General features: G+C 42.4%; 4 protein-coding genes and 1 long non-coding RNA gene across 10 annotated transcripts; 2 read left to right on the forward strand and 3 right to left on the reverse strand.

Annotated features, from left to right (window-relative positions):
- Window positions 1-36,644: 36,644 nt before the first annotated feature.
- NDFIP1 (Nedd4 family interacting protein 1) lies at window positions 36,645-65,686 on the reverse strand. Its single transcript, XM_081852187.1, has 8 exons — window positions 65,361-65,686; window positions 54,663-54,750; window positions 53,504-53,634; window positions 53,227-53,314; window positions 52,624-52,748; window positions 44,776-44,842; window positions 41,767-41,872; window positions 36,645-37,600 (listed from the first exon to the last, which is right to left on the reverse strand). Exons 1-7 carry the CDS (start codon window positions 65,436-65,438, stop codon window positions 41,769-41,771), a joined length of 681 nt encoding a protein of 226 aa, XP_081708313.1. The 5' UTR covers window positions 65,439-65,686; the 3' UTR covers window positions 36,645-37,600; window positions 41,767-41,768.
- A 5,918-nt stretch (window positions 65,687-71,604) lies between these two features.
- Window positions 71,605-79,654, forward strand: GNPDA1 (glucosamine-6-phosphate deaminase 1). Of its 2 annotated transcripts, none has more exons than XM_081851095.1 (7): window positions 71,605-71,757; window positions 74,244-74,373; window positions 75,344-75,445; window positions 77,118-77,300; window positions 77,838-78,022; window positions 78,446-78,620; window positions 79,144-79,654. In XM_081851095.1, exons 2-7 carry the CDS (start codon window positions 74,250-74,252, stop codon window positions 79,239-79,241), a joined length of 867 nt encoding a protein of 288 aa, XP_081707221.1. In that variant the 5' UTR covers window positions 71,605-71,757; window positions 74,244-74,249; the 3' UTR covers window positions 79,242-79,654. The 2 variants fall into 2 exon arrangements, with proteins under 2 accessions (XP_081707221.1, XP_081707220.1); XM_081851094.1 differs by lacking the exon at window positions 71,605-71,757 and adding an exon at window positions 72,478-72,500.
- On the reverse strand, window positions 79,641-94,050 carry RNF14 (ring finger protein 14). Of its 5 annotated transcripts, none has more exons than XM_081851078.1 (9): window positions 93,565-94,050; window positions 91,580-91,731; window positions 89,708-89,870; window positions 86,859-87,010; window positions 84,824-85,330; window positions 83,875-84,103; window positions 82,821-82,993; window positions 81,768-81,898; window positions 79,641-81,409 (listed from the first exon to the last, which is right to left on the reverse strand). In XM_081851078.1, the coding sequence occupies exons 3-9, from the start codon at window positions 89,859-89,861 to the stop codon at window positions 81,358-81,360; spliced, it is 1,398 nt and encodes a 465-aa protein (XP_081707204.1). In that variant the 5' UTR covers window positions 89,862-89,870; window positions 91,580-91,731; window positions 93,565-94,050; the 3' UTR covers window positions 79,641-81,357. The 5 variants fall into 5 exon arrangements, with proteins under 5 accessions (XP_081707204.1, XP_081707203.1, XP_081707205.1 ...); XM_081851077.1 differs by having other exon boundaries at window positions 93,541-93,668; XM_081851079.1 differs by lacking the exon at window positions 93,565-94,050 and adding an exon at window positions 93,338-93,518.
- Window positions 94,051-94,166: 116 nt separating this feature from the next.
- LOC309335829 lies at window positions 94,167-96,498 on the forward strand. Its single transcript, XR_014153758.1, has 2 exons — window positions 94,167-94,516; window positions 95,550-96,498. It is a non-coding gene; the product is annotated as an uncharacterized lncRNA (long non-coding RNA).
- Window positions 96,171-121,532, reverse strand: HSPA4 (heat shock protein family A (Hsp70) member 4). The gene is made up of 19 exons (XM_081851056.1): window positions 121,034-121,532; window positions 113,038-113,095; window positions 111,948-112,088; window positions 111,581-111,703; window positions 110,128-110,227; window positions 109,132-109,265; window positions 106,961-107,205; window positions 105,499-105,575; window positions 104,741-104,892; window positions 104,142-104,248; window positions 103,703-103,836; window positions 103,119-103,300; window positions 101,980-102,084; window positions 101,514-101,666; window positions 101,243-101,368; window positions 100,817-100,924; window positions 99,756-99,875; window positions 99,202-99,363; window positions 96,171-98,158 (listed from the first exon to the last, which is right to left on the reverse strand). The coding sequence occupies exons 1-19, from the start codon at window positions 121,138-121,140 to the stop codon at window positions 97,952-97,954; spliced, it is 2,541 nt and encodes an 846-aa protein (XP_081707182.1). The 5' UTR covers window positions 121,141-121,532; the 3' UTR covers window positions 96,171-97,951.
- Between the last annotated feature and the right edge of the window lie 364 nt (window positions 121,533-121,896).

The following is a 121,896-nucleotide window of genomic DNA, read 5'->3' on the forward strand; positions in this document are numbered from 1 at the left end:
CGTTCCTTGCCCCAGATGTAAGAAGGAGCCTAGAATGTGTGCTCAGAGACACATGATTAGAAGTAACGATCATGAAAAAAAAGGAATGACGGGGTGTTTCCTGGTGTCGCTCATTACCATCATTCCAAGCAGAGGCTCCGAGGTACTTGGTTCTAACGGAGCTTTAAAATAAGAGTTGAAAAAGCAAGCAGCACCGTCCATCTCATGTCACTATCTGCATAAGCCTTCATGTAAGGAGGTGATGGTTGACGGCAGCCTAGCAGTGCTCCTTATAAAAATTCCAACTGTGCAGAGCAGCAGCCAAAACCAAATGCTATTTAGAATGAGAAAAATGTTTGCTTTGTTTTACTGGGATTCAGGCTACTTTCCCCAAACCTTCAGCTGGAAAGGAATGGAGAGGGTCGTGTTTTTCATGCAAACAGAATCTCCCTATCTATGTTTATCTATCCAGAATCATAGACTTGGAGAGTTGGAACCTGCTGCAATGCAGGAAAATAACCAGAGACACATTTGAAAACTTGTTTTATTGTTAGCTTTTTGGTTTCTTTAAGTTTATTATTGTTATTCCTTATAAAAGCATCTATAGAGCGCCCCCACCAAACTAACTCCAGGCAGGTTACAGGAAGTAAAAATTGGCTTCTGTTCTGTAACACAGAAGAAGCCAGTAGCTCAGCTTTAAACCACTTCCTTTACCTAGTCACAATGCTCCAAGGAATTTCCACACTCTGGCATGACTTCCATTTCTAATCTTGGGGGGAAAGAAATATTATCAGAACATTCTGCTGTCGTCTCAGCCTCACGGACTGTTTGGTCTGGCGTTCTTCAACTAAGCTAAAGGATCTTGGTTTCCCCAGGGCAGGGATGGGGGAAACCCTTAACCAACCTACCCACCACCAAAAAAACCTAAACAAAACAGAAGAACAGAGGAAAGGTTAATGGCACTTTACAAGTGGCCTGAGCTGCAGCTGTAAATTTATACCAGCTCCTTAGGGCTGCCACTTTTCTCCTCTCTCTGTGCCATTAATCTCAGCATTCTGGCCCTACATGTATCTGCATTTTGTAGAGCCAGGGAAGGAGCTGGAAAGGGCATCCAAAGTGATCCGAGGGCTGGAGTCACTCTCCAATGAGAAAAGGTTGCAGTGTTTGGGGATAGCAAATTTAGAAGAAAAAATGTGAGTAAGGGGGGGACATGGTAGAGGTTCATAGAAATATGTTATGTGGATAAAGTTGGATAGAGATCTATTTGTCTCCCTCTCTCAAGAATCCAGTGAAGCTGACTGACAGCCAATTCAAGACAGACAAACGTTAATATTTATTTACGGAAGGCAGTTTATCAATTCTACAGGATAGTGCAATGGCCACTAGCTGTGATGTTTTTGTCTCATGGAGGACTACCAGTATTACAGCTATATGCAAGCTCCAAGTTTAGAGGCTTTTTGACTCTGAATACCAGATGTGGTATCTCCCACAATGGTGGGAGAGGGCTATTATCCTCCCATCTAGTTTGTGGATTTCCCAGGTGTATCTGGCTGAGAGCTGTGTGAGCAGGATGGTGGAATGAATAGGCGTTCTTATGTACTTATCCCTGACAGTCACCTTATCCTATAATTTCTTGGTGTCAAGAGCAGAGACTTATATAATATGGCAAGCCTATGGCCAGAATATTGTTTCCTGTTCGCTCTCTAGCATCTCCAGGGAGTAAAGGCACCAATCTGTCACTCTGGAGAGCCACTGCTGCCAGTCAAAGGAGACAGGACTGAGCAGGATGGACCAGTGGTTTCATTTGGCCCAAGGTATCCTATGCTTCCCTCTGGTTTCAGGTGCACATACATTAGCATTCCACCTTGGCCACTAGTACCCTTCTCTCATCAAGGGCACCAACTGCTGCTTGCCTGCACAGGCTACTGACACACCTTTAGGAGGTTGTCAACACCTTGTCTCATAGTCTGTTTCTCTGGTGCCTTGTTCATTTTTTCCATGGTAAGGAAATATTTTGCAGGTGGGACTTCTCTTAACAATGATGGGATCACTGGGATGAGCGAAGGCACACCTGCCCAAACCTTCTTTGGTAAGAAGTTGGCAACCACTGCCCTACGCCCCTGTTTTCCAGGTGTAAGGCTAAGAAAGCGGACGTGTTTTCAAGCAACAGTCATCTCCTGCTGCGCACAGATGCTAAAACATTCCTCATTCACCGAAATGATCCCTATGCATGGCCAACTACCTCAGTGAGATCATGGGTGAAATTGGAGGATGCTGCTTCTGAGGACATGATTGATACATAAATGGAAAACAGGTAAAGGGAGTAAAATCTAATCCAAATATTTACATCCTTCTGTATTAATAATTAGCCAAATGAAGCAAATGTCATATGAATTGATTGCCCAGCATGCCTGCTGAACTATTCAGCATGCACATTCCTGTTTAAGTCTGAGTTCAGTCTCGAGTGATGTATAGGATCATAGAATTGCAAGGGACCATGAGTGTCATCTAGTCCAACCTACATGGGACTCAAACCCATGACCCTGAAATTAAGAGTTTCATGGTTTATCTCATGCTTCTAGAGGGGATACTGATTTTGTAGTCAGTCTGCCCCTTGCATTAGGTAAGATTGCACAACATAATTTGCTTTCCTGGCTATGACCTCCTTTGGCCAGGAACACACACACATTTCTCCTCAAGCACATTATTGAAACTGGGCCTACATTCGAGTAGTGTCACTCAGATGGGGAAACTGGGACATCCATCCTGGGCAAAGAATGAGGGATCATGTAATCCACTGACAATTATTAAAGAAGCAATGTTTGCTTTCAGCTTGTAATCATTTGGCATGTTGTCCAGGGGACTGGTGGAAAGCCATCTATGATGAGCAGATCAGACACATTGGTGCCCAACTGCACATTATGCACAGAACCTATTATGCATAGGTTGGAAATGGGACACATCATGGGCCTAGTCGGGGGGGCAGGAAGGGGCAACTGCCCCCCTAAATCAATAAAAATACAGAGCAAACTGAGGTTTTGCCCCCCCCCCAACAAAAGGCTACGCTCATGGGACACGTGATTCTGACTAGCTAGTGCTGATTCAACATTGCATATGAATGTATTGGAGATTATTCCACTTTGTCTGAGTTCACTGAGATTTTTCTCCACCAGCAGAGTGTTGTGACAGTGACCTGTTCCCCACTGTCAGTAATTATGCTGCCATGACTAGATACCATGATTATATTGAGATCATAATGCACTCTTTCCACTAACTTTGTCCACTTTGGGAAACAGCACAGGCCTCCTCCAGAATGGTGCTTTTTTGCAGGTGTATTCTGCAATGTGAATGTATTCTAGACTGCACATCATTTTGCTTTACTAGTTGTTCTGCTATGTTCTCCAGCATCACCTCTTTATTGCCATCCAGAGGATCCCTCTTGTGCTCTAGTGCAACTAAAGCAGGCTAAAAGCAAACAAACCAGGACATTTGTGGTATAAAAAGTTATAGGATTTCAGCAGTAAGTTGTGGGACACACACTGATTAGAAATGAAGCAGCATACTTGCCCTGAAACCTTTGCAGATGCAAATGGTATTGAAAGTCCCATATACCACCAGGAGCACAAATCATCATGAATGTACCATATATCTGGAGAAGCCCACAGACAAGGTTTCCTGGATTCTCACTTCCTGCCACTAGCTTGATGACCTGCTTATTCCTTCTCTCTCCCCACTCCATCTCCTACCTCTTTTATCTTTTTACAAGTAATAACATACATTCCAAGACCCTCCCTGTGATGGGCCACTATAATGGAGAATGAACATACTCTTCCTTTTGACAATTCCTTTTGAGATGAGAAATGGCGGGGAAACACAGCTCCGCGGCAACTTTCCCAGTCCCGCTGATGGCTCCCCAGTGTATTGGATCTCCTGTTTTTTTGGTAACAATACGCAGTTCTATTAGCCAGGGATTCTTTGGGCTGTTTATTTTCCATCTGCCCTTATGTTCCCCCACAAAATCCAGGCCGGCCTCTGTTTTAAGTTTAGGCTTCGAAGATGTAAGCGCAGCAGATGAGCAAGCGCATGAAGCCAAGCGGAAACAACACAAGTGAAAACAAACACCATATGTTTGGGGGGGTGCCTTCTTTCCTCCCAAGAAGTGGAAGGCTAGGACTGGTTCAGACAAACGCCTGGGGATGCCACGGGATGATTGCACGAAGTAACAAAAGCAGCATGTCTGAATCGACCACTGGGTGATGGGAGAGTTCCAGCTGCAAAGGCGCAAGATGGCACATGATGCTGCCTTTACTGAGCAATGAGCAACCCTCACATGAACCAGCCATGTGCAACAGTCTGATGTTTTGATTGTGTTGACAAGGCTTCACAGAAATCTCGCAGAAGCTGGCAAGAAAGATGCCTGCTTCTAACAGTTCAGAAATAAGGGATTGGCTCTGCTGTTGGGCAGACTGAGGCTCAGATGCTTGGGTGGGGGTAGGGGTGGCACCCATTAGTCATTCCACCTGAGCCCTCTCCCCATACCATTGTATGGCCTGTCCTAGGCCGCCCTCCCACCTCATAACTAGACCTCTCCCCATTGCTAGTATTGAAGTAAGATTCTGCTGTGAAGTAAGATTCTGCAGATGAAGGGGTAAGAGAGCCTTCACCTCAGGCAATATAATGTCTTGGACCAGCCCTGATGTCTCTTAGTCACATATTGTCAGAAGCAGGTGCCAGGAGCAGGTCAGCAATAACTCACACGGCTTCAGTGAAGTTAACTCTTTAGTCAAACAAACAAGATAGCTCAGGAGGCCAGGCCTAGAGAACACATCAACTTTTCCTGGTAGAACCTGCCCCTATGAGACAGTTGCAAGGACTGAAGGTCCCCACATTCCCACAGCTCCCTAAGTCTCCTCCTCCCCTGGTCCCTTCCCCAGCAATCTGAGGCTCCTTGTCTGTCTTAGCTCCTCCCTCTTCATACCTCTTTGGGTTCTGGGAGACCAGGGGGAAGGGTAGCTGGTAGGAGCAGAAGCAGGAGACAGCCAGGCTTTCTCTCTAGTCTGATGTATCTCTGCCTCTTGCCCACCCCACTTCTCTCCATCCTCCTCTTTTGCCTCTGCTTCTGCCACAGACTCTTCCTGCTCACCAAACTTTGTTACGTTTCAGCTTCCAACCCCTCCTCCTCATCCTCCCAGTCTGCTCCCTCTTCTCCCTCTGACTACTTGTCATCATCCTACTACCAACCCCCTGGCATGAGCCTTCTTCCCTTGAGGGTTCCCCAGCTGATGCCTCCTACCACTCCTCTGGATCCAGCCAGTCCATGACAGCTATGCAGCAATGCTGCTCCCAGGACCCCATCATATGCATTTCCCACAATCCCCTAAAGTGAGATTCCATCAGAGACATGGTGGGATATTAGAACAGTGCCTGGTTCTAATCAGAGCACTGCAGCCGGGTGAACCACAGTGGACCCACCAGTGCAGGAAGGGCCTCACTGGAGGGCAATTGGCCAGTGGCTCATTCAGACCTGAAGCCAGGTGGCTGGCTGCTTGCTCAAAGGCAACCAGAGAGGTTGTGGCCAATGTGGGGTTTCAGAATCAGGCCTTTGCTGTCTGCGATGGGTGACATTTCATTCACCAGACCCAACTGCAACTGTGTGCAGAAATGCAGACAATCACTTTCTGGGGGAGGGCGGTGATGCACAAGAAACACAAAACAGCCCCGAGGTTGAGAGAATTTCTGTGTCAAACTAGTGTAGGGAAAATATTGCTATAAAATTAGTGAACACTTCTGGACACATGCTGTTCTTCCCATCTGGTGGTTATTCACGCCAAAATGGAAAGAAAGACGGAAATAATGCTTCCCCCCCCCATTTAAAAATCCCAATTTAATTCCAGCGATAGCTTGCATAAATGCACCATAACAGCTGCATGCGGTCTATGTTGCTAAATAATGCTTAATGGCTTCCATATTTGCTTACAGTTTCCATGTTCCCCACGGTCAGCAGTTTGTATCCATTATTCACATGCGGAGAGGAAAGGGGGAAATAGAGAACTCTAATGCTTCTGCAAACGCTTTTGTCTCTCAGGGTATATTGCAGTTACAATGTACAGGTAGAGCTTCTTGTAGCCAAGTGCTGGTCTGGGTAATAGCTCTAGGCAAGAGAACAGAAAGGAAATGCAATTTTTCTTTTGCTTGGAGCAATACTGTAACCTGGAAATGCAGACAACCTTCCAATTTTAGGACTGAGTGCCATAAAGCCAACTCGGTCCTGTGCTGCCTGCTCACGGGGGGAAGCATAACACATGGCCCATCATGTTGGATGAGATCATTTGCAGAAGCTCTGCTTCAGGTCCCCAAGTACCAGGGAAGTCTGCTGAAGGGGGATTGGAGTCAAACATTTCTTGGATGTTGTGCTGCAGCTGTGGAATGCCCTCCCTGGAGGAGCCCAGTTTATGACATCATAAACCACTGTAGAGAAATGGGAAATGACACATTATTTCTATATTTACAAGCTGAGCCTAGGGTATTGTGGTAGGTATCAATCCAAACTGATATGCCTTCCAGTTCAGGGTTCCTCAAAGGTTATCCACAGCCACTGAAAGCCAAAAGTCCTATCAGCACTTCCTGGTCATAGCCAGCTTGGACTCTGGAGAGTTTCCAAGAAGGAAGGGAAAAATAAGGCCACTCTTGGAGCAGTGTGAACTCTGGCATACAGGTGAGATACCTGAGAAAGTCAATCTGGGACACTGTTCAGAGTATTCTCATAGTACCAGTTTGGGCCAACCAGCCAGTCTCTGCCACTCTAAAGTGCTACAGATCTTCACATAGTTTTAATTTGCACAGAATTGGGACTGAATGGATCAGCACTAAAATATGTTGAACACTGTGAGTGCCAGTGCTACTGTATGTTAGACTTCTGGGAGCAAGACAGGAGCAGTGGCATACAGATATTAAATCAAGCCAACACCATTGGAAAAGTATTGTGCATGAAAATTCTGTCTGTGATAGAAGGTGGCTCTTTCCAACATGCAAATCACCATCACTTGATTTTACAGTCATCAAGTGATAGCAACAGAGACAAAATGGGTTGTGTGCAATGAAGTCTGCCTGCGCAATGGGAATTCCTTTTCCCTCGCCTTGCACCCCTCTCCCAATTTGTTCTGGAGGAGATTTGGAGGGATGCAGGAGGCACACAAGGACAGAAGAGGGAGAGGGAGACCCACTGAGCAGGCGGAAGTCCTTGTGCTAACAGGGCAGCTTCACTGGCTCCAACCCAATGTAAATACATTGATGCTTTTATCTATCCACTTTCACACACAGGCGAAAGGTAAGAAATGTTGCAGTGACCTGATTCTATTTTACTGCTTGCTCGTTTCACACACAGATTTGTACCCCTCAGTTTCCAGCACATGCATAACAATGTTTTAATGAGATTGTTCTGTTGCAAGGGTTCTCAAACTCTGATCCGTAGATCACCAGTGGTCTGCAAGCTCCATTCAGGGGTCTACTGTGTGTTTGTGAATTTGTGGCTGAAGAAGGAGATGGCACATCCACCCCATTAAATGTTGGTATTGATTTTTACTTCCATTTTTATTACCTCTTTTATTTCTTATATTGCATTTAACTATATTACAATTTGAATTTCATTGAATTCAAGTTACTGTACAATAAAATACAATATAGAAGAAATACAAGAAGAAATAAAAAGACAAGTAGAAGTCATATGGCATCTAACATAGCACATTGCTATCGCTATAACATGCAGAAAAATCATCGTGTTCCACCAAGGCCCTCATTTTTAGGGGGTTGGGAGGGGGGAAGTTTGAGAACCACTGTTCTAGTGTGCAGTTTATTTGTAGATGCTCATATTTTAAGGCATATATAATTGGTTTTTATACTTGTAAGCCACTTAGAAACCTAGTTTGGCATTAAGCGATATAGAGAGAGAGAGAGAAATGGCTGAGGAACATTCTGTTGGTTAGGAGGAGAATATGCATTTGTTTTATGGTTTTATTCCTTTGTTCAATTTGCTGTAAAAGAGATAATGCCTAGATGAATGAGGAGTGAATCTGGCCACCACAAGAATGACTCATGCTGGACTGTTTTTAAATTTAAACCTGGAACAGCAATTTTCTGTTGGGACAGATTTCAACTGTCATATTGTTGAGACGCTGTCTAAATGCTACATTTGCTAAGTTATTTTTCTGAAGGATAATGGTTGGCATGTTGCCATGTGTAAATGTAGTCGGTCACATGCCATATGATGTGTGATATGGTAGCTATTTTTTCCCAGGACGTTTTAAAGAAAGAACAGCCTATGGCCATTTTGCAATGTCCTTTCTTTCACCAAGAACTCAGGTTTTAACATTCTAGATGAAACCTCTGAAGCTGTTTCATCCTTAACCTAAGGTTACCAGATTTTTTCCAGTGAATCCGGGGACACTTTTCAAGTCCAATGGATTTTGTATGGGGACTGATGTGTAATTCCGGAGACTGTCCCCGGGAAACAGGGACGTCTGGTAACCTTACCTTAACCGATATGCCACCATTACAAGTTTAAAATCCAATCTTCGGTTCCTTACTATGTGACACGTGGTTTGCTGTTTGGGGGTTTGTTTTGCTTCAAATGCATTAAGGTAATCAGTGTTCTCCTGTGGTTACAATGCAATATTTTAAATATATCCTTACATTGGTGGGTGCCTTGAATGATGGTCAGGGGTGCAACACTGGCCTCTGTCCCTCTTTCCTTCCCTCCCTCCGCTGATGCCCTCTTGCCTCTCTGCCTCCCAAAGGCTTGCACAGCTGTTTATTGCAGCAGCCCTGGCTACAAGCTCCCCAGGAAAATGGTCCTCTTGGGCTGTGTTTCCCAGGTCCCTGTGGGGCAGTGTGAGAAGGCAGCTCTCTTTGGGGCAGAAGGGCAGCTCAGAGACCAGGGGCGGCAGCTGTGGCTGCCCAGAGGACTCCCAAGGAGAGGGGAGAGGAGAGGAGGCTGAGGGAACACTCCACAAGGGAGGGTGTTCAAAAAAGGGTGAGAGGCTGCCAGCTCTGCAGACAAGGGGTGACATAACTGGGCTCCTGAGCCCCACAGGGCTGCCGCAGAAAGAATGTAATTGGTCAAGGGAGCCATGGACTCAAAAAGATTGAAAATCTCTGCCTTACATTATTTCATTTGGGGGGGGAGGGGAATAAGACAACAAATCAGGCACAGGCAAAAAAATTCAAATGCCCAGATCAGCTGTGAAATTCCATGTTAGGGATAATTAGGAAAGGGGTTGAAAACAGAACTTGCAATGGCATAGTTTATGGTGCGACTCTGTATTGTTCTGGCTCCCTCACCTAAAGAAAGGATATTGCGCTTTTGGAAAAGGTTTCACAAAGAGCAACCAAAATGAATAAGGTTCAGGGAATGCAGCAACTCCCATAATAACATATTCCAACATGCTGATATTTTTTGTTTAGGAAAATAAAGCATGGGACGTAAGAAAGGGGGCATGACAGAAATGTATATGTTTTTTGCATGGTATGGAAGAAGTGGATTGCTCTCCCATAATCCTAGAACCTGGAACCATCCAATGAAACAGAATATTGGAAGATTCAGAACAGACAAATGAAAGTACTTCTTCACAGTTCATATTTAAGCTCTGGAACCCACTCCCAGAATATGTAGTGATGGGCACCAACTTGGAGGGTTTTGAAAGAGGAACCTCGGCAATCTGCCTTGCAAAAATCTATGATGATTTTATATGGTATTTGGAAATATTTGGTATTTGGAAAATGCTTGAAAGGTGTTTGTGTGGGATGCAGCTTCAAGTCACGTTAGGTGTGCACCTGAACAGTTGCTATGGGTGCCAGAGTGGTGTTCAGTTTCAGAATTTGTGGCTGACAGTACTGACAGGAAGGATTATCATGCTTTTCATGAAGAGGAGGCTCCAACTGTATTGCAAATGGCTGTTTAAAGTCCCTTCAGCTTAACGTACAAACATAAGAAAAGACTGGCTGAATCAGGCCAAAAGCCCACCTAGACCAGCATCCTGTTCTCACAGTGATGCCTTTCGGAAGCTGGCAAACAGGATGTGAGTGCAACAGCTCTCTCTTCATCTGTGATCCCCAGGAAATGGTATTAAGAGGCATACTGCTAATGATGGAGACAGAACATAGCCATTATGACTGTTAGCCATTGATAGATTGGTCCTCCATTAACTTGTCCAATTCTCTTTTAAAGCCACCCAACTTGGTTTCTCTCACTGCCTCGTGTGGGAGTTTATTCCTATGCAGTATGCACTATGCAGTATGTGGCATATATCTGTACAGTGGTATCTCGGGTTAAGTACTTAAATCATTCCGGAGGTCCGTTCTTAACCTGAAGCTGTTCTTAACCTGAAGCACCACTTTAGCTAATGGGGCCTCCCACTGCCGCCGCGCCGGAGCACGATTTCTGTTCTCATCCTGAAGCAAAGTTATTAACCCGACGTATGTAACCCGAGTTATCACTGTATAGAGATAAGAACATAAGACCTGCAGGATCAAACCAAAGGCCCATCTAGTCCAAAGAATGGCAAAGAATGCTCATGAGAAGTCCACAAGCAGGATATGTGCACAGTTTCATTGCTCAATCAATATATAGCCATCATTGCTAGTAGCCATTGATGGCCTCATCCTCAATGAATTCATCTAATGTTCTTTTAAAACCACCCAAGCTGGTGCCCGTATCTATGCACAGTGTGTAAGAGTATCTTTTATCCATCCTGAAACCTCCAATATTCAATTTTCCTGCTTGGCAGGGGGTTGGACTCGATGATTCTATGATTCTATGCTTCTATTCTAATTGTGTTGGATGACCCTGAGTTCTAATATCATGGGAGGTGGGGGGGGGGACTTTCCCCACACTGTGCATAATTTGATAGGCCTCTGTTTTATACACTGTGATGGGACAGTGTGGGTGTATGAAACAAGTGCACTTGTCCTTACCTTCCCCATTGCTGGTAGGGCATAATGCCTGAAGTATGTGTGTGTCCCCTTCCATTAGGCAAAGTTGGACAATGGTCTCAGGTAGATGCTGGGGTCCACTACTTTAGAGCCCCTTCCCTGTGCCCTTCTGTTGGAGGACAGAACTGGCTGTATCAAATGGGCTATCCTGCACCCCCATAACCAGTGTAAGGTTAACTGGTGTAAGGCTTAGGTACCTCCAGTGCTGCTCTGATGTGCATCAGCTGTCATATCTTTGGGTACCACCACCAATCCTATCCTTGCCCAATGGACGTAAGTTGAGGATAGGATTGCATTGTGAGTTATTCATTAACACTTTATTTTTATAGAGAGATGGTTAAATGTCTTCCCTGACAGAGCACTACAGCATTGCTGAGTGCAAGCAATATAATTACTGTAAAAGCAGGGATGAATGATTACCGGTACATCCCTGTCAAAACCAAAGACGAAAGAAAGAAAATCACGTTCTTTTGTGTGTGTGTCACACTGTGAGGAGATTTATTTACCCTTCTGAAATACTGATATGACAGTTAGAAAAAGTTAGCTTGCTTGTTTTGTGTTTTGAGACTGTAAACTTTATGAATTGGAAGCTAACGATTAGAATAATGATCTCATGGGCCTGTTTGTTTTGTCCTGCAATCTTGATCACCCCTGTGGTCTTGCACATTAGATATGTACCCACCACAGCACACAGATGACTCCATGCTCTATATCTAGCTGTTTCAACTGGCAGCGATATTTTCAAATAACACAAGGAGGAAATTTGTGAATGGGACCCGTAGAACATTCTTTTCTCATGTGGTTGCTCAACAGTTCTGCTTTCAAGTGGGAGGTTGGATTCGTGACAGCTTTCAATGGGGTGGGGAGGGGGGGAGAGAAAGATTGTGCAATGTTGTGCAAGCCTTTGTGAACTCAAATGTCCTACCAAAACAAATTTCAAAGGACTGCATTCATAACAAAAATGGCTTTAGATCTAACAGGTACATTCACACTGGCTCCTGCACTCCAGTTTACTGCCTCTCATTTCAAAGATGGGCCAACTCTGTTAATAAATCATTCAAGAACTGCAGCCGTAGCAATGTAAAGCCTGGGATATTGTGCCATACCTTCCAGTGTTACCAATCTTAACACCCAAGAGGGTCTGTAGGGAAGGAGGAGGTTTTGTGGATCTTGGGGGGCTGGAGCTACTTAACCATTAATGTGAGCACCTTGAATTGGACCCAGAAATGAACTGGTGACTGGGGAAGCTGTTTTAACACAGGGATTATAAGCGATCTACAAGGAACCCCAGGCAGTAACCTCTCTGTTATATTTTGGATCAACTGAAGTTTCTGAGTCGTCCTCAGCTGCCCTAAATAAAAGTTCAGCATGAACTTTGCCTAAGTGTAGTATGTGAAATGGCAAGCTGCACATATAGGTACGTAGCCTGCTTGATTCCCATGGAGGCCAGCCATGAGCAGAATTACACCCTTGGTGTAGTGCAGTCAGAAAGTATCCCACTCCTACTCCGACGTGCAGGGTTAAACTAAATGAGATGCCATTGCCACAATTAGCAATTGCATGGTGGTTTTCCAAAAGTAAATAGCAGACACAGCCCCACCAGTCCTGATCAGGATTTTGTGATCCTTCTTTGCCTCTCGCGGTGGACTTGATCCAGACTGGGGACCCACACCAGCTGCTACTTGCAGAAGTTAAGTGCCCATTTGTGCCACTGACAGTTTTTTCTTTCATTAGCACCACCCCACAGCAGGGAATGGACGATTAAAGCCCCCTCCCTTCCTCCAGGATCCAGATTTTGATCACACACATACACCTGCTATTAACATTTTTAAAGCCTTTTAATTCTATTTGCTTTAATTCCATTTATTATTTATTTTACTCTGAACATTTCTGCACCATCTATTTCTCCAAGGAGACCCAAGGCAGCTGACAGTAATAAAAACAGAGCCTGTGACATAAGTTAACAATATCCAATCTGTTTAACAAATTCCAGAAGCACAAAAATAACACAGAACTGAGCCAGCAAAATTACATAATTTAATTTGTTTCAATTAAATTAAAAAATAAATCGCTTGTTGTGTGAAAGGCGTCTCATGGCATTTGGTTTGGGGCTTTTTAGAAACCTGAAGGGAATGAGCTGAAACCTGAAGAAAGACAACTTTAGCAACGAACAAAATAGTGGAAAGGCAGCCCCAAACTCTTCCCAAAAGGGGAAAAAAACAACAAAGAAAAGAAACTCAGTTTAACAGGGGCATCTACTTAAAAAATGGGGGTGGTAACTAGGGACCATTGGTGTGAATGTGATGTCACTGCTAAAGAATTTCTCTTCAGAACTGGAAAAAGAAATTCCGCTTAGAGTTACGGATGTTCCCCCCTTCATTGTTTTTGTTCTCATTCTGTTGTCGTCGTTTTCCTCCAGTGCACACATGCCTGGATCCATCTGCGTTCATTTCCATGTGCCTCCTTTTTCCTGAGTACGGTCTGCTGAGGAAGAAGTATCTAAATAATTGCTCCCACGGAGCAGGAATGAGCAAGTAGTGCCCATTTTGGATTTATTTGGTTTTCAAAACACGCTTGCTGTTGACTCATAGCTGAGATTCTGGCAAAGTAAGGTGACACAAAGCGCACACGGACATGTCATTCACAACTGGGTTTTGCTCGTCTTCTTGTTTTGGCAGCCCGCATTGTCCTTGCTTGTTGTGTAGCAGAGATATTTATCAGACAAGAACAATTCATTACCCAATCCCTATCCAGCTGCCGGAGATCTAGAGGAAGGAGTGCTTTATGGCCACAAACTTCCTGAATTTACTATGAATTACCTCATGTATATTTGAAACAATAAGCATGTACAGCCAAGAATATTTGGCTGGGTGCGTTAGGATGTTCCAGGAGAGGAAAATGAACTTCCTGCAAGATGCCTCCTTCCCTCTTTTTAAGATTTGTGTTCCTTTGTGTTTGAAGCAATTTGTGCCACTACCCAAAGGAGCGCTTGGCAATTCTAATGCCAGAATAAGGTATCTTCAGTAGTTGGTTTTATGCAGAAGGAGAACCGAAGCAGGGCCAAATGAAAACACCTATGTGAGGCTGCCCGTGGCAGGGATGTCAAGAGGGTTTCCTGGGCATGGCACACTTTGTGTGGCTTGGGCCCCCTGTCTCCTCTCCTCAAGCAATTTACTGACAGGAACTGCTGCTCTTATGTACATATATTAACTTAACACAGCCTACCTCACAGGTCTGTTTCAAATATGAAGGGGAGAAAATGTGTACGAGCTTGAGCTCCTGGTTGGAAAATCAAGATACAGTGGTACCTCAGTCAAAACAAAATTAAAAAATTCCTTCCAGTAGCACCTTAAAGACCAACTAAGTTAGTTCTTGGTATGAGCTTTCGTGTGCATGCACACTTCTTCAGATACACTGAAACAGAAGTCACCAGACCCTTCTATATAGTGAGAAGGTGGGGAGGGGTATTACTCAGAAGGGTGGTGGGATAGCTGTGATGAGCCTGTTGACGACTCTTAACGACTGCAATAGGTCTTACAGGAAAAAGCAAGGGGTGAAAAGGTGAAAAATGGCTGGTACCTCAGGTTACATACTCTTCAGGTTACATACGCTTCAGGTTACAGACTCCGCTAACCCAAAAATAGTGCTTCAGGTTAAGAACTTTGCTTCAGGATGAGAACAGAAATCGTGCTCCAGCGGCACGGCAGCAGCGGGAGGCCCCATTAGCTAAAGTGGTGCTTCAGGTTAAGAACAGTTTCAGGTTAAGAACGGACCTCGGGAACAAATTAAGTTCTTAACCCGAGGTACCACTGCATTACACCAATTATCTCTGTGCTAGCAGTGAAACCTCATAGCTGGGTTGTGATGCCCTTCCATAGAAAGTGATAGGATTATCAATGTATGCAATGCCTTGGTTACAATGAAATTTAGTCATGACTAACTTTAGCTAGATTGGCCCAAATACTAGCATAGTTTGAGCCATTTCAGATGTGTTCCTTGAGTGTAAAATTTGCATACCAATTTTGATTTTTGAGAAATGATGACCCAGTGACAACTCACCTTTTACTGGGAACCCAACCATTCCCTGCTAAGGCTGTTCCTCCATTGCAGGAATACAAATATACTGGATTCCATTCAACTCAAAGGACATCAATTAATTCTAACGCAATAGGAATTCTAGTTTCCAAGTGTCTCTCGGCATTTAAAAGTGCATCCCATTGCTATCCTCAGATGTAGGTACTTTCTTTATCTGTGGTTACCATGAAACCTTCCATGCACCTGTCCCTGAGAGGTTTTAGAAACTTCTGAAATACATTAATGATAACAACCTCGTTGGCAAATATGCCCAGTCACTTTGCATGGTCAATGTGAAAGTACATCACTCACCTTTCGAGGGATCATTTGATGTGGTTTCTGCCTTCCATGCTGTGTCCAAGCAACCACAGAATGCCTATGTCGTTGCCACAAAAATGGACTTTCTATACAAATGGATAATGCTTGAATGCTCCCTGTGGTTGTAAGGTTGTGTAGACTCATTTCTCGTCATCTGAAAGCAGAGGACCCTCAACTCAGTGATGATTTTCACACAAAGGTCTTTTTTGCATGCTATTTTGTGAGGAAATAGTGTGTGACAACCATTACAGGTTGCCTCAAGTTGGCTTAACACATAAAGAAAAATTACTGGATCATCACAGAACTGTGATGGTGCACAGTAATGCACCAAAACAAAGGAGAGCACTCTCTTTTCTCCTCCCAGCTGACATTATGAGCAATTAATTGAAGGCATGGAAGGACTTGACTTGTGGTTCTCACCCTTGAATGGTCAAAGAGAATAGGGTCTCCATAGGTGCCTAATGAAGATGGCATAAAGTGTTCTGCAAGGGATTCCCTTTATGTTATGTTTGACCCAGGAAGACTGGGGAATGCAGGCTGTGTGCTAATTGTTATGGGATAAAAAGGAAGCTGTAAGAAAATATTCTCATTTTTTAACAGCAGGATGGACTTGCCAAGCTGCAAAGAGCTAGTATGCTTTCTAGAAATGTACGATGCAGGGCCAATTTTTCTAACCTTCTAGTATTCCATGGTACCTGGGGAAAGACAACAGGAGCATTTGGTCTAGAAGCTAAATTGCTGGGTGTAACCTAAAGCAGTTCTCAGATCATTCTGAAACAAACAGAAGATAAGATAACATTTTTATTCTGTAGCGTGCCACCCTTTTACAGTGGGTTATGAAAGCAAGTCTAGGCTATATGTCATCCCTTTGTACGCTTTCTTTCAATGCATACAAAGCTTACCAAACAGACTCTGCAAGGCAATAATCAAAATACTGTAATGGTTTCTCAGTCTATGAGAGCTGAGCTACCTTTGTTGTCAACACCCTTCAGTAACACAGAATCTAAGGCAACAAGTATTCATATAATGATATCTGATGGATGGCTGAGCAGTTAAGAGAAATAGATTGCATATACGGCTATCACATCTGGTGTGTTTCTGCAATAGTGTTACAGAAGCACAGGATTCAATACACAGAACAGAATTCAACATCCTGAGAATTTCAACTTCATTTTTAAAAATGCAAGTTTCTAGTGCTTCAATCCAATGAAAGGACTGTAAACATACAAGAAGAATCTGATGATATCTCAGAAACAGAGGAAAGACAACCAGGACTTTCAGAAACCAGTAAGAGAGAGATTTCAGCACCCCACACAGCTCCTTGCCCTTCACCATACACACAGAAGAAACAACAATATGCACATTTGCTTAATGTGCATAATTTTTCATGCTGCTTCCCAGTGGCATAGCGTGGGGGGTGCAGGGGAGGCCGGCCGCACCGGGCGCAACATCTGGGGGTTAGGGTTAGGGGGCGCAAATCCACAGGTTAGGGGGCGCAAATTACTTACCTTCCCCCGGATGCTGACAACCCACGCTACGCCACTGCTGCTTCCAAGGAATCCATGGTACTGGTATTCTGTGCCATAATGCCTCTAAATATGGAGCCTCCGTATAGCCTTCATAAATGATATCAATTCCCATACTGTACATACTTAATTGATGGGATTTGCTGCCACAAGATGTGATGAGGATTAGTAGGTAGACCACTCCATGAAGCAGAAACTCAGGGTTGACCAACCTGTGACTTGCCCCAGCAGGACTCCTCTTATGTGAGGGTGGTGTTGCTTTAAATTGTTTTTAAATGTTAGGTTTTAATTTGGATTTTTGTATTTGTTATGTGTTAATTTAGATTTTTGTATTTGTATTTGTGGGCTGGGGGATTGTTTAGGGACTTAGTTCATATAAATTAGTACAGTATTGTTAAATGTTTTAATTGTTTTTATTATTTGTTTTGTTTTTTAATATTGTAACTTTGTTTTGTGAGAGCTACGGTTAATATTTATTTATTTATTTATTTATACATACATACATACATACATACATACATACCTGGCCCTCCCCTTCACTAAATATGAATTACAATAAAATGTAATAGGAAAACAACAACAACAAAAACCAGTTAATTAAAATACGGCTTAAAATACAGCTTAAAATGCAGCCTCATTTTAGTAGTAGCCCATAAATCAAGACCATAAAGGGAGGAAACATCAGATATTCACCCAAGCCAGCTATCCATGCTGGTCCTACATGGGCCAGCAAAAAAGCCAAGGGATTTTTTTTTTACCAAATCCCACATAAGGGGTCAGAGTGAGTCTAAGCCGAAGGCCAGGCGGAACAGCTCCATCTTGCAGGCCCTGTAGAAAGATGTCAAATCCCTCAGGGTCCTAGTCTCTTGTGACAGAGCGTTCCACCACATTGGGGCCAGTGCTGAAAAGGCCCTGGCCCTAGTTGAAACCAATCTAACCTCCTTGAGACTTGGGACCTCCCAAGTGTTGTTATTTATGGACCTTAAGGTCCTCCGTAGGGAATACCAGGAGAGGCGATCCCATAGGTACGAGGGTCCTAGGCCGCATAGGGCTTTAAAGGTCAAAACCAGCACCTTAAGCCTGACCCTGTACTCCACCAGGAGCCAGTGCAGCTGGTAAAGCACTGGATGAACGTGATCCCGCGGCAAGGACCCCGTAAGGAGCCTCACCGCAGCATTCTGCACCCGCTGGAGTTTCTGGGTCAGCTTCAAGGACAGCCCCACTTAGAGCAAGGTTATAGGGCAGTATGAAAATTTTAACAACACCAACACCTTTATAGCTCAATATATATATTTTAAAATAATTTTTATTAAGTTTCACATTTTTATCATAATAACATCATATCAACTAACAACAAATTCAATTCCCGGATTCCACCCCCCCCCCACGCGACTTCCTTCAACTTCCCCTTCTGATTTTTTGCATAGTAACTTCTCCTGCTTGCTTTATTATATCTTAATATTATATTCTTTAAATTAAATATTGTTCTTATCATTTTATCATCATTTCTGTAATTTCTATATTTGTTTTTGTTAATTGTAAGTGTTTACTCGAATCCAGCTAGTGAGTCCATTTCTTTACGTTGTTTCTGTAAGTACAACATAAATGGTTCCCAGTCCTTTTTAAATACTCTATTATCTATATCTCTAAGTCTTTCAGTTAGCTTCGCCATTTCAGCGTATTTCATCAATTTTTCTTGCCATTCTTCTTTCTTGCCATTCATCACTTTTCCATCTTTGGATGGATTTCATCGCTTTTCCATCCTAGCCGCAGTCATAAAGGTAAAGCTAAAGGGACCCCTGACCATTAGGTCCAGTCATGGCTGACTCTGGGGTTGCGGCGCTCATCTCGCTTTATTGGCTGAGGGAGCCAGTGTACCACTTCCGGGTCATGTGGCCAGCATGACTAAGCCAATTCTGGCGAACCAGAGCAGCGCACGGAAACGCTGTTTACCTTCCCGCCGGAAGCGGGAAACGCTTAGCCGCAGTCATAGCATACATTAAAAGTTTCTTTTTCTCTTTTGGCAAATCTTGACCTGAAATGCCTAGTAAAAAAGCTTCTGGTCTTTTAACAAAGGTTATCAGTTACGTTTTTTTCATTTCATTATAAATCATTTCCCAGTATTTTTTAATTATTTTACAATTCGACCACATATGAAAAAAAATGCCTTCTTTTTCTTTACACTTCCAACACTTATTGGAGCCTGTTCTATACATTTCTGCAGGTGTAATGTACCACCAATACATCATTTTCATATAATTCTCTTTTAACAATATACAATTGGTGAATTTAAAATTCACTTTCCATAGTTTTCCCCAGTCTTCCATTTGTATATTATGTCCTAGATATTGTGCCCACTTAATCATTATGCATTTAACCTCTTCATCTTTAGCCTCCCATTCAATATAACTATGTGAGAAAGGCATCACTAGCAGAAGCCACATTGCATTTGAGATTAAGAGAAAGGCAGGGTTTTTAAGTTTTGGGGGGGTTTTAAACCTTTTATGATGAGATGACTAAACTGTGGTCTTCCAGATGTTGTTGGACTCCAAATGGACAGCATCAGCCCCAGTCATCCTGGCCAACAGTAAGGGATGATGAGAGTTGTAGTCCATCAACATCTGGAGGGCAACACTTGTTTTATACACTCAGAAAGAACATGTGCCTCAGTCAACCTCATCTCCAAGTGTCAATCCATGCAAGAAGAGAGGATGTGGCTTTATCCTCCTGGCACCATCCGAGGAACCCATGATCAGGCAACCCTCTTTGCAGATGCAACACAACCCCCTGCTTTAGTGAACGCTCTCCGTGCTTGCAGAAGATGGCAAATTTTTCATTTTTAAATAAGGTTTGGTCCATTTCCACGTAATGCAAACAATACTCGCATGTAAAGGCCTGCAACATTTGGTAAATCTAAACAGCAGATCTGAGCAAAGTACAGTGTGTTTTGTAGCACAAGACTGTACATGATTCCCCCCCCCCCCTTTACTGCTCTTTACAATGCTAACATCAGGAAATCATTAACTTTATCACAGGCACAGCCAGTCTTTCTTTTGGCCCTTTAACAGACACAACAAGGCCTGACTGCCAGAAGAATACACTGTACCTGTAAATACCACCATTTGTTCAATTCTGTTACTGCGTGTGTGTGTGTGTGTGTGTGTGTGTGTGTGCGTGTGCGTGTGCGTAAAATTTGCATGGGACATTTCCTCTATCTGCCCCTCTACTTCTGCAACAAACATGGCAATTTGAAAACACAATGCAATGCCAAGCTGTGGGCTTCAATAGGACCTGTTCTGCCCCATGTTACACTATTGTGAGCTGCTCAAGATCACAGCATTCTGCTCCACTCCCACCAAAAGAGACAGTAGCTATGAAACTATTTTCGGGGGAAGGACGGAAGGAAGGAAGGAAGGAAGGAAGGAAGGAAGGAAGGAAGGAAGGAAGGAAGGAATAGGGATAAGGAAGGTAATGTTTTAAAGCTCCCTTGAGGATACTTGTGAAGGTTGGCAATTGGGCCGGATTTTTAATAAACAGGGCCAAAAAACACCATGTCCTGCTTGTGAACATCACCAATACTTGTGTAGCTTGCTCTTAGGAATAGCCATAGCATGCCATACCATGGAACTGGCAAACCCAGTCTGAAATAATATATGATTAGCATCACCAATCAGCATCTGGAGGATGCAACACTGGCAAAAGCTGGTCTATTGTGACTAGCTAGGGCTCTCTAAGGTGGGAGGCAGAGGTTGCTTCCACCCCAGCCCTCAAAAAGGCACCCTCTTCATGGCAATCAGAGACACTATGTGCCATCCAGTCCAATAAAGTCTACTCCTGAGGCAGCGGCTCTCAGGCAAAGAGAGACCCATTTCTCTGAGATCCTTTAAACTGAGATTGAAACTGTGATGTTTTTCTGGATGGAAAGCATGCCCTTTGCTTTCTGGACCCACCAATGAGCAATTAGTATCAACTCTTTTTTTCTGGTAGAGCTCCTGAACTGTTGCTTAGCAGGCAGAAATTCAAGAGGTGAGGCTTTTTTCAGGTGCTGACTGTCTGCTTCCCATGCAGCTGTGAAAGGCACAGAGCTCATGTTTAAAAAGGAAAACTGACATCCTTGCACCTAGAATGCTGTTTGTATCTGCAGACGTTTGATCCTATAGTACTAAAATGCAGCAGAACTGAAATCAGACACATTTTCTACTGAGGTTTACTATGTTTCCATTTTCCATTTGGTTATTTATACTTATTTATTTTATATGTTACATTTATATCCCATCTTTCCTCCAAGTATATCAAGGTCGTGTACTGTGCAGGCAGTAAAACTTAGTTTCAGCGGTGAAGGTTCCTAAAGTATTGGTAAAGAAACTCAAGAAAGGCTTGTTAGAGCCATGTGGTCTCTAATCATGTGGTTAGAGCTTGGAGCAACTACCTCAGACCTCTTTACATGCTGAGCTTCTCAGGTAGACTGGGGTACAACAATAGGCTTGATTACCTTCCTCCAGGGTGAGGGGAAGTGACCTAGCGATGGCTGGAAAGACAGCTTACTCTATGGCATTAACCCCTTCATGCTTTAATTAGACTTAAGCAAGTTGGTTATGGGAAGCTGGTTATCCTACCTTGCCAGAGGGTTCTATGTAAACCTGCATAGCATCTCATGCCAAAATGATTAGACCCCCTCCTTCCCCATTTAGCGTAGCCCTTCCTGATTCAGGGAGGCATGTGCACCAGAATCTCGGGATAAAATGGAGGTGCAATTGCCCTCATTTTACCAGGTACTCCCTGCAAACCTGCATATGTATTCTATATTGCCTAGGATTTCTGACAACATATTTATAAAAGAAAGGCAAGTACACCTACAGAGGTTTCAGCTTGCAATGGAAATGAGCTTTCCATATACAGGAACTTACTGGTAGAAGTGAGCAACCACAGCTTCCAAGCTGAAACACAGATATGTTCCTCTTCAGAGAGATGCTCTGCAATTAGCCCGAAGGCTTTCAACATAGCTATTCCAACTGCATGTGTTTTGTTTTGTTTTTCCACAGACCTCTTTCCAGCTACGAGAAGGACTGGGGTCAAATAACAGCACTCTCTGTTGCTGCCTGTTACCACTGCAAGATTAGATCCAGCTGAGGTTCCTTACTCAACGTATTCTAAGCCCTAAAGCAGCCTTCACCAACTTGGCGCCCTTGAGATATTATGGGATATAATCAGTGCTATATTTCCAGAAAAAAGAGGCGCCAGAACTCACAATGAACACCTCCCTCGTTCTCTTAGAATGGCAATGCCGTCCATCTGAGAGGTGCCAGGACTGAGTTCCAGCAAGTTCCGGCTGAAAGAAAGCCCTGACTATAATCCCCAAGAGCCCCAGCCAACAGGGACTGGTGAGAATTGTAGTACAAAATACCTGGAGGTCACCAGGTTGGAAAAAGCCACCCTAGAGAATGTTTGGGTATAGATGATCTGGCCTCGGTGTGGCTGGTGACTTTCATGTTCCCTGGGGGTCTGATTCCAAATGCTTTGCTGCAAAGTCAGATAACAGCACAATTACTATGTTTCTAAGCCTGCTTAGCCCAGTAGCTCTGTATGTGACCAGTAGGTCTCAGAACTACAGCTTGGAAGCTTTGCTCATCTGGCTGCAGCTTCACAAATGTACAGACTTGTCCCCTTTAATTTCAATGTATGCAAGTCCAGAAACAACACAAATGAGCTGAGGAATTGTCAGAAGGCCAAACTACACATTATATTGATATCACGTGCTTTTGTAAAATGCAGGTGTTTTTGTTTTTTAATTTTAAAAATGCCAGTTGTATCCGTTGTGTAGGTGGGTGAGAAGTAACAAGTCTAGGACAGACAGAAATAGGAGATTTGACTGTTTTCCCTCCCTTGCTACAGTAAGGGAGAGAAAAGAGTCAAATCCTGAGGAAAATGCTGCTCCTGAGGAAAATGCTGTAGATGGTATTTGCTTTTTGGGTGGGAGCAGGGGGATAGTAGCAAACAGCAGCTTCAGAAAAGACTTTTCCTCAGGATCACAGTAATGAGGAAGCACAGGGTTATATCCCATCTCCATGCTTGCTCTGACCCTGTTCTTTTCTCTCTCTTTTTTTACTCATCTCCCAACTAATGCTATTTGGATTTTTTTTAAGGGCATATAGAATGTTGTGTAGTTAGGCCCTCAGTTTCCCAGACCTGTTGACTAAAGCCAGCGCTCTGCTAATCTTGTTGACTGTAGCAATGTTTGTTTGATGCCAGTGCCCAGGCCCAACCAAGCTTCCACTGCTTCTCTGCTAGCACCAGAACATTCTAGAATCGTATCTCCTCAGGGATAGGTGTTGTCTTCGCAACTATTCCAAGATCCCATACATTCATCTGGTGCAGATTTTATCAAGTGGTTAGAGAACACATAGCTGATCCTACTAGGAGCAGAGGATTCTGGTCAGCCTTCCAAGACCTATTTTCCTTGAGGGGACTAATAGATCTATTACCAAACAGGTGGCAAAATATTTGAATGTTATCCTATCTCTCGGACCTGCTATGAATGTTAGTTCCTAACTTGCCAGAGTTAATAATTAATATTTAGCTCCCCTGAGGCTGCGGTTTTTATATTTTGTACCGTGTTAACTGGTCAGTCAGCCATAATAAACACTCGACTGATTATAGTTGTCATCTTCTGATCAGCAAACAGTGGCAGATTAGCACAAAAAGATAAGTGACGTTAAATGTTATGACTGTGGAACCAACTACTAAGGTGCCCTGAGTCCACTATGTGTACCAACCCTAATAAGGAGGGGGGGGATCCATTGTTCTCTTGGTTGTGTGGCCATCTCAGTTAGCAGTGATCAGAGGAAGAGCTTTCTCTGTGGCAGCCCCCTTTGTATGGAATCACCTCTCCTTGGAGCTCTAGCAAGCATCATCACATTTTGGCACTATGGAATATGTACCACCTAATATAATAATAATAATAAATAATAAATTTTATTTATATCCCGCCCTCCCCAGCCGAAGCCGGGCTCAGGGCGGCTAACAACACTAAAACAGTACAACATTATAAAACATTATAAAAATGGATTAAAATGAATTAAAATCAAAATTGATGGCAACCATAAACTAAAGTTTTGTAAAGATTGCCAGAGGAGGGAGTCAGGCTGCGCCCTGACCAAAGGCCAGGTGGAACAGCTCTGTCTTGCAGGCCCTGCGGAAAGATGTCAAGTCCTGCAGGGCCCTTGTCTCTTGTGAGAGAGCGTTCCACCAGGTTGGAGCCGCAGCCGAAAAAGCCCTGGCTCTAGTTGAGGCCAGCCTAACCTCTCTGTGGCTTGGGACCTTCAAGATGTTTTTATTTGAAGATCGTAAGTTCCTCTGTGGGGCATATAATCTGTCTCAAGACTGTGTACAAGCTGAAATTATAAAACAATATTTTTTAAAATTAAATTTGCATACTGCCCTTCATCTGTTGATCTCAGGGCAGTTCGCAGAATGAAAATGCTAGTTAAAAGCACAACATTGATAACAAAGACAAAACAAACCAATAGCCACCCCCCCTCTCTCCCACACCAAAACAATAAAACAGCAAAGAGCCCAAATGGCAGTGTTACTTGTCCACACTATAAGACAGAGTGAGGCTTGAAGAATCTCAGACAGTAGACTCTGGATGTCATTAAAGAGTAGCAAGCTGGAACTTTATTTTTAACCAATGAATTGAATTAGCCAGCAAGAGGGGAGCAGATGAGCAATGGTGAGGGAAAGCAGGTCCACAAGGCTCTACATCAGGGGTCAGCAACCTTTTTCAGTCGTGGGCCGGTCCACCATCCCTCAGACCATGTGGTGGGCCAGACTATATTTTGGGGGGAAATATGAACAAATTCCTATGCCCCACAAATAACCCAGAGATGCATTTTAAATAAAAGCACACATTCTACTCATGTAAAAACACGCTGATTCCTGGACCGTCCGCGGGCCGGATTGAGAAGGCGATTGGGCCGGATCCAGCCCACGGGCCTTAGGTTGCCTACCCCTGCTCTACATGGAAGACCCCATCCTGCTGGGGTGTGAGCCCTGGCACATGGCCAGCTGTGCTGACTGACCCCCTGATCCAACTCCCTTGGTCTACAATGGCTTTCTGTTCCCCAGCCAGAGGAAGAGGATAGGCAATCCTTTTGCCACAAGGAGAGCTGGCAGGCCCAGGTGAAGGGAGAGACATCCTGAAGACGAGTCCTTTTGGCCCCTGACCATTTTGGCCTGGTTTTTAACTGTTTTGGCCAGCGCTTAACATCTTAAAATGAAAAGTGCTAAAGCTCGAGCCAGGAAACTGTAGCTTCTGAACTGTAACAGCTGTCCCCAAATGGGCGAGAGGTTCAGATTTTGGCTGTCGTTAGTCAGCTGAGGGAGTGAAGATCACTGCAAATGACATTTGCCAAATGCTCAGAGGAACTCTCTTTCCTGTAATTGCTTCATGTGTTCTGAGGTTGAACCGAGCATTCAAAATGGGTTCTGAAATGGAGCCCTGAGGAACTGCAGCTCATTTTAACCCCCTAAAGATATCTCAAAAGTATGATGTTCTAACCAGACATTAGAAGGGTTTTAAAGTCAGCTCCAGTGCTATACTCATTGCTGGCAGGGCCAGACCAAGATATTTTGCAGCCTGAGATAGAAAAGCAAATGGAACCCCTTCCCACCAAGGCAACATCCATAGTATCTGTGGCAGTCAAATTATTGCCTTCTGTTAGATTCTGGCAGTGGATACGTTAGCCTGACTTCTGTCATCTATGCTCCACTAACCTCTGGGTTAGATTACTGCAATGTGTTATCCATGGAGCTCCCTCTGAAGACGGTTCAGAAACTTCAGCTGATGCAGAATTCAGCAGTCAGGTTGCTCACTGGGGCAAGATAATTTGAGAATATTACACCAATCCTGGGCCAACTGCACAGTCAATTAGTTTCTGGACCTAATTCAAAGTGCTGGTTTTGACCTATAAAGCTTTAAACAGCCCAGGACTGTAATGTCTCAAGGACTGCCACTCCCCATATGAACCGACTCAGATCCCATGATCTTCATCTGAGGCCCTTCCTCATGTGCTTCGTCCGCCAGAGGTCTGGAGGGTGGCAACAGGAGAACCGGCCTTTTCTGTGGTGGCTCCGTTTGTGGAATGCTAGCCTCAGGGCAGTTCACCTGGCACCTTCGTTGCATATCTTTAGGTGCCAGGCAAAAACATTGCTCTTCTCCTAGGCCTTTGGCTAATTAATCAATGGTCTTTTAAACTGTGGGGGGAGCATTGTTTCTGTTTGCTACTATGGTATTTATTTTTGTGTTTTTATTTTGTAAAGCACCCTGTGATCCTCGAATGAAAGGTGATATAGGAATTATTATTATTATTATTATTATTATTATTACATTAAACTAAATAACTACCAATTTGCTTCCATTTCAAGACACCCCATTTCAACTGCCTGAGGCTGCCCTGTCACTCTGCCTAATGGTAGGGCTTTGGCCTCCTCATAGTCACAGTACTTACACAGGGCCAGCTGAGGCAAGGTTCCTAATCACTGCCCCTGGTCAATGAGCTGTTTTCCAGCTTTTGACACACATTCAACCCTGTGTGTGTGTTTGTGTAGTGATGTTGCTTGGGTTTGCTTTCCTTTCTTGCCTCTGCTGCAACCTTTTGCTAGTTATAGATTTAGCAGCTGGAGCCAATTGGATTTGTTTGATTTTTCTGTTGATGGTTATTAGGCACAGGAAGTGCCAGAAGGGATTTGCCTTGAGTTCAGAAATCCATTCCCATTACAGCTGCCGAGTCTTTAATTATAGATTGTGTGCTGCTTCTGGTTTTTTGTGCTTTGTTGTTGTTGGGTTTCAAACGGTCAGTTGTGTGCACTTTTGGTGCACAGAGCTTCAGCAACAACGGGGGAGGGGGGCTGTGCTTTATGGCCCATTTTAAGAGGAGGCTCTGGCAGATTCCACAGCTTGCCGAAAGGGGTGGCACCCTTGGGAAAGAGTTGTAAGGCTCAAAATTAGGTGTTTACTAAAAATCAAACTTCATGGGAGGCCAGCAGATGATGCAGATGATATTTCCAGAAACAGCCTGGTCCTTGGGGTGCACTTGGCTGAGTAACAGGAGTCATCTGAAGATTGTCTTTTTGGTGCAGTTTTGTTCCCCCACCAACACATGCATACCTTCTGCACCCTCACAATGGTTTTCTGGCTTTCTCACAGTAGAAACACTGATGGGACAGCAGAGCAAGATACTCCATACTTCTCAGTGTTTTGTGGGAGGGATTCAGAGGCAAACGAGAAAATTATCTTGGTTGAATTCAAGTGCTCTGTCACCCTGTAGTTTGGTTTTTTTGGCAGTTAAGAAAGTGAGGGGACAATGCACTGAGAAGTATGGGATGGACAAATGATTGACAACGAGACCTATCACCACTGCACCTGAGGTGAAATACAAAATGGCACTCCCCTCCTCACCATGAGTGAGTGAAGATCTACACCAGGAAGAATGAGGGAACCAAGATCTACATTGGGATGTATGACAGCAGTGGATCCTGTCCCCTGAGGCAGCTGCCTCACCTTGCCTCCCTGCCACTGCACAAGCAGATCAGGATCGATGTCATATAACCTTTTCAGAAGGAAGGTTCAATAAAAACCAGACACAGTCTAACCTCCCCGTGAGCTTTATGCAAGCACATCAAGATGAATGCTCAGCCCTGAAGCCACCAGGAGGAACTTTTAGTTATAAAAGGACTCAGGTAGGGCGCTAACTGTAACCCAAGTGCCTGCATGCCTTGAGTGCCTGATGCGACCACCACCACCTATGCAATTGACCGTTCATGATTTGGTGCTGGGTGCAAAACAGGCAGCTCCTTTTTCTTTCCCTTATTCACATTAAATTCTTGGAAGCCCATTACAGAGGAGCTGATTCGAGTTGCCTCGCCACCTCCTTTATCTGACTCTATGCCTCTCCTAGTTTCTCCTTCCTCCTGGCCTCATCCTACCCTAACCAAGGTTTTCACTCTGCCTGATCCCATCCACCAGCACCCCAGCCTTCAGCCAGCCTTTCTCCCAATATTCCTGATTCTCACCAGACAGGTCCTGTCTCTTTGCCCATTTCTTTGCATCAGGATATATATCTATAAATATTTCCTCCCCGCTGCATTGATTTGCTGCTTCTGTTTGCTGTTCTCTTCTTGCTCCCCTGTGCCTCTTTCAGGTGACCCTGCCCCACATGGTGAGAAGCGCAGCGCTGGATTCATGCTAGCCCTCTTGCAAAGGGGAATATACAAGGCACAGCACTCTGCTCTCCTGAGCGGAACTGCTGTTTCCAAAACACATTCTCATTAGTTCGTTTCCGAAGAGAGGGAACACATGCAGGCTTCAGGCACATCTGGAGAGCAGAGGCCCTTTCCCTCGCCTCAGACCCCTCCTTCCTGACCTCAGCAGTGAAACCAGAGGTTCTTCCGCTTCTCCGACCCCAGCTTGAACAATATCCACACACAGGCATAAATAACATGACAACGATATTGCCAGCTGTCTCGGCCAGCTGTCACTGACGTTGGAGGAGCCTCTCAACTTATTTTCACAGCTAAATAACGTGCAAAGTATACAGAGTTGATATACACAAGTAGAGCTCTTGTGTTGGATCAGGCCCAAGGCCTACCTGGTCCAGCATCCTGCCTCCAGGGTGGCCAACCAGATGCTGGAGGGAAGCCCACAGGCAAGGCAGCTGTTGTTCCCTAGCAGCTGGCGTGTACGGGTATGGTGAGTCCAGTCCTGGAGGTATACCAAGCTGGTATATCCAGCTGTAATTGTGGTCAAACTACTAACACAGAACAGTTGACAGCCCAGAATGCAGCTCCCCATGTGCATCGAAATGCACTTCCACCCAGTTCATTAGGCATCAAAATTCTGAAAATAAAGGACTGCTAATGTGGGTGATTCTCTTTTGCTGGATGATGGTGATGATGATGATTTATTTATACCTTCCCCATCTGACTGAGTTGCCCCAGCCACTCTGGGTGACTTCCAACAAATTATAAAACAACAGTAAAACATCAAACATTAAAAACTTCCTTGTACAGGGCTGCCTTCAGATAATAATAATAATATAATAATAATTTATTACTTATACCCCACCCATCCGGCTGGATTTCCCCAGCCACTCTGGGCAGCTTCCAACAGGAGATTAAAAATACATTAAAATATCAGTCATTTTTTTAAAAAAAAAAAACTTCGCTAAACAGGGCTGCCTTCAGATGTCTTCTAAACGTCAGGTAGTCATTTATTCCTTTGACATCTGATGGGAGAGCGTTCCACAGGGCAGGCGCCACTACTGAAAAGGTCCTCTGCCTTGTTCCCTGTAACTTGGCTTCTTTCAGTGAGGGAACCGCCAGAGGGCCCTCATTGCTGGACCCTCAGTGTCTGGGCTGAACGATGGGGGTGGAGACGCTCCTTCAGGTATACTGGACCGAAGCCATTTAGAGCTTTAAAGGTCTGCACCAACACTTTGAATTGTGCTCAGAAACGTACTGGGAGCCAATGTAGGTGTTGCAAGATGTCTTCTAAAAGTCAGATAGTTGTTTATTTCCTTGAGATCAGATGGGAGGGCATTCCACAGGGCAGATGCCACTACTGAGAAGGGCGTCTACCTGGTTCCCTGTAACCTCACTTCTTGCAGTGAGGAAACTCCCAGAAGGCCCTTGAAGCTGGACCTCAGTGTTCAGGTTGAACGATGGGGCTGGAGACGCTCCTTCAGGCATACAGGGATCAGGCTGATTTGCAGGTCTGGGTCATTGGAACCTAAAAAATTATGTTATTTAGTCATTATCAAATTTATAACCCACACCTCCCTCCAAAAGAGCCCAGGACAGCGGACATGTCAGTACTAAAACAGCACAATTTAAAACTTCTAAAACAGTTTTTTAAAAAAATATCTTAAAAACAATGAAAACTCCTAAAAGCAACCAGCTATTGCCAAACTAATAATTTCAGGGTTGCCAGGGACAGAATTTCCAACCCTAAAATGCACTGGCAAACAGGAATGGTTTTTAATTTCTCCTAAGAGTTAATGGTGAGGGAGACTGGTACACCTCACCAGGGAGGGCATTTCACAAAGGGGCATGGTGTGGGGAGGAGTACCGCCAGAATGGTCATAGCAAAAAACAGGCTTTTAGTTGGTGATAGAAGAAAGAAGAAAAACAAAGCTAGAAATCCCAAGGTTATCAAACACCAGTAGAAACAGCATGGAATGGCATGTTGACAGCTCAGCAGCGTCAGAACAGGAAGTTATGTCCACAGCAAGAGATAATCTAGAGTTGGTCAATATCTATCCACAGCTGAGCCAAAGTTATTTTGTCAAGCCAAGGTCAATGATATGGGAGAAAGTTAAGGTCAGAATTCATTACAAAGCAACAGTTAAGCAAACAAAAAACAAAAAACCCAGGACTCTGGGATACTGAGAACCACCCAAGCATCAACATGCGGTGCAACCTTATACATGCCTACTCATAAGTAAGCTATCTGGTGCTGCAGGTATCAGGTTATGCCTAGGATTCAGAGGTAAAGAAGCAACGGCTGAAACATAAAACACAGCTGTTACCCAAATCTGCCTCTTCTGAAAATAATGAGATTAACTGTCCTCCAACCTGATCTTGGTAAGAGGAAAAGGAAGGAAGGAAAGAAAGAAAGAAAAACAGGATTTTCCAGATGGCATAAGTCTATATTCAAGGATAGTGGTTGCTGCCACACACATCCACACACACATCCACACACAGACACAGCTGAGACTGGTCCATTAGGCCGACAGGGCAGCTCCCCAGTAACCTCAGCCAGAGAATCAGGGGTGGGGGTGGCTCTGCCTGCCATTTCTTCTGACTCCACCTACTGTTGGTCTCCCTACCTGCCTCTTTACCAGTCCTAGTGCAGAGCTTTTGGTACGGTGGGGCTAGCCAGGTTTTTTGCCCCGGGTGAAGCTTCCAGAGGGGTGCCACTGAAGCTCCCAGCCTGTGTGTGTATGTACTCAAATACATGGGGGGTGAGTTTGCCATACTGGGTCTTTGACCCTGATGAAATAAAGCCTAGTTTCATCCCTGCCTAGCTGCCACTGCTCAGGAAAAAAAACTTTTGCTTGCTCCCAATTGAATGTTTGAATGCTCAGTCAGGATCTCAGGATAGTTCTTAGGTTTAGGTACCTTTCCTCCTGGACGCTGTGGGTTAAACCACAGAGCCTAGGACTTGCAGTTCAGAAGGTTGGCGGTTCGAATCCCTGCGACGGGGTGAGCTCCCATTGCTCAGTCCCTGCTCTTGCCAACCTAGCAGTTCGAAAGCACGTCAAAGTGCAAGTAGATAAATAGGTACCGCTCCGGCGGGAATGTAAACGGCGTTTCTGTGCGCTGCTCTGGTTCGCCAGAAGCAGCTTAGTCATGCTGGCCACATGACCCGGAAGCTGTACGCTGGCTCCCTCGGCCAATAAAGCGAGATGAGCGCCGCAACCCCAGAGTCGGCCACGACTGGACCTAATGGTCAGGGGTCCCTTTACCTTTACTTTACCTTTCCTCCTATGTCACTACTGCACTACAGAAAGGAAGTGATGGGACCAGCAGTGAAGCCTAAATTGGCTGATCAACCCACTTCCTTGGATTTTGAAATCGAGGGTGTTCCCACTCCCACCACCCCCACAAAAACCCAGTGATTTGACTTAGAGGGGGAGAGAAACAGAAAGTGAGATGCTACCAAAGGAAGGGAGATTTTTTTTAAAAACTTACTGACAAATCCCAAGCTCCTCTGCACATTTAAAATAGCTCTTTGGGTTCCATTGGTAACGAGATGGAGACAGAGGTACTCGCCATGAAGCCTATACATTCGTACCTTGGTTTTCAAACAGCTTCGTTCCCAAATGTTTTGGATCCCGAAGGTCACAAACTGGGAAGTGACTGTTCCGGTTTGTGAACTATTTTTGGAAGCCGAACATCCAACAGTGCTTCCGTGGCTTCCGATTGGCTGCAGGAATCCTGCAGCCAACCAGAAGCCACGCTTTGGTTTTCGAATGTTTTGGAAGTCGAAAGGACTTCCGGAACGGATTCCGTTCAACTTCCAAGGTACAACTGTACTCTATTTCCACAGTCAGAAGTAGCAATGCTTCTGAATACCAGTTGCTGGAAACCACAGAGAGGAGAGTACTTGTCAGGGGCTCAGGAGCAGAGGCACAGGAGAGGGAGGAAATGGAGAGCGAGGGGGAGGAATCCGAGGGGAGCGTAGGCGGTGACAGTGGTCAGAGTGATTCCATGAGCCTCTCCAGCGAATCGGAAGATTCACAGAAGGGAGCGCCGATGGCCAGGGCAAGGGGGGTGCCAAGGGGGAAACACCAGAAGGAAGGGGCCAGCGGGGACTCCCAGAGCAGCAGTTGGAAATCAGGACCAGCTTCCCCACCAGAGCGCAGTGGCGGGGAGGAGTCCCAGGCATCGGGACCAGTGTTCTCACCACCAGCGAGAGGAGATGAGTCAGGATTGACCACGCCTCCATTGGAGAGTGGGGAAACGGTCAAGAGGAAAGTTACCGGCTGGGCGCGCGCGCCAAGTTCAAAGGTACAGGCGAGCGGCACAGCAGGTAGCCCGGATAGGGAGCCAGGTCCTAAAGCCCGCCGGAAGGAGAGGCAAGACTCAGGGGGGTCAGCGTCAGAAGAGTCCAGAAAGGAGGAAACCCCAGGGGGCAGAAGGACCCAGAGGAGGAAAGAACAACGGAAGAGGTGGAGTAAGGCTAGAGTCTTAAACTGGTGTCTAGGAGGCGGAGACTCAGATGGAGCTTCGCCGGTCTAGCTTCTAAGACGTAGAGTTGCACGCTGCGGTTTGGAAATGGAAACTAATCTTCAATAAAGACTTTTATAAGTTATTACTGACTAGCGTTTTATAAGTTATTACTGACTAGCGTTGGTCCTCTGTGAGCTGGGACCTAGAGGCAACTCTGACAGTACTCTTCTGCTCAGGTCCCGCTTTTGGGTTTCCCACCGGCATCTGGTTGCAGTGGTGTAGTGTGGGTTGCCAGAGCTTGGGGGTGCGTGGAGGGGGGGAATGAGTGGAATACACATGTGCATTCAACTGCCTAATGGTGTCTGCATCACTCAAGAGATTGCAGCCGCAGAGATAAGAAAAGAAGAGTGGTTCTGTTGTCTGGAAAGGTCACTTCCTGGTTCGCATGGAGAAGCCATTTTTAACAGAGCCCAGCGATGAACACATGCAGCTATATAATGCAGCACCGGGTGTTGAAATTTTGTGCCCCTAACAATTTTGCACCGCTGTGTCTCCCACCACTACACCACTGTCTGGTTGGCCACTGTGAGAACAGGATACTGAATTAGAAGGGCCTTTGGCCTGATCCAGAAGGGCCCTTCTTATGTTCTGGTGCCAACATGGCAAAGAAGCACAGCAGGCCTTGCCCAGCTTGCATTTTGTTCTAGGTGCCGTGAATAGCACTGTCAATCGTAGTGTCTTTCTGCACTTTTCTACATAAACCATTCAAGCCAAGCAGATCCAGGGAAATGGTAAACAAAAAGTTCATGAGAAAGCCACGCCTCTCCAGTTACACAAAAACATCCTTCCCTCCCTCCCCCCAACCTACCCCGCCTCACCTCACGTGGAAGCCCTAGAGGACAAGCCAAGTTGCCCCACGGTGACCCAAATGAAATTCTAAACTTTGCACCATCAAGGCAAGGTAAACATGTGGCTGATTGCTAGGTGCAAATAAACACAGTGGGAGATAAGGTGCTGATACTCTGTTCCTGGTGCTTCCGGCAGGTCTATTTGAACACTTTCAGAGTAACACACAAAACGTTCCTTTGTCTACTCTGCATCCATGGCTATTCCCTCTGCCCCATTTCTGCTGTCAATATTGCCTGAGCGGCACATAGGTTATTATGACAGCATGCACTTTTGTGTTCTTCATGTTGTTAAGACTTGGCGCTTCTTTTCATTTGGCATAGCCAAGCAGACTCCACGCCAGTGTTTGTTGAGGTAAACACCTGGAGTCTGAAGGAGAGTCATGTATTCTCCAAAAGCCCAAAGAGTTGTTTTTCATTGCCAGAAAACCAGCAGAAAATCAGGATGCTGCATTTCTCCCAGATGCTAGATTTATGCTAGTCGCCTGTTAAAAGCAGGTAAAGGTACCCCTGACCGTTAGGTCCAGTCGCGAATGACGCTGAATTATGTTGCTGTGTTTGTTTCTGGACCAAAGAAAGGCAGCATTTAAAAATGCATTTCACTAAAGATCACTCAGGATGAACTTAATGACATTTCCTCATTCCTTAATATGCTCTGTGTTGTTGTAAGAGGAGTAATAAGTGTTATCCATAAAGCGCACCCTGTGAACCCACCCCCAGCACACTCCACCTCAAAATGTTTTAATTTAAGATTACTGACTGCTAATAGAGTGAATATACAGAGAACAGATTTGCCAAGTCAGCAGTCTCTCTCTTCATCCACACAAGCACAATAAAAACAAGGGCACCTTCTATTAAAAGATAGTTAAAGATGTAATTGCATGGCAGGTTTGTCTCTGGATAGGATTGTAACATGTAACTGTGAGCTGGTCACCATGAAAGTAGCACAACCAGGCAATTCTCAGATATGGGCTCTGGTGCCTCGTACTCATTGAGCGGGATTAGGCAGTCGTGGGATAAGGCTAATCTAAGGTGAAAACTATGGGACACGGGTGGCGCTGTGGTCTAAACCACTGAGCCTAGGGCTTGCCCAGTGAAAGGTTGGCAGTTCAAATCCCCACGATGGGGTGAGCTACCGTTGTTCAATCCCAGCTCCTGCTCATCTAGCAGTTCAAAAGCACGTCAAAGTGCAAGTAGATAAATAGGTACTGCTCCGTCGGGAAGGTAAACGGCGTTTCTGTGCGCTGCTCTGGTTCGCCAGAAGCGGCTTAGTCATGCTGGCCACATGACCCGGAAAACTGTCTGTGGACAAACATCGGCTCCCGAGTCGTTCGCAACTGGACTTAACTGTCAGGGGTCCTTTATTTTACTAAGGTGAAAACTGCCATGCACCAAATAAATGTGAGAGGCAGTTCTCCTTGAGATAGTGACATTTAAAATTAGTCTGCTTCTCTGGAGCCAAGTGAGAATGAGTAAGTTTAACTGATACAGACTGCACAATAGCTCAGTTGCAGTAAGGTGTACCTAAATTATCAGGGCACTTAGTGGCACTGTAGGGTTTATTTTTAAAATTCCAAATGCATGCACATTTTTCAAAGCCGAAGTTGTAAATGATTGGTTTCTCTTTGCAAATGAAAGGATTTGTGTTCACCAAGTGCCCTGCCAGGACAGTCAAATTACCTATTACCAGGTATGCTTCCTTAAACCTCTTAGGAAATGACCAGAGGAAGAGGGAATGTGACACCTCTTTAGCAAAAACAATGAATATCTATTGAAGGTGACAACAGTGAATACTCAGGATCATTTTACAATTAAGAATGCTGGAAGTTATACACTGCAGAGGATTATTTTCTTTTAATAAAAAAAATTAAATATAATAAATTTAAAGTTCTTACAAGGGTCAGAATATGTTAATGGTGTTTTGGTGGGAGGGAAATAATCCTGATCTAAATAAGCCACTATGAGCCAATGCATTAAAATTATCAACAAAAATCCCTTGAAAGGTTGAAACTCATTAAGCTTCTTGTTCCAATAGCAAGCAAAAGGTTTAAGAGCACTGCAGAACGAGGGGTAACAATATTGAGTGAGCGAGCCATGAAGCTATGCCACCCCAGTTTTAAAACTTTCATCACCAAGTCTCCTGTACATATTGCATCATCCAGAATGTAAAATCTACCACTGTGCTGCAAGTTTAACACTTTGTCACAGGTCAATACGGAGAACAGATTTTCCATGTCAGCAGATACGGAGGCAGAGTTTAGATAACACCTCATTTCAAGAAAGACATTGCCATGTGATAGACTGATATGCCTTAGAAAATGGAAAAAAGCTTCTAAATTGCGGTGTTCACGAGCATTTATATGTAAAAAAGGAAGAAAAAAGAAGCAGCGCACTGGGTGTCCCATAATCCTGATGAAATGCTCCTATTGTGTGTGGGTGGTGCAGTTTTGGCTACATAACAGTACTCTTGTACTGAACTGTGGAAGTAAGATTGAAACAAGGGGGACCTGAACAAAATGTTCCAGTGTGGAATGCTCCTGTTCATAATTCCAGATGCTCATATTTTATACCCCCACCCTGGTTGGATGGTGCCATTTTGGCTACATAAGGACTGACATTTTGAGGAGTGAGAAAACTACCAACATGCTTTCAAGTTTCCGAATTAATGGCAATGGAAGCAACAGGTTTATGGAAAATAAACTCTATGGATCCACCAATATTGTAATATTAAGAGCTGATTTTGCTCCAGATTTGATTCAGCAACACACAGACAAACTTGCCTGGGATTAGTCAGGAAACGTTTGTGTCTTCTTTGGCAACTTCTCCCTAGAAAGACCCAATGTTCCCAAATAGAAGGATCCACAAAGGAAGTCAAAGTGTTTAGGGCAATGAAATACAAATAACTAAGAATGGAGTGACTTCAAAGACAGTAGTGTGGAATGCCAGACAGAAAAAATGAGCTCCTTTAGTAACCCCACTTAGTAAGAAAAATAATAGCAAAATAGTTATTATTTGGCTGCTACCATCATGTCTATGTAACTCAGTTGCCATGAATTTACGGAGATGGGAATGGGGGGAAAAAAGGCACCCATGTAAACACTGATGTACAGCAAAAAGAAAGCCCTAGTAATATAAGTGACATTTATTAACATTCTGCTATATTTACAGTTTTAACATAATAAAACTCTGAATTACTGCTTTGCAGAAATCACACAAGTGCACATTAATCTATATTTAAATGCACCAGAAATTTAAAAAGAAAGTACAGCTATGTTAGGAACCATTTCAAGTTCTAAAGTCAACAAAAATGGCGATGTGCTTTCTGATTTTATGCACTGCATTATCAAATTATTTTAGGTGCTTTCTGATTTTATACACCACATTATCAAATTCTTTGAATTTGATGCCACCAACATATACTATGAGAGTTCCTACCCCAAAAGTGTGCAGTACAACAGTAAGAAATACTGAATACATACTACCAAGAGTTAATACTTGTACCAGCTTCTTAATGCTCTTTCACTACTATGCCTTAAAAACATCCACATGGTACATGTAGATTTTATTTCCAGGTTGTTTTCATTTTATTTTAACAACAGATACATACTATGTGCAGAAATACAGTCAAAACAAATTTCTAAAGTTCCAAGAACACCCCTTCACAATGGCCAGCATTATTACTTATCTTACACTAAGAAAACATATTCAAAGTTCAATTTTAAGGAGAACAAAAAGCAAGACTGACCCCTTCTGGCTGCAGGGCAATAGCTCATGCTATTTAAAGAACTACAAATACTATATAAGGCATTATTAGTAACATCACAGACTTGATTGCAAGAGCCGTTTCAAACATTAGCCACTAATGATTCAATGATTACAGGAGTTCTGCATTAAACTATTAAAATTTTACATCTAGAAACAAATAGAAAGAAATGCTTCTTTTTTTCCAACAGTACTTTATTCATTTTAAAGCGGGTGATTATTTTTTTTCCTTCTGTGTTGAGAGTCTTGATTTATTTCCTGCAGGTGTCCACTTAAGGGAGAACTCATCAATGCAGGAAAATGTTGCCAGAAAACATCAGTCTGAAAAGAGCAAAAGCACAGTTACTATTTTAGCTAAGAGAAGGATGTTTACAATCTTGGAATACATTTTTCATACGCAAATGCACAACTGTTCACTAGTTTTTGAATCCTTTGTTTCTATTTCCCACCTTGCCCATTACATTTAATTCTGACCTCATTCCTGTGCCTCTGTGACTGATGAACAAAATGTACATGGTCAAACTTTATTTCTGGTATGGCACAGGAACAGAGGCACAATAAATTCCAACCCTATTCCTCCCACCCACAAAAAAAAAACCCTAAACAGGGATGGAGGTGGGGGAGAGAAATCTTCTTGATTACATGAGTTTAAGTTTAGATTTAAAATATTTTAAACTAGCAGAATCACCCAGAATCTGGACCACATCAAAAGCATACGCCCGTGTGTGTGTGTCTGTGTGTGTTTCTGTCAGAGTTTGTGTCTCTAAGAGCTACATAATTAGGGCTGAAGAGCAAAAAAAGAGGACAGGCCAAGCTGCTGCCAGTCCGAGCTGGGGAAAGAGGTTGGTGGGTGCAGGTGGGCGTGGTCACTGTGCCCACATGCCTCTTTCCCGGCTTGGGCTGGCAGCAGCCGCGGCTGTCCTCCAACTCGGAGTCCAAACAACCCCCCCAACATTTCCTTTGAAATGTAAAAGTCCACTTGGATGGGCATGTTGCCCCCCCCCAAAAAAGAGGACATGTCCAGGTTTTCCCAGACATATGGTATCCCTAGCATAATGGGAGAGAGAATAGTAAATTTTAATTATCAAGCAATTTTTATACCTTTTCAAAAGATTAAGATTGGTAATGATATACTGGATTTTACCATCCAGTTTAAGTAGCTCCAAAAGGAACCGTTTGCAGGCAAAGGGCTGCACTGTTGTTCATACGTGGCTGCTCACTGTTCCCCCTCCTGCGCCAGGCTGGGTAACTTTTATACAAATTAAAGCTAAACACACCTCTTAGCAGTGTTCTTTCTTAGGCTGCAGGGGGATGTGGGCAGAGTAACCAACTATTACAAGAAACAACTTTTTCTTGTCATCAGGCTACTGGCCTTTTAAAGTTCTCAGGGAATTTCAGAAGATTAAAGAAGAAGAACCCCCAAGAGTGTAAATGGTGAAAACAAGGACAAGTGCTGACCTGGTGTTTTGTTCACAAATTACAGTAGCAGTACATTTATTTCCAATAGACAGGAATCTGAAAGCCCTGCTGATCTTATGGATATGAAACAAAAAATATGAAAAATGGCTTTTGCCAACAGGCTTTTGGGAACGGAGTGCTCCTAATGAGAGGGCTGGCACAGTGCTGTTTTTATTATAATTATTTGTATGGTTTTAATAGATTTTATATGTGTGTGTTTTTGTGTGTAGAGAGAGAGAATGAACGAGTTTTAATTCTATCAATGTTTAATTGTTTTTTTTTTATTATTATTATTTCTATGTTTTTAGTTTTCTTTTTATCTGTAAGCCACCTTGAAACCCTGTCAGGGAAAAAGGTGAGGAGGGGTATAAATAATATATGGGGCGGGGGAGTTATTAGAATACACTGCTAAGTGCTGTTAAGCAAGAATTAAGAGGCTGGGTGATTTTGTGTATGAACAAGGACAGACTAGACATAGGAAGCATGCAATCCTGTGGTTGGCTCCTAAGCCCTTAACTATGGTTACATATGCACCAGCCAATGGCCTCCCACATGAGCACAAGGTCAAGCCTCCCATTCTACTTAAGATTACTTTCAAGTAAGCTCCATGGAACTGAGTCAGGCTTACTTCAGGGTAAACATGCCTAGGATTATACTACACTTCAAATAACTAGTCATCTTTCTAGTCCTATGAAATTTGTTATAAAGAACCAAGCAGCTTCAATGTATTATTTCTTATTACCTTTCTCTCCCTTTCCTTGAAGGAGCTCAAAGATCTGTACATGGCTCTCCCAATTGTATTCTGTACTTACAACAGCCCCGTGAGGTAGGTTAGGCTAAGAAGATAACAATTCCCCTTCTTTGCCCCCCCCAAAAAGTAGCTTGAAAAAGCTACATTCAGATAAAAATTGTATTTAATGGTTCCCGCAAGAGCAAAAGAACAAGAGTGGCCTACTAGTTAATGGTGTTTCTAACATTGGAACTGAGAGAAAAAAACATAGGAGCAGGGAAGTTTGTAATTCAGTGTGAATTTCAGATCCAAAAGGACTACAGAGGACACCACAAACCTTACTAAGGAAGTAAAGAAACCCTAACCACAGAGTATTTCTCTTTTTTTAAATAGCTTTTTCCAGCTCAAATGTTCTAATGTGGTGGGTGCCAACTGCGTTTCTTATATGGCCCATGTCATGATGGTGGTTGGGTTTGGTTTTTTTAAGTGTCCCACCACTGCTAAAGAAATCTTCTTTCTGTGTGTGGTCTAGCCATGTATCTCATTAACTACTGGAAAGAAAGGCAAACCTTTTACAGCTTGTGCGGTTGCTGGCCAGCTAAAAAGAAAAGTGGAAAGGGAAAACTAAGGTTCCGTTTTATAGGATGAATGCTTAATAACATCCAGTTGAAACTTTCATTTTTCCACTACTGTCCTGGACAGAATAGCTCCAGGTTTCTCTGGGGTAACAGTTTCTATGGAATGGCAAGGGCATGTCTTTCAACTATTTTTAACTAAGTGCTCTTTTCTCAGCTTCTAGGCCCTTCTAACCCAGCACATCTGCTTGGCAGGTGCATATAGAGATTCCCACGTCAAATTTTGTGGTGTCTAGGGCAGGGCAATAGCTGCTTTTCAATATTGCGATATATCACCAGTTAAACATTGTGATATATCACAATATCTGAAATAAGGAAGGAACTACGCAGAGGCATACAGGATAATGTCCTGGCAACTGCTACTACTCAAGGGTCTGAAACTGATAAATGATGATATTATCAATCACCTCATGGCCACTTTCAGCAGCAGGCAAGCCGAAATGCATCCAAATGAGACTTTTGGTTTTGGGCTTGGCTACTGAATGGTGGTATCCAGGAGAATCCAAAGGACGGTGATGAGTCATAGTGAATACAAATAATCTGGAATCTATTGTGGCATAAGCTTTCATGGACTAGAATCCACTGTATCCCATGCCTTTCTTGGGTTTTGCTCCACCATTTAAGATCCTAGACTCTAAAAAGGCTACCTCTCCAGCAATTCTTGATCTGGGAGACTAGGGCTCGAATCCCCACTCACCCATGATGCCCACTGGGAGACCTTGGGCCAGTTCTTAAACATAACTCACAGGTTTGTTGTGTGGTTGAAATGGGGAGGAGAACCATGTAAAGCGACTTGAGGAACTTGGAAGAAAAGGTGATACATAAATGTAACAAAATAAATAAACCGCAGGTTTCTCGGTAAGACACTACCCAGATTCCAGCAAAAAGGAAATAAAAGTGATGTGATAATGATGATGATGATAATAATAATAATAATAATAATAATAATAATAATAATAATAAATTATTTATACCTCGCCCATCTGGCTGGGTTTCCCCAGCCACTCTGGGCAGCTTCCAAAAGAATATTGAAATACTGTGATACATTAAACATTAAAAGCTTCCCTAAACAGGGCTGCCTTCAGATGTCTTCTAAAAGTCTGGTAGTTGTTGTTCTCTTTGACATCTGGTGGGAGGGCGTTCCACAGGGAGGGCGCCACTACCGAGAAGGCCCTCTGCTTGGTTCCCTGTAACTTGGCTTCTCGCAGTGAGGGAACCGCCAGAAGGTCCTCGGCGCTGGACCTCAGTGTCCGGGTAGAACGATGGGGGTGGAGGCGCTCCTTCAGGTATACTGGACCGAGGTCGTTTAGAGCTTTAAAAGTCAACACCAACACTTTGAATTGTGCTCGGAAACATACTGGGAGCCAATGTAGGTTTTTCAAGACCGGTGTTATATGTTATCATATTTGTCTTTTCAAATTGGTATAATTTAGTGTAAATACTAGTGCACATTAGAAGTTGGAGGAAGTGGCTTCTACTGAAATCAATGGGACTTCAAAATGTGTCTAGGATCATAACAGCAAATGGTGCTCTACAAATACAATAAATCAGTCACTCTTATTTGGTGAACAACACTGAAGATGGTATATAGGATATGGGATGACCTGCTTTTTAAATCAAGCAGAGAAACACGAAGAATTAAAGCAGATTCCCCAGAGAATTACCTTTAGTAAATAAAGAGAACTCTAGTCCTGGGAAGAGTGGAAAATGTATCTGGCATCTTCCGAACCTTTGCATAATTGATAAATCCTCTGAGGAACAGGAGAAACCCTAACAAAAAATAACAGAGTTATATTTCACATACACATCTTCCATTCTTCTGAAAGGCAAGGTTCATTCCTACAATTGGTTCCCTCTTGTTTAACCAGTTATTGATCCACAGGATTACCCATTCTCTTATTCAATCACTGCTACACTTACCCAGGAACCTGCAGTGAAGGACTTTCTCAAAATGTTTTTGGATGTCCAACCATATATCTTCTGAACCACTTACATGTTTGTTGATACAGTGGTGCCTCGCAAGATGAAATTAATCCGTTCCGCGAGTCTCTTCGTCTAGCGGTTTTTTCGTCTTGCGAAGCACCCCTATTAGCGGCTTAGAAAAAGGGGGGGAGGGAAAAAACTCGCAAGACGTTTTCGTCTTGCGAAGCAAGCCCATAGGGAAATTCGTTTTGCGAAGCACCTCAAAAGACGGAAAACTCTTTCGTCTAGCGAGTTTTTCGTCTTGCGAGGCATTCGTCTTGCGGGGCACCACTGTACTCTCAAAGAATTGAAAAGTTGGTGAGCTGGACTTCCCTTTATAGAAGCCATGCTGACTGAAAAACTTGCTCTTTTATTTGCTTAATAATTCCAGCTTCAAAATGACTTTTAACCAACTTTAGAAAAAAGGTTAGCCTGACAGGGTCTGTTATTTCTTCAGTTCCCCTTCCCTCCGAGTCCCCCTTTTTTTGGCGGGGGGGGGGGGAGATCTCATATTGGTTACCTTCCAATCCTCTGATAAGGATCAGGTTTGGGCCTGGGAGTGTCTTTGGATTTGTTTCTGCTCCTGGAGGAGCAGGTTGTGGCCATGATCAGAAGAACATTTGTACATCTTTCGCTAATGTACCTTTCAATCCTCTCATCAGGAGGTTGAGTTTAATGATGTGGTATACTGTCATTGAAAATTCAGCAGGTTCAATTTTGAGCAAAAGCTCTTGGGTTCACACTATCTGGACCTACTATGGCTTATGGTTATGAACCTTGCATGCTCCACATGCTGTTTTGAGTGAGAGAATATACTGAAAGTTTCCATGCCCTGTTTAGAAGAAAGTGCATCCAAACCTGGCAAAGGGTGGTTTGTTCAAACCATGGTTTGTCAATGAGTCACAAGCAACCCAGGTTTTAATGCAATGACAAACAACAGTTTCTTACAAATCAGAAAAGGAAGTTTTAAATCTCACCACTTCATGCATAGTGGGGAAGGGAAAGTGAACCTGAGGCTCATGTTTGTACCCATGGGAGCATCTCTGCGTCCCCCTTTAATTTTCCTTTCACAACTCTGATGTCCAAAGTTCCTATTGCTTCCCCGGCTAGTTCCTGATGTAGTTGAAGAAATATTTGTTTTCATGCCTTTACCAACTTTCTCCTCATTTTTTCCTTTTCTTGCTTGACACATTTATTTGCTGGAATTAGGAATCATTTTTGTTCTCATTTTGGCAAGACTTCTTCTTTTTAAGGGAAGCTTTCTTGCCTTTTATGGTTTTCTTCACACTATTATTTAACCACACAGCTATCATCATGAACTTGTTTCTAAATCTGTGGTGTTCATTTTTCTGAGCCTGTTATAAGTACATCCTCCCAGCTTCCCGAGAGGATCTGACCCACCACTGACAGTTTTACTCCGTTTTGAAAAAGACTCTCTTTCTAAATAGAAAACATCTAAACATCACTAATGTTTTTTCCAAGTCAATGAGGGCTAAACTGCGACCCAACAGACCTGTGGAACAAATTTCCCACTTTTTTTCTTCTTTATTTCAAAATGTCAGGTGTGGATGCCAATTTGATCACAGAACAGAGGGTATTTAATTCTTTCCTCCTGTGTTGTTTTAAGAACTTAAGGAAAGCCCTGCTGGATCAAACGAAAGGCCCATCTGTCCTCATAGTACCCAGATGCCTATGGGAAGCTTGTAAGCAGGATCTGAGCACTACATTATCCCCCATCCCCCCCCCCCGATCACCATGACTCCCAGAGTTGCTATTATCCCTCAGGGGTGAGGAGAGACAGATACAGCACTGTGCCTGTCATTTTCCACAGTAAAACAAGGTTATGGGTTTCTTACTGCAAAGAATGAAATGCCCACTAGATGGCAGGATTCCTTGAAAGGAACATCTCAAAAATCTGCCAAAGTTCTCTAAAGTGGCCAGCATAGGAACCATAGCTGTCAAGTGTCCCTTATTTGAAGGGACAGTCCCTTATTCCAGCTCCATGTCCCACTGCTGTCCCTTATTGATGGATGTCCCTTAAATGTCCCTTAAATGATGTCCCTTAAATTTCAAAGGAAGAAGCTCCTCTCCTCCCTCCCTGCCGGCCAGGGAGGAGGGAGGCTCCAACTGTGTTGCTTGGCTGTGTTGCTCACCCAATAAGAAGTCTAAGAACGACTGGGAGGTGGAGCTTGCATGTCTTGTGTGTGGCTAGTTAATGAAAGCTGAGGGGGTTTTTGAATGCTGGACGCCATTTTGTTGCACGTGCTGCTGCAAACTTTGCAGTGCAAAGCCAGGCTGGGGAGCCATCTTAAGTTGAGGCTGCATAGGCCTTGTGGTGCATGTGATTCAGATTCTAGTCAGTTGAACCTCTGGTTACAAAGTTGGTTGGACAGTGTTCTCAAAGCTACCAACATGAGTTTGACCAGACTGCAGGAGGACAGGAAGACTGGAGTGCCTGGAACAGGTGAGGCTGCAGATCCCTTATTTTGGCTGCTGGTCCCTTATTTTCAAGGCTGCTGGTCCCTTATTTTCAAATCTGTAAGTTGACAGCTATGATAGGAACTAACCTAAAATACTGGCAAAAAAGCCCTTTTCTGAAATCATTAAAAATACACTACAATCATTATTACAAGTAAGGAATAACAACTAGATATGAGCAGGTTCAGGCACAATTCCTAAAGCAAAAACTGAAATGAACGTTTAACACTTACCTAACACAAGGAACACCCACCACAACCAGTACTGACCATCAAAGTAACCAGGGAAATAGGTGGAGAACTATAAAAAAAAAAGTGGAGGGAGAATAAGGTCAATCAGTATGTAGTTACAGGATTTTTGCACTGGCATTTTGTTACTAGCAGCAGTTATTGCTGGATAAATTACTGCTATCACACACATTTCTTCTGTAAACTGTTTAGTATAATAATTAAGCAGTATATAAATTTTGTAAAATTATACACATACTCCACCAGTAACTCAGGGTTAAGCTCCTAAATCTCTGCAAAAATTAATACTGCATGGTGAAAGGACATGATCCGAAAAATCTCTATGTGAAGAGGTAACTCTCCAGATACACACAAGCACTTCTTGTTGCAATAGTCTGGGATGTATGCTAACATGGTCAGACTTAATCCAGACAAGATAGAGTCCTTTTGGCCAGTAGGAAAGCTAATCTCAGAACCTGTTCTGGATGAGGAATTCTAAGGTGGCAGGTGATGTGAAAGAGCTTCTCTGCCTGAGATCCATAAGAGTGGCTGTAAATCAAGAATCCACAATACTGTGCTTAATGGCCAAAAACAGAAAGCTCCTGCATGTGCAAAATGCAACTACTGAAATACAAAAGATTGTACAATTAAGGACCAAACATGAGTTCTCTGGGACTTCCGGAGGCGGCGCGAAGGGTAATGGCTGCCCTTTCCTAACGGGAAGGGAAGCTCCGCGCGAGAAAGGGTCGTCCGCTACGGCGCAGCGGAGACCCAGAAACGGAAAACCGCAGGCAGCAGAAGCCTGCGGTCCTGGGACCCGGCGGGTGCCAGAAGCGGCCACCGAAACGTTGAGGGAGCCTCGTAAGGGGCTCCGGATCGCGGAGGAGGCTGCGGCGCTGTGGGTCGTTCCGCAATCGGCGGAGTGAAGCCGCGTAGCTGTTGCCAGTGAGCGCTGACCTTTCTTCCTGAAATTTATGCTTTAAAAACAACAACCCGTGAGTAAACAACGGACTGTATGTAATTCGGGACTTTAAAACATTAAATTTGGCTGAAAGCGGATTGACGAAAAACAGGAAGTCCGTCTTCCGCTCCCATTGAACTTGAACGCAAAGAGCGTGGAAGAGTGGAGGCAAAGAGAGACCTTTTAAACTATTCGATCTGAGCACCCATTGAACTTTATTTTAAGTGGAATAAATAACCTCATGTGCTGGACTTTTATGAATTTTAGTTATATTTTAATCTTTCTCCCTTTGGAGCTATATTTTAACTAAAAACCCCAGGCGCTGGAACTGCCTGAGAAACTGAGCTGTCAGCTTGCAGTTTGCAGCTTGGATACTTTGAATCTGAACTTTGAAACAATCTGAGAGAGTCTGAACTTGTAACTTTGAAGCATTTGGATTACCAGCTTACACCATCAGAAATACTGTTGTTGCACTAAACCTTAACTCTGCTGAAAAATCTTTTTATTGAAGGTTCTTGGACTTAGAAATTTGACTTTATTTTAACTGAAATTGATTTCTTCCCTGAAATATTTTAAACTCCCCCTAGAGGATCTGGGACTTATAACAGTGACTTTTACTTTACTTTCTTTTTCCCGGCCCCTTATTGACTGTGACCATCTGTGCTGGGGCTTTCTCATGGGAACAACTCAGCTTGACCTTGAATTTTAGATAACTTTGGAATGAGTGGTACAAGAAGGAGAGGAAGAACTAAACAAACAACTTTGACAACTTTAACCGCAGCCTCACAGGCACGTAGATCATCTGTGCCTACTTTGCCCTCTGAGGTCGAAACTGTTTCTCTGCCACGGGCAGGGGAGGGAGAAACTGAGGAATTACAACTGGAAGATATGGCCTCAGGGGCAAGCACTACTATTTTAGAGAAAATTTTTGAAAAATTAGAATCTTTGGATAAGAAAGTAGAATCTCTGGACAAGAAAGCTGATGAGCAAACATACAAAATTGAGCAGAACATAGAATGTTTAAATAAATTATCTGGACAAGTCGCACAGAATACTCAAGCAATCGGAGAATTGAAGGAGGCTGCAGGGGAAAATCGGAAATTGGCTGAAGATACCAGCCAAAAACTTGAAAATTTAGAACAAGAGGTAAGACCACTCTGCAAGCAAGTAGGCGAACATCAGACCTATTTGTCCATGCTTGAACTGCGGAACAGGGAGAGCAATTTAAGGATAAGAGCAATACCAGAAGTGGAAGAAGGCAACCTAGCTGAGTTTCTGACTAAAGAATTCTCCAAATTTTGGAGTTTAGAGGAAAAGGACTTTAAAATTGTTTCAGCTTTTAGGCTCGGAAGACTTCTAAAGAAAGAGAAGCCCAGAGATTGTTTGATAATATTGAGGTCAAAGGAGGAAAGGGATAAGATTTTGGGCCTACACTACGGAAAGTCACTGGACATTTTGGACAAAAGAATTGAGATCTACAAGGATATTCCTAAACAACTGCTAGATCTTAGATCTGACTATTTGGAGTTGACAAGACTACTAAGGAAGAATTCAATCATCTTTAGGTGGGAATTTCCTCAAGGACTATCTTTTACCTTTAGAGGGAAGAAGATCAAAATCAGAACATCGGAAGACAGAGATAAATTTCTGAACGTATACGGAGAGGACCTTCACAAAGGAATTGATCAACTTCCAGGGCCTGAAACACCAGAGGCATCTGCACCCTTGGACTCTGAAGATTCTCTGAACAAGATACCACCCCTTGAAAAATAACCAGATTTATTCAGGATGTCTCTGCAACTTTTGAGTTGGAACATTAATGGCTGCAATATCCCGGAAAAAAGGAGGAAAATTTTTCATATATTAAAAAAAGAACAATTGGATATTATCTGCTTACAAGAAACACACGTGACTAGGCTCCATAGAAAGGTGTTAATAAACAAAAGACTTGGCCAAGAATTTATATCTTCGGACAGAGTAAAGAAGCGAGGAGTGGTGATATATGCAAAAGAGAGCCTGTCACCTAAATTCTTATTCAAAGATGAACATGGAAGAATATTAGGAATTGAGATACAACACCAAGGAGAAAAGATTCTGATATTAGGAATTTATGCACCAAATGACGGGAAATCGGAATTTTACAAGAAGTTGCATGAGACTATGCTGGACTATCTGGACTACAACAACATCATTATGATGGGAGATATGAATGGGGTCGTATCGACAAACATGGATAAGTCACAAAATCAAAACGTTACAAAAGACGGCAGACTACCAAAGACCTTTTTTGAAATGGCTGACAATATGGACTGGATTGATATTTGGAGAACTAAGAACCCCCTGGGAAGAGAGGGAACATTCTTCTCTGAAGCCCAACTGACTTGGACAAGAATCGACCAAATATGGATATCTAGAGGTCTGGCACCCAAGGTCAGAAAAGTGGAAATCTGCCCAAAGACCTGCTCCGACCATAATGCGCTGAAGATGGATATGACACTATTGCCAACCGGCTCCTTTAGATGGAAGATGAATGATAGCTTGTTTAGAGATCAGGAGATTCTCAAGAAGGCCCAAAAAACCTTGAAGGATTATTTTGAAATAAATATGAACACTACGGTGGAAAAAAGAACTATCTGGGACGCAAGCAAAGCTGTGATGAGGGGGTTCTTGATACAACAGAACACTGTAAAGAAAAGAACACAAAATGAAAGGAAAGATAAGATTTTGCAGAAAATTAAAGAATTGGAGAAGAAATTAAGATCAAACCCGAAGTCACAGCCGATTCTGAGAGAAATTAAACTATATCAAGCCCAATATTCTAAATTGATAAACCAAGAAATAGAATGGAAGATTAAATTAATGAAACAAAAAACTTTTGAATCGGCAAATAAATGTGGAAAACTGCTAGCTTGGCAGTTGAAGAAGAGACAGAAATTAAATACAGTTACAAACCTAGAAATTGAAGGAAGAAATATCCAGAACCCCATGGAAATTAGAAAGTGCTTCCAGAGATACTTTAAAAAATTATACACTCAAGGGCCGCAAGATGAGGTTGAGATTAAACAATTTCTGGAAAGAAATGGATTAACAAAGTTGTCACAAAAAAACAGATTAATCCTGAACAACAAAATAACACAACAAGAGATTGAACAAGCTATCCAGAACATGCAACTGGGCAAATCTCCAGGGCCAGACGGTTTGACCTCCAAGTATTATAAGACATTAAAAGACTATCTGACCCAACCAATGATGGAGGTCTGTAATGAAATTATGGAAGGGAAGAAGGCGCCGGAATCGTGGAAGGAAGCCTTTATCACATTGATACCAAAATCTGAAGCTGAAAAGACACAACTCAAAAACTATCGTCCCATCTCCCTTTTGAATGTGGATTACAAAATATTTGCAGACATTTTGGCAAGTAGATTCAAAAGAGTGCTTAATGAAGTAATTCATAAAGACCAGGCAGGCTTTCTCCCAGGTAGACATATGTTTGCAAATACTAGGAACATTATTGACGTTTTGGAACTTTTGCAAACAGACATAAATACAAAAGCAGTGTTAATTTTCATAGATGCGGAGAAGGCCTTTGACAATATTTCTTGGAAATTTATGAAGGGAAATTTGAATGAAATGGGAGTGGGACGGGGGTTTGAGAATGGGATTGACGCAATATATTCAGAACAAAAGGCCAAACTGATAGTTAACAATGTGGTTACAGAAGAGTTCAAAATTGAAAAAGGAACACGACAAGGCTGCCCGATTTCCCCTTTGTTATTCATTTCGGTTCTGGAGGTGCTCTTGAACTTGATCAGAGGGGACCGGTTGGTGGAAGGGATTCAGGTCGGAGCGAAACAATACAAATTGAAAGCTTTTGCAGATGACCTAGTTTTGACTCTGCAGGAGCCAGAATCTAGTACGAAAAGAGTATTACAACTGATACAGGATTTTGGTCGGGTGGCAGGATTTAAATTAAATAAACAGAAAACTAAAGTGTTGGGGAAAAATTTGACAGATACAGAGTCGGAAAGGTTTCAGAGAGAAACAGAACTAACTATGGTTAAAAAAGTAAAATACCTAGGGGTAAACATAACAGCAAAAAACCTGAGTCTATTTAAGGACAATTATGAAAAATGTTGGTCTGAAATTAAGAGAGACTTGGATAGTTGGACAAAATTGAAGCTTTCTTTGTTAGGCCGAATTGCTGCTATTAAGATGAATGTATTGCCAAAAATGTTGTTTTTGTTTCAAACATTACAGATTGTGGACAAAACGGAGTGCTTCCGGAAGTGGCAGAAAGATATATCTAAATTTGTCTGGCAGGGCAAAAAGCCCAGAATTAAGTTTAAGATATTAACAGATGCGAAAGAAAGAGGTGGCTTTGCCCTGCCAGACTTAAAGTTGTACTATGAAGCCGCAGCTTTCTGTTGGCTAAAAGATTGGCTACTTCTCGAAGACACTGACGTGCTGGACTTGGAAGGTTTTAACAATGCTTTTGGTTGGCATGCATACTTATGGTATGACAAAGTTAAGATCAATAAGGCCTTTAAGAACCATATTGTCAGGAAAGCACTGTTCAATGTCTGGACGAAATATAAAGACTTATTGGAAAACAAAACTCCAAGGTGGCTCTCACCTCTGGAGGCTAAGGCCCTAAAAAGACCCAATATGGAGGCCAAATGGCCAAAATATTGGGAATTATTAGAAAAAGATGGAGACAATTGGAAATTGCAGAGTTTGGAGAAAATGAAGGATAAGGTGCGAGACTGGTTACATTATGCTCAGATTAAAGAAGTTTTTAAAAATGATAAAAAGTTAGGGTTCCAGGTGGAGAAATCGAAGTTAGAAACAGAATTGTTAGAACCCAAAACCAAGGTACTATCTAGAATGTATAACTTGCTGCTAAAATGGAACACACAAGACGAAATGGTTAAATCGGCTATGATAAAATGGGCACAGGATATTGGGCATAACATTATGTTTGAGGACTGGGAAAGGTTGTGGACCACTGGGTTGAACTTCACTGCATGTAATGCTCTGAAGGAAAATGTTATGAAAATGATATACAGATGGTACATGACCCCAGTTAAACTTGCCAAAATATACCATTCGTCTGACAATAAATGTTGGAAATGTAAAGAAAATGAAGGAACATTCTTCCACCTCTGGTGGACATGCCCTAAGGTGAAGGCCTTCTGGGAAATGATATACAATGAGCTGAAAAAGGTATTTAAGTATACCTTCACCAAGAAACCAGAGGCCTTCCTTCTGGGTATTGTCGGCCAGAAGGTGTTAAAGAAGGATCGAACATTTTTCATGTATGCAACAACGGCAGCAAGGATTCTCATCGCAAAAAATTGGAAAACTCAAGATTTACCCACACTGGAAGAGTGGCAGATGCAGCTGATGGACTATATGCAACTGGCCGAGATGACTGGCAGAATCCGAGACCTGGGAGAAGAAAAGATGGAGGAAGACTGGGAGAAATTCAAGATGTATCTACAAAAACATTGTAATTTGTTTGAATGTTAAGAAGGATGCTAGATTATAAAAAACTGGCCACCACTAAACTAGATTTAAATTTGATGATAAGTGAGACTAAAGAAAATATAAAAACTTTATTGGAAAAAGTGTTAAATTATATTGGAATGTGTGGACATGAGATTGTAAACAAGTTGATAATTTGTTTGGAAAAATTCTTTTTTTTTAATGATGTAAATGGGAGAGGGGGACGTGAGGGAGTCCAAAGAAGTGAAGAATTTGTTGTTATAAAAGTAAGATTGTTTGATGTGTGCATTTATATTTTAAAAAACCTTAATAAATATTTATAAAAAAAAAAAAAACAAACATGAGTTCTCTGGCTTCTAAAATCTAAAATCAATTCAATCACATTTTTTTCTTGCACATCCTCAAACTATCGTCACCCTGACACAAACCAGTCCATGAACTGCATACAGAATGTGTTGGGTGACTCCAATGCAACACCAATAACTTCCAGCAGGGGATATAAGCTTTGCAGACAGCAAATCCTTTCAGCCACTCAAATCATTGCTTCTACATAGGCATTTTCTCTTCTATCTCCACTTCAGAAATTAAAAGGTACAAGGCCAGTGAAATTCTAAATAAGCACCACTTAACAAACAGCTACATTATACACATGTAGTTTTATCTATCCAACAACAGGCAAGTCTGGCTTTATTAAGCCATGCTGTGATGCAAGAAACCTACACACACAGAGACAAAAATTTTTAACTGGTTCTCAAACCGTGCCAGTAACTTTTATTGCAGTTTTGAATAAAATCTAATCAATAAAATGGGCAGGTAAACTTGGCATACCGTAGCCAGTACTCCGAAGGGCATCTAGTCTCGCCTTAGTTTTACATACATCAAAAATGAAAAGTTTACATCACAGCATTTGTTTGCTCCTCTGCATCAACCTATCTAACCAATCTGTTCCCGCTATTTGTGGGAATACATTACACCAAACACGAGTGTTTTTAGTATCCATGCCCTTTGAGACAACATTCACCTCACATAATTACACAGCGAAGTATTTCAGATATCTTTTTTTTCAATTACTCTTCAATGGAGCTGCCTTTTGATAATCTGAAGCTATGCAAATTAGCTGAAACAAGCACACTGTGCAAATCTGCATAATTTCCATTTCAAAAATCATGTTTGGTGGTTGCAAAGATCATGGTGTTCAGAATTTCAGAATGCTTACACAGTGTTAGTAACTCAATCAAGCTGCATTTTCTTAATATAATAAAGACATATGTTTTGTCTTTAGGACTTTCACAAAGGGAAGACTCACTAGGGAATTATTTGTTGCCATGCCTATCATACACAGAGCACTTGCCTTTTATTCAGCCTTCTTTTTCCACTCCTCAACTTACCCTGACAATCAAGATCCACTTAATGAGAGACAGACCAAATCCAGAAATGGCCCCATATCTTCCTGCTGCTGAGGTAGTCAGGCAGAAAGACAGAAAGAATCCAATCCAGTTGAAAAGGAATGCCACTAAGGGAAAAAAATAGAGAGAATACAGCAATCACAATTGATTTCAATTTGTGCCAATTGAGGGTATCACAGAGGCATCTCACTGGAAAACAGGGTGCTGAACTAGAGGGATCTTTGATCTGAACCAGCAATGCACTTCATATTGTTTTAAGCAGAAATGGTCACTCCACCCTTCCATTTTTCTGAAAGTTTCATTCCTAACCTTCCAATATAAAATGCATCTCAAGTAACAACAAATCCCTTCTCTGCCCAGAAACGGCTGGCTTGGTCATAAAAGTTGCCCATCTGCACTAGCAAGGACAGCAACCACACCCCAAGCAGGCATGTAGCACACAATCAACATGGAGAATCAATATTCAGGTGAGACAGTCTACTATATGGATGAACCACCTCTTCGAAAAAAGAAAGTAAAGCGCTAGTTCAATCATGTTAACAGTTCTGTCACAAAGATTCAGGTTGGTTTTTTTAGTGTACTTACTGAAGAAAGTCAGCATGAAAATGCCGTCATTTCCTATCCTCAGCTGGTCAGTATCGTCAAAGTCATCCCGTGCCACAAAGTCCTCCTCCTAAGACAGAAATCATTCAAGGTGGCGAGCAAATGTCAGACAAACTAATTTACCGGCATTAGGCTTACAATACTTTCCCCCCAAAGAAAGCTAAAGTGCAGCTACCGTCATTGCTTACTCTTCCTTGAAAATCGCGTGGTTGAGATACCATAACTAAAAGCACATGACACAAAATCGTATCACACTTACCCTCCCAGGAACTAAAGGTATGGTAGCTTCCGCCTTGGTTCTCTCTGCTTCATCGTAAGTAGGCAGAGTTGTGGCTACATTGTAAGATGGGGGATTAGGAAACCCAGCCTCATCTTTATAATCAAAATACACTGCGGGGGAAATAGATGGGGGAGAGAAAGGTTAATTATCAGAATACCTACATACTAAAAATTACAACCTAATTTTTCTTCCTGATAATAAAAAAATAAGGATAGGTGAAATGATTATAGTGAAAGTATTGTGTACATGGCAGCAACCCAGCTTTATGGCACATAATGTGGCTAATTTGTGACCTTTCAGATGCCACTGGACTACAGCTGCCATCATTCCTGACCCCTCGCTAGGTTGGCTGGGGCAGATGGGAGTTGTAGTCCAACAGCATCTGGAAAGTCACTGAACAGCCACCCCTGCTCTATGGTCTTTTGTTCAGATATAGAAATGGATAAAGCAGGATTCCTTGTGCACAACCTCGTCAGACAAATCAGTGTTAATGTGCTTTCCAAAATGCAAGGTTGTCAAGGCTAAGCTGATGTAAATGATGAACATAATCATATAATGAGTGTCACTTAGAAGTAGATTATGGTGTTTTGATTCATCTTATTAATTCTACACTGCATGCAAATATATTCCCAGGTGCCAATTTGAAACCCAGATGGCTTGGAACTTTGCAGGATGATCATAGCCTGTCATAACAGCTGAGCACAACCGAAGCATGTCTGCAGAATCTTCACAGATATAATGAAGACTTGGAGAAAGATGCACTCTGCAAGCAGCAAGGAATAATTATCCATGGTTTCAAAGTATGTTCAGAGGTGGCAACAGAATTTTTGGGTCCACAACACTACGTAAATAAGACCAGTCACCCAGCTGCAAAAAAACTCTCCCTCTCCCTTTCCTGATACACACACCATTAGCATCAAGTTTTACAGCCACAAATGCAGTATAATATAAATTGGCAACAGAATGAAATGCTACCTTCCTCTCTGTGCTAAGACAGAGCAATCAGGAACGTAAGATGAGCCAAGAAAGGTTTCTCCATGAACTTATGTTGCCTGCACATAACTTGCTATCCTTCCAACCATTAGCAATGATACTCGACTAACGAAAATCAGTGAGCATTTAAAAAATAAATAAATACCTGCGTTCTCCCCAGAAATGCTGCTGTACGGTGGTGGGAAATCATTTACAATCTGCAGGTTCTCACAAGGCTCCTCCTCATTCTGCAACTAAACAGAGACATTTTTGGTTTTAAAATGGCAAGGACAAGATGAAGAGTGCACATTCTTTATCTTAAAGGCATAGATAAAAAGAAGTCAGATTAATTTCAAGTGTGGCTGCAGAAATTAGATGCCAACGGAGTATTCTTCCTATTAATAAACATACTTTAAAATGTTTTAGGTGGTGTATAGATGTTTCATAAATTAAGAACATTTAATTAATGATTTAAATCATGATTTAACTCCCCAGTTCCCCTCCCAGAAAATTTAAATAACTGAGTCAAGTTTCCAATTTTAAAATTATACTTTTCCTAAACAAGAATGCATACTTTCTGGCTACTGTAGCAATTAAATGTACTAATTTGCAACTCAACTGAGTCTTTATATAATGTGGGAGCATAATCCAGAACATTTGACCAAACAGATCGTGCATCTTTGTGCAACAGAATTGTGACTACTTAGAAAAAGGAGTATGGTTAGTTCTCTTTGTACATTTGCAACGATACTGAGCAAGATCATATACTTGAAGGCTAAGTTTACAATCCTATGCATATTTATTTGAAAGTTAAGTTCCACTGAATAAACTGGGACTTAGTAACATGCATAGAATGGAGCTGTACAAAAACTCTGAGGTAAAAGAACAATAGCAAAACAATGTTTCTCCATGAGATAGAAAGCAAATGCCCATACTGCTTGGTTGGTAAGGGTCACAAATATTCTACAACGCTGCCGAACTCAGATAGCTGGAGTAAAAGGTCATCCACACATTTGTTTAAACAAATAAATATTGCCTCTATGGATCTGGGGAGTTACAATACTGTATCTCCTGGACTAGCAGTCAGTGTTGACAATACTGAGCTATGCTGACCAGCTCTGACTCAGTAGAAAGCAACTTCCTGAGTGCCCAAGTGCAGGTTTTAACTGCTGATTCAGATATAATTTCTGTTATGAAGAAGAGCCTGTGTGAACTTTAATCCTGGGCACTCTCTCCCCTCTTCCTCCATAAATGGAAGAAGGAGAACAAAAGCTTCCACTTTCATTTTAGAACTTTCCACAGCTCCCTGTTACATTCTAACTCAGGGAAGTGTTGTCTGTTCTAACTACAACCTATATTGACTGCAGTATTTAACAAAGGATCCAACATTTAGCGAGTAAGCAATTAAGGAGAAATAGAAATATAACTAGGACTCAATTCTCCTTGTGACTTGGTTAAAAGGTTAGGAGGGGACAGAAAATGATGTATATAAGTAAAACTAGAGAATAGTAAGGGAGAGAGCGGAAGAGCTATGGTTGAAGAATTGAAGAGAAAGAGCGAAGAGACCTAGATAGCTTTAAAGGATGCCAAGAGACCTAGAAACTCAACTATAGAGTATAAATTGTTAAGTATTGGCTTGGTTAGAAAAACAGTCTCTAGAATAGTTGGATGTGTTTACGTGTTTCTTTTTATTTGCTCTTATAGGTAACTAAGCAAAATGCTAAGCCAGTTTTCTTTTCTCTAAAATAGTTTTCCAAAAAATTATTTGTCTGATGCTTTACAAAAACTCTGAGGTAAAAGAACAGTTTGTTTTGGTTGAGAACTTGTTATTCACCTCACACTTAAGTGCCATATGACTCTTCTCAATAAAGGAAGTATACTGGCCCAATTAAAGAAAAATAGGAACTGCTTGGTGACAGTGGTGAAGGAGGGATGAGTTTGGTTGCCTCCCTTCCTTCTCAAGATGCACATCAAAGCCTGTGACACCACAGGAGCAGAGAGCAGTCTGAGTCAACCATTCCTGGCATAAAGCAATTGTTTGCAGCAAGAATTGTGGAATGACTAGGCTGAAGTGGAAGGCCATGCCTCTCAAACTGCAAGCCTAGGGATGGTGTTTCCTTCCTCCTCTCGGCTTCCAGTTAACCCAGAAGAACATGGAAGACTACTGCTAAGCTGGAAGTCATCTCTACTTCCTGCACCACCCAAAAAGAGCAACGATGGTGTGGCAGAAAAGTAAGGGAGGGGCGAGAGGGGAAGGTGGTTGCAGATGGGAAATGGCAGACCAGGACTTGGCTTGCAGACCACCAGTTGCAATCATTAACTTTAGTCTATGGCTCTGATAGATAGCTATGAGGGAAAGAAGTTATGGTACTGGAGCAGCTACATTTGCAAAAAAAATGGACAGCCATTAGATAAATGAGAAGTGATTACTTTGGATATATTTCTGTGAACAGGAAGAAACAGTCAGAAGAACCTGTGAAAGAAGTGAGAATGAAATCTGAGGCCTTGTATGCAATGAAAGAAGAAATGCCACAAACATTTCCCCTAGAGAAATGAGAGAACTGCTGCTTTTGCATTCTAGATGCAAGAAGGAAAGGCATGCTGGAGGTGAGCGGGGTGGGGGTGGGGGGAGACCATTTAAGATTTAAGTGTCAACCCTGGGAAACCATTGAAAAGGTGACATAATAATATCAGATAGAATGACAGAATGAAGGTGGAGGAAAGGTGGAGATTAACAACCAAGAAAACATGCTGACAATTCTGTTATGAAGGGTAAAAGAATTTTTTCTTCTTTTTTATTCAAGCAAATTCCAGTGATGCTGATAGTTATACAGTGGTACCTCGGATTAAGTACTTAATTCGTTCTGGAGGTCCATACTTAACCTGAAACTGTTCTTAACCTGAAGCACCACTTTAGCTAATGGGGCCTCCTGCTGCTGCTGCGCCGCCGGAGCACGATTTCTGTTCTCATCCTGAAGCAAAATTCTTAACCTGAAGCACTATTTCTGGGTTAGCAGAGTCCGTAACCTGAAGCGTATGTAACCCGAGGTACCACTGTATGTGTGCATATGCGCACACACACACAAGGAGAAAATGAGAGTAAAATAATAGTGGTGTTGAATTATTCTGTTAATATGCTGAAATTTTGTTATTTTGCCATGATATTTATAATGCACCAAAGTCTAGGTCATTTAGATGCAATACATTTTTCAAAGTCCAGAAAGTTACATGGGATCTCCTTACAGGCCCCTTCCTTCCTTCCTATTCAGTTGTTCTATTAAGAGGCAAGCTATAAATTCCAAGACTCAACATTACATCTTGCCAGCAACATGAAAATGATCCTCCTCTTAATGGACAAAGCACACAGCCTCTTTTTCAACAATGCCAGCCATCTAAAATCAGCTAAGTGCTTATTAGCACAGTAAAGATTCACATAGTAGGAAGATCATATCATACACTTTTACATGAACAAATGCTGCTCTAATAGCATAAAACTGGCCAGTTGTCACTTGCAATACAGTTTTATTTTTTGAGAATTAGCAACTGGGTGGTGAGAAAGGTAGAAAATAAGGCCTGCTCAAAGTTTGGGGTAACCAGGATAATAACTGTTTTGTGTTTTTGCAACTGGTGAAGTGGGTTTACTTTAAAATGGAGGCAGCTAACCTTTTCTGCCCAAGGGTCAAGGCAACCCTTTCCAGAATCACATGCCAGTGGTGATTGTGGCAAAATATCAGCACAGCACTCTCCTCCCACAGCATAATTTGTATGTAAAAGTGCCCAATTACAAGAGATTCAAAAACTAAACTGGCTCTCTCTTTGTTCTTGTTATTTCTGTCAGTTAATAATGGCATGACTAGAATCCACTTCTGATCTATACTACTGCAATATATTCTCCTATCAGGTCTTCCCTTTCCATCTTTCTCCTCTAACTTCTGATCAAAATCTGACCACCTGGTTAATGTAATGCCCATGTCACTCTGATCACATTTCCTCATTGTAATATTTTATTCATTGGCTCCAGGCAGCATTCAGTTTGACTTGCTACTTTTAAATGCTCCACCTTACCTTTCTTTTCTTATCTCACATTAGTCCTGCTTTTTTCATTTGTTGCACACTCTTCTTTTTTCCATCTGCTTTATCTTTGCATGGGTTCTTTCTCAAACCCTGCTCATCCTCTCTTCTTCGCCATCACTGAGAGCAGCTCAGAGTGCTCCAGAAAAAGGAAGAAGCACTCCAATTTGCTATAATGTTTCCCAAGTGCAGGTGATGACAAAAGGGCCTGGAAACATTCAAAGAGTTCCTTCCTGTTTCTGGAGTGCTCTTATCTGGTAGTTAAAATAACATCATAAAAGGGAAGGGTGCTTTGCTGTTGAGCACCCACAGAAAATTGTATTCAGGGCAGAAAGGCTGTCAAAAACATTATGACGGGTCAGATCAGGCACATGGGCCAGTAGTTAATTACTCTTCCTTTAAAACATGGAGATAGGGCAAAACAGACCAATCCTAATCCCCATGTCTACTGAATCTAAGGGATTAGGATTGGTTCAAAGTGCTCCATCGGCCAGTGGAGAGGAGCACCACCAAAGGTAGGCACCTCCATTCACAGAAGCTCTGCAGGCATAAATTTACCACTGGCAGTACTTCTGCCAGAAGCAGGCCCTGAAACAAGGCATTCCAGCAGTAGAGGACGTCAGAAGTCAAATGAATCTGAAGGCCCACTGCTTCTTCAAGAGGCTGCAAGATCCAGGCCCATCAACTATACCAATCTGGACCTGGTATAGTACCCCCACAAGCAAACAAAGAACCAATAAAAAAATCTCAATATAAAATAAACCAATGCAGGGAATTAAAAACAAGAAGAAGAAAAACTACCAGAATGAAGAGAACACCCACCCAATCTCATTCCTTGGCCAGGACAAGTCACCAGGGCCTGGGAGGTGCTGGAATATCTGCAACTTCACTTTCCACTCACCTTGTTCTTAGGACTGCTCTATAATCCTTCTACTTCAATATGAAAATGCGTAAATTTCTGAGTACATTTTTTTGCTAGGTACTCCTTAATTCTGATACTATTCATGACATTTTTAAATGATGTGGCCTTTTCATTAGGTATTTGCGCCTCTCACTCTCATTCAAATTACTCAGATTAGAATGTGTAAACAAACCTGTGATTGGTTTATTCTATTTTAATGGAAAATGGGTACTTGGTTCACTAGCCATTAGGATGCTTCATTTGAAAAGAAAAAGGTCAGGCCATTACAATTTTCATATTCACATTCACAAAGCAATGTAGAAAGGGAAAACAAAACAAAACACAAACAACTGGCATTTAAACTCCAATTAAATTAGAAGAATGGTCAATATTTCCTAGCCTATGTTTTTCTTTTGTTCCTTCTAGTAAAAGCTAATCCATTATTCCTCAAGAGTTTTAACACAACAAACCTCTCATGCGCATGCAACAGCAGAACCAATACAGGCATTACTTTACAACTGCTTATGTACATATCTAGAAAAATGCAAGCCTTCATACCAAAACTATCAAAGAAAGCTGGAATATTAAACATAGGCTTCTATTTCTGAATTCTATTGCCTTAACTTGTGTACAAAAATTAATTATTGGTCCCAGAATGACAACTCATGAGAGCCTCTAGATTGCAGAGATACTACTCCTCAAATCTCATCCTGTTGCTATGGCAACATAAGGGAGTTCTTAAAAGATCTCTACTAGGCATGTTTAAAATACACAATTAGCACTTCACAACAAAGCATGTAAAATACAACCCATGTAGCTCAATCCATATGAAGGTAATGTATTATTACATCTGAGGATTACTGCCAGTCATTTCTTTATTAGCTCTAGCTTTCTGAACCATATATCCTCATCAATGTGCCTCTTTACTTTATGTCATAGCTGTATATGACTACATTTAGAAACATACCTGCTGAAGAGCAAGGTGATTTGCTCCAGTTTATGGAAGCCACCTCCTGTAGGTGAGGCAGTATACATGATGCTGCCAATTAAGGATTATTAAATGACACAACAGGAAGACACACACATCGAACAGAGGCAGAAGTCACCTAGATTGTCATTTGTTCAATGCTGAAAGAAATGGAGGGTCACACCCACATGGTAAAAGCCTCATTTCACCAGTCCTACCCGCATCTTTTGTCATTTTCTAGCCGATGCCTTTCATTTTTCAACATACATTTATTCAGCCATTTTGAAACATCTAGGTACCTCATCCCCAGATGTTGCCTCTACACTATTTTAAATCATTCCACATTATTACCTTCCAAATGATCTGTAAAGATCAGTTGCTTTTATATGTACTAAAACTGTTATGAAGTTTAAATGTGTACTATGCCAGTCACTGACAATAAGGAATTACATCCAAGCAAGTGAGTGGCAGAAGAGTGATGGCTTCCAGTGGGCAGCCCACTGCCATGTTCAGGATCCCAGTGTTGCCTGAGGAGACCTCAGATTCAGACACCTCATGAGTCAGTATACTCTGTGAGGATATCTCAGCACACCCTTCTATGCTGCCTCAGCCTGAGGATGTGGGCCTCACATCGGTCCTGCACTCATTCTAGTTCTTTACACTTGCTCCAACTTGAACTTATCATTGACGAATCAAATTGGATAGAATATTTCAATTATATTATTATTATTGCCATTGATATTGTTGTTATTTTAATTTCTATACCACCTTTCACCTGAGGATCACAGGGCAGTTTACAATATAAAAACACAAAAATATGTAACATAGTAACAAATAAAACAATACCCCCACCCCCCCAGTTTAAAAGGCCATTCCTGCTAGTATATTAACATATTAAATATCTACTACATTTTGAACGACAATCCTATGCATACTTACTTCAGAGTAAGTCACATGGGCCACAAGCATTCACAGGATTGTGGTGTAAGAACAGCATGTGTCTTCTTTGCGAGTACATCATTTTGGCAGGACTTGGTCATCTTGCAATCAAATGAGATCTAATTGCTCTACTCTGCTTGTAGTACACTATATTCTGGAATCACAAAATTCTGTAGAACTGGTTGATACTGAAATCTGAATTGTGAACATTGATGTTTAATTCCAGGGATGGGGGAACCTGCGGCTCTTCAGGAGTTGTTGGACTACAGTTCCCATCATTCCTGACTATTGGCCATGCTAGCTGGTGCTGATGGGAGTTGGAGTCCAACAACCTCTGGAGGGCCACACATTTACAAAATCGCATTTGTGTTTTGTCCTCTCTTTCCTTTTCCTTCATTTCTCTCTCTCTCTTTTCAATGCAAGCTTTTATCAAGGCTCTGGTGGTTGGTAATTTTGATTGTATGATCTTTTAAAACACCATGGAAATTTGACTGTGCGACATTAAAAGGTTAAAATGGAAACTTACCATCATCACACTGCAAGTTTTTTATAAAATAACTGAATTCAGTGTGGCTAACTCTATAATATGTTTAAGACTTCAGAATAATCCTACCTGGTCTGGGGAGGGGCAATCAAGGCTGGGTGAACTGCCAAATCCCAAACCTTGCCAGGCTGATGCTGTGAAGGGCACACGACATTTTACCACCCCCCCACCTACTGTCAACAGCTTTCTTTATTCAAGTTTTTTCATCCCACTGCATACAACAGGAGAGAAAATAAAGATCCAAAACCTCCTCTAATCCATCCCAACATGTCTCCTTTTTGTCCTTTCTGCCACTGGAGAGAGACAGCTGCAGTTTTCTCCAGTTACAATGAATAGGCCTTCTACTCTTCCCACAGAGGAGATTTCCAAAATCCCATTGCCCGCCCCCAGGACACTCTGTGAGGGACCATAGGACTGCACCCTATATCACATTTACTTGGGCTTTTCATGCACCAGCAGCAAGTCCTTACTACACTCACATTAAATTCTCCAGAAATTTTAGTAGGGTACATTTTACAACTGTTTTAAAAATTGTAATAAATTCAGCAGGTAAGCATGGTAATAAAACAACTACTGTATAAGCAGTCCTATTTTTTCAAGCTTTGCTAAGTACCACTACTGAAAGAAGATAACACCCAATCAATTTTACTGTTATTGATTGTACAAATTGTAGAGCTTTGTTAACAGCCACAGAATATGAAATGTATAACCTGTTGGATCATTTTTAACAATAAAACTATATAATGTTATACATTGGATACTCTTGGATCTTTTTTAACAACAATACAGTATGAAATGTATAGCTGCAGATAAGTCAAACATCTTATTTCCACTTGAGAGGGCCAAATCTGAGGTACAACAGGGAAGTTGAAGAAATAGCTATACAAAATCAAAATCTGAAATATGTACTATGTGGTGCTGCATGATTTGGTAGATCTAGTGTAATGTAGTAGACATTGCTGGGAATTGGACCTAGGTTCAAATTCCCATACAACCATAACACTCACTTGGTGACCTTGGTGACCTTAGTATCTTAGATCAGTAACTTGCTCTCGGCATAACCTACATCACACAGTTATTGTAAGAAAAAATTAAGAGGAAACTCCATGTATATTGCCAAGTTCCTTGAACAGAATATGCAAGTAACTAAGAAACAAAGTAGTCCAGAATGTTCAGGTTCGCTGATACTTGTTATTGTTAGTAACTAATATTCCGTCTAGAAAATTTTAATATGTTTCCCTCACAAAGTGTAATTTTAGGACCATCATTTATGCTGGTGGTGGGCAATATGTAGTCTGGAGACTGTTCTCAGAGTTCTAACAAATAAAATTTATAAATTCAAACTCAAATCCTTATCTGGTGAAGCATGGCTGAAAATATGGGGTGTGGGGACCTGTTTACAGAATTTGCAGAAATAAAATAAAAAGTAGTATACATTAATTAAATCTGAAAAATTCCATAATTTTGAGCATAGGGTGCTAACACAGCTAGAGCTCATATTAGGAGGGAAGAGCGCTTATCTCTCTATCCAACAATGTCATCTAAGTGCCAACAATCATGTGCTCTAACAAAATACCACACAACTAACAGAGTTAAAAGGCAATGTGCTATCACAGAAATGCATGTCTTCTAGAGCTAATCATCAATCACTCATCAGACACATCTAAATTTTATGTCGCTGCAAGGAAGACAGAGTCATTTTCAGGCCTAGCATACTGTATGTTAAACTACGTATACAAGCATTAATTCCAAATAAAATAAATTTTCTCCCTCTAACCTGAGAAATCTAGCTTTGCTTGCAAGACTCCCTTCAATAGGGATCTGAAACTGCTGAGTAAGCAAATTGTGAGAGTAATTATTTGTTCAGCCCCCAAAAAATGTCCTCAAAAAGGCACTAATAGACGACTATTTGTTGCCTTGAAATTTTCAGTCCAGGAAAAAAACAGGGACAGGGCCAACTCAAAACACAAAACCAACTGATTAAAACAAGAGTAAAGTAAAAACAAAAAGCTGCATTGTTATTTTTATATGTGGTTGTTAGTGGGAAGATACCCACTTATAGAAATCTCCCTGCTTCCATATATTTAGGTTGCAAACAAAGACTAACAACTATCATTTCTCCTTGGCTCCCACCCACTGCACTCAGGAAAGCATAAACAAAGGCATCCCAGAGACAGTTTGGGCCTTTTCAGAGCACTAAATTTACTGAAGCACTGGAAAATCTGTAATTCCCATTAAGAGGAAATATGTTGCAAAGGATAACTATCCACGGAATGCCACCACACCACCAATTCTTTTCTGCAAATGTCAACTTTTGCTTTTGCAAATTTAATCAAAATAGGAAGCTACTGTGTACTGATTCCATTGGTCAAGCTAGTTTAGTATTGTCTTCAGAGATTTGGACAGAAGAGACCTTGGAATTACAAAACACAATCCCAAATGGTGGAATTCAAGAGTGTTTTGGGGTTTCCCAAACCTGGGCCTCGAGCTGTTTTTGGACTACGACTCCCATGATCCCTTGCTAGTAAGACCAGTGGTCAGAGATGTCGGGAACTGTAGTCCAAAACCAGCTGGAGGCCCAAGTTTGGAAAACCCTGTTACAAGGTGGGCTGGGAGGCTGTGTTTACATCTCAACATTGTGAACATTTAAGGATCATAGGAATGTATAACGCCCCTTAAGTTAAAAACAACAAACACACGCAAACTGGTGCTGCTGGATTTTTACTGCTTACATTGGAAAACTCGGGGTTGGCGAGGATCGAATTGCTTTCGGGATCTTTTCATGGTACTCGATGTCAATTAATGCGGGATAACTACCAAGCCAGCTCCACATCACTGGCAATCAAGGCTGGTTAAAATCCCCGTATAATAAGCAAGTACGCACTGAAAGGCCGGGGGGGGGGCATTTATACCCCCTGCTACTCTGCCTTGAATGACCCGACTGTCGAGGGTGGGAATGCCAAGGCAGCCGGGCAACTCGTTGATCTTAAAAGCACCGTCCCTCCCCAGCAAAGCGAAGGGAGGCTTAACTTAGGGCCTCGTATCCCCGCCGTCTTCTCATCGGGGCGGCTTCCGCTTCTGGCCTTCAGAAGCAAGGGGAGGGGGAACTGGGGTGGGCGATCCGAAGCAAGGGGGCGGGAAGACAGATGAAACGGCCCCACAAATAAAGGGCCAAAGCAACAGCTGGAGGGGGGGGAACGCTGTTTTGGAGTAGATAGGGAAAAAAGCAAGATTAGGCCCATGACGGGGGGGGGAGAGAGAGCGCGATTCCCCCGCTCCTTCCGGGCTCGGCTTCCACGTCTTCAATGTGGGTCGTAGACAAGCAGCCTCTCCCCCCCCCCCGCCACCCCCAGTTCCCCACAAGCTCCTTCTTCGTTTCGCTTCCCGCGGCCTAAGAAGCCTCGGCGCTGCCGTGCTCCGTCTTGCCCAGCGCATTCCTCACCTGCTGGTATCGGGCGCCGCCGCTGCTAGGCTCGCCGCCTGCTGCTGCTGCTGCTGCTGCCGCCGCCGCCGCCGCCATGGCGCTGGGCAAGAAGCGAGCGTGCTGAGTGAGGCGGGAGAGAATTAGCCTGGAGTGCCGGGCGCAGAGAGAGGGAGAAAGAGACCGGGCGGGGGCCCCGCTGGGGACGGTGCACGCGAACTCCCGTCCCCGAATGGGCGCTGCCGGGGCTGGTCTTGGCCGAGGAGGAGGAGGAGGGCGGCAGCCAGCCAGCTAGGTCACTTGCTGCTGCTGCTGCTGCTGCTGCCTGCTGAAGCGCCAACCCCTTCTGGTCGCCGTCCTCCTCTCCTTCCTCCGTCACACTCCTCCTCCTCCTCCTCCTCCAGGCAGCCGCTCTCGTGCTGCTGCCCCCTCGCCATCGCCGGCGCAGTAGCGCCTCTGACGGCCCTCGCGCCCGCTCTTTCCCCAGGCCGCGGTGCGAACCTTCCACACAAGAATCCCTCGCGGCTTCGTTTCTCCTCCTGGTTTCATTTGGTCCGCAAGGACCGCGCAAAATCTCTCGCGGCTTTTCACATCCCGTGAACTGATCTGATGCCAGGGTTCCTCCCTTGAGCTCGTTTTATCATAGCCATGAGGCGTGAGGAGAGTGTTTCGCCGCTGATCTTGAAATGCGATAACGACGACACCCTTCCTTGGGTTCAAGCAGTGCCGGATTTACGTATAAGCTAAACAAACTATAGCTTAGGGCCCCACTCTCTTGGGGGCCCCCCCAAAAAAATTTTAAGAGAAAAAACTGGATGTACATTTCCAAAATATAAGATAAAAAACTCCATAAATTACCATATAGCATATATTCAACACAAAAAAGCAACAATTTGTTGTTGACAAAGGACAGCTGGACATATAAAGGGCCCCGCTACCTTCAGTAGCTTAGGGTCTCATCAAACCTAAATCCAGCCCTGTGTTCAAGTGATGGCCCCAGTGATGGAGCTTGCAGGAAACAGGCCCTTTAACTGAGGTGCACGGCAGCCACATTTGCTTGTCAGCACCCTGTCACCAAGTGGTGCCATCATCTGAACACCCCCACCTCACCCAGTGATTATAATTTATAACTACATCATTCGGACTGTGCCAGAATCCGAAAACCAGTTAGCTCACTCGAAGAGCAGATAAGAGAGTAAGACAAGCCACACCAGCCTGCTTGCTCAAGTCCCACATTGGATGGCCAAGGCATTAAGCATCTAGAAAACAGTCACCCATTTTACGGATGGAGGAAGGGAGCTAAGGTTATCCTAAGGACAATCGGCATCAACAGTCATTAGGCAGCTCAGACTGATTACACAATACATTGTAATTACAGTGCCCATAGCCAGTTCAGAGCCTGGCTTGACTTCGTTTGATCCTGTGAATCCTTCCAAGTTTCCGGTTTATATAAAGTCAGGCCGTGGGAGCTCATGGCGCAATTTTAAAAGTTGTAAGGTGGGAGTGAGGTACCATTCTGAACCTCTGATATCACATCCGCCCCTCCTTTAGATCACAGGACCTGCTGCAATCCAGGTTGGTGTGCTCCCAGCTCACAATTTGCCATCCCTTCTGCAAGAGCATACTCAGAAAGTAACATAAAAGTGAAGCCTTCAGTGTGGGTCATTCCAGCTTTCTTCACCCATATCAACATTTTTGTGCTGGGGTTTGTACAAGTGGAAATTTGTTAAGAAATCTACCGTAAGTCATTGTTTTCTGTGAAAGTAAAACTCTCCCCTCCCCCATATTGAAACATCATAAAATGCCCATAGGTACTGAAATACAAACCAAATTGAAAATGTTATTAAAAGCATTTACTTTACAAATCAGATTCAAGTATTCTAGTATAAAATATTTCTGATATTTTCAGATTCCTCTTCACCTGCTAGTTGTTGGCTTTTTTATGAGTTGCTGTTGTTTTATTAAAAAGAACTATGAAAAGAATAAATGATCTTTTCGTTGATCCTAATAAAACAGCCTTTGCCAATCCAATGCACTCTAAATGTTCACCTGCTAGCTGTTGATTCTACCTTGCCAAGTGGTCAGCTAAACTAGCTGATAGATGAGGAATTATACCTTTGATTTGTCACTTTTCATACCAAGAAACTGGAAAAAGGGGAGCTCAAGAGAGAACAAATGAAAAACACTAATGAAGTCAAAGACATTGGAACTTGTTCACTATATCAAATGGCTGTCTAATAAATTAGTGACACTGACATACAGCATACACCTCTGTGGTTATTTTTAGCCATGCATTTTCAATTGTGTTCTAGGGAACTCTGGGGTTCCTCCCAAACATATCATGGGTTCTTCAATGGAAGGATGACAAGCGTTGCAGAAAGTCAAGGGGTCCACTTCTGATCTTCCTCTGCAATGCACAGCTCCAGGGAAATATTGGTTATACAGTGGTACCTCGGTTTATGAACTTAATTGTTCTAGAAGTCCGTTCTTAAACTGAAACCATTCTTAAACCGAGGCACGCTTTCCCTAATGAGGCCTCCCGCCGCGGTGCCCTTCCACCATTCGGTTTCCGTTTGTAGACCGAGGTAAAGTTCGCAAACCGAACACTACTTCCAGTTTTGCAGAGTTTGTAAACCGAATCGTTCATAAACAGGACTGTTCTTAAACCGAGGGACCAGTGTACTAGGATGCACACTCAGTACCTGCTCCAGTTCTTGCATCTTCTGAAGGAATTCTTCATCTTCTTTATTCACAATTCATTGTATAAAGAGATCAATGACAATAAATAGAAATCAACAGGACCGAAAAATGGTTAACTTTGGCTAGGTTGCTCTTCAGCTATTTAGTAAATTATCAGATATGGCAGATTCAATACAGCCAAAGTCATGTGTTTCTTATTCCTGTTGATACTAATAGAAGATTTGCAGCCCCTTCCTATGCATGTTAACTGCAAAGTCTAGTGAATTCAATGATACTTACTCCCATATAAATGTGTATAGGATTGCAACCATATGCAACTATTCAGCTCCCTCAGTGTAACCAATAGAATGTAGCTGCACTTAGCTTTGTCTGGATCATAGGATTTAAAATTACTTTTTAAAAATCTGACCCCATTGGAGCTCTTTTTCTTGATGTTTTGGTAATTTGAAAGAAAGTTGGTAAAAGGCTGCCTTGGTTGAAACATCAGGGATGAAAGAAACTATGACGTTGGAAACATCTCTTGAATAAAGACTGTCTCTAGTCATTTGCTTTCCAAATATGGTATGAATTATCCAGGAGCTGTATAACCAAACCTGATGATAAAGGCAGCAGTGATGTATTGTGAACCTAGTAACATGATTTTATACCTGTTAAATTTCAGCAATTAGTAACAAATGGGTTTCTGACTTGATAAGAGCAAAATGCCTGGATGTTGTCATCTGTAACTGCTATGGAAGAGAATTATATTGTGTCTGTTATTTCCTGCAGTTAGGAACATCACATGTAAAACAGCTTTCAAAGTACCGTTAGTCTGTACCTTCCTATTTCTATGTTTTATTTAACTGAATTTTATCTTTATTGTTTGCTTAGCAAGTATATGATAGCTTGCAGAGCAAAGGAAGGCTGGCGTACAGCTATAACATCAGTCATAAAATACCATAAAAGCAAAAGAGAAACCATCACAAAACCAAAACATAAGCCATCATAAAAGAAGGATCAAAATACAATAGCTAAAAACAAAATGTAGCCCCTTTAAAATGACTTGGCAAACAAGAAAGACTTGACCTGCTTTCAAAAATATTGTAATGTCAGTGCCAGTCAAGTCTATCTAAGGAGGGCTTTCCAAAATTAGAGTGCCACCAGGAAATGGCTGTCTCCTTCATGCAAGTACACTACACAAAGAGACAGCACTTGGAGAAGGGTCTTAGTTGAAGATCTTAAATGCATGAGCAGGACAGTATAGGAAGAAGCACTCCTTCAGGATATTAACGGTAAGGACAAAAAAGCTCCTTGCTTAATAGGCCCAAACCCAAGAAGGGCACCCTATTATTGTAATGCTGACTTGATAAGATCACAGCCTATGTGTATGTGACTTGCAGCTTTTTCTTCATTGAGGTAATCAGTATAACCTATCAGATGCCTTTTTCATCCTCCCTAATTTTCCTGCAGAGGTGAACAAACTGAAGCTGTATTAAAGTATCATACTAGGGTTGAATGTATTTACAGCAGGGCATTGACGAAAGTAACCTGCCAACACCCAGACATCTTCCTCATCATTTAAAGTCTCCTTGCATATATTCCTACATTTCAGGTGGTGCTGGTCATTCCAGAATGACATGTGACTCTTTTATAAAACATCACCCAAATAGAACTTATTTGCATATTTATCCATATAAACCTGTATAAGAAGTTTTCTTTCATAAGGAAATGCGATGGCAGCATCTTACTTTATTTTCCTCAGTAAGCCTATTAAAATTCAATGAATGGCACAAGAATTACAGTAGGAAGTGCCCACCTGAGAGGTGCCGGAACTGAGTTTCTGTGAGTTCCGAATGAAAAAAATCCCTGCCTGTGGTGATGTTTTTCTGGGTGCTGTCTCCCTCCATGCCCCCTACTTCCATTTTGTTTCCATCAGCCCAAAGGAAAGGCTGCAGTCTGCCTTTCCCCACAACCAACTGCTGAAGGCACATTTATGGTATTTCTATTTTTACAATTAAAACGGCTCTTTTGCACAGAAATGCATTCGCACAAAAGAGCAGTGTTAAAAATCAAGAGTTTCCCTTGCAGGTGGTAGCTTTTATATGAGAGCAAGTCCATTGTACAGCGTCAGAACATCTGCTTGGGATGTCTAAGACTCAGATTCTGTCCCTAGCATCTCCAGGTAGGGCTGGGAAAGCTTCCTGTCTAAAACTCTACACTGTCCATCAGTTTAGTACAAAGCTGAGCTGGATGGCCCGATGCTTTGACACAGATAAAGTAGCTTCCTCTGCTCCTGTGACTGATCTGCTTTCTCCAAGAGCTATTGCTGGAAGAAGCCACTGCTGTCTTCCTGGTAACCCATTCCTATGCTGGCCATTAGTGATGTATGGAAGTGAGAGCTGGACCACAAAGAAGGCTGATCGCCAAAGAATTGATGCTTTTGAATTATGGTGCTGGAGGAGACTCTTGAGAGTCCCATGGACTGCAAGAAGAACAAACCTATCCATTCTTAAGGAAATCAGCCCTGTGTGCTCACTGGAAGGACAGATTGTGAAGCTGAGGCTCCAATACTTTGGCCACCTCATGAGAAGAGAAGACTCCCTGGAAAAGACCCTGATGCTGGGAAAGATGGAGGGCACAAGGAGAAGGGGACAACAGAGGGTGAGATGGTTGGATGGTGTTCTCGAAGCTACCAGCATGAGTTTGACCAAACTGCGGGAGGCAGTGGAAGACAGAAGTGCCTGGTGTGCTCTGGTCCATGGGGTCACGAAGAGTCGGACAAGACTAAACAACAACATGCTGGCCATTGAAGTTTGTCTACTTTGTACCAACTGCTTACAAAGGCAAAGTCCAGACTGGTTGTAGATACTGTCAAGAGCTTTGCCTGTTTGCACCCCATTAAGACTGTTTAACAATCTTGACTGTGCCAAATTACAGAAACTGCTGCACTAAGTGTGTCTGTTTCATATTGATGAGGAGGATGGACAGACTCGGCAGGTTTTCAGAATTCATATAATTTTGTAAAACTGCTTTGGACCAAAGATTTAATTATGAACAAACAGTCTGAGCTTGTATCAATCAGACTCCTAGATACAGCAGTAGTAATCAGTGGTTAAAGGGCTAGACTAGGGCCTTGGGAGACCAGGGTTCAATTCCCCCCCAGTCATGAAATGCACTCGGTGGCCTTGGGCAAGTTACCGCCTCTCAATCTAACCTACTTACCTCGCTGGGTTCTTGCGAGGAAAGAAATTGGGGAGGGAATTTGTTTCATTAGTATTATCTGACAAGATTTACAAACCAGCCTCAACTGATGAAAACCTCTAAGCAGTTTCCACCACCTTTGAGGAAATAAACAATGAAAACTTAGAAAAGTGGGATGGTAGGGCAAACAGAATGGAGTGTCCTGGAAAAGGTCGTGGCTGGCTGGCACCTTGGAGCAGAGTGCTCGACACACGACACCGCCAGCCTGGCCCCCCTTGCAAAGCAGAAGTGCCTTCGGGTTTTTCCCCCCCAGAAGAGCTGAGCTAAGCGGAAGGGAGGAAGAAGTGCGAAGCTCAGCAGTTCCTGGCTGCACGGCGGCCGCAGCCGAGCGAGCGAAGGGGAGGGGGCCGGGGGCGGAGCTTCTGCCCTTGGCTCGGCTCGTCTCTCCACGTGACCCACCGCCGTTCACATGACCGCCTAGACTCAACGAGGAGGCGGGTCAGGAGTAAACTGGAGAAGTCGGGGTTGTAGCGGAACGGTAAGTGGGAGGAAATATGCCCGGCGTTCGGTGTGGGCAGCGATCCAGGATGCCGATCCTGGGTGTCGCCTGTTCCTGCATGTGTGGACGCGCTGAATGACGTGTCGAGGCGTGTTCTGCACCGGAGGATCGGGACCTGTTGCAGGACCTGGGTCTCTTGCCGGACGCGGCTGCCTTGCGGGGCTGATACAGAGGGGTCCTTTTGCGTGTCTGTCTCCCTCCTCGTCGTCTCTTCTCCATCTAGTGCTCTAAAATAAAGTTCCCTTTCCCGTGGTTTGGTCTCTGAGCCCTTGGCATACAGGTAGGAGTTAAAGGTTACTTCCCTCCTGCAGTGGCTTCCGCTATGTCTCCTAGCAACATTCCTTTTAAACAGCTCATCCGCCTCGCGATCGGGGGGCGGGGGGTTGAAGAGAGAAAGGGGAAAGAGGGCTTTCTAAGTTTGACACGCTTACACGGGTTGATGGCTATGAATCAGCAACTAAGACTTGGCCGTGTTTCTGATCAATCTATATAATGTGGGGGACAGATATGTACTCTTCCCTAGGTGGTGTTAGCTGCTTTTGTTGCTTAGTTGATCTAAAAGTGCCCATGCAACCTGTTGCTTACTGCCTTCTGCTCAATGCACTGGAGGGTATATGAATGTGTGTGTGTTATGTAAACACACTCACAACATCAGGTGGGAATTGTACTGGGAAAATATCCAGGTCCGGGTCTTTGCTCATGGTGCCTACTGTTTACGCTGGGTATGTTCTATCTCCACGGTTGGAGGCCTATGCCTCTGAATACCAGTTGCTGAGAATCACAAGTAGGGAGGGGGCTTTGTACTTGGGTTTGGCTTTCAGGCTTCCCACTGGCATCCAGTTAGCCACTGTGAAAACAGGATGGCCTGATTCAGCAGGCTCTTCTTATGCTCATATATCAATGTTCTTGATAAAAGTTTGGAACACCTTTGTTTCACTTGCCCTTCTCATTGGGTTATTTGGAGATCCTTTCATCATCTAGCAAACCACTTTCCCCTTTCAGATCATCCCTCTGGTGCTATTTATTATGTTTTTATATATGCTGGATGCTGCCCAGAGTGGGGCAACCCAGTCAGATGGGCGAGGTACAAACAAATAATAATTGCTGCTGCTGCTGCTGCTGCTGCTGCTGCTGCTGCTGCTGCTGCTGTTGTTGTTGTTTCAAAAACCTACTTCTTCTGCAAAGCTTTTCTTGGACCATCACAGTCTATGCCCTATGGGATTTTTTTTACCAGTGAACTTTGCATGTACATTGTTTCTTTCATGCCCTCTTCTGCCTCCACTTCTCTTCTGTTGATCTAATCTACTCAACACTTGACATAGTACACAAATGAATCTCAAAAGAGCAAACCCTGTGCGCTGGCTTACAACCCACCCAACTTGTGCCAAACATGTATGTTACAGTAGCAGGGGAGAAACACAGAAGGAGAAGAGGCAGAAATCGGAGCTAAAAGATGAGTGTAGATGTTGTTTAAACACTTGGCAACAAGGAAGAAATGCAGGTGTCTGAGGCATCACAGGACTAGAGTCTAGGGGAAAAGGGGAGGAAGTGAGTGGAGTGAGGCATGAAATGAAATAACCCAAGGCTTTGATGAAAGAAGAGCATCAGCTGAGTAGATTAATCCACTGCTGCTCTTGCAGTATATGCTGTGCTGTCATGTGCACTGGCAATGACAGCTCTGCAGGATCTGGAGCAGAGGTTTTTCCAGCCCTGTTACTTGAGTGCCTTTACTGGAGACGCCAGGGATTGAACCAGGGACCGTTTGCATATATGTTCTCAGCCAGTGTGGGATGCAGGTGGTGCTGTGGGTTAAACCACAGAGCCTAGGACTTGCCGATCGGAAGGTTGGCGGTTCGAATCCCCGCAACGGGGTGAGCTCCCGTTGCTCGGTCCCTGCTCCTGCCAACCTAGCAGTTCGAAAGTACGTCAAAGTGCAAGTAGATAAATAGGTACCGCTCTGGCGGGAAGGTAAATGGTGTTTCTGTGTGCTGCTCTGGTTCGCCAGAAGCGGCTTAGTCATGCTGGCCACATGACCCGGAAGCTGTATGCCGGCTCCCTCAGCCAATAAAGCGAGATGAGCACTGCAACCCCAGAGTCGGCCACGACTGGACCTAATCGTCAGGGGTCCCTTTACCTTTACCTCAGCCAGTGAGCTACAGCCCCTCACCGTGTACTGTTGTTGACCTGTAGGAGAGAAACCACTTTTGTGTTTGATCCTTCAGGATCACTGCTCCAAGCTGATCTCATTTGCCCTCCTTTGAGAGACTCTGTATAAGTTGCATTTTCTTTCCTAAAAATACCCTTATTAATGTTTTTACCTGGGAGCAGTTTTAGGCTTGCAGGCCAAATGCATCCAAGCAGAAGATGTGCTGTTGGCTTTAGGAGGGAATGGTGGGTAATGATGCTGTTGATAGCTTGCCACCTGTTAGCAATCTGTTAATCAAACCTTTCTTTCAAATTCGCAGGTTAGCATGAAACTCATCATTCTAGAGAACTATGCTCAAGCCAGTGAATGGGCAGCAAAGTATATTAGGAATCGGATCATCCAGTTTAGTCCTGGTCCAAGCAAATATTTCACTCTTGGACTTCCCACTGGTAAGTGACAAGGCTGGCTTTGTGATGGAAGGGCTCTTAACTGAGTTTTCAACCCCTAATTTACTTTGCTCTTAGTCAGCTGGAGAACTGGGTGTGGCTGGAATGTGGTTTGTTTGGTTGTTGTTGTTGTTGTTTTGCTTTTGTTGTTTTTAAGGGATGGCATCCAATTTCGTTGCACTTGTGCAATGTTGCACTTGTGTAATGACAATAAAGAATCTATCTATCTATCTATCTATCTAACTCAGCCTATATAATAGGCATTCTTCTTTATATAGGGTATTTGCCATTCTTTATGAGAAGTGACTATTCTGAGGGCATCTCTATTTTGGGAAACTACTTTTAAAACAAGATCCATGTAAACTTCTTTTTTAAACACTTTTCTGTTGTGCAACTGCTCCACTACCCTCACATGCAACACATATTATTCCCAGTTTTACATAACCCCAAATCAGCCTCAAAATCTTATGGGCTATGTAGAACTGGAAGATGGGGTGCAATGATGGTGGGGGATAGCATCTTCCTTGGAATGTACAGACTATGGACTCTGTTAGATCACGAGATGAGGATTCTGTCACTTAATTGGCTTATTTGTGTTGCCTCATACACCGTCCCCAAATTCCTGATTCACGTACTACCCCACTGTATATGCACAGATTGGAATCATTTTCTCTGCATGCCAGCACTTAAGAGACTCTTCCAGTACTATTGACAGAAAACACTTTCAAGAAAATGTGTTTTGGAGCTAGGGTGCCAATATGGTCTTGGAGACCTTGATGGAAGTACTGATTAGAATGAATCTAAACAGGTGGAGCTAGAACTGAGCATCTGAGCTGTTGTTCTGTAGTAGCACACACAGTGATTTCTAGTCAAATGCATGCTGCTTACCATTTCTGTGGTCCAGATTTAGATCTCCCTGACTGTGCAAGGCTTTCTTCTTCTTCTTCTTCTTCTTCTTCTTTTGAATCTCCAGGAAGTACTCCGTTAGGATGCTACAGAAAACTGATAGAATATTGCAAGAATGGAGATCTTTCTTTCAAGTATGTGAAAACTTTCAATATGGATGAGTATGTGGGTGAGTCACCTTTTTGTTGAGAACTGCAGGGGGGAGAAATAATTGCTATTCTTTGCCCACAGCATTTATTTACTGTGATCAACTCAATAAAGGTTTATTTCTATACAGTATTGCAGTGATTCAGGAACCGAGCTTATGAACCAGGAAATGGCTGGTTCGCATCTCGCCTCGTAGCAGCAAGTCACTCTCTCTCAGCCCTTTTTCCCCTATCTGCAATACGAGGACAATAATAACGGCCCACCTTGCAAGGATGGTTGTGAGGATTACTGAGATAATGTATGAATGCTGAAAACCTAAAAACTGCCTTTCAGAAACGAAGAGTGGACTATCAAATAGCATACTCTAGTAGCAAAGAATGAAGCACAGCAAAACAGGAGAGGGCAGACTTTGGGCTTGCAGGATCTGTTTTGTTGTTGTTGTTTTACTAAAACCTCAAGATCCACCAATCTGAGCTACTGTAGGTGTAAAAGACATACAGTGGTACCTCTGGTTACGAATGCTTCAGGTTATGAGCTCCGCTAACCCAGAAGTAGCTGCTCCTGGTTGCAAACTTTGCCCCAGGAAGCGAACGGAAATCCCGCGCCAGAGGCACACATGCAGTGGGAGGCCCTATTAGCGAAAGCATGCCTCAGGATAAGAACAGTTTCAGCTTAAGAACGGACCTCCAGAACAAATTGTTCGTAACCAGAGGTACCACTGTAAAGTTCCATACATACATGTCCAGTTAAAGATTCAGGTGCCTCTGAGTAGCTACTGAGCAAAGGGCTTTGTTTTTAGTACCAGGGCTCATGGTCCTTTCATTCAAAAATCCATTCCTGCTTATCTCCAAACATTGTTAGTTCAGCAGTCTGTTTTTTTGTGGGCAGGTCTGTTTCACATTGCTGTTGCTTTCAGTCAAGCTGACAAAGCACCCAAAATAAATACAGTGGTGCCCCGCAAGACGAATGCCTCGCAAGACGGAAAACCTGCTAGACGAAAGGGTTTTCCGTTTTGGAGGTGCTTCGCAAAACAAATTTCCTATGGGCTTGCTTCGCAAGACGAAAATGTCTTGCGAGTTCCTGCAGGTTTTTTTCCCTCCCCCCCCCTTTTTCTAAGCCGCTAAGCCGCTTATCTGCTTATCCGATAAGCCGATAAGCCACTAAAAGCCGCTAATAGCGCTAATCCGCTAAGCCGTCAATGGGCTTGCTTCACAAGACAAAAAAACCGCTAGACGAAGAGACTCGCGGAACGGATTAATTTCGTCTTGCGGGGCACCACTGTATAAAAGGAATATTCATTAAATTGCTTCTCCATGTTTTTAAACTTAGCCTTTGGGGGAGGAAGCAAGAATTTAGCGTGTGTAATGTAGACAAACACTTCCCCACGATCCCTGCTTGCTGTGAATTAGAAAACAAGCTCCAAAGATTTGTTCTTTCTTATCATGGGTCCATAGAGAGTGAACTTTAGACTGCTGTGTAACGGGCGAGGAGGAGCGTGGGTCGTCAAGTAGTGACATAATATCTGTGGAGTGTGAAACTCACCTGGAGAGAAACTCATCTGCAAAACCAACAATAAAATATGCAACTTTCTCCCCTGCTGGATACTACAGGAGAACATTGGGCTGTTGCCGCTGCATTCATTTCACAGAAATGCAGGAATATATCGCCCTGAGCTAACCTTGTGTTCTTGTCAGGTCTTCCAAGGGATCACCCAGAAAGCTACCACTCCTTCATGTGGAACAACTTCTTCAAGCACATTGACATCTCCTCTGAAAACACACACATTCTGGATGGAAATGCAGCTAACCTAGAAGCAGAGTGTGAGGCTTTTGAAAGAAAAATCAAAGAGGCTGGAGGAATCGAACTCTTTGTTGGAGGTGAACATTGAGAGGGGGCAAGGTCTGAACATGCGTGGCCATCCCTCAGTGACTTGCAGGTGGTGAAATGACCTTCATAGATCAGCAAATTGCCACAACGGCTTTTTGTGTCTACCTCAGAGCATGTGCTTTGTAGCGAAAGCAGTTCATTTTATGCTGCAAACCAGAGTGATGAACCATCAAGGGATAAGATACCAAGTGGTGTACACACATGTACGGAAGAGGCAGATAGTGTCACGTTAACTGAAGACTGCTGTAGCAGTCTAGTTTCATTATTTCTGCTTACCCTGTAGATAAAGCCATTCCTTTTTTTAGTGACTTTGTCAGGTCCTGGGATATTGGAGAAGATGCTTTTCCTAAATGTTTATCAGGGGCAAGTAAATTTTCACAGGATGGTTTATGAGCTAAAGCAGACTTGCAACTTCCATGTTAAGTTTTCTTGAGCCCAATAAGCACCTAATCCTGAATCACTTTCTTGTATTCTTGATGTTTCCTTTCTTTTCGCTAGATTCTAAACGTGTACTGTCTCCATTACAGGTATTGGCCCAGATGGTCATATTGCCTTCAATGAGCCAGGCTCAAGCCTGGTGTCCAGAACCAGAGTCAAGACCTTAGCTATGGACACAATATTGGCTAATGCCAGATTCTTTGATGGAGACCTCTCCAAAGTGCCCACAATGGCACTTACAGTTGGAGTGGGTACAGTCATGGATGCCAGAGAGGTTAGCACAACAGTACCTTAATTTCAGGGATAGGGAACCTGTGGCCTCTGGAAGTTGCTGGACTACCAGCTTCTATCATCCCTATTAGCAATACTGACGGGGGCTGATGGTAGTTGGAATCTTAGAGTGGAAATCAACGTCACACTGACTATGACAAATATTCCAATGTTGATAGCTCTAGTTGCTACTTTGCTCTCTCTGCCCCTTTCTGGCAGACACTCTCAAATATTGGTAGTATCCTCTAACTTTTGTCTCTTACTTTATTTGTAAAATGTTGGTTTTCTAAATCACGTCCCTCTCTCATCTCCTTCTCCACCCTAAAATCTGTACATATTAGAGAGTAGCAAGGAACATTTTTCTTATCTCGGAAGGTGACAAAAGCCCTAAGCCTAACCGTGTTCCCTGTTGTGTCTTACAATTCAGGTTATGATTCTAATCACAGGAGCCCATAAGGCATTTGCTTTGTACAAGGCTATTGAGGAAGGAGTAAATCACATGTGGACAGTGTCTGCCTTTCAGCAACATCCCCGCACTGTCTTTGTATGCGATGAAGATGCCACGCTGGAACTTAAAGTAAAAACTGTGAAGTACTTTCAAGGTAAGAAGCTTGGTAATGAGGACGAAAGATGGTCACCTTGTGTGTAAACAGCCATTAAAACACGGAAGTGAAATATGGTAACTCAAAAGGACTTTACAAGAACTCCCCCTGGGTTGCTAAGTACTGCTCACTGCTCACCTGTTTTATCTTTTGGGAGCCTTAAATACAAGAAGAATCTTCTGAGTCCATAACATGCAATGCAGGTTTGGGTCCATTCTCCAATTTGCAAAGCTATTACCTCACTGGGGAGTCACTAATTATTTTCCCTTTACTTGCTGCTACTCCTTTTTAGAAATGTTGAGGAGTGCAGCTTATAGTTTTTAAAGCTCTAAGTGGTGTACAGTATACTACTCTGAACTGAAAACATTTCAACTGGTAACCACACCAAGCTATTTTAGTAGTGACTGTAAGTTTAGGCAGAATGTGAAATATTTCCTTTGAAGCTACTGCCAGTTTTATTGAGGGACTCCTCTAATATCTGCATTAGAACTAAGTGTCTGCTGTTTTGTATGAATTAATTCAGGTTTGATGCTTGTTCACAACAAACTTGTGGATCCACTATACAGTATGAAAGAAATGGGAGGAGAAAAAAGGCAGTCCAAGAAGCCATATAGTGACTAGCCTCTTACGATTTGGAGCAACTGGTTATGCAGTCCTTAAACTCACATGGAGCTGGTTGAAAGCACCCTGCCTTTGTATCTTGGGAACGGTCCACAGCAAAACACATTATTGGAAAATATCATTTTCTCAATGGTGAGGTAGTAGCAACGGATGCAGCTACACCAAGCATTGTTCAGCTGCAAAGCTAACTGTCATTTTGCCCCCTTTTTAAAGACCAAATGAGAAAACAGAGGCTGTCTATTCTCCTTAACAGAGCACTGTATAACTTAAGGGTTACCGAGAAGGAAATCTGAACATGTTTATCTGTTTGCATAACAAAAAGATGATCTGTAACCAAGAATGGAACGTGAAAATGTGGAGCTTTTGCTACTAATTTTTTTTTACATTAAAATCCGTACATTTTCCCAAAACAATCAAGTTGTATTTATTCTGTGGGATTTGGAAAGATGGATTGAAACATTGTTGGGGGCTGACTGGGAACTAAGGAAACATAATCAGAGAAAGCAAGAATTGCAAGCCATCCAGAGAACACAATTTTTTAAAGTTTCCACAATTCTGTAGTGCATCATATACAATGACTATATAATTCCCCCACTTCTAAGTCCTCCATGGTGCCAAAACATTGCCCATGCCAGTGACCAGCCTGCTCTTGAACTCTCCTTACTATTACTGCCTGGAGTAGTCTTCCCCAACCTGGCCTCCAATGTTTTGAACTAAAACCCATCAGCCCCAGCCAGAACTGAGTAATAATCCAAAACAGCTGGAGGGCACCTGCATGGGGAAGACAAACTACAGCTTCTGGGGGTGCAGGATAGTAAATAGTTTTTGTTTGTTTTCTGTTTTGGTTCCTTTTTTTATTACATCAAATACCATACTAGCAGCATATAGCCTGCGTGAAAATTAAGGTTGCACACCAAAATTATTTAAATGTATAGTGCACTTATTTAGTCTCTTCACAATGGAACCGTTTCTTCTTTAATTCCATCTTTTGGGATAATGCAGATTTTTAGTGCATCTCCAGGGTATACATCTCTCTCTGCAGCAGAAATAAACACCTCCTTGACTAACTGCAAAGCCTTCTCCAGAGACAAGGACACTTGTTCCCCATTTTGCAAGTTCTTGAGGCAACCTGGTTGTCCGGCAGAGGCTGCTGCCACTCTCACACAATCCTAAAACTAGCATGCTGGCAATAGTTTGAGGACTTATTGTGCCAGTGCATCATTTAGCCGTAAACTATATTATCTAGAGGCAGGTGTGATGGTGAAGGTGAGTTTGTATGTAATTTTAATATTTATATGAAGCTATTTTATAGCACCTGTTTACCTTCAGTAGGGTGAGCTAGTAGGATGGCAAATATCTATATGCTGTGTGGAAGGCCAGCTTCAGAAATGAATATGGGAAGAGTCCCAAAAGTTCAAATAACCTCAGTATTGGAAAGTGCTTCAGGAGGTGATGAATGAAAGGTAAAAATCAAAGAAATCATGCTCTCAGGTTCATAAGCCAGAGAGGATCTCCACTCCTGCTGGAATAGATTCTAGCATGAATGAGTTGCTGTTCTAGCATAAGAACCATTAAGGAATCCCTGATTTTATAGCAATGCACATTTATAATGCCACTTTCTCCTTAGTATGGGTAAATAACAATAATCACTTTCCACTTGTTTCAGTGGCAGCAGAGACATTTGCAAGAACTGGCATTCTAGTGAGTTTGCTCTAATTTTTCAAGGTGCATGGATCTGAAAATTACGTAGGATTTCAAATCAGCTTGTGAATTTAAAGTGGAATAGATTACCTCTGGCCTACAGGCCATTCCCCCCCCCCCCCAGTCACACCCACCTGCACCACACTTGATGCCAGTTGAGTGACAGGCGGGCAGCCCTGCCCACCTATCAAAGTGGCCTGTGGGGTAAGTTCCAGCCCCCTTCCTGGAAATGGTTCCCCAGCCCCAGTTTGAAGACTTTTAGTGATGACCAAAAAAAAAGTTCTATAAGCATACACTTTCAGTGCATATGCATACTGTTCTCAGGTGCCAATGTTTAAGTACAATCTTGAACACAGCATGGGTGGCACAACTTCATTTTTCTTTGATTTCTTTCGCTTTGGGATCTGGGTACAGACTAGCCCTCCTCCTCCCAGAAGTTGCCATCATCTTCCCCACCTCGAAATAGCCTGAAACACACAAGAATGCAACTCTTGAATCAGGAAACCATCCAAACGGACCTATACGTAACAAGACATGCACTCTGAGGTTCAACTTCCTTCAGCTCCTACTGAAGGACCCATTCATACAGATGTGCTGAAAAAGCACATCTTTGGATTCCAACACTTCAGGCAGCATGTTCTCAGCACAAACAAAACTCGTATATAAAGCCTGGTCACCGAAAGAGAGCATGTCAGGTAGAAGGCTGACTAGATGATAATCTGCACTGAAATCCTTCTAGGTTTCAGCTCCTGCTGATCGAAATAAACTGGCCCCAAATGCAGTTGATGTAACTTTACAGTTTCAGCATTGCAGAAGTATACATACCGGTTAAAACAGGGAGATGCTGGATCATTAAAGTGCATATATGGATTTCCTCTTGGCAGAGAACCCATACAAAGCCAACAGAAGTACTGTGTACAAGCAGTACATGTCATCTTGTTGCAGCCATCCAACTTCTGATAGTGGAGGGAAAGAAAGACACAAAGGCAAACAACTTCAAGTATCAATTATGTCTTATGCCACAGTCATCAGTGCTGTAATCAGAGCACATTCAAAAATATGAAACTTGCTGATTCCTTTCTAGGGAAAAGGAGTTAACTCTGCTCTCTCTCACACACAATCACACAGGATTTCAGTTTAAGATCTTTCCACAGGGGGTGGCTGTGTTAGTATATTGCACAGAGAGAAAAACACATGTACTAACAGCTTGCAATTCTTCTCGCCCCAGATGTACACACACACACACACAACTTAGAAGACCACACCATGCATCTGACAAAGCAGGGTCTATTCTATACTTATGCTGTTTAAATTTGTCTAGGTTGAATCCAGACTTGGGCATGCTTAGAGTAGACCCATGGAAATCAGTGGGATTCAAATTAGTCATAACTAGCCTAACCCCCACTGATTCCAATGAGCCTACTCTAAACATGACTCAGTCTGAATTCAGGCCTTAGGGCAGATCTACACCACATGTTTAAAATACACCCAACACACATTTGAAGTGCATGGCTTCCCGCATAATGGGAATTATAGTTTCCCTTCAGAGTTACACTTCCAAGCGCCCTTGTCCTAATGCCAATAGAAGGGGACATCCTTCCTCTCCTTCTGCCTTCCTGGGTACATCATGTCCCTTAAAAACTACAAAAGCCAATTTTCTAAGTGTGTGTGTGTTCCAGCTTTTGAACCCCAGTACCAAAGCTTCAAGGGAAATCTGGCTTTGGTTTAGTCTTTTACCCACAAAACAGACTGTGCATGGGTGCTAAAGAAGGAAACACTCAAGGTTCTAAGTTACTTGCCTATAAGAATCTGTGTTAATATCCTTAAAATAAATGCCCTTGATTCTCTGAAGCATTTCCCCCTCTGTCCTGTTCTCACCTCTATAGGAGTCCCACAGCAAGGACAAGATTTGGAATTCTTTTCCAGCCACTCTTTGCTGTCCATTTCCTCCAGTGTCTTTTGAATCACCCTTTTTCCGTAGCGCTGCTCTAAAAACTTCTGCGTGGCCTCGTCTGCTTCAAGGTACTCCTTGCGCAGGTCTGCTAACTTCTCTGAGGGAAACAATAGAATGAACAGAAGGCGCTGGTCAAGTCTGGCAAAACCGTACTTCACAAACGTGCCCAACTCCACTTCTCAAGCAAAACAAATGCCATTACCGGTCAGCTTAATCCATATGGAACAATCAACAAGGGTTGTGAAGCAGCTGAATCACGGGCAATCAATGGGTTCTGAATCAATTCCACCACTAGAAATTGATTTCCAAAACTATTGATGTACATAATTAGTTCAGGGTTTATGAAGAGCACTGAGTTAATTGGGGAGTTGATTACAGCCCTTCAGCCCTCTCTGTCTGGCTATCAGGGCTCTCCCCAAGCTTCGCCCTCTTTCTCCAGGCAATGCCCCTGTTTTGCACCCCGACCATTTTTACCTGGATCAAGTGTGTCTGAAAACGCTTCTGGCTTACCTGGGTAGAAGATAAAGAGGAGTGTGTGGTGTGTGTAGAAAGTTGCTCTACTGTACAAAGGTAAAATGTACATTTCTCGCTCCACCTTCTTCTGCCTCTAGCCCTGTCAACCACTCTCATGTGGCCTTTGGAGGGTTGGAAATGGAGCCTTCAGGCCGGAAAGTGTTTCCCCACCCCAGTCTGGTGCACATCTGACTGTACACAACAGAATCTCAAAACTAGAGGCAGTACTTCTTCTTCTAATGGGGTGAAGAGGCCAGTGGAATGGAGAGACAGCAGAAACAGTGGGATGAACATGTTATGCAGAAGACAACAGAATAAACTACATCCTTCAGAGAACTCCACTTAAATGATCCTATGGAAATAATATCATCAAAAAGGTGTCTACCTCAAAAGGCGAACAGTACATACATTTAACATCCAAACATTTCACAGTTAAAAAGACTACTTTTGTTGAGTTCAACTCACCTGCAGTGACTTTACACCGGGAGACGCCATGGTAAGTCATCTTACACAACGTACAGAAGGCATAATTGCACCTGGAACAGATGCCCATCGTGCCAGATGGTTCCTGCATTACAGGTGTTTGGCAACATGGTCGTGGGCAATATACCACATCGGCCATCATATCCAAGCTCGACTGGAGCAGCAGGCGGTCGTAACGTGCAAAGAGTTCCTCTTCCACCAACTCTTTTACCTAAAATGATGGTGATCAATAAAATTTAGGGTTGGATCCAACTACATTCTAGTCAAGAGTAGATCCACTGAAATGAATGAACCCAAGTTAGTCATGTCCATTCATTTCAATGGGTCTATGCTGAGTTTGACTGCCACTGGATACAACTCATAGTGTTGGTGAGTTTCAACTATTGGAAAAAGGAGGAGCCTGCAATGGCTTTATTAGCCTAGCAAGATTCAGTCATGGCTTTGCTAAGAGAAGCAAAAGACACACTGCTGAGGTAGTCATCAGCTACTTTCTAGTTAGACCTGTTGCCTTTTCATAGGAACTTCAGCTAGCAGATCATAGGAGAGAGCAGTCAGTGCCCAAGACAGCATATCTACATGTGTTCCAGTTATTCCAGTACCAGACCAAGTCAAATTCCAGACAGCATCAAATATTCGCAAAAAGCTCTAGGTAGCACACCCATTCCAAATTACCGTGGCCATCTACCTAATAACTCACTGCAGAAAACTAGAAACGTGGATTTAAGCTTGTGCTTAGTCTAAGTGCAAATCTATTTCACAAAACTACCGTCCTAGTCCTTTACAGCCACAAATCTTTTGCACTGAAGTCCAGGCTTTTCTCTTTGGGTTTAATGCCTATCTATTGTGGGGCTGAGAACAGGGTTGCACTTAAAAACAAAAAAACAAAAACTCTTTTTTTTTAATGGACTGCCATAGAAATGATTGTTGTTACCTGCCCAGGAGTAGCAACGGAAGGACATTTCGGTTCTGGACAATTCAAGTAGTGGACCTCACCATCTTTGATTTTAATTTCAAAATAGTCCTTCAAGCAAGCCCTGCAGTACACATGCCTGCATTCCATAAAGTACATACATTCACTTCCCAGCTTTTCAGAAAAGCAGACATTGCACGTGTACATTTTACTGTTGAAGCACTTTTGCCTTTGGGCCTGATCAAAGTCCAGAATCTCTCTAATCAGGCTGGACAGAGACTCAACATCCTGCACGGCTCTTGCATCGAGGGCTTCTTCATGTGCGGCTGCAGCTGCGGCACCTGCCCCATCCTCTTTGCCTTTCCGGCTTTGCTCTTGTCCTTGGTCACATATCTTTGGCTCATAGGGCGAGCTGATGTTCAGATATGTAAGTGTTTCTTCCTTGAGAAACTGCATCCAGGCAAACAGGATCACACAGCCTCTGTTTTCTTCCCATAAGTTGTCCAAATGCTTACAAAGCGCAGAGAGCTAGAAGAAAAACAAACAGCAGGGACGTGAGAGCATCTTCTACACTTCCCGAGATCTGTATCGTACTTTATCTTTTAAGAAAGCATACCATTTCAAGATTAGGGGTTGGATTCAAGTAACGGGTCCCACTAGCAGAAGCCCACACAAGGAATTCCACTAGCGAAACAGGGCTTTTCTCTCTCTCCCACCCCCAATTAGCTGGGGGGTGGGAGTCAGAAGAACCCCCGGAATAGCAAAAAGGGGGAGGAGACAGCAGATTGTTCTATCTGGAAAGCTGAAATGCTTGCACTGACAGAATGGTTACCATAGCACCATGCTGAATTCCTTCCTGGGGTTGGAACTCAATGTAGTGCAAGGGAGCATTCTGTTGAATAAAAGCTCCTAGCTTAGCTCTACAGCCTTAATAATATAGTAAGAATTTAGAAGTCTTCCTGAGAGCAGCCACAGCACAGGATGTAAAATACGTGCAATTCCAGAAGCAATTAAGTGTCCTTTGTACTTATATTTTATTTATAAAATGCCAGATGTTATAAATACCAGGGCAGTGTACAATGTTAAAACATAAAACTTCATTCCAATAGCATGTTACATTGGTAAAATGTAAGCTGGAAACCTAGAGAGAATTTGGCAAGACTTCTAGTAAAGAAGGAAGGAGTCTCATTTGGCAATCCACTATTGTTTCTGCAATAATTAATGGAGCTAAGTTCCACTGATTTCAATGTCTACTCTGATCCTGACTCACATTGGATATCACCCACACACTTTTCTCATGATAGAATAAACTAAACCAAAATGTACATACCTCTCTCACTCTTTCATAAACAACCATAGATCTAAAATAAAAGCTATTTCTTTAATGTAAGGCAACAGCATCTAACTCTCACTTTCGTGAAGCATTTTTAGTGTTATTGATGTCAAATGTTGAAACCCCTTTATTTCCTGACATAGGTCCTAAATACAGAGTAAGAAAACCTTTGGAAAATCCAGTGTTCTGATAAACTGGATTACTATTTACTTAGAACTAAGCATGGGGCACAAAGTGAGTTTGGATAACTAGAAGGCTGGGGACTTTGCTGTACTCACACCATGTTTAGGAGAGCACAGTTGCTCATCATGTGCAGCATTCATACTGCATGTCCCACATCACACAACAACCCTTTGTGTGCACGATATTATGGATGCACATATATAGATGACGTAGAAGGGAAAAGGAAAACCACAATTTATGGTAGGATTTTTCAAAAGAAGAAGCAATGCTAATCATGCCAAAGTTCATTGGACATGAAGGATTTAAAGCAGCTTTAAGAACAACTAAAAACATTTTAAACTCACACCATCTGACTTTAGGTATGACAGTGATACATCTAAGAAGTATTAATACATTATTCTTCCTAGCTAGCTCTTAAGCTTCTTCTAAGTAGTTTTTTGTTGCTGCATCCAGATTAATAACCAACCACAATATTAATCATTAACAAGAAATTTTACCATTCTGGTGAACTACATGAATTGTTAAAGATCTGTATCAAACCTGTGCCTGAGAAAGCCACTTGCTACTGAGGGTGAAGACAGGTGGGGAACTCGATGGGTAGTCTGGTGGGAATTCAAAATGCAGCACAATCGGAGGCAAAAAACAAACTCTGCATTCAAACTTGCTGTTCTGGAGATTCTCTGTCAGGTTGCCTAAAAGAATAAAAATCTGATAGTGTCAGGAAGAGGCAACAAGCTGTGCTACTACCTAACAGAATTGTTTGATATGGTTTCATAAAGTTTCCCTTCATCTGAAATATTTCTGTTATAAAAGTAGTTCACACAGACTCTACTGAGATGTGTTTGGATTGCATGGTCCCTCCTTCCAACATGTTTTTTAATTCTCTCTTCCACTTTCTGGTTCACAGTAACCATTGCTTGCTGTGATGTTAAGCAAAAATCATGGTTATCACTAACCATGTTTTGTCTCCAAAGAATGAGACACCCACTCAGTAAGTTCTAGCTTCCAATAGTGGTTCTGAGACAAGCTGTAGTTAGTAGTAACAGTCATTGGCCCAATGCAGACATCACAAGAAACTATGTCTGAGGATGTGAGCCTGCAATTGTTGCAATGTCTGAACCAGGCCTTAGCTAAATAATATGTCTCTAAACCAGTGACAGGGAAACTCTTGTCTTGTGGGCCAAATTAAGCCCAGCAGGTGGTTTTGGCCAAACCATACCTAACATTGTATGGTGTCAGCTGTTAGGCTGGCCACTCCCAGATCTGGATTCTGTTCCCCATCCCTGCTCTAAGCAATAGTTGAAGCCTCTTAATTCTTCTACCACTGTGATTAGAGCAGGGGTAGCTAATGTGGTACCCTGTGGATGTTGTGGACGTTATCATCCCTGACAACTGGCAGCGCTGGATGAGGGGGATGGAGGGCTCCATGTTGGCTACCCCAGGCTTAGGGGAAAAGCCCATTCCTTTCTCTGAATTCCCCAAAGGGAGAACGGTTTAGATCAGGCTTTCTCAAACTCTGCTCTCCAGATATTTTTGAGACTACAATTCCCATCATCCCTGACCACTGGTCCTGCTAGCTAGGGATCATGGGAGTTGTGGGCCAAAAACATCTGGAGGGCAGAGTTTGAGGAGGCCTGGTTTAGATGCTCATGACCAAACAGAAAAGCCAGACAAGCAAATTCAGCCTAAGTAACACTGTCATCCCATACAGTTAGGTATGGTGGGACAATTTAGTTGTGCACATGATTTCAAACTAAATGAATGTATGTATGCATAAAATATTTCAGATGGGAACAACATGACACCAACCATATCTTGTAATCCACAAAGCTTTCAAAATAAGGTAATGGAAAACTTAAAACTAGGAGCTTAAGTTCAGTGTCTATCTTCTATATCTTATTAGGAAATTGTTCCTCCCTCTTTTGCTCTGTAAAAAGAACATTGCAAATGAAGAGAACGGTAGGAAAAAGTTGTTGAGCTCACAATCTTAAAAATAGCATGGTTCTGTCAGCGGCAGCTGTTTTATAAACATAAGCATCATTTCCAATGCTTATACACAGTATTAGACAGGAGAGTTGCTTCAACAGCTCCCTTTCTACCAATTAATATTTCAAGAACTTTTCTAAGAAGCTCTGATGAAAGATACTACACAAATGAAAAATTAATAGAAAAGCACATTGGTTTTTTAAAAGAAGTGTGAGGTTCAGTTCTTTAGGTGTAAGTAAGCTTCAGTCCTCTAAGTTGCCATGCCAGCTAAGATACAGGCAGGGTGAAACACAATATTGTGTCAATGCAACATCTCATTCTGTGCTGGCATCACACCAGCACAACCATATTCAGTAAAAAACAAGGGTGGGATTCAACTAATGAGTTCTATCAACAGAAGCCTTCTGCAAGGACTTCTGCTTGTGCAAGGGGCTTCCCCTCCATTCCCCCTCCCAAAAAACCTGAAATGGGGGAGGGGATTTCAGGAGAATCCCTAGAACAGTGTGCAGGAGGAGGATTGATCCGTCTGGCAAGTCAAAATGCTTGCCCTGATGGAGCGACTGCCTTAGCCCAATGTTGATTTCGTCCCCAAATAATCCCACTCTACGGAGGTCATTTTATTTTGAAGACCGAGCTCTGTGATTATGTGTGATACAAGCAGACTGGGATCTCACATAACCTGAACAGCTTTCTTGGCAAACATTCAACGCACCTACCCCTTATAGAATTTACAGTTAGCTAAATGTTTTAGGGCTGGTTCACCTTCAGGCCCAACACTCACAGAACCTATATCACACAACCTATAGGGGTCAGCAAACTTTTTCCGCAGGGGGCCGGTCCACTGTCCCTCAGACCTTGTGGGGGCAAGACTATATTTTGAAAAAAAATATGAATGAATTCCTATGCCCCACAAATAACCCAGAGATGTGTTTTAAATAAAAGCACACATTCTACTCATGTAAAAACACCAGGCAGGCCCCACAAATAACCCAGAGATGCATTTTAAATAAAAGGAAACATTCTACTCATGTAAAAACACACTGATTCCTGGACCATCCGCAGGCCCGATTTAGAAGGCGATTGGGCCTTAGTTTGCCTACCCATGACCTATACCAACAAAATGTGCTGTATGATCTAACCTGTATTACACATACTTGCCCCCATCTATCATATATCCATGGATGTGGCATAGCCATCTGCTCACACCATATATTCGCCAGTATGGGGGTGGAGGTAGGGAGAGCAGGTGATCCCAAGGCTTGGTCCTGTGCAATACCATGTGAAGAATGAACATATCAGGCCACTGTGCAAATCAGTCCCTACTTCTTGAATAATGCACTTGGAACATATGATAGTATTGCAATAAACTCAAAGAAGGTAAGTATCCACGGAAATGGACTCACCACTCATATATATGGTGAAGCCTGGTGGCAATTCCACAGAGATTCTAGTTTCTCCTCCCTGTACAGACTGCGCTCTCTTGAATTCATCTTCATCATAGATACTTGCCAAAGCAAGTAGCTCATCTTCCTGAGCTTCTTTGTCCTCTGAAGACATTTACAGTTCCTGTGAATGATGAACATATCCCAAGTATAAATTAAGCAGACTCCTGTAACAAGAATGGTCTATTACAGCATTAATTCAGATCACGCTTAGGGCAATCTGAGGGTGATTGGAGCCGAGAAAGAATGAGCCGTCACTGATAATCCTGGCTTCTGGAGGGATTGGCCATAGGAAACAAGTACATGTAACCAACAAAGCAGGACTGAATGGGCAAGGGGGTTAAATACGGATTTCTGCGCTGTACCCATCAAACCTGCCCAGCAGCAGATGTCACCCACCCATTAAGGTGATGTCATCTGATTGATAGGTGGGCATGGTTCACGAAAATTGTCTTAGGGACAAAACTGGAACCCATGCTGCGTCAAGACTGGCCTGAGGGCTGAAGGCTCCCCAACCCAGTGCTAAGGCATGCTGCGTTCAGCCATGTAAAACTTCACTGCTTCCACAAAATTAGGGATGGCTCTTTAAAATTTATGGATGCTGTATGCTGACAAAGATGTTTTCCTCCTGTTACACAGTTGTTTTACTGTGAGCTTTAGCCTGTTGGATTACTATAGCCAGCTTAGATGTTCTCCCTTCAGCTAATTGGTCAAGCAACCTCTTTCTCAAAATTCACTTTCCATATGAGGAATTGAACTTCATGTCAAATGTTCCATCAGTGCAAGCATTCAGCTTGCCAAATGAACAACCCCCCTCACCTCCACCAGCACACTTTGTGTGTGGGGGGGAGGGTTCTCACTCCACCCAAGAATCAAAATCGGGGGGGGGGTGCATGAAGGGGTGCACAAGTAGAAGTCCTTCTGTGGGCTTCCACTGACAGGTCTCATGAGTGGAATCCTCCCTCCTGACCACTATGTTCAGTTACCTCTTCTGAACTTCAACTGCCTTCCTACTGTCTTTTCTCCTCTCTCCTGTATACTGAACCTAATGGCATGAAATAAGTGGTAGAACAGCAATAAGGTAAAAAGATAAAGGTAAAGGACCCCTGGACGGTTAAGTTCAGTCAAAGGTGACTATGGGGTTGCGGCACTCATCTCGCTTTCAGGCTGAGGGAGCCAGAGTTTGTTCACAGACAATTTTCCGGGTCATGTGGCCAGCATGACTAAGCCACTTCTGGCGCACGGAGGACCATGACGAGTGCCAGAGCACATGGAAACACCGTTTACCTTCCCGCTGGAGCGGTACCTATTTATCCATTTGCACTTTGATGTGCTTTGGAACAGCTAGGTTGGCAGGAGCTGGGACAGAGCAACGGGACCTCACTCTGTCGCAGGGATTCGAACCGTGACCTTCTGATCAGCAAGCCCAAGAGGCCACAGCACCACCCGTGTCCCTTACAACAATAGTAGGGACGAAGAAAGCAAGACTAGAAAGCAATGGTTTTCTAAGTCTAAGCACATGTAACTTATATAGCCTCCTATTACTTCCCTGTTTATACCTGCCTCTACTTCTCTCTTCCTCTGTTGTGACTCTTGTGTCAGATTTTAAATTTCTAAGTTCCTTGGGGCTTACATATCCCCTCATACTTGATAACGTGAAATATGCACTGGTGACAGCACAGCAATCTTTTCTTAAAGGTACATGGAAAATGCATTTTATTCCATTAAAATAATTGTTCTTTCTTAAGCTACACACAATAATACAAAAGCAACCCCAATGTGTAACGTTGCCAATTTTCATTTTAGCAGAGGAATGTCATAAGAAATTGGTACCTTTCTAGTTAGTCACATCAGTAAGACCTGATCATCAAACTTGTTTATCCACTGAATATCTAGGGCAACAAGAATATAACTTCTTGCTGAAGACAATGGCATTGGTGTCGTAAGTGGTCTACAGAGGGTCAATGATGCTTAGTGCTTATTTTCTGCAGAAAAAGAAATAAAAGGTAAGATTCCTGAATTTCAGGGGGTTGGACTATTTGACACACATGGTCCCTTCCAACTATACAATTCTATGATTCTAACATTACTTCTACTCTGCTAAAATATAAAATTCCTGGTGGGTGCTTTCAGTCCCACAACAAATTAACTGAATTTAGAAAGGCTCCACCCTACTAAACCAGCAAACTCATTTAGTAGGAGTAATTCCCATTGCAGTTAAAGGGACTTATTTCTGAGCAGGTTCATATAAAACTGCACTGTAAATCTGTCTAGTTTGTAACTCTGCAGCACGTCCCAGAGCATATACTGATGTTAAAAGATGGGATTGTATCAAATGAAGTTGTTCCATTTGCACAATGACTTTGGCTTGTGCAACAAACCTTGCTGTCCCTTTCCTTGCCCCCTACCCAAAAAATACAGTACAATCTGGAGGATTGAGGCGAACCCCAGAGCAGATTTGAGGAGCACATGAGGGGTTTTGCTCTGTTGTGCAAGCAGAAGTCCTTGCCCAAATGGGATGACATCATTGGATATAACCCTTAATGTGTAGACAAAAATCAAAGTCATAGTGGTGTAACAGAAGGCAACAACAAAAATCTACTACAAACTCCTGCTCCGTGACAGAAGAAAATGGAGAACAAGGCATTCCTGACAAATGCCTACTCAGTGTCTAAAAACCCTTAGCTTCCCTTAGTTACTGCGTAGGGCTGGGAGTTACCTGGTTTTCAACATTGTGCTATATCAATTTTGTGATATACTGATCTATCACAATGTCTGAAATGATGAAAATCTGTAGAGGCCAGTGGAGTCATGTCCTGGCAACTGCTACTACTTAGCAGTCTAAAACTGATACATTTTTAACTACCTTTACCATATTGATAAAACTGTTATTTTATGGAACAGCAACAGGGGTAGCAGGAATCAGGAGAGAAGCGATGACCAGCTTCAGTTTTCCCCACATCGTGATTTTTTACATAGCACACACAAAACACAGTGATTCGGGATATATTATGAAACGCTTATTACAATGTTGACTACTAACTGGTTTGGGACAATATATCGCCAAACCCTACTCTCGCATAATCCTGCAAAGTGTTCCCTTGACTGCAATGGCTCTCAAGAGCTAGATGCCCCGTGTCCTTAAAGCATTAAGGGAGAAGTAAACAAAAATAGCACAAATGCAGAGAAAGGGGCGAGGAAACTGCATCCTTTTGGTGTCAGTGACACTCAAAATGCCAGCATGTAGGACTTTCAGCTATAGTAGCTGGGGACAAAAGAAGGAGGTGTGCAAATCATTAGACTTTACTGTTGGTGGGGAGGGGGGACTGCATTTTCCTACAACAGAAGCACCGTGTTCAGGAAACCTACCTAGAGAATCCCCCCAAGAGGCTGCAAATTTGTGGCGCGATTATTATTTTAATTTGGGGGGGGGGGGAGGCTCTAAACTTCCCTCCCCGTCCTTAAAGTGAAAATACACCAATAGTTCCCTGTTGTGGGGCGGCGGGGGACGGGGACTACCATCTACTCCAGATTAGTTTCCTAATACAGACTGCGCTTAGCTTCCGGCCAGACCCCGAAGAGTCACGAAACCTGGGCGTGGCAGACCCCGCCGGTGCACAAGGAAACGCCGGAGCCGCGCCAGCGTGCCTCTCCTATCGGCAAATCCCCCTGCCAGCTCCCGTGGCCGCTCCAGCCTCGCCAGAAGCCCCCAGAAGGCGCCGCCAGGAGCAGAGCACGGGCGTCGCTCGCCTCGCAGGCGCGCGCGGGGACCCCGGCCCCGACCCGTCACTCACCAGCCGATGCGGCCCCTCCCTCACCTAAGTCTCCGGCCCTCGGCTTCCGGGTGCGACTCCTAGAGCGGCAAGGAGAGGGAGAGGAGAAGGGTAGAGAAGCCGCAGGGTTGGCGGCCTACGGGTCATGCGCGCCCCTCGGCTTCCGGTTTGACTGGAGGTCTCCATCTTAACGTTCTTGGAGGGGTTGGAAGTTAATGGAGCGGCAGCCGCGTTCGTGTTCGGCTGAGCGGGGAGGCGGGGGGGGGGGAGAGGGAGGGATCGCCCTCCCGACCCCAGTGAGAACTTTTTGGCCGCTTTGGAACGTGGGTGGATTGCAAATGTGTTGGGCAAGACGCCCTTTTTCGCCGAAATCAGTTTAACTTGTAAATAACCTGTGTATCTTTTTGGGTGTGTAGTTTGACTCTGCTGCATCTTGGCAGCAGTGTGTGATTACAGCGCGACATGGAGATCCGGGTCTGTGACGTTGCGTTTCGCCAAGAAAACAGTTGAATAGGCGAGAGTTTGCTGAAAGGTGCGATCGTGGCATCGTAAGCACCTTTAAGTAATTTCGTTGTCCCCGAGAGGGGGCAATGACAATAAAGATGATATTATTATTATTATTATTATTATTATTATTATTATTAAGTCATTCCCTTTGAATTCGGTACGGCTTACACCCTACTAGCAAGTGGGGTTAGCATTGCAGTCTACACTGTTATTAATCTCAGGGCGATACCACGTACCCTCCCAACATTTCTCTGATGAAAATAGGGACATCCTATTCTCCATCAGGAAGCTTCTCGTGCGTTTGATCGCCTGCACACATAAGACGTCATATGCACATTGACATTGGTGGCTCTGCCTCACCTACCTCACAGGGTTGTTGTAAAGAAAACAATGTGCGAGGGAAGGGATCGTGTGCAACATCTTCACAGATGAATGGAATGAAATAAAACTTTTAGCAGTAAGCTGCCTTGAGTCCCTGACAGGGGAAGAGGTGAGATATACTGTAATTATTATTAATAATAGTAATAATAGAAACTGTGAGACTGATCAGAAAGTAAATCCGATTGAACTTAGTGTGACTTAGTTCTAAGTAAAAATGCTTCAGAGTGCAGTGTAAGGTTGCCTGGTCTTGACCCAGTTACCTGTGAATAAGCTCCATTGAAAACAGTGGCACTTATTTCTGAGTATAGACAGTATAAGACTCCATTTACAGTAAAGGAATAAACACTCCGTGTGTTTCCAGAGAAATAGCTGGCTGAAGCATTGCAATTAAAGAATTTAAAGTGGATTGGTAACCTTTTCCTCAAAATTATAGGAAGGCTTTGTATGCCAGCTTCACAATTTATTTAATTTGGCACAGGGATTTTATTTTCAGGATAAACAGGACCTAGTTTTGCACCTACACACTTTTAATTGTTCTCCCGATATATGAAGGAGGAAAAAGGAAAACACCAGACATTCTGGGATCACATCAGAAACAGAGACAGCTTCTATAATTCTGAGACAGTCCCTGGAAAGATATGCTGATATTATAGATCTATTGAAATGGTCCACTGATTTCAGTGGCTTCTGTCCATTAGCCTTACTCAGAGAATATTCAATGATATTAATGGACATGACTAACAGGTCTGTTAATTTCAGTGGGAATAGTCTGCTTATAATGTAATAGGTGTACTCAGAGTATTAGGCATGTATCAACCTCAACGCACAAACATCTTTAGAAGGCTAGTTAGTATAAAACATGGTGCAACATTCACACAGCTGTCCTGCTTCTCTGCAAAATGTGACATATAATATTGGTCAGGTTTTATCTAGTGCAGGATACAACTGCATCGTAGTTTTCGTTGTTGTTCAAGATTAACATTTTTCTCCACAGATGATTATAAGGGTATCAAAACACCAGATGCATACAGTAGTTGTAATGAAATGAATACTACTGAAAAGGTGGAAATAATGAATTGGACTTCATTGCAAAAGGATCTGTGAAAATAGATGTAATTTCAGTTAGTACTATTTCTCCATAGGAGAAGCAGCTGACTGCAGGAAACTTTTGCCATTGGATTACTGTAAACCTCGTGACCTCAGGATTCTCACCACCAGAATTTTACTGGATCACGGAGAAAAAATATTAACCCTGCACCTAAAAACATTTCTGAAATAAAGAGGAACCCCCCTTTTTTGCTCCTTTTGCCTTCTTAAACAACATGCTGAAAGCAGCATACTGTTCCCAAGCAAACCTTTAGACCTTAAGATGCTTTATTCTATTGCTGCAACCTTGTATATCAGCTATTTCCCCATGACTTCCCATTCCTTTTACCAGCACCTTCTATGTTTATACTCCCACCTTTTTCTTCCCTTGCATGTGTTGTCTTTTCCCACATTAAATATTCCCCTTCATTCCAGTTTGGTTCTACCTCTCTCACCCTTTCCAAATTTCTGAAATACTTGGGAAGAACACACCCTATTTAGCTCTAACATTACATACAAGCCCATATGGTAAGATTAAATATTTGTATAGATGTACAGCAGTACTGATTTCATCGTTTCATGCACAGTGAAAAGCAAATGGTTTTTTTTTTCAGATTTAAGGAAACTTGCACTATTCCCCACCCCCCGATGAAATAAAAGCTGACAAAACAATGGGGCATCATAGACCTAAATCTTTTATTTCAGTAGAAGGGTTGCCCAGTCAATTTTACAGGCAGCGGTTGATGAACAGGTAGAAAAAAAACAGCAATAATATTCTGAGTTGCCATTTAGACTCAAGGTGATCTCTGGAGTCTTCTCTAAGCCCATAATCAATGATTTTTGTTTTAACTAAAAGTTGGATATTTCCAGAGGTAAAAAATGGACTTCTGCATGTTAAAGAACCACTCTGATACTAGCACACAATACTTTGCTGTAGCAGAGTACCAGTTTAGTCTAAACTAACGGAACCGATTGTTTGATCCATGTGTGATTTTAAGGTATGACTTAACTGATGAAAGAACGTTACTTTCTTAAAACAATCCACCTCAGTTGTGTGGTAGTGTTTTCTTGCTTTACAAGAAGCTATTTGCAAAAAGACTGGACTCAACTCATAGATTTCTTGAGATTAAAAAAAAAAGAGATTTGGCAATAGAGGGAGGCAAGCAGAAGCTGACATTTCTTCCCCTGCCTCCTGTTGCCAGTCCCTACAGCTTACCAAAATTATCTCCCCCTCCTAGAAGACCAAAGGACCCTGCACCTGCTCACTTTTCTGCAATACCCCCTACACCACTTATCAGGATTCTCCAAACTTCAGGGGAACAGAAAAGTGGGCTTCCGCTCACCCCCTTTTGTTGGCAGATTGCTGAATCCAACCTGTGTCTTTCACCAATAAATGGGTTTTAAAAAATCCAGTACAATCCAGTGCATTTATTTCTTGCAGTGTGTATGGATGTATCAATTCCTATTTCAACACATACAAGTTTATATGACAATTATCAATACTAGAAGCAAAACAGCCAAAGTGTAGAGGAGCACATGAGAGAAACTGTCAGACTTCTTGTTTTGCCCAGAAGATAAAGCTAAGCACTTCCAAAATGAAGGAAGCAAATATCCTCTTCAGGGTTAACAATCAGAATTATCCAGAAGTGTGGACAGCAAGCAGTATCGTCTTTCCCCCCGCATAAGCAACTACTTCAACTAGAGACAGAAATTTATACAGCATTTCATATAGCTGGGGCGACTTTACCATGAGTATACATTTTTGCATATCTAATAGCAGGTTTAGGTATATATTTGCTACTCTGCGTATCAGATAAACAATCCGATACAATGCCCAGGACAACAATAATGGAGTGCAGACATGAACTGGAAAAAACACTCCAGCCTTTTCAATTCTTTGAATTTAGCACAAACATGTAATCTGATCCATGGCGCCATATACCTCACATAACTTATCAATGGCACAATGTGAAATGAATTATACTTCCAGCTAGGAAACATGCCATTATTGCCTCTGTAATTGTAGACAGATCACAAACTTGTATTTTGCTATATTACTCTTGTGCAATAAAACCAGAACTGCAAACACTCCTGGAACTTGTCTATCAATACTTATAAATGCGGCTGCTGCAATTCACAATAGAAACCTAGTGGCAGATTAGAACAAAATTATCTTCCTGTTATCCTCACGTTTTTTAAATGATCACCTGTGACTGTTTTTGCAAATCTAAGTGGTTACTGGTGGGCTTTTAAAGACATGGCAAAAGAAAGAACCTATCTGACCGAATAATTAAGCTACCCAAGAGTCAAGATGCTTTATACTGACCAATCTGATCTAAAAAGAGTTAGTGTGAGAAGCTGCAGCTCTCACTTGGCTCCCCGTTTATACTCAGAACATAATAAAGTTGACAAACTTAAAGCTTTATTGTAGTTTCTAATATAAACAAGGAACTGCGATTCAATCAATGTCCATTTCAGGAAGTTTCTTTTCTGTAGATGTTTGGGCTGTTGAATCAGTACTCTGTTCTGTAGTCTGAGACGCTCCGAAGCCATCCCCCTGGCCTTCGACTGGACCATTCTGTTCTGCTGGCTTTTGATCCTCTTTTGGAAGTTCCACCTTGGGTTTAGGTTTGTTGATTATAGGATTACACATACTGATCAGTTCCTAAAATGAAAGAACCAGAGCACATCACACCAGGAAATTAAGTAAAGTTATGTTAAGGTTGCTCTCCAAAATGTAGCAGTAGCAGGACCATGGCTGGCAGCTAGATACCAACATTAACTTCCCTAGCCTCTTTCTGCAGGACCTGGAGAAAAACAGCCTGAAGTGGCTGGAAGGTTTTGCCAGCAAACTGCCAGTGATACCCAACAACTTTCCACAGCAATACATCCTTTTTTTTGGGGGGGGGAGCAGGAAGGCAGGGAAGCCTAGTTTTTGGAGGTCACAATTGGCAGCTGGTCACCACCAGCTTTGGGTGCCTCCTTTGGGGTGGGAGAAGTGTGAGGGAGCCATGTGGGTGAGTGGTTTCTTTTACAGATTATTAATTGTATGTCTGCAGAGATAGTTTTATTGTTTTTAGATCGTTATACTTTTTATTGCTTTCAGAGCTTGTGGTTTTGTGCTTTGTTCCATTTTTATCTTCTACACTGATGACTTCATGCTCTGAAGCAGTTTATGAATTTGTTAAATAATAACATAGTTGTGTGTCGGCTTGCTCCTAGGTGAGAAGCTGGAGCAGCTGTATGTTTGCAGTGGGCAGGATATGAATTAATACATTGTTCACCGCTTTGGAGGCCTTTGGGACAAAAAGTGGTCAATAAATAAACCATAACATAAGGTTAAGAAAACAGTTGGAAAATATATGTGAATGGACCAACTGAATCAGAATGTACAATAACTTATGCAATTCTCTCAGTTGTAGAAAATTCAAGAATATTAATATACTAATTAAAGGCACTGTGCAACACTAGTTTAACTCAATTTATGGGGAGTGATTGTAGCTCAGTGGTAAAGAACCTGCTTTGCATATCAAATGCTCCAGCTTCTCCAGGTAAAGTTGGGAAATACTGCTGTCCAAAATGCTTGAGAGAATCTGTGTACAGACAGTTCTGAGCTAAACGGGACCAATGATCTGATTTCATATAAGACGGCAGCTCCATAGGTTCTTAACTTCATCATTCCCCTGCAGTTTCAAAATTATTACTTACTTTTGTTTTTGCTTCAATTTCCTTAGCTGTGATAACAGGGTCCAAAGACAGGCTTCGCTTGTTCTGAAGATTGAGTTTGTTGTTCATCCATTCCATTGCATCATTTGCACTCTTCTCCACTTTGGCCACTTCTGCAGGATCTAAGTGGTCGTACTGTTCATCCTAAAATTTTTAGTAGTGAAATGTGACTTTGTAGAGTAATGCTATTCTACACTTCCTCCTTTTGGTAAATCATAAAAGAACTTTAGCCTCAGTCTGACGAAATAATCTGAATGAATGAAGCCTGGTGGTCTACTAAACAAATAAACTTAACAGAAGAGCACTATATCATGCTCTACTGATTAAAACATATCAAGTTAAGAGGGAGGATAAGCAGTAAAATCTGCTTGTTTGCTATGGGAAGAGACTACAATTTCCAAGCATAGCAACCATCACCTGAAAATTTATCCTGTAAGGCCCTGAAAAGGAAAAAGGATTTCTGCCTTAAAGTTTACTACTGCAAATATTTAAGACAATTTTGAAATACTAACTTGTCATATAAAAGATAAAGATACCTTTGCTTTAAAAGCAAGAACAGCTTTCATGTAGAGTTGGATTTGTTTTCCAAGTTCTTCAAAGGCTTTTGGTCTTTCTTCAGATTCTTGAAATCGTGCCTGAATAGGCTGTCCCACAGCCTGAATTGAAGAGAAGTTTACCAAGACAGTTATTGATCTGAACCGCACTTGTAAGATGAGTTACACTTGGACTGAAGACAAAGCACATTAATTTCAAAAGCAACTTATGTCTTGACTGCAGAGAACTGTAGTAGCAACACAGAAAATGCTCTAAATATAATATCTTGTAAGGAAAGCTGGTGATTCAAGATGCTTGTTGTGATTGCTTTACAAGTGTATAATTTACATGTTAAAGTTAACATTTATACAGTAAGCCTGCAACTTACCCAGGGGTTATGTTCTGCAGATTGTGCTTAAAGCCAAAATCGCATATAGACAAAACACATTGGGTTCAATTGTGGGTAGGATTGCTAATGTCATTTCCCCCAAAACTCCACTCACTGAATCCAACCTTGTGTCTTTCACCATGCACACAAAGCTGAATGCACACATGTTAAATGTGTGTAAGTTGCAGGTTTACTGTATCAGACCCCTCAAGTGTCCCAATTTATTTGGCACATGACAGATTGGCAGAAGCCGCCCTGGCTTCTGTTCCCAATCCCAAGATGGGTGCTTGGATCTGCGTCGTATCAAGAGATGCAGTGCAGGCTGGGTGTGGCCTGCCGGAAGGTCGGCCAGGTCTGCAGTGCTTCTGCCAACATGGCACAGGATGGGTGCTGCAGAGGATGACGACTGGAGAAAGGTAGGTGGGGTTGGAGCAGGGGAGGAAGGGGTATCCTGAACTGCCCTCCTAAAATGCTGGGAGGGATGCTGTATACAATCTGGCCAACCTGGATGAGCCTGTATAATCCTAGCACAGCTAGTTCACTCTCCACCCCAGCTGCCAGAATGTTTTCCCATGGTAATTACAATGCACAAGCAACGTTCATGTATTGCAGATAGACCCTTGTATGTCAGGTTTCAGCTAAGTAAAGTTTGACAGTTTTTGAAGTCCCACTTACTTTCAATTCTGTCAATTTATCAATGTAAACCTGTTTTGACTGGTCTTCACCCTCTTCATATAGCCAGTTTTCTGTGTCTTCCAACTTGAGAGTGAAACTATTACGATCCTAGGAAAAAAATGTAAATAAAGCAAATTGTGGGTACTTTTTTTTTAACGAACAATGCATTTCAGCTTAACTAAAGTGACATGAATCTTCAGCTCACATGACATCCTGTATGTAGCAGGTAGGCATAACTTGGTGGAACCACCTCATAGGCCAAATTAGGAGCTATGCTGGGGGAAACTAAGCCAATATGGCAGAGGTTGCCCATCAATGATTTAGAGAAATTTCTCTGATTAGTGGACTATGTAAGCCACCAATGCTGATACTGCATGAACAGGTCAGATCCTAACTTTCATAGCACTTGTTTTTAGAAGCACTTACCTCTTCACTAACGAATTTCTCATACACGCCACAGAGTTTGTCTCTCATTTCATAAACATATTCCTCCACAGCATTCTTGGCATCATTCCGTTCCTTCTCCAGTTTATCTTGCATGATCATTTTGCCCTGTCATAAACATATTTATTACATTTTCGTTTCAATTAAAATAAGGTTACTTTGTGCCTTTGTGATTTATTACATGATCCCCTCACCTCAGCATCAACCACCAGTAATTTGTAAAAAACCTTTCTCCACTGACATTAGTGCTTACCTCATTCTCAATAAATAAGTTCAACATATCCTTTCCTATCTGCCACACCAACTGATTCTCAATAGGAAGGTCAACGGTCGTAGTCTTTACTTTGGCTTTTTTAGCCTGAGGAGGTTGATCTGTTTTCTTCTCTTTTGATCCAGTTTGAGTTGTCTGCATTAAAACAGAATTCAAAACAGAAAAAGAAACTGAGAAATCAATTGTGGCTTCTAGACATTTGTTTCAAGTTCTATTTATTGAAGCTTTTCTATGTTGGGCACCAGCATTCTCACTAACAACTCGACACTAAAACAAATCACTGTTAATCAAGTCCCACTGGCTACCCGTGTCCTGTTAAGTATTTTTATAATTGAAGTAATATGTAAAGAGAGAAAAATGCCTGTTTAGTCTAGCATATGTTCTAACTTTCTCACAAAGATAGGGAGGCTATTGGTCAACACATTTTAGTTTAACACACAATTTTTACCTCCATTTCTTCAGCCTCAGTCTTGTTTTCAGCTTGTGCTTGTTGCTGGTGTTCCTCAGTCTTCTGTTGCTCCTTCTGTTGTTCTTCCTGGTCTACTTGCATCTTCTGAAATTAGTGAATAAAGCTTTGAATATAGATCAAGGAAACAGATCTTACTAAATTTGACTGACAGAAAGTCAATTGAATTTCTTTTATGTCCTTGTAGTGCATTTCTTTCTACACTTCCACTACTAAAGGAAGGCAGAAAAGCTCTCAATTTCGGAGCAAAGTGAGGAACTCACTTCTCATACTGCAAAGGCTCTCTCACTTGTCAAAGTCCTCTCTCAGCAAATTCTCTAAGCGCTTTAAAGTTCAGAGGCAGCACATACCTCTAACAGTAATGTTCAGCAAGAGCACAATACGTTTGAGAATAACATATGTTCTTCTGGCTTTTAAAGACTATTGGAGCTGGAGGAAGGGAGACATGCCAAAGAGGAGGCTATGACTATAGAAATCCAGATTGCTGCTTAGCTTAAAAGGTTCAAAAGCCTGTTTTCTATTTACAAGTAACTTGAGGGTGTGTTTTTTTTTAAAAAAAGTACATCAGGGATAGGGAGAACATGGGCCTTTACTGGACTCCAAGTCCCATCAGCGCCAATGGTTAGAGATGATTAGAGCTGCACTCCAGCAACATCTGGAAGGCCACAGGTTCCTCATCCCTGTGGGTACATTCTAGTTGCCTATATATTTACCGAAATGTATTTATGTTGTTGGGACAGCTACATTGAAGAATTTTTTTGCATAGTCTATTTCACTCAACATGTGAAGATGCAGTCAAAGTTAATTGTCAGCAACTTCAGCGTTCCTTGTTAAAGGAATGTTTCAAGTCCTGTGTTTGCAAAGTTCATTATTCTGGACAACCCATATCAGTGGTAAGATAAAGTGGTACCTTCAGTTGCGGACAGGATCCGTTCTGGAGCTCTGGTTGGATCCCGAGGTTTCCACAACTGGAGGGACTGCTTCTTCTTCTGCGCCAAAAACCTGGGTTTGCCGCTTACGTATTCCAAAGTTTATGTAAGCAGAGGGATACGTAAGCAGAGGTACGACTGTACTGCTAAAAGCTAGGCTAACAAGGGCATATGACAATGAAGAGAAGTTACCTCTTCCTCTTTTGCATGCTGATCTGTTTCCATAGGCTCTTCGCTTTCTTCAGATTTATGAACTTCTACAAGTGATGCACTTGAAACACTGAAAATGCCATGGATGTTTACTCGGACTTTAACTTTAACTTTTGAACTGGTTCCATCCTTCTGGGGAATTACCTTCTGAACTAAAAATTGAGCTAAACAGGAAAATAAGACAGTAACTTTACTATAAGTAAATTCAGTAATTTTAAGGTGGTTCTTAACAGCAAGCATTTGGTTCTATTATAATAGTAGCAAAACATTTTGTGATTTGAGTGAGAAGCTTGGCATGCACTCAACACCTACCCATCCCCAACAGAGTACAAAACTGGTTCAAAAACTCATCTTTACATAGCTTTTACCTTTCCATTTAGTAGGCATCTTTACACCAAATTAATATTTACATTAGTTCCCCGTTTTTACACATTCAAATCCTATGCACAATGAAAGCTTCAGTAATACTAAAAGAATCTCACCAACAGAACTAGAGGGAAACTGGCAATTACGTTCTCACTCCAGTAATATTACAAAGTCAACATTACTTTCTTATGCATACATACCTATGGCAGGATTTGGGTAAGGCAATTCCTTAGGACAACTATAGTAAGCTTCCAGCGTGAAAGGTTCTTTTCTGTAGAATGTCAAGACCTTGGAAAATGGTGCAGCATGATTCTTTGGGAAGACTTCACAATCACTATAGGAAGGGAGGTTATTTTGATTGTACATCTTTATATAATCTATTTAAGAACATGCTACCCTGCCATTTCAGACAGGAGCAGCTATGTTTAGTGGACCCAGAAAACGTATGTGCTATATCCTACAACAATCATAGTAATTTATAATAAATTTATTGCATGTTTCATTATAAGCCAAACAACTGAGAGTGAAGTTTTTATATTCAAATATTCCATATGCACATCTACATAAAATAGTATAAAATTAGGTATGACTCAGTGGTAGCTAGTCCTTCAGAAGCACTTTAAGGTGTTAAATATTTACCTTAATCCTTCTTCTGCTGGGGAATTCCATTTCAAAGAAATAGGATATGGCACTAAATCTGTGATAGAAAACTCTCTCACTTTAAAAGCTGGGGATAGAATAGCACACTGAAAAGGGGAAAAAACATTAAAATAAGTTGGGCAATACAGGTCAGCTGTAATATAAAAGCACTGATGGTTTCTTAACCGCGCCCCCCCCCTATAATTTGATTTGACAATGTCTATCTGCTATTGTGGTTCAGTAGACCTCTTTAAGCTAGGATTTCAAAATAACTTTCAAGTAGATTCTATTTGTATTGCATTCCCAAAAACTTAGTCTAACTATTAAGATACATTGGATTTTTAGAAAACCAAAAAAGTTGCCAGATTTCAGCTGCAAAAAAAAGCATGTAGAGTGTCCTGAGCAGCACATCCTTTAAAAACACACACACAACATACTTGATGAGGTAGGAAATAAATGTATTGCCTTTCAATTAAATGTGTAATATTTTTTCCAACATTATTATTATTACTATTATTTATATGCTGCCCTATACCCAGAGGTCTCAACATTCAAGAAACTAGGATAAAGGTCTACAATATTCCAACAGTGGCTCTTACCTGCAGGGCAGCGCCTCGGGTGACAGCTTCATCAGCATTCAGAGTTGTACTGACCTCTTTACCAAAAAATTTACTGACACGCTCTTTTATAGCAGGTATTCTTGTAGACCCTCCTACTATTTCTACTGCATAGATATCCTCCTTCTTTAACTCTGTAAAGAGAAAAGACACTTGAGACATTCAAAGTCTGAACTTATTTGAGCTGGAAGAATCTGATGAAACGTGAGTTACAAGTGCATTTTGGAATTGCAGCTATACTTGGAACACACAAATCAAGTTAACTTTACTGTCTCTCCAAAGAAAATAGGTTCCCTAGTGGAAGATGAACACCTCTGAAACATCCCAGCTGGATCCACTCATTAGCACCAAGAAAGTCTCTGTTCATATACTGTAAACTGGACAGCAGTTGCCAATGAAAGTGGACTTCATGGCTAATTAAAGCATCTTCATGGCTAAGATATTGTTCCAACAGTTCAGAGGAAGAACAATTCGTCTATATTAAGTTTAACTCTTGTTCTAACCTAAAATAATCTTATAAACAAAAAAATTACTTAATATATGTATTATTAGTTTTCTAAAATGAGTTAACCACGTTACCTTGAGGGTACAAAGCCAGCCTAGTAAAAAGCTAACAAGACACCTAAAACAAAATTACTGCTTTTATTATAGAATACTCAATGTACCAATCCTCCATATATTATACTACTCTGTGTAATTTTTCCTGTTTATATTAATCTTTGAGCTAAAGTGGCACTTACTAGCTTGCTCCAAAACACTGCGAAGTGGTGGTTCAACTCTAGCCAAGAGGTCATCACACATCTCTAAGAATTTGCTCCTGTGGATGAGTTAAAATATGAAAATATACTTTAAAACAAAGCAGAAAATAAAACAGTTGTTTCCTGCAGCCTCTTAAATCCTGCCTCTCCAGAATTTACGAAGTTGCACTTACAAGGGGTACAGACACGTGTATTTAGAAGTAGCAGCAATGTTAAGAATTTTACAGTTATTGGTGATTGATTACCGTACTGGCCCAAATATGAGCCGCACCTTTAAAATTGGAGTGGAGAAAAGAAAAAGGAAAAAACAAACAAATATAAAAACCAAATATCCCTTCCTCGTTGCTCCTGGCTGCATGGGGGGGGGGGGGAGAGTCACGCTCCTGGTTGCATACCGCAAGGTTGCAAATATAAGCTGCACTTTAACTTCTCATGGTCGGAATTTGGGGGGGAAAGTGTGGCTTATATTTGGGACAGTATGGTATGTCATATTCAAGTACACCCACTTACTGAAATCAATTATCTTAAGTTATTTAAATCTACTGATTCCAATAACACTCTTTTCTTACTATTACCAGCATTGGATATTATCCTATATTTATTTTTATTGTACAGGATTCTACTAAATTGTAACACTACAAATATATAATTCACATTATATATATATACACACACACACACACACACACCATAAATCAATTTATACTAATTAATCATTTAGCTCCAAACTAACTCTTCTGCTTAAGTTTATCACTTAAATAATGGAAGAAATTTGTCAAAAGTTCCAAGTGTATATCAATAATGTGTGAGATTCATCAGTTCCTTCCCCCAAAAGTGTCAATCACTGGCCATAACCATGAAATGTGGTTCATATCTCCCTTTGGTGATCGACACCTTTAACATTTATCCTCACACCCAGCAAATACTTTACAGAAATTTTTGTGGTGTTAAGCTCGTTTTACGCAGATTTTCTTTCATATTTGCACTTGTTAGTGAATTATAAATTTTGTTATCCTTGGGGAAAAAATGCTATCTAAGTCTGCATTCAGCAACCGCCTCCTCTTTTGAGATTATTACTATTAATATTATTATTATTTTGAGTTCTAGTAAAGGGTTAGAGCTGCATCCAACATATTTGACCATGATGAAAACAGGTTGTGGCAAACATTCCTCTTTCTATTATCTTAAATCTATAATATGGAATGAGTTTCTATTGTTTTAGGTAATCTAAGCACTGAATTAGTGATATCCCCAAGTACATTGTTGGGATGGGGGGGGGTCACATCTTGCTATATGTAAATAAATAAATACTAATACTAATAATTTATTTATACCCTGCCCATCTGGCTAGTAGCAATTTTATTGGTTTAGCTATGAAAGACATTCAGAGACATTCAGAATTCATATGATTAAAAAATGAATACACTGAATTAAAATAAGTTACCTGTTCATAGTTCCAGAGACATCAATATCATTCATGAAGCATTCTATGTTCAGTGGCAGATCAGAAGCATTTGCACTCATCAACTTCTTCAGTTTCTCACATTCCTGAGATAATCTCAACAGTGGACGAATTTTGGACTTTATGTCTAGTTTATATTTCTTCCCAAATTCTTCACAAAAATAATTTACTAATACTTCATCAAATTTCCTGCCACCAAGTACTGTGTCAAATGCTGTTGCAAGAACCTTTACAAGAGAAGGCATAAAGTATCTCAGTTAAATAAGATTACTTTTCAATTTTTTTTATTTTTTTTATTTTTAATTTTATTGTTAAAATAGTTCATCATTAATCCACATATATTACAGATATACAAGCATACAAACATACATTTCATACAATCATTAAAAGTGTTCAAACATACTTACACTCAATCCCACAAATAATTCCTTTTCCCATCACCATCCACCACCCCTCACCCCACCTTTGTGTTAGACTTCCAATCTACTCAATTGCAATTTCTTTCCACTTCTATTACTTTCTTTCACACACCTTTAGCCTAATTTCGTATTTCTTTTTCTATTGCACATTGTTATCCATCTTATTCAGTATTCCAGTGTTTGAAACGGAACTTGTTTATTCTAATAGGAGTTCTGATTTTTCGATATGGTTTTGCAAGTATCCTTTAAACACCTTCCAGTCCCTATCTATCTTCTCTTTTGAGATCCTTCCAATTTCTCCCATTGTTTTGGATATATTGTAGTACTCCAATAATTTGGCAAGCCACTCTATTTTTGTCAGTACAATACCACTTTTCCAGTTTTTCGCAATCAATAGCCTTGCGGCTACTGTTGCGTATGAATATAAGGTCTTGTCTTCTTCCTTTAGGCTTCCTGGTACTATTCCCAATAGAAAACCTTTTCAATATTCTAAATCACTAATGATTTGATTAGCTCAAACTGGCATTTTACTCAAATCAGTGCCTGGTTTACAAACTATCACATTGTTATTATTTATTGTAACACAAAACGTTTACAGAGTTATACAACATCCCTACTATCTACAGACCACTAAGACGACGCTCAGGTGTGAGAGAAAATTACCAGCATGTGGAAAGCTTTACACCAGCCTATCCACTTCCATGTCGTCTGTGTCAGCATGCAACCTGGCCAACCACAAAGTCATATTCAGCCAAGTCAACCCACTCACACAAGGATTTCCAATTGCACAATGGAATTTCCCCTCCCTCTCCTCCCCACCAAATCTGCTTCAGTTAGTTGGGGGAACCCCCAGAACAGATTTTGAGGGCACAGGGAAGAGAAGCGATGGAGAAGTTTCATTGTGCAAGTGGAAGTCCTTGTTCAAGAGTGATGGCTTCACTGCATACAACTCCAAGTTGCCATTCATACATTTAATGTGGCAACCATTATTTCATAGAACCTCTTCAGGGAAGGCATCCAAGTTTCACCCAGACTCAGAGACCTTTCAAAACCAACATTCTTCGAAATGATAGCTAAACTAAATGTGTGAGTCACTGAAGGCACAGAAGTTAGGCATCCAATCAGCTTATTTTTAATGGGTGAACCCCTGAAGGAATATATAGCCTTCTATATATGAACAGCTACTGAGTGGTTCTGACAAGGCAATGAAGCAGGAGTACTTTATGACTGCCTGTGCGAACAGTGCATTTCTGACACTGGAGTCAATCCAGACATCTTTACAAGAAAGATGAGATACCATAAGAGGCGCAGTGAAAAAACTGGACTGACTTCATCTGTGGGGAATGCATTATCTACCAAAAAAACCCACAAAAAAACTTAACACCTTTCATGAGTTTTCTTTTAAGCAGAATACATGCCACTGCTGGAGACCATATGTTTCTGAATACCAGTTGTTGGGAACTGCAGGAGGGGAAAGAGCTGTTGTGCTTCCCATAGGTATCTGCTTGTCCACTATGAGAAAAAGATACTGGACTAGATGGAATACTGGCCTGATCCATCATACTTTTGTGTTCTTTTGCAGAAGTGATGACAGAGCAGCAACTACTAGAACATTACATGTATTTAATGACCCAGTTTGTTATCTTGACATAGCAATGCTTCTTGACTCTAACATTTTGTATACCAGAAAATCAATATATTCCATTATTAAAATAAGTGCATAGCTTTACTTACCTTTAATTTTCCCTTGTTGAATGCACATACTGAAACTTGATATGCCGAATGGCCTATGTCAACAAACACGACGTTTCTTGGCTTCTCTTCTAATGAAGGCAGATCTTGTTTATAGATCCCATATGCCAGAGCAACTAAGGAGAATTCAGTTCACTATGAGTGAAATACATTTCAATTCCTAGCTAGATACATTATTTTTAAACAAAATGATTTTTCCCAATTATGTAGCTGCAACAATTAAATAAAACTTTATATGGCTGCAAATTATTAGAAAGCTAAGCTATCAAAGCACAAATGCTATACTGTATAACAGAGGTGGAGAACCCGTGGCCCTCCAAATACTGTTGTACTATCATAACTCCCATAAACCCCAGCAAGTATGGTCAATGGTCATGGATGATGGGGAGTTGTAGTCCAGAAACATCTGGAGGGAAACAGGTTCCCCATCCTTACCCTATAAACTCATCAGGTGCTTCCATAAAGATTTCCTTGGGATTCTGGATGCTTCTTTATTTTTTACCAAACAAGTCTTAATATTAATTGCTTTGCAAAGTTCCAAATAAAACTACAAAACAGAAGCATTTGTTTTCCTCAAACCTTTTAATCTAAGCATGTCTTACATGTTTCTGGGGCATCCAGAGAACAAGTTCACATACGAATGCTCACCTTGCATTGACTGTCATCAAGTGATGACCATGTATGAATAAGCTATCAAAGCTTTATTACCAGACAGAACTTTCATTTCACCCATTGCCAACTCAAAGCCTTTCTACAGAAATAGCCATAAAAAGTCGAGTAAGCAAGTGATGTTCATTCATGTGTGAGCCAGCCCCAAGTCAAAAATTAAAGTTTTCAGCCAGTGTCTGGAAATGATTTCACCCTTCAACACCAACAATAAAGCAAGTGAACCCTTCAAACCTAATACAAAATAACCTGAATGATTTAAGCTTTATGGGAACAGCCATCACTCTGTATTTATTACAATTAAGTAGTCACCTGCTGTAGTTTCATTAATTAATCGCAAGCAGTTGAGTCCAGCAATTTGTGTAGCATCCATCACAGATCTCCGCTCTGCATCTGTATAGAAACAAGGAACCTGAAAGAGAGACAAAAGCATATTTTTACAGCAACTAATTTTCCAAAACAAAGTCTAACAAAAAGTTTTTCAAATTCTGGGATACATATTTTTTAACTAAACTGCAGTTTACAGTAACAGCAACACATAATGTGTTTGTGGGCGGGGGTTATTGGTTTGTTTGTTTTATTCTGTATTTTCTGTTCTCTGTATTTTTATGTTATGAACTGTCCTGTCATCTTCAGAAGAAGGACAGTATACAAAATTAATAAATAATAATACTTTTTCATTAGTAAAACACTAGTCATCTCTTACCCCAAACCAACCCTCTTTTTTACTACAGGGTGAAATCACACAGGCTGGTTTCCAGAATAATATTGACGGAAGCTGCAATATTAAACAGAGGTTCACAGAGTTTGGCAGCTCTTGGAATCCAAACATTTGGACGAGGACCCTCCTTCCATGTAAGCTTTGTACTTGACTACATGCAGCACTTCTGAAATTCCAAACTTAAACTTGGGGTATGTGAATACCATAGTATAACAGCCCCCTTCCAGCTCTAAGCTGGAAAATTAAAGGCTAGCTTTGGCTCTGCCCTTGCTGGGAGCTCCTAACACCAGAAAAGCAGAGCGCCTGCAAACCTAGAGAGCCAGTGTGGTGTAGTGGTTAAGAGCGGTAGTCTTGTAATCTGGGGAACCGGGTTCGCGTCTCCGCTCCTCCACATGCAGCTGCTGGGTGACCTTGGGCCAGTCACACTTCTCTGAAGTCTCTCAGCCCCACTCACCTCACAGAGTGTTTGTTGTGGGGGAGGAAGGGAAAGGAGAATGTTAGCCGCTTTGAGACTCCTTAAAGGGAGTGAAAGGCGGGATATCAAATCCAAACTCTTCTTCTTCTACCTCCACATAGCTTTGAAAGGACAAAATGCATTTTTATTCCTTTGCCTTTCCCAGAAGCTCCAGTTGAAATTCAACTGCCCCTGCCATATCTGCAGACCAATTGTGAACTTGTAAATGACACCTCGCCTTCCCCTACTATTACTGTTACGTAATGAAGGTGAGTCATCTTATCCAACACTGATGAGTCTCAGATGAACTCTTATTAATAATGTTAGACGAGATGTGATAACTTAAACAATGGTTTGCTAGATCAAATATTTGCCTAATTGTATTCTTAAGTAGAATGAAGAAATCTGGTTGCAACTTAGAGAAAACTAAACATTCCTAAAATAACAGGAATTAAAATCTAGTTAGGAGATTTTCATGTTAACCAAATTCAGAGGGACAAAGTGCCCATTCAATTTGATTGAAATTCCATTATACTCTTTCCATTTACAAAAGATCCATACAGAAACTAAGGCAAATATTGTCTACTTACAGATACAACACAGTCAACTACAGGTTTCTTAAGCGCGTTCTCTGCAGTTTCTTTTAGTTTAGTGAGCAGCATTCCTGTCATCTGCTCTATGGTGAAATTTCGTTCTTCTTCCATATACATAACCTTAGTGGAAATACAAAACAAAGCAAACACATTTTAATGTTGCAACATTCAAGAAAGCCCTAAGCTTTTCTAGTGTTGATCAGAATAACATCTAAAGGAAGTAAACCACATCCATATCTGTTTTTCGATATTTTCCAAAAGGATTCTACTGTTTTTACTTCTATCAAACATCACCGCGTGAAGGGAGCACTATAATGTGCATATCTGTATGTGTGTTTGAATGCACACATACATACCAACTCACCTTGATGCCAGCTGAGTGTGAGGGAAGCTGGACAAGTTCATAAGCAAGCTTTGCTTTTTCATCTTGAACAAAGGGATCCGAAAATGCACGGCCATGAAATCTTTTAAAACCTTGTACTGTATTCTTTGCATTTGAAATTACCTTTAAAAAAAAAACCCAAAAAAGTTTAGTTTCATCTTGTAACATAGAAGATTTCTAATACTTCCTGATGAATCATACTTTATAGCTAATTTGTTCTTTCATGTTATATATAAAGCAACAAGTGAATTTCCTGGGGGGGGGGGAGAATATCACAAAAGCAATCAGAAGCCAGCAATAACCATTTGAAAATCTACTGGAAGTGGCATATAAAAGATACTACCATTACACATTCATAGCTGTCAACGTTTCCCTTTTTTAAAGGGAAATTCCCTTATTCTGAATAGGATTCCTCGCAAGAAAAGGGAAAAGTTGACAGCTGTGCATATTCCTGATAATTCTATTAACATGCTCCTCAGGAAATTTACATTTACAATTAGCTTTCTATCAGTAAAATAATGAGATTTATTCTATTTGAATTCTCTAGTACAGTTTGATCAAAGAACTGGGCACTATGCTCCAGCACTGGTGAGCACAGAGATCTCATTCTCCTGCTTTAGCTCAGAAAGCAGGCCAAATCATCTGCCAAAAGTTAGTAGCCACAACTAGTATTTCTCAGTGGGGAAAGGGCTCAATAACTCCTTAATCTCCCAGAGCAACTCTGGCCCCTAGCACTGCCCTAACAAGAGCAGGCACATTCTTTAATTTATCTTGTATATCAGTCTTCACCAACCTGGTGTCCTCCAGGTATTTTAAGCTCCAACTTCCATCAGCCCCAGCCAGTTTATCATGACATGCAACACAGCTATACAGTACAGTACAGATTGCATACAGCATATACACACACATTAAAAAGTCAAATCAATACAGTCAGCAGAAAATATTTAATAAAACTGCATTATGAAATTCTGCTTTCAGTATTTTTGTGTGTGGTTTTTTTTTTACTACTGTCCTAGTTATTATATTGGTGATTCTATTAATTATTTCCAAATACAAAAAAAAATATCATTACTTGGCTTTTAGCTGCAGCTCCAATTGAACGATTCTTGGGTCCAAAGGAGATACATGACCTACAATGAGAAGAACTTGTTCAGTTATAAGACACAGGTTGAAATAAATCAATTTATCCTGATGTGAAAACATTAAAATCAAAGGGATCCATTTACAAATATCTGCTTTAATACCAGATCTTTTGTGAGAGGTTTTCTATCAGCTAGGTAGAGTTAAAATTGCCACCAATAGATCACTTCTATGGAATACAGCTGCTACTACTACTACTACTAATATTTTTATTATTTATACCCTAGCCATCTGGCTGGGTTTCCTCAGCCACTCTGGGCAGCTCACAGCATATTTCAAAACATACTACAACATCAAACAATAAAAACTTCCCAATACAGGGCTGCCTTCAGATGTCTTCTAAAAATCAGATAGTTGTTTATTTCCTTGACATATACTTGTTATGAATGCCTTTATTCTGAATTAAAATATTAACACAATCCACCCACAACTTTCTTCTAAGCTGTTATTGTCTCCTTTTTCTCAGGGATGAACTTTTGCTGCTAAAGCAAGCGTATTATAAGGATTATTCATTGCATTATCAGTTTGGAACCTAAATTCCCCTTCTGTTTGCACAAGGGTGGATTCCCCCACACCATTCCCAAGGGTTACCCAAAAATCTATTCCTGAAGATTGGGGGAGCGCTGAAGTAACAGGGACAGAAAAGCCCCATCTGGTGAAGCCAAGATAATATCAACACTATTGGTTCCTGCGTAGAAAGATGTTGCTTCATTAGACATTTCAAACATTGAAAACACAAGAATACTGAAAAATAACTTTGCAAAATAGCAAGACTGTGCTGCCTGTTATTTATAAACTATCAAGTACACAGATTAATGGCCCTCTAAAATATATCAATCAGTGGTTTTCCTTGGAACAAGGAAAACCACTGACTCTATATGTATATATATATATGCATTTAGCAAACTGCTGCCTTTTTATATATATTTCAAGGCTTTTATATGTTATTTTCTCTTTTAAGGTTTTATTTCCATAATGCCTAATAAAGGTTTGATAAAGTAAGTAAGTATATCAATCAGACTAAGGCAATAAACCCTGATTTTACACACACTGCTTGATACTGACACATTGCATTTTAATATAATACTATGTTCAATGCTACAGAATAGTAAATCCACTCACCCCCCTTAAACTAGATATAGCTTTATTATGATACAAATATTCAAAATAAAGGAAATTTATTTTTATCGTTCAATTGAGCGATTCCCAGGGTACAACACTTTTCACAGGTAAACATTTAGGCCACTATCTGCACATTCTTGAACAATGATACCATACTTATTTATATTGCTTTTTATGCTATTTTAATGATTGGCTCTTAAAGTCAAAATCAAGTTACTTAGGTCCACTGAATTGGGGATTCATTTCAAAGGAAAATGAATATCAAGCCATTACAAGGACACGTACAGTAATTATACAGGTAATACAAAGCAGAATATGGCTATGGCAGTGGATGTGACAGGCAAGGATATGTTAACAGGACTGAGATTCTGTTAAGGATACGACCTATGTTGCTGCATAACAGTCTCCCTGTCCAAGCCTTGGGGGCTTTTGGCCTTGGGGGACTTCAACATACATGCCAAGGCCACTATATCTGGAGTGGCTTGGGATTTCATGGGCCTGTCCCAAATTATATCTGGCTTAATGCATACAGCAGGACAGGACACACAAATCCAGTGTTCTGTACTAGATCAGTAGGAGGTGGGCTGTGGGTGGAAGAGCTGACAATAACTCAGTTGTCATGGATAAATCACTATCTGATGAGATTTGATTTTATGTCACCTTTGAACTAACCTATGCACAACTTCTTCCAAACTGGCAGGGTGTTTTGTCCTCAATTTTAAAGACAACCATGCAACTTATTGCTATGAATACACCTCACTTGCCAGAACTGCCCCCGTGTTCCAAGCAAACAAAGCACTTTTTATTTATAACTTGCATGACTCAATAATTGTTGGAAAAAACCTTTAGATGTAAAACAGAAGGTCTGTTCTGTATACATGCATTTTGAGCCCATGCAACTTTTTTTCTGGTATTCATGACATTACTTTAGTTAATATGTTTCTAACCATTTTTACTTCATCACTACATATTTACTAACATATTCAAAATACTTTTCCTCTACATGTCAAGTTTTACAAACTAATGCTAGTATTTACAAAAGAAATGAGTTCCTCTACCAACCAGTTTCTCAGGGTAAACCTACAATGTCAGACTAACAGCAAAGGCCATGATGACATTAAACATGCACCAGTCTTGCATCTGGCCAGGGTGAGTAAAGGTTCCTTCTAGACAAATACAGACGACACCCCACTTAGTGGAGGTTATATTCCAGGCCCCCAAACGCATAAGTGAAATTGTATGGGGAGCACCCTCTAAACCAGTGTTTCCCAACCGGTGTTCTGCGGCACACTAGTGTGCCGCGATACGTTGCCTGGTGTGCCGTGGGAGGGCACACTCATTGAAATTAGAATTAGACTTTTGCCCCCCGCCCGCCTTCAGAAGAGGTCCAGGACCTCTTTGCTCCCCCCTGCCTGCCTTCCCGGGAGAGCAGAGAAACGCAGCGTGTTTCTCCGCTGTCCCGGACAGCTTTTGAAGGCAGGCAGAGGGGAGCAAAGACTTTCGCCCCCCGCCCGCCTTCAGAAGAGGTCCTGGGCCTCTTCTGAAGGCGGGCGGGGAGCAAAGGTCTTTGCTCCCCCGTGCCTGCCTTCCCGGGAGAGCGTAGAAACGCAGCACGTTTCTCCTCTGTCCCGGACGGCTTTTGAAGGGGGGGAGCAAAGACTTTCCGCTCTCCCGGGAAGGCAGGCACGGGGGAGCAAAGACCTTTGCCCCCCGCCCGCCTTCAGAAGAGGCCCTGGACCTCTTCTGAAGGCGGGCGGGGGGCGAAAGTCTTTGCTCCCCTCTGCCTGCCTTCAAAAGCTGTCCCGGGAAGGCAGGCAGGGGGGAGCAAAGACTTTCACCCCCCGCCAGCCTTCAGAAGAGGTCCTGGACCTCTTCTGAAGGCGGGCGGGGGAACAAAAGTCTTTGCTCCCCCCGCCTGCCTTCAAAAGCCGTCCAGGATAGCGGGAAGCGCTTCCCTGCTATCCCAGACTGCTTTTAAAATGCTGGCGGTGGGGAGCAAAGCCTTTCGGCCCCCGCCGGCCTTCCTGGACCTCTTCTGAAGGCCAGAGGGGGGGGGAAGGCTTTGCTCCCCACCGCCAGCATTTAAAAGAGGTCCCTGGAGATTTCCCTATAGGCTTTCTTCTTGCGAAGCAAGCCCATAGGGAAATTCATCTTGCGAAGTGCCTCAAAAAACGGAAAACCCTTTCGTCTTGCGGGTTTTCAGTCTTGCGAGGCATTCGTCTTGCGGGGCACCACTGTATATATAGTCAATATAGGCACAGAGTTAATTTTTTAAACATTTTCTAATGGTGGTGTGCCTCGAGATTTTTTTCATGAAACAAGTGTGCCTTTGCCCAAAAAAGGTTGGGAAACACTGCTCTAAACACCCTTTAAAAACCCTAACGGTCTCTCTTCAATCCATACCAAAAATACTGTATCCAAAAATATCGACAACTGGAATTGAAGCTCTGGGGCCAGCGGGAGGCCATGCTGCTGCACTACCCCACACATCAGCTGTTAGGAAGGGAGGCTGGGCAGTGTAAACAAAGCCCCACTGTGCCTCCTTTTTGGGGCTTCCTCTGTCCTCACTGATGTTCTCTTTGGGCTCCGGGAAGGGTTCTCTTCATGCACCATAAGAACTCTCCAGCTCTCTTCCACCATTTTAAGGTTTGAATCAAATCATTTAATTATTTCCTGGCACTGTGCATATGGGCGGTCATGCACAAATCAATTATGCTAAAGTGGGGGGGGGGAGCCTGTAGTACATTAACCTTGTTAATAAGCCCATTAAAAACAGCATTTTTTTACTAGCTTACTAAGGGTCTAGTAACACACAACGACAGCCCTAATCGCAGAGACCACCATGCAAACTGTGATCAGAGGGTATGATGTAGACACAATGAGACACATCCAAACCCCTTTAAGTAGTGTACTGAGACGGATACAGTATCTCACAAAAGGAGATCCTAGAATAAAATTGTGCCTAAACACAAATTAGCTCTTGAAAATAGCGCCGTAGCACCATCATTTTGGTAACAGCAATTCCAGGCAGACAGCAATCTCCATCTTGGTAGCAAACTCAAACTATGCAACATTAGCAGTGCCTCAAGTGCACTATAAAAGGCAATAAAAACAGAAACCATAAAAAAGCATTGACATCGCCCAGAAACTAAGGTAACACTATATTGCTCTCTACTGTTCATAAATCACAACTTATCAGATGTTAACTTTTCTTCCCTACTTTAAGAATAGTTTGTTTCAAGCAAATTGCATGTGGATTGTCTTTCTCCTTGTTTTGCTTGAAATTTAGGCCATTCCTCACCACAATTTAAGTGTTAGGAATTCAAAAGATTACCAGAAAGTGAAAATTTAATTGCAAAAACCAGTTTTAGAAAGGCTTAATAGCAACTTACTTGTATTTATTTTGTATGCCACCCTCAGAATACATATCAGACACTGAATGATAGGATACAAGTCTCAGAAATAAGTAAATGAATACAAGACTTTTAAAGTTCTTAGGTTCCTTGATACATCATTTCCATTACAATGAGACCAACAAACTGAAGCTCAATCCCAATAAGACTGAGGCACTGTTAGCAGGTGGTTTCCTAGACCGGATGGATTTGAGGTCACCTGCTCTTGATGGGGTTACGCCCCCTCTGAAGGAGTGGGTACGTAGCTTGGGGTACTCCTGGATCCTTTGCTGTCACTTGAGGCTCAGGTGCAGCGCTAAAAACTCATATATATATATATATATATATATATATATATATAGGGCCAAATGGCTCCTTAAACCAAGTTACAGTTGCCAAAATGGAATGTCCAGTTGCCATCTGGGGGCATTTTCAAATGATGGACTGACTGATTATCAGTTAAACATCTGGCTAGCTGAGACGACAACCTTGAGCTAGGTTAAGAACTTTGAAAACTTGAAAAGTCACTTTATCCAGGGACAGTCCACATAAATATTGGCTTATTCCTACCTCTTTTTCTTAATGATGACACTGACCATTTATAATGTATGAATGTTCTTCACAACTGTGAGCAGGGTAGTGGGCTGGGGTAAGTGAAGACAAGCTACAAAAATTACTGTAACTATAATGTTGTTCACTACTCCCTCTCAGGCTGCACAGAAAAAGCATTTTGGTTCCTGAAATTTATTATGATTGTGCAGATTACTATAACTGATAGAATTCTACAGGATGTGGTATTAGTGTGTGAAAACTATCAAGTTCCAATGATCCCTAGGAATGCACCTCCAGATGGTGGAGATGTCAGGTCATGTGCCACCATAGCACCCAGGCGTCTTCACTTGGTAGCAAGTGGCCAATAGCTACCTGGCTAATTTCAAACACTGGCTGACACACGTAGTGACTCAGAACATAATCCCCACACCAACAGGGAGTTGCCTGTATACCTGTTCCTGGTTCACTAAGTTCTGTAGTTAAGACAATCTTTTTGACATTCTGAAAGTTTAGCTTCCATGTACAACTGGCCTCCCATGGGATAAAAAACCAATTTTTAGCAAGTTCTAAAACGTTGGTACCAAGAGCTGATGTGAGCCACGGTCACAATTTCAAAATTCACCTCAGTTGCAGGCTTACTATGTAGGCAAGTTAATTCTCACTAACTCACTCACAACTAATATCTGCAATATAGGGTTACTACTGACCTATTTAAAAACATAAAATACATAAAAACAAAACAAACCAGCAACCAGTGTTAGAAACTGAGATATGAAAGCTAAATGGCACCTTAACCTAGGTTATGGGTGCCACAACAGAATGTCTAGGGGCACTTTTTATATAACAAGACTACAAAGCTGATAATGAATGAACTGCAGCTAAAATCTTATCTTCATTTTTCACATGGTCTAGTCCTCATCTGAAGACTGCAAAAACCAAAACCATACTTCCCCTGCCTGCCCCCCTAATATTCTTATGAGGGTCCCTTCTCCAGTCCTCAGAGAGTAGCTGGAAGTGGGGAGGCAGAAAAGGGTCCTTCTTTTGTTCCAGCAGTGGCAGTTTTAATCTGAAATCTTAGGCTCAGTACTGCACCCAGAGCTCAGAAACTTCTCACATTAATGAAATTCCGTCACAAAATGCACCTAGAACAATGGGCGTTTCCAATGCTGCCAGCAACACCTTCCAAGGATATAGGATGTCAGCAAAAGGCCTGGTTGAAGTAGAATGTTCTTGCCTGGAACCTAAAGCTGTATAATGAAGGCACCAGGAGAACTTCCCCCGGCAGAGCATTCCTCAAAAGGGGAGCCACTGTACTCATGTTATCACCCAATGAACTTCTCATGGGGGAGGCAAATGAACAACGCCTCAGATGATGACCCCTGGATCCATACCCATTCATATAGGGAGAGGCAGTCTTTGAGGTATTGTTGTCCTGAGCCATTTATGGTTCTATAGGTCAAAACCAGCATTTTGAATTGGGCCCAGAAACTCACTGGCAGCCAGTAAAGTCGGGGCATGATTGATGTAATATGCTCAAACTGTCTTGCCCCGGTGAACAACCTGGTTGCTGAATTCTGCATCAATTTATATCTTACCCTTCCTCCCAAAGGAACACAGGCATTTTTGACCATGGTTGGTGTTGAGATATTCAAAGCTCACCAGACAATAAAAAGAAAGGTAGCCATGTTGGTTGATTAAAATACCATAATGGGACACGCCTTTATTGGGACCACTCTGAAAATCAAGCTTGCCACAACTATGTGACACTTTGGTGTGTTTTCAATAAAAAAGCACAATAAAAATGTCATACTGCTATTTAATTTAGAAGTTTCTGTGTGGTGCATAAGAAAACTATCCCAAAAATACAACAAGAGAAGGCGACCAAACAAGCAAATTCAGAATTCATACCAGCTGAGAACTGCTGGCTTCAGCAATATTTGCAATTTTATTTCCCAGTAATGCATGTTTTTTGCTGCCTCACCTTTTTGGGGAGAGCTTTAGTTGTGGTTTTTAACACAAGCCTCTCAGCTCTTCACCCAAATACATAGGCAGAAATTTTGGCTTCTGCTGTCACAGCTGACACCAGAAGGACCCACAAGTCAGCACCATGCAGAGATATACATACCATTTGAGAAAGCGATCCTTATGGCGAGAATTTACAAACCCGAAAGCAGGTCAATTATCAACTCACAGATGGTTTCAGGTATTTAAAGCAGACACACAAGAATAGCAAAGGACAGTATGGGAGCAACACAGAACTATATTTCCGAAACAAACAACGAATGCCTCTTCTAGAATGCCTCTTCGACATGGGCTGCATTTTGCAACCCCACGAACGAAGAGCACGAGATCCCGCCTCCTCCCGGTTGGCCCCCTCTGCGCAAAGCGGTAGCGCAGCTTCCCCCGGCTGGACGCCTCCAACCATTAATGCACCATCTTTCTCCCCGAGCGCACGCACGTGGGGAAGGAGAGGGGTGGGGAAGAGAAAGGTACTTCCTCCTTCTCCTTCTCCTCCTCTTCGGCGCAGGGGCTCGTCTTACTCCTACTCATAGATTAAACCTTCAGCCTCCGCTTTCTTCCCTTTCTTCTTTGCGGGGAAAAAAAAGGTGTCGCAAAGACTCTCCCACCTCAACAAAGGAGGGCGGGGAGGGGAAGGGAAGGGATCTGGATGAGAGCCGGCCCTTTCCTCTAGGCCCCGCATACTTGGCTCCTTGGGATGATCCGGCGTGACAAGTTAGCCACAACTGCGCTGCTTCCCTGCCCGGAGCCTCACCCACGCCGCCCCCCCCCCAGGAAGCCCTTCTCCCCATTCGTCGTCGTCGTCGCCCCCCCCCCGACACTCGCCCCCCCCCCGTTACTCACGGGGTGCAGCGGTCGCTGTACTCGTTGGCGATGGTCTCGATGCCTCCCGCTCGGGCCACGGCCACATAGCAGCTCTGGAAGCCCACGTCGATGCCCACCACCGACATGCTGAGCCTGAGGGGGGCGAAGGCGACGAAAGGGGGCGAAGGCGGCGGAGACGGAACAAGGCGGCCTGAGGGGCCCCCGAGGGAAGGGAGGAAGCTCGCTGCGAGGGCCGGCTAGGCAGGACAGGGGCAGGTCCCGTCTTGCTCCTCCTCAGCCTCTCGGTTCGCTTCACAGAGCGGCCGCTCAGGCAGTTTTAAATGAGTGGCGGCGGCGGCAGCGGCGCGCGCGGCTGTGGCTGCCTCCTCGCGAGGAGGGGGAAGGGAGGGCGGGCGCTACAAGAGGCAGCCGGGGAGAGAAAGAGAGAGAGAGATCTCGAAAGATCCTGTCCCGTCCAGAGGAAGGGGAGGCGGGAAAGCGTCTCGCGAGATTCCCATTTCTGCGGGTTCCCGCGGTGCGCGCGCAGTCCTGCTCTCACACGCAACGCACGCACGTACGTAGTCTATAAGCTCTGTGGCTCCGCCCCCCTAGCGGCTGCTGCGGGAGAGGAGCCAGGGTAAGGCAGGCGGGAGGGGGTGGGACACTCCGAAAGCCCCCTCCCCAAAGCAGCTCTTGCGCACGCTCCGTTCGTCACTCGCTGCGCGGGGTGGGGCGCGCCCGGACCCCGTAGCTCAGCGGTGGGGGCTTGTGGTTTGTATGCAAAAGGTTCTTGTGTGCCGAGTTCGATCCCTGGTGTCGCCTCTGCCTGAAACCAGGGGAGTTCAGTGTAGACAGGACTGAACTAGATGGACCCAGTGGTCTATCGAACTAACTCAATATAT

This window comes from Podarcis erhardii (assembly GCF_964252035.2).
Source record: "Podarcis erhardii genome assembly, chromosome: 2".
Taxonomy (NCBI): domain Eukaryota; kingdom Metazoa; phylum Chordata; class Lepidosauria; order Squamata; family Lacertidae; genus Podarcis; species Podarcis erhardii.

Bases quoted from the DNA above. Each gene is read 5' to 3' on its own strand.
- RNF14 (XM_081851078.1), bottom strand. From the start codon at position 89,861: ATGTCTTCAGAGGACAAAGAAGCTCAGGAAGATGAGCTACTTGCTTTG. The intron at 84,104-84,823 runs GTAACAACAATC...CCATCATTTTAG, and splicing joins CCGTTGCTACTCCTGGGCAG to GTAAAAGAGTTGGTGGAAGA. The intron at 81,410-81,767 runs GTATGTATACTT...TGTGTGTTTCAG, and splicing joins GCATCTCCCTGTTTTAACCG to GCTATTTCGAGGTGGGGAAG.
- GNPDA1 (XM_081851095.1), top strand. From the start codon at position 74,250: ATGAAACTCATCATTCTAGAGAACTATGCTCAAGCCAGTGAATGGGCA. The intron at 74,374-75,343 runs GTAAGTGACAAG...TTGAATCTCCAG, and splicing joins CACTCTTGGACTTCCCACTG to GAAGTACTCCGTTAGGATGC. The intron at 77,301-77,837 runs GTGAACATTGAG...TCTCCATTACAG, and splicing joins AATCGAACTCTTTGTTGGAG to GTATTGGCCCAGATGGTCAT.
- NDFIP1 (XM_081852187.1), bottom strand. From the start codon at position 65,438: ATGGCGGCGGCGGCGGCGGCAGCAGCAGCAGCAGCAGCAGGCGGCGAG. The intron at 54,751-65,360 runs GTGAGGAATGCG...GTCTCTGTTTAG, and splicing joins GCGGCGCCCGATACCAGCAG to TTGCAGAATGAGGAGGAGCC. The intron at 52,749-53,226 runs GTAAGTACACTA...TTTTTCCCTTAG, and splicing joins TTTCATGCTGACTTTCTTCA to TGGCATTCCTTTTCAACTGG.
- HSPA4 (XM_081851056.1), bottom strand. From the start codon at position 121,140: ATGTCGGTGGTGGGCATCGACGTGGGCTTCCAGAGCTGCTATGTGGCC. The intron at 107,206-109,131 runs GTAAGTAAAGCT...TCTCTTGTAAAG, and splicing joins TCAACAAGGGAAAATTAAAG to GTTCTTGCAACAGCATTTGA. The intron at 105,576-106,960 runs GTAACTTATTTT...ACTCATCCACAG, and splicing joins GTCTCTGGAACTATGAACAG to GAGCAAATTCTTAGAGATGT.